The 144179-nt window shown below is 42.5% G+C and overlaps 4 protein-coding genes across 4 annotated transcripts in view; 3 read left to right on the top strand and 1 right to left on the bottom strand.

Moving 5' to 3' along the window:
• Nucleotides 1–39947, top strand: part of rbks (ribokinase) — a 48541-nt gene extending 8594 nt beyond the window's left edge. Inside the window, exons 3-9 of the mRNA XM_080750523.1 lie at nucleotides 5737–5869; nucleotides 7059–7122; nucleotides 7562–7624; nucleotides 9631–9795; nucleotides 17167–17258; nucleotides 24111–24302; nucleotides 38066–39947. Coding sequence (XP_080606649.1) covers nucleotides 5737–5869; nucleotides 7059–7122; nucleotides 7562–7624; nucleotides 9631–9795; nucleotides 17167–17258; nucleotides 24111–24302; nucleotides 38066–38239 — 883 coding nt within the window. The 3' untranslated portion in view covers nucleotides 38240–39947. The remainder of the gene's footprint in view (nucleotides 1–5736; nucleotides 5870–7058; nucleotides 7123–7561; nucleotides 7625–9630; nucleotides 9796–17166; nucleotides 17259–24110; nucleotides 24303–38065) is intronic.
• Nucleotides 39948–63150: 23203 nt separating this feature from the next.
• On the top strand, nucleotides 63151–107121 carry LOC308305665 (uncharacterized protein). The gene is made up of 5 exons (XM_080750497.1): nucleotides 63151–63960; nucleotides 90596–90677; nucleotides 91500–92029; nucleotides 97177–97230; nucleotides 105025–107121. The coding sequence occupies exons 1-5, from the start codon at nucleotides 63892–63894 to the stop codon at nucleotides 105148–105150; spliced, it is 861 nt and encodes a 286-aa protein (XP_080606623.1). The 5' UTR covers nucleotides 63151–63891; the 3' UTR covers nucleotides 105151–107121.
• A 3176-nt stretch (nucleotides 107122–110297) lies between these two features.
• Nucleotides 110298–126039, bottom strand: slc4a1ap (solute carrier family 4 member 1 adaptor protein; the record flags this gene model as incomplete). The annotated part of the gene is made up of 15 exons (XM_080751044.1): nucleotides 110298–111617; nucleotides 113192–113261; nucleotides 114666–114754; nucleotides 115708–115806; nucleotides 117586–117859; nucleotides 118599–118695; nucleotides 119773–119962; nucleotides 121041–121110; nucleotides 121262–121422; nucleotides 121836–121975; nucleotides 122487–122547; nucleotides 123100–123228; nucleotides 123913–124120; nucleotides 124235–124684; nucleotides 125575–126039. 15 exons carry the CDS (start codon nucleotides 126037–126039, stop codon nucleotides 111568–111570), a joined length of 2553 nt encoding a protein of 850 aa, XP_080607170.1. The 3' UTR covers nucleotides 110298–111567.
• A 282-nt stretch (nucleotides 126040–126321) lies between these two features.
• Nucleotides 126322–130529, top strand: supt7l (SPT7 like, STAGA complex subunit gamma). The gene is made up of 5 exons (XM_080750353.1): nucleotides 126322–126353; nucleotides 127074–127535; nucleotides 128170–128494; nucleotides 129213–129450; nucleotides 129885–130529. Exons 2-5 carry the CDS (start codon nucleotides 127102–127104, stop codon nucleotides 130175–130177), a joined length of 1290 nt encoding a protein of 429 aa, XP_080606479.1. The 5' UTR covers nucleotides 126322–126353; nucleotides 127074–127101; the 3' UTR covers nucleotides 130178–130529.
• Nucleotides 130530–144179: the final 13650 nt, after the last annotated feature.

Genomic DNA, 144179 nt, shown 5'->3' with positions numbered 1-144179 from the left:
ATACATACAATGCCCATATATGGAGATCCATGTCTGTAGAACCAGCCACACAGATATAGGCTGTCTTGGCCATCTGTCTTGGCCATAATATGGATTCTGTTAGTGTGGTATGTGGCCGATGTGGCCTCCATATATGGGCATTCCTCTATGAAGTCCTGTTAGATATGGGCTTCAATATGAAGGACCGCCCTATAGTCTTTGACTTATCCTTGTCTATACATTTCCAAATCGTTTGCAGTTCTAGCCACTGCATTGAATTGTAGACCCAGATGTATCAGTAAGGCGGCGAACTGGCTACGCAAGACTTAAAGGACGACTTCACCCACTTTCGACCTATCTTTATATAATTTGTCCACACTAATGCTCATTATGTTATGGTACCATTTTTGTCTACTCTGTTTGTGTCTCAGAGTAGGGCTCAGGACAGTTCAGAAACCCGCCTACCAGTGACCTCATCATTGGGGAATCCAAGCTAATAGAAACGTCTGGCTTTCTATTCCTGGAAAGTTGTCATCATGCTATAATGGAAGCCATTGTTCTCGCGATAATAAAAATCACATACATAGCTTAAAAAGATGAAATCTGCCTAACGATGATGTCACTGGTAGGCGTGTTTCTGAAGTGTCCAAAGCCCTCCTATGAGACACATGCCGAATAGATTAGATTTTTTACCATTTGATCATGAACATTAGTGAGTACCAATTATATTAAGATAGGTTGGAAATGGGTGAAGTTGTCCTTTAAGTTGTAGTACAGTACAAGCACAGAACAGTAGGAAACTACAACCAACTACAGAATTAACTGCTATGATCTTGATTCAAACCCCTTCGGCCAATCCTGCCTCCTTCTCTCTCAAGGCAAACTAAATTAGTATGTGTCTTCTTGAGAGAGAAAAAAAGGAAGTCAATAAAGAAAGATTTGACAAAAGTTATGGCCTAGTGCAAGTTTAAGGATGTTTTGTTGCCATGATGTTTTTATTTACCAGCAAAAATAGAATGTATAATTGTCCATACAAAACACAAAACATACTGTACCCAAGTTCAGGACGATTTGGTTTACCTGCAGCTGTGAAATAATAAGTAATTCCTACTTTGTCCAAACTGGTAATCCTGATTACTTTTTTTTTTAGCTTATACCAAGAGGAGGACAGAACATTCTGATTCTATTTTGACAAGTTGCTTTCTTGAGTCAATAACAACATTTACAATATCTGTCTTGGATCCACAAGCTTCTGCTTCTGCTGTCAATACTCATCATCAGGCAGTTTTTAACTCAATTCAATTATGAAATAGCCACCTTAATAAAGGTGTTTTCACTTTTTCACCAGAAGAGTGCCTTTTTCTCCCCTCTTTGTTGCACTTTTCTCATCATCTTGATGAAGTTCAAGTTGAAATGATCCATGCTTTGACCTATGTTATAATGATTTTACCGTCTTCCTGCCTTTTAGTAATATATCAGTTGAATAGGCTGCATTTTAAATGATGCCTATTCAATACCTATTCATGTATTCAAATGGTGTATTCTGTTTTGACACAGCTTATTTTGCCGGAAAGCAGAAACTGTCTGTCAAGTAAGTTCGTTATTGGAAACTGTTTTTAGTTGTGTTTGCATTGCGGGCATCCAGGTGGTGTACAGTAGATGCAAAACACTCGCCCACGAACCCCGGCGTTGGTGCCTCCGACTTGGCCTGGCACTCCAACCTCCAACAAACACAATTAGCAAGTGGGAAAGGTCAGCATGGGATAGTGTTGGGTCACTAGTGACTGACTCCTACTGGTTGGCTGTGGAACATGTTGGACGGGGCATTTGGGAATATGAGCGTGCGTGCATGCGTGCGTTGGGAGTCTTGGGAGAGGTACCGTTAACGCCCACAAGCATTATGGTCTCCCGGTAAAACGCCTCACTGTAAGGTGAAAGAGACCCCAATGGTGTATTGTGAGAGGGCCGAGAATGATATTCTCCTCCTTCCTCGGACCAAACAGTGGAGGCTCTACAACGGCAGGGACTGCAGTGCCACTCAGGACGAATTGGCAATGAATTGACAATGACTAAATTAGCAGAACATGGCAACATTATAAAACAACACACAAGAGGAAAATAGAATTGAGTGCCAACCTGGAGGCAAGCGGCCCACGTCACTTAGCGCCTGTTTTGGCCTTTTCTCGTATCGTGGGAGAAAGAGCGGCGATGTTGCACTTCGGCACGTAGCTGTCCCGTTTGTCTGGCAAGCTCACACAGACAACAATGGCTCAATGTCTCCCTGTGCGAGGAGAGGCGTGGGTGGGTTCGCCTTGAAATGTGTCACCTGTCAGTCATGCGGTCTCAGGTGGCTGTTAGCCTGTGTAAGCGAACGGGTTCTAGTGAAGTGGGGGTGGATGGAACGCTATCCTAGTGAGTGAGTGACACCCGTTGGAAAGTGTCACGGTATGGGAAGCAATACAAAAGGAGTAAGTGTGGGGCACTTGGTGGTGGTTGTGTGTGTGTGTGTGTGTGTGTGTGTGTGTGTGTGTGTGTGTGTGTGTGTGTGTGTGTGCGTGTGCGTGTGCGTGTGCGTGCGTGCGTGCGTGCGTGCGTGCATGCGTGCGTGCGTGGGTGTGTGCGTGCGTGCGTGCGTGCGTGCGTGCATGCGTGTTGGACTAAATGAAGTTGTTATATCTATTCATCCTTTTCCACAAAACGTTAAACCTACAGTAGTTTAAAAACATGCATCCTTAGTTTTAGTTTCCATTCTTGCCGCACTACTTTAAAAGGGCAGCATATCCAGGAGGGGCGAGCTCCGAAAGCGTCCCGTCTCAGACGCGTCCGCAAAAACTATTGAAATAATAATCTGGCTCTCAATTACACTAGATTATTACATTATTCTTTGAATGCTCAAAGCTTCTATTATCATAGGTCTTTCTATGCCAGTTTTCTCTCAAAAGCGAAGAAAAAAAGTAACATAATTTATTAGTCTAAAGATCCTGACAGTGTTGCTGTTTATTTACACCGGCCAAGCCTTAATGGCAGACAATCAAAATTGATCTAGCCTATTCACTGGTTTGATAAGCAATGCTTAAAATGTATTTGGCACAACAGAACCCACACTAATTTTTTTATTTATTTTCCACAAAAAGAAAACTATAACTATATATATATATATATATATATATATATATATATATATATATATACTGTATATAAATACACATACAGTTCATTCAGTCTAGGTTGATCTACATTTTTACAACAAACATCACAATAATCATAACCGTTAAAATGTGCTGGTATTTGCCGTGTGTATTTTACAAGATGAAAGTCAAATCAGCTGGATGCCATAATACGGTATACGCCTCCTGTTGACCTGTGATGCTGTCGGCCGCGTAAGTTACTGGAAACCCTTGGCGTGGAGTGAGGTTACTGTAACACCACATCTCAACCTGCCTATCACCAATTGGCAATGACTAAATTAGGAGAAAATGGCAAAAATGCACTTTGGTCTGCCGAGCTGCAGCGCTGGCCAGGGGCCAGACCACAGCAGCCTGACGTACGGTGTGAAGCTATCCAGGAGCACCCAGGGCTCCCGTGTTGCCACATTTTTTTGCGAGAGAAATGAGCAACCAGGTCTATGAAACCAAGCCCAAAAGAAGCAACCTAGCTGGCCAAGAGCACGTTAAACCTACAGAATGTATACATGAGCTATTTGAAAATAGACGATCTACAAGCTCACAACGAGTTGCATCGCGGCACATTGTGAGCTTGTAGATGTGCTATTTAACACACCAGAAAAATGTGGAATGATTTAAAATGCAGAAATCGTGTATTGGCATCGCTGGCACAAAATATTTTCAGCTGAGGGTCCAACAATTTGTTTTAGGAAACAAGCCCAAACAAGCTACTACACTTCAGAAACAAGACCAAAAAACCACAAACCTGCCTCTACTAATTATTTATAATCGACTACTTTACAGAAAAACAAGACCAAAATCGTGGACTTGGCAACACTGGTTGGCTCCCTTCTGCGTTACTCACCGACCTCCTCCTCCTCCTCTGTGATTGGAGGGATGGGCAATGATGGGCAGCTCTCCTCCAGGGCATCCATCTGTGGCATGGTGGCCCTGGGGTGAGGGACGGGACTTTTCTAATGAGTCAGCCATTACTGGTGACACCAAAGTCTGCTCTGGGTTGTATTGGTGCATCTCTATCTATCTATCTATACTACAGTATCTAGTTCGTCTGTCTATCTGTCTATCTAATCCAGGGGTGGGCAACTTTGATGATAGAGAGGGCCACTATATTTCCACACTCAATCCAGAGGGCCACATCCCTTGGCATATTGTTACTGTCGAGCAAAAACCTCTTATCTCCAGTAGGAGTAGCAAAAATAGCCGATCTACAAGCTCAAAACGCGTCGCGCTGCGACACGTTTTGAGCTTGTAGATCTGCTATTTTTGCTACTTTTGAATTGGAATCCTGAATTATCTTTTGTTATTTTTTAATTGAAATCCTGAAATGTAACATTTTGATTTAATTTCCAATGCATTTAGTTATACTTATGTTAACTTTATGAACTTAAATACAAATACATTGGACATAAAAAAATAATATAGACTGAAGACTGGGTCATGTTTGCATGTTTGGAATTCTAACAGCTGAAATCAATAATATCAGTATTCCGATATTAACCTACGGGCCGCATCAAGTGAAGGTGGGGGGCGCATGTGGCCCCCGGGCTGCCAGTTGCCCATGTATGATCTAATCTATCTACGTGTATCTAATCTATCTATGTGGATGTTTTATATGATGTTCAACCACAGTATACAAAAGGAAAGGGGCTATAAGTTAAAAACCTTTGTAAGTTCATCCATCCAATATTTATCCTCCATTTTGATCACATTTTGGACAATGGCTCTAACAAAGCCCATGCCATCTTCATCATGGTAGACAATAATAATAAATTATGTATGGTAACATTTTCCATATGCTTATTGTTTACTCGGGGAAGAAAGATTGTCCAGGAAGACATACCAAGGAATTTTAAAAGGCTGTTGGTTAATATCTTTTCACTAAACATCAGTCCCATTGTTGAAGAAAAATTGCCTTTATGCTTCTTTATTTTAATTTATATATAAAAAATTAAATAACATTTGTGAGTAATGATACAGAACTTGCAAAAACATTTCTAGAATGTAACAATTGGCTGTATATGTTTCAGTGAGTGAATAACTCACTGAAAGTCAAACTATCTGGGTATCAAAGGGATTCAATGTTATACTGTATGTGTCATCAGTAAATCCCACAGGCAAGATGTATCATAGCATTAGGGATGGGACGATACGCGATATTATCGTTTATCATAATAAAAAACACTCATGATAATCGTATTGTGGAGATTTAATTTATCGTACCACTTAAACCCTCTATAATTGGTAAAAGGTACTTGATACAGTATTTTTTTCACTCTCTATCAAATGTCTTTGCCCAAAAATAGACGATCTGCAAGCTCACAACGCGTCGTGTTGCGACGCGTTGTGAGCTTGCAGATCTGCAATTTTTTGGTAAATGATCCGCCCCAGGATAATGGATTTTCGATTATCGCGATAATATCGTAAATCGCGATTTCTTTTGTCACAATAATCGTGATATGAAATGTTCATATCGTCCCATCCCTACATAGCATACAGTATCTGTAGTGACTGTTGTTGTTGTTGTTGTTGTTTGTGTGTAATGTATGGGAGAAATGTTCATTAATGTTCTCAGCCGGGGACCGAGGCTACCGAAGGAAGGGGAAACCATCCATGGCCATGAGTTCTTCACTGGATTTGGAGGCAAAGGGGCCAACCAGTGCATACAGGCTGCAAGACTGGGGGCCAAGGCCATTATGGTCTGCAAGGTAGGGACCTAGTAACTAGGAACTGTGTTTGTGTGTGTGTGTGTGTGTGTGTGTGTGTGTGTGTGTGTGGCACGCGTGCGTGCGTGCGTGCGTGCGTGCGTGCGTGCGTGCGTGCGTGCGTGCGTGCGTGCGTGCGTGCGTGCGTGCGTGCGTGCGTGCGTGCGTGCGTGCGTGCGTGCGTGCAGACCCCTGCAGTACAGTATGTTTTCCTGCAGATACACAGTACAGAATATGTGTTGGCTTGCCCAATGCTCTCCTCATCCACTTTTTCATACTTTTAGAGTTGCAGAACAAACATGAACACCCAACAATTACCCAGTTAACAGCTACCACCATGAACCTCCTAGCCGCGTTCTCTCTTTTCCAGCCCATCATCTCAACCGCCGCAACAACTCCCCAACTCGCTCATTTTCCGTTGATCAATACCATACCGCATGCATACGTCCACCCACGCTTCCACGCTCTCAAAGAGGCCTTATTCCCTTTCTATACAACCCTGAGTCTCCAATCAGTAGGCACAGAGCAGCCTTTCAACCCGAGCACCAAAGCGCCGGTGCCCCACCTCGATCAGAACAAAAGGGCCGGATCGATAACAGCCCGAGCGCAGGAGAAGTTCTCTGGGCATGGGGAGAACCCAAAAATAGACCGCCAGGCTCGCGGAATAAAAGATCCAAGACGCCCGGGCCGCAACTTCAAAAAGAGTGGAGTCAAGCAGCCACAATCAGCGCAACCCAACATCACAGGCAGCCGGGGCACCCGCGTTTTGGCACATTGTTGAAGAAAGCGTGGGTTCGAAGTGGGCGCCTCGGGGCAGGGTGGGGACCTCTCCCGCACCCCCCAACTCATTTCAGATGTGGACATCCCTGTGCGGATGAAGGGGAGAGGCGAAGGAGGGGAAGGAACGAAAATGGAGGAGAGGTGGACATGAAGAGGCGTCAAGGCGGGGTCATCATATCTCCAAGGCTTGGCGCGGCTGGCCGTGTGTGTGCGTGTGCTCGTGTTGGCGTTGTGTGTTGGTGCGTGCACGTTTGCGGCGCCGGCATGATGCCAGTATGCCGGCAGGGCGCAAAGAGAATCCAACCCAACTGAGGTTTGAGTCTAGCGCTCTTCAAAAGTTTGCCGCTAACCAAGTCTGACCCCGTTTGACTCCTTCTTTCTTTTTAATCGTTTCGCATTCAATCTTTTCTAGGTCGGTGAGGATTCCTATGGAGACAGATACATCCAGAATTTCAAAGACAACAGCGTTTGCGCAGGTAAGGCAAGAATTTCGCCCAAACGGGTGGATCTGTTTCAGAGCAGTGGGAATTTTCTCAATTACTCTTAGGGCTTTTTAAACATCCTTGAGTTTTTTTTATTCTTTTTGAATATTTATATACATATGAAAAAATAAACGCCAGGGGCAGAATGTATGAATAATGGAAAAACTCCTTAATTGGAATAAGATTTGTGGGTTAAAAGCTCGAAAGTTTCTCCAAGTCATTAACAGTGAATACTGCGTGAACATTCTCTCTCTCGGTCGTCCTCAGATTCTGCCTTTTTAATACTGCACGATTTGTGCATGGACTATATCACATCTGTCTAGCACCACAAAAAGCTCAAATAAGTTAGTTTGTTTATTTAAAAGAGAAGCAAAAGATGGATTCAAAGTCTCCCTCTCTCTCTCTTTCTCTCTCTCTCTCTGTGTCTTTGCAGAATTTGTGTGGCGGACCTCCGCGGCAGCCACAGGAATAGCCTCCATTATGGTCAACGACGAAGGTGAGTGCTTTAGCTCACAGTGTTTCCCAAACAGTGGGTCGTGACCCATTTGTGGGTCACGGACCAATTTTTATGGGTCACAACTCGATTAAAAATTACATTTCCTTTTCCTACTTTAAAAAAAAAGATATATATATATATATATATATATATATTTATTTTATTTATTTATTGTTTTTCAAATAATTCAAGCAACATGTTGTGCTCTTATAGATCTTCCATTTTCACTAGTTTGGGTCCCGGGCAAACATCTAATCTCTTTTGGGTCTCAACCTGAAAAGATTGGGAACCACTGTGTTGGTTTAGACCGGGGGTCAGCAACCTGACGCACAAAAGTAGTGAAAACAGCAGATCTACAAGCACACAACGCCTCGCGGTGCGAGGCGTTGTGTGCTTGTAGATCGGCTGTTTTCACTAGTTTAGTTCATTTTTTAAATGATAAATACAAAACGAAGTTTTGGACATACAAGGTTTCCACCCGACAATGACGATATACAAGGCTTTTATAATTTTTTGTGGCCCCAGACAGATTTTTTTTGGTTTTTTTTGGTCCAATATGGCTCTTTCAACATTTTGGGTTGCCGACCCCTGGTTTAGACCCTGAATGAGCACACCTGTCCACACAATAATATGGTTTCTACAGTGCCGTCCTGAACATACAAACACGTGCCCATTCCTAACATTCTACTTATAGGAACGGGTTTATAAATACACCCACATGCTACAGTAAAATAATATAATGTAATAATTGCTCTGCTAGCCATTCAATCTTTTTTTTTCTTCTTTTTACTGGAATTGAATCCATCTGAAATTGTTTACCGGGTAGATTGCCTTAAAAAAAAGCCAGAGAGAAATGGAAAAACAATGTGAAGGAGACTTCCAATAGTACACAGTATGAACTCAATGTCGAGGACAAATAAAATCCAATTAATTTTACGTACTTCACTGATTGAGAGAAATGTCCAAGGACACAGCTAGCTGGGGAAAAGGATGAGATCTAAACAAATTATTGTGTTTTCTTCTGTGTCCTTTTTCCTGGGGATTACAGTACACACTACCTCATGTTGATACTTTCTGGCTTTGGAAAACATGAATTCTAATTTCCTTATAGAACTAAAAGAGAAAGCTTGGATATCATAAGTACTATAGGAGCATTGTCATTGATTTTTGACTGCAGAGTTGTCACTGTTCTAAATTAATTTACTTGCAGCATATTTTAAGCTCACGGTTATTTCTCAAATACCTTTACAGGAAGGTGAAAACATGAATTTCTCACTGATTTCCAGTATGTGTAACCGTAACAATTTTATGCTCTATCACAATATTTGCAGGTGTAAAAGTGTGCTTTCGTTTAATTTAAAAATTTAAATTAAATATCACAAGTTGGCAATTTAGACATTTTCAAATCAATATTTCATATACACTGTGTATCACAAAACATGTAATGTAATGATAACCCAGGAAAGCATCCCTGTCATTTTAGATTTTTGTGTTGGCTATTCAAAAGTTGCAGATATACCGGTACAAGCTACAAGATTGCTGCCAGAATTTCCATCTGCTATTTTTGAACATTTGAAACATTTTAAAAGATATCGTCACTGTCGGGCAGAAACCTTGTATCTCCAAAGTTTTCCCCAAAGTAAAGCCCTTATTATACAAGATTGTCGCACAAAACTTGTGAAAATAGCACATCTACAAGCACACAACGCCTCGCACCACGAGGCGTTGTGTGCTTGTAGATCGCCTATTTTCACAAGTTTGAATCATTTTTAAAATGATTAATACAAAACAATACAAACGGTTTTGGACATACAAGGTTTCTACCCGACAACGGCAATATTGAAAGTGTGAGAAGTGATTTAGACGGTATTTTGTAGAATCTGCCTCAGGTCTTGCACTTGTCTGCGTGTGTGTGTGTGTGTGTGTGTGTGTGTGTGCGTGTGCGTGTGCGTGTGCGTGTGTGTGTGTGTGTGTGTGCATGTGTGCCTGCGTGCTTATGTGTGCAGGTAAGAATCTGATCATGATCGTGGCCGGTGCCAACATGCTGCTGGACGCTGCGGAGCTGCAGAGGGTCCTGCCGGCCCTCCGGAGATCCAAGGTGTTGGTGTGTCAGCTGGAGATCAGCCCCGAGACGTCCCTGCAGGCACTGCGTCTGGCACGGGACAACAACGGTGAGGGAACACACAGTGGTATCAGGTAGGGCTGCGAATCTTTGGGTTTCCCACGATTTGATTCAGAATCGATTCTTGGGGTCACGATTCCCTTTTTTTATTTTCGATTTTACTCCAGTCTGCTGGCATGAAAGCAGAATACATTTACGTAGCTTTTATAATTGTAAAGGTTTTTTATCAACTTATTGCAATAATGTAAACACACAAAGGTAAATCCAAGACAACATGTCTGATTTATTCATGCTTGCACACATTATTTTAACTTGTACAAACACAACATAATATCTAATAAATGATCGTAATAAAAATAATAATAATAAAAAATAATAAAATAAAAATGATAAAATTCATAATATCTATAAAATAATATCTAATAAAAAAAAATATTTTTGGAAAATGAGAATCGATTCTGAATCTTACCATGTTAGAAACAAGATTTGAATTCGAATAGATTTTTTCCTGCACCCTTAGTATCAGGGGTCATCATTATGTCTGTGTACACGGACAAAATGTGTCCGTGGGAAAGACTTAGCCTCGTCTGTGGGAAATTTGGGATTTTCTGTTTTACGCACCGCGTACTTATTTCGACCATAAGACCCCAATTACTGCATGTCAAGTCTCCAGGTTTTGAATATGTATGACACTGATTTACTATGACGCTATGGCACCTTATATGAGTCCTAGTACTAGTGGTTCTCAAATGTTTTATTTGAATTGCAAGAAACTCCCGTAACTAAATGGACCCTACTGACTGATCAACGGGTCATTAGTCAGTAGGAGACTCTTTGAGTAATCAAATGAATGGCTTATAGGAAACGAAAACGAAAACAAAAGAATATCCATGAATTCAAGGCTTCACGAGGTGTGTGATTTATATGAAATACGTTATCTTTGGGGTGAACTACTCCTTTAATGAGCCTAAACAGTGATGCTTGAACTCCACGTCTTTCCAACACTCTTTGAGAGAGAAGGTTCTCAATATACTTTTTCTCTGAGATAAAACTTCCTTTTTCTCTCTCTCTCTCTCGTTATGGTCCGGGCAGCTCTACTTTATTTGTCCTTAGAGTTTTCCATAGCCCACCGGTTTTACTTTGCAACCCTTGCTCGTTGTGTAAATTGGAGCATGAAGCCAGTGTCTGAGTTTCACATAACCAGGTATCTCAAAATGATTGTGATCATTTTGAGATACCTGGTTATGTGAAACATGCCAAAGGTTGAGTCAAAGACCTGGTGTTGCGTTAGCAATTAAGAAACACGCGCCTTAAACGATTAATGATCTTTTTGATCCGGACAATTCTGCTGATGAACTCTTCTGTATTTCTCATTTTGTCTCCCTCCTTCCTCATCCTACTCTTCAACTTTCTCCACTTCCTCCTTCTACCTCACCCCCGACTATTTCTAAGCAGCAGCTATATTTAGATTTTTTTTATTTCTGTACCTATTGCACCTATTATATTATTAGAAGTCCTGGGCGTCACTCCAGTCTCCTGTGAGAGTCTACTGGCCCTGTCTTCGGGGGCCTGTCGCCAGTAATGGCGTGGCATGCGGGGCGCCGCAGCAGAATAGAGTCGTACTTGCCGCAGCAGTGTTGCAGATGGGGTGCCCAGATGGCCTCACGCAGCGACATACACATACTCTCTCTCGCCCCGAAATCTCCTCGCTATACCGGCGCGAAAGCGGAAAGACCGACGTCAGCAAAGAACAGCGTCGAAGGTGGCACCTCGGCATGGCAGGGCCTGGGCATTGCGCAAATGGCGATCTCGAGGGAGAGCGGGTGTTAATGGCTTTGGCAGCAGAGGCTTAATGACGTGGGTGTGATGTAACGGAGCAAAATCTCATCACCGTCTAACCACACGTACTGTGAATGAGTCCCAAAAGATACATTTTGTCCGGACTTGACCTTGATACAGGACGGATACGTTATTCTTTTGGAGTGTTTTTTAGGAAAGAAACGATTCCACAGTTTATATACACAGCAGGGCATATTGCAGTGGTGGAAAAAGTACTAATCTTTTTTTACTTAAGTAAAAGTATCAATACTGCAGTGTAGAAATACTCTCTGTTATAAGTAAAAGTCTGGAATTAAAAATTTACTTGAGTAAAAGTACAAAGGTATTGGTAGCAAAATGTACTTAAAGTAGAAAAGTATTCATTATGCAGAATGTCCCATTTCACAAGTTTTCAATTGTCTAAAATGTCTAAAAGCCTTTTGAAAATAGCAGATCTACAAGCTCAAAGTAAAAGTACAGTATTTTTCTCTCAGATGTAGTGGAGTAGAAATAAAATAGTGCTGGAAATTAGAAATACTCAAGTAAAGTACAAACACCTCAAAATTGTATCACTGAATAGCATTTTGATATTGTCTGTCGGTTGTAAACCTTGTATGTTCCCCCCAATTATTTTTCCCCAGGAAATGGCGAAACCTGTGTTCCAATTGATCCAATGTAGTTATTATTTAGTCACAGGCTCTTGTTAATACTTTTAATTGGTACAGTATTATTATATATTATTATTAACAATCTGTCGAAGATCTGATGAAATCTTCCAACGTTGAGGTTTCCACCCGACAGCCTTCCTACTCCAACTGGAAAGTGACTACATGTTCCAATACATTGTCAATGAAGTTCCTTTCTTCCCTCCATCTGCTCTCTCTCTTCCTGCCTGTTTGCTCCGAAAAAGAAAAAAGAAAAAAAAGAAATTGGCGGGCCTTGATGGCGTCATAGTGCTTGATTTTACACTTGGTTGCATGCTGAAAATAGCCGATGCTATTTAAAATAGCTGCTATTTTCAGAGTGCAACACCCGAGCACAACATCTTCTCCTATTCCCTCCCTAACAATTTAGTCTAGTTTTTATTTGTTGACGAAATTGTCAGTATATGTAGTCTTAGTTTTAATCATCATAGCTTAGTTTTTATTTCGTTTTTGTCAGTGAAAAACAGCGAACATTCTTCGTCATAATTATAGTCGACGAAATCAACACTTGACGTCTTCCTCCCCCTCTTCCTGCGCTGTGTATAACGGGGCCGCTTTTTACGTTTCTCGCCAGATGCAATTAGTGCCTGTAAAAGCCCTTTTAGATACTCACTGGTGACTCATGCGTTTGTCTGTGCCTGCGTGTGCATGCGTGTCAGGGTTATGTCTTTCTCACTCTGCACCCCGTTGGCTTAGTTGTCTTTTATGTTGTTCTTCCCTCAGCTCTCCTCAGGAGGAGAGATTTACTACCACAATGAAGAAATATTCTGCTACAAGTAGGGAATCTAGGGATGGGAGGATATTCACTATTATCGTGATAAAAAAACACTCACAATCAGGCCTGACATTTTGTCATTCAAGGGGGGGGAAAGACGCTTGGCCTTTGGTGTTGTAAATTCTTTGAGGGCACTACGTCTAAATGCCAGGGCAGGAAGGCCATAAAATAAAACAAGATCTTTCTTTTTTGAAATAATTCGTTTAACAGTTAAGGATGATTAAAAAATGTATATGTAGACTATCTGCATTGAAATAAATAAATGATGGTTTGTACAATTTGATCAACCAATCAAAGATTGGTTTAAAGATGGGGAAGTTATGAATTCATAATCTCAACAAGACACTGGTCAGTGACAGAGGAAAAAGTGGTACAGTCAGCTGGGCTGGGGCATTAAGGCCACTGTGGCAGGGCATGTCATTCTTGCTATGTACTGTACAGTACATAGCAGCAACATCACAAAAATGTGTTCCCGTCCTGAAAGGTAAAAACACAAAAAAAGGTTCCTGTTAAAAAAATATGAAACAAATACATCCCTGTCATGACATGTAATTAGTTACTTTCAAGTTCCACCACTGCTCTCCATAAGTAAATGAAAGAAGAATAAAAAAACAGCTGTATGCCTATGAGTTTTAACTGCTGAACCCTGTGTGTCTGTGCAGATCTTACAAAACATCTGCAATCAGCTCCCGAACCTTGAACCGAAGAGAGTCATGACACATACAGTATGCCAGACATGACTCAGTGTGTGTGGATCACAGGGTTTCCACATCTGTCCCAGCAGCTGTGTTTGTGTGTTTGTGAAGGGTGTACTGGACTGTGTGTGTGTGCGTGTGTGTGTGTGTGTGTGTGTGTGTGTGTGTGCGTGTGTGTGTGTGTGTGTGTGTGGGTGTGTGTGTGTGTGTGTGTGTGTGTGTGTGTGTGCGTGCGCGTGTGCGTGCGTGCGTGCGTGTGTGTGTGCGTGCATACGCGCATACAGCTGGTTTTGAGGACACCTGGAGCCAAAGGCAGAATAGAGTGACCTGACACCAACATGTCTATTACTGTGACACCTGCAGTAGCAGCTCGGTACATCAGAAGGACATGCATCCGTCTACAAGCGGGGTTTCACTCCCAGGGGCCGTACCAGCTGCCTGGCCTGCTTATAATACTTAATGCAATTTATACATTGCCGAAAATGGCCGATCCACAAGCTCAACGGTGCTTCGTGAGCTTGTAGATTGGCTATTGTCAACATTACACATGTACTGTATAAGCCTCCTGCCTCAAATGAAGGTTGCATTTTGCACGTCCGTTTCTCCAGCGACACTTGGCAGCCGCTGCCGCAGTGACTATGATTGACATGAACGCTCGTGGTCGCACCACAGATGGCAGATAGAGACAGGAGACGATGCGAGGGATAGAGGCAACAGCAGGCCGGTCTTCCTTTTCTAGCTACGCTGTTAGCTGTCGCACTAGACGTGACACCATGGCTGCGTTTCACCAGCCAGCCAGAGGGAGAGAGAGAAAGAACTGAAGTGGGTGTAAAGCCTAATTTTATTCAGTCGAAATATTATTTTCGGTGAAGGGATACAGCCATACGGCGAAGCATAAATTAGCTAGAAGAGCATAAGACAGAGAGAATGACAGAAGTCATTCAAACCGAGGATCAGCCTTATTGGGCAAGTTACAGTGATGTTACACAGGTCAAATCCGATGGATAGTGGATATAGCCACAGCATTTTAGCTTTTTTTGCTGCATTATTAGGTCTCCTCTGCTTTGCACCCCAAAAGATGTCCGGGACCCCCCCTAGAAGCATGTGTGTCATACATACGCAGTTAACTCTGCATGAGAGGGGTATACTGTGGATTAAGAATCAACAGAGTGCCACTTTGTGTGACATGGCATGTAAGGGGGGGAAAAGAATACGTTCTGACTCTGTGAGAGAAAGACAAGATGAAGATGAAAAGAGGGAGGGAGGTTGAGAAATCCAGACAGACATCTGCTGGAGGCAGGCACCATCCAGAAATCTCCCTGGCTTTGGAAAGCAGAAAGATGGAAAACCGAGGTGTGATCCAATATCCAGAGCGGGTGAAGTCCCGCTGATCTGTGTGTGACGTGGGTTTGGCTGGCTCCTCTTAGTGTGGTGAACAGTACAAGCGCACGTACGTGTGCGTGCGTGCGTGTGCGTTTGTGCGTGCGTGCGCGTGCGTGCGCGCACGTGCATGTGTGTGTGCGTGCATGTGTGTGTGTGTGTGTGTGTGTGTGTGTGTGTGTGTGTGTAAAGTAACTAAGTACATTTATTCAATTCAAGTACTGTACTTAAGTAAAATTTGGAGGTATTTTTTCTGATTTTCAGTTTTTTCTACTCCACTACATCTAAGAGGCAAATATTGTAATTTTACTCCTCTACACTTATTTGAAGTTACTACTGTAGTTACTTTGCAATCATTACAAAACATTACACAACAGTAACCACTTCAGCCCTATATAGCCTACCATACATTTCAGCCTTGTGAGCTTGTAGATCTGCTATTTTCATAAGATTCTTGTACATTTCATACATTTGAAAACGTGAAATGGGACATTCTGCATAATGAGTACTTCCTACTTTTGGTACTTTAAGTACATTTTGATACCAATACTTTTGTACTTTTACTCAATTACATTTGTAATTCCGGACTTGCAACAGAGGCTTTCTACATTGCAGTATTGATACTTTTACTTAAGTAAGAAATGCGAGTACCTTTTCCACCACTGTGTGTATGTGTGTGCGCGTGACACGCTGTTTCACTCTAACTTGCAGAGCTACCCAGCATCCACCTCAAAGCGCCAGGTGGCCAAAGCCCTGCGCAAACCCACGCAGCTGCTCTCATGCACCCACGCAACACACGCACGCACGTACGTATGTGCACAGGCATGCGCAACACAGCCAGCAGACCGAGCATACACATCTATAACACCACAGACTTTGATGTCACCAACGACACAAATGTGTACTTTGCGCACACGCGCACACACACGCACGCACACACACACACACACACACACACACACACACACACACACACACACACACACACACACACACACACAGGGCTTTAATATGCACATGGAGATATCATAATTCACCACTTTGTTGGCCAGGCTTATCTTCTCGCATGCTTTACACAGGCAGCGCTCTGTATTAGAGTGAATTAAGGCATTCATCTCATGAATATGCATAAGACGTGCAACATCTCAAAAACATTGTTTCTCTGTCATTCTCTCCACATCTCTCTCTCTCTCTGTCTCTCTCTCTCTCTCACACACACACACACACACACACTCGTGCGCACACACACACACACACTCGCGCGCACGCGCACACACACACACACACACACACACACACACAGTACACACACATATAGAAAGGGTCAGCACACCCCCACGCGCTAATGCACTTCCTGCACAGCACACAGCATGTAAGGCCATCTCCCCGGGCCTTTCACACCCATGGTATTATTATTTTTTCTTCAGCGAATGCTAATTCGGTCTCTGAAAAGGGTGGCTTTTTATAGCAGCCTTTTCCACTCGAGTGTTGCCTGCATCGATGCCCCCCCCCCCCCCCCCCCCCCCTCGTAGTAAAAGTGTAGCTAAGGTAAATTGACGGACAAGAAACAGGAGAAAACTATCACAGCATTGCAAAAGATAATAAATGCGAAAAATAAATAATAAATGTGTGTGTCATGTATTATGTCATTCATGGACCCCAGGAAGATTAGCAGTCACCAAGGAGTTGGCTAATGGGATTGCATTTAACCAGAAAGTAATTGAATGTTGCAGATCTACAAGCGAGCTTGTACATGAGCAATCTTTTGAAAATCTTAGAAAAAACATGAAAAAAAGGAAAATGTTGAATAATTTAGATTTCTTTTTTAACACACATCTTCTCTTCTGGGGTAACTGGCAACAAAACATTTTCAGATGGGGGACGTGGCCAAATACATCAATTTGGTTGTCCTTGGCACCAACAAGTACTGATTTAGGAGGCATTTGGGTCAATCAATTTCAATTTCAAAGTTAAATTGAAATCTTTTCTTTCATCTTTATTTGGCGTTTCACTGTTCTGTGCTTTGATTGTCTCTCCTCTCATCACAGTGAAGACCATATTCAACCCGGCACCGGCCATCCAAGACCTGGACCCCCATTTCTACAGAACATCTGATGTGTTTTGCTGTAATGAGTCTGAGGTGATGAATCACATGCAGTATGCGTACACAAAGTCACGCACACACGCTCGCTCGCATGCACACGCACACACACACACACACACACGCACAAACACACGCACGCACGCACTCACACACACACACACACACACACACACACACACACACACACACACACACACACTCACACACACCACAGCAAAATCCTGTGTGACAATGTACCGGAAATGTATTACACGCATGCTCACGCACACATGCTCACGCACACATACACACTCATTTTTATGGGTCGCAACTAAGTAAATATCCAGTTTTTAACCCTCTCTGTCATTTTATATTTTAGCTATACTATACAGTATAGCAACATTATGTTTTACAGAATACTGTTAGGATTTAGAAGGCATTTGTAGAATCGGCCAAACTTTCCATCTAAAAAAGATGTGTTATTCGCATGCCGAATTCACACCAACAACCCAACCCGTTTACCTAAAAAAAAAAGAAAAGAAAAAACATACACATCACATTTGCGTGTAGATCAGACCACAACGAGGTATGAGACAGTTCAAAGGTAATCTCTCTCTCTCTCTCTCTCTCTCTCTCTCTCTCTCTCTCTCTCTCTCTCTCTCTCTCTCTTTCTACACACACACACACACACACACACACACACACACACACACCTACCATGGCCTCAGTCGTACATGACTAAGAATCTTTACGGTAAAGGCTGGGCGTCATGGAACCTTGCACCCTGACTGTCAAGACCCGATGACAGACGGCTGAGTGACGGGAGGGGGAAGGGAAAGGAGAGGGGGGGGGGGGGGGTTGGGGAGAGGGCAGGGATGGATGGAAACGTAGTGAAAACAAAAACAGTGCAGATGTGCGCGGGGCGGCTGAGTCACCCTCCTCCTCCCCCCCTCGGAGGTAAAGTGAAGGTGAGTTTTGCCCGGGAGCCTCTTTTTGATGTGGTGAAACGAGGTGGAGAGGAGCGCTGTAGCCCAGGTGTGTGTGTGTGTGTGTCAGGGGGGGCATGAAAGCGAGAGTTGATGAAAGTGACCCTTCTTTTAAAACCCATTTGGGCCTAGAATTATTGAATGCTTTAACCAGTGAAAAATAGCAGATATACAAGCTCACAGCGCGGCACCGAGTGCCGCGCTGCGAGCTTGTAGATCTGCTATTTTTGAAAAAGTCGTGAAAATGGGCGCAAATCTTTGAATATACCGGTATGTGTTTTCAAAGCGAACGTTTGTAACTCAAATTTTGCTTCTGGATGGTCCCTGGAAGTGGAACTAGATATTTTGAGATGGGGGGTCCGTGGCCAAATAAATATCATTTTGGGGGTCCTTCACATGAAAAGGTTTGAGAACCACTGACATAGTAGTCTCTCGAGAACAGACCAACTGAGCTCCATTTAAGTGATAAGGACCTTTTCTTTGACAATGGCTGGCCAGATTGCTGACATAGAAACATAGGTTTTTCAAAAAATCTTAGAAGGATTCAAAAGACACTTATAGAATCGAGTCAAAATTCAAATTTTCACGATAAAAAAAAATAGCAGATCTACAAGCTCACAGCGCGGCACTCGGTGCCGCGCTGTGAGCTTGTATATCTGCTATTTTTCAATAGTTAAAGCATAAAATAATGACACAATAATCTGTACCCGTTCTAAATGGGTTAACCACTTTCAACATGTCGTCCCTATTTTGGGCATGTCATCATGGACGAAAATCTTCCTTTCTTTTATGTTGGAAAAATGACGCTAATGTCTTTCACACATTTCAAAATGTCTCAACACATTGTTTTCAAAATTGTTTTAATAGCTGATCTGCAAGCTAGATCGTCTATTTTTTTGAATAGCCAAACGTGTAATCTATGGCTTAAGTGGTTAAGATTGTTATTATATACAGTACACGTGCAGTATGCACACCTGTGTATACACACATGCGCGCACACACACTCTCACACACACACAAAGACACGCACAGTCTCACAAGTACACTAACACTGTCACGTTGTATTATGGTATGTGAGATAGAGGGTGCTCACTCGTTGGGTGATTAACGCACACAAACACACAGGCAGGTAGGGATGATTCAACCCTCACTCGTACTGGAGAGAGAGAGAGAGAGAGAGAGAGAGAGAGAGAGAGAGAGACAGCCAGATAGAGAGACAGACAGACAGAGAGAGAGAGAGATTGATCCCCTGTCTTGAAGCTGATAGCCAAAAGAAGACGGTTCTCCCTCTTTCTCGCTTGGCGTCTGTCTGACCACAACAGGGTGGCATCGGGGCTCTAAAAGCACTGATCCGCTGTGCGGTTTATTCTTGAACTGTCACGGGCCATTGTTCCCTTTGACAAATTGCGCTGGCAGGGGGATCCAATCTTCCCCAACCCTATTCAGCGCGAGTGTCAGCCATTCCCTGACCTCCCAGTGCGGGGTCGTCTGGCACTCTTGTGTGTGTGTGTGTGTGTGTGTGTGTGTGTGTGTGCGCGTGCGTGCGTGCGTGCGTGCGTGCGTGCGTGCGTGCGTGCGTGCGTGCATATGACAGAGAGAGAAAGAATATGTGTGTGTGGTCTAACATGCTGCAGGGGGCTTATGGAAGACAAAGTGTGAACTATCTTTGATCTACGGCCCACATAGCACGTTTGAAGTGTTTTATAACCAACAAAAGTACCTTTGGTGTTCACCTGAGGACCTGCACACACCTAGATGAGCATTCACACTCCCTGCGGCCCATAACACTCACATAGTTTAGTTAGTTTTGTTGTGTCAATTTGAGGTGAATCATTTGTTATGCGTCAAAAAACTGTATTGACCAAGGAATTTTGAAGGGGATTTTTGATTGGTTACTACAGACATAGTCCACTGAAGCCCTGCTTTATACTTATTCTAAAGGAGCCGCTGCGATGCATTGGGAGCTAGTACGTAGATCTGCTCTTTTTAACAAAAATGTAATACATTTGACAATTGTTTTAAACAATTTTAAGCTATAATGGCATGCTCAAAATAGTGATGCCTGGGATAATGTAGTTAATGGGGAAATGTAATGTTCTAAAACATTAATCATATTTGTACTGTATATTGCTAATTGAAGCATATCAGTTAATTTAATCTCTGTTGTTGATAGATTAACAATGTCTTAAAATGCTACAATTCAGAGAACCAATACTTGTAATGTTATTACAACGTGTTCTGGAACTGTCAGTTGATTTGATTTAGTGTGATTACAGTGATTACAGTATTCTAAATAATGCTTTTTTTTTTTTTTACAGTTTTTTGTTACTTTAACCTTACATTTATGTCATATTACGGTATGTAAATATCTAAATCTTTCAACCTAAGATACAGTATGTATCACTTAAGAGAATAGTAGTTTCCATTACAACAGACAACTATCCACTTGAACCCCAGCATCCTTATTCTGGGGGGAACATTTACCCAAAATAGCAGATTTACAAGCTCAAAAGGCTTCACAATGTGATGTGTTGTGAGCAATTTTTTGTCTTGGAAGTTACTTGGTCCGTCTTACTAATTATAGAGGGTTTAAGTGGTTAAATTGAAGTGATATTGATAAATTCCAAAAATATTATCAAAGAATTCTGCGGCACCCCTAGACTTGCGTCACAGCACACTAGGGTGCTACGTCACCCACTTTGAGAACCACTGCTCTACTGTGTGTGTGACAGGGGAATAAAAGCCGCTGCTTTGATGTCTTATACCTGTACATGTCACACATGGTCAGCGGTATTGTATCTTAATCTTGTGGAAAGTCCCTGACACCAATACCTTATTTTAACCTGGGACTGACCCTAGCGCTGATACCAGCTCTGCGGTGGAGTCATATGACACCCACAAACCCAAACTGTCAAAACTGTCCCACGGGGCATTGACCTAGCACCACATTCTTGTAGTGTACAACATGCATGCGCAGTATGTACATTACATAAAATTATTAAAATAAATATCAGATTCCTTCACAAGTGCCATGTATGATTCAGTCCAGTCCTTGCAACAGCCCCATATATTCATTCATTCATTCATTCATTCATTCAAGCTGACTGTCCTTGAACCACTGTTGCCACTTTGGAGATAATGTGTAGAGGTCTGTTATGTCAGCGAAATGTCAGAAAAGGAGATCATGCATTATAAAGGAATGAATCACTCTGAATAGGGCTGCAGCAGTTAATCAAACTCATACATTCACAATGTATTATTACATTGTGAAAGTTGCATGGTGTGTGATATGAAATGTAAGCATATAACACAATAATCATAGATTATAGTTAAAGTCATACTATGTAACTTTTTTCCAATTAAACAGAAGGGGGCCAAAAAGATATAGGCACTGGAAATGTACCGGAAATGTATTATGCATATGTAAGTAATATGTATTTTAGCATGTGAATACAGTTCCTTGTAGATACACACAAAGTATCTTTGGACACCAGAACCCTAATCAGCATGTGATAAAGTCAAACATTTGGGCTAAAAGGATAACAGCAAAAAAGTCCTGGAGACTTGATTCCATTGTGGTCCTACAGTATGTATTCAGTTCATCAATGTAGCATAACAAATTAACACAATCCTACATGTCATCAACAAAGACAAAACCCTATAATATGTGCAAAGGGAAATATGGAAAAAGGAAACACAACGGCAGTGAATGACACCTTTCGATGAGAATTTACATTTACCTCCCCCTGTGGTCTCCTGTTGGATGTTTTTGCAGGACAGTTTGGAAGAAACCGGTGATCCAAATCTTTCAGTGGATGGTGTCAGGGGCCAGGGAATTCCATATTTTGGTGACAGGGTGTTCCTTCAGTATAGACCAGGGGTCTTCAACAGGGTTACTACAGGGGGTCCTCCAAATCTTCCAATGCTTTTTATATTAACAACTTGAACCATAGTGTCCATATTCTGAGAACTTTAGCCAAAAATAGCAGATCTACAAGCTCACAACGCGCTGCGAGGCGTTGAGAGCTTGTAGATCGGCTATTCTCAGCAAAGAGGTGAAAAAAAGCACATTAAGTACAGAGTAAAAGGTCAAGTTAATAGGTAATGACGGCTCAAGTGGTTAAATATATGAAAACACAATTTTTTTTTTAACAATATATTTATTGAGTTTTCTTTTTTTTTAACAGAGAACATCAAACATATTTTTTACAAACATAAAACAAAAACAATCCCGTAACAAAACCACAACACAATATAAAGAAAAACAACACAATTACAAAAAAAAAATAATAATAACAATTTACATATTTCCTTTTGACAAACAGAGCACACATACCAACAACACCCAGATTCCCATGCCACAAGGCCGTATAATTGGCTGCAGAGGGAAAACGTCTATCCCACTCCCGGTTCCTCCATCAAATGCGAAAGATCGTTGCCCTTGACATATAATGAATAAAATTCCCCCATATTTTCTCAAATAACTCTTGTTTGTTTTTGAGAGTGTATGTGATTCTTTCCAAGGGAAGGCACAAAGATAGTTCCCTAAACCACTGAGCGATGCTGGGTTTCCCTGTCTTTTTCCATGAAAGGGCGATAACCCTTTTGGCTTATAGGAACCCAAGGTCCAGAAATTTTATCTCGCAATTTTTTTATCTTATGGCCAATCGGGTAAAGGCCTAATAGGAAGAGTTTTGGGTCTAGCTCAATATTAATAAGTAGTATCCGTTGTAACTCCTTTCTAACCTCCTCCCAAAACTCCTTTATTTTGCGACATGTCCACAAACAATGGAACAGAGTGCCTTTATCATCGTTACATCTGATACAAGTGTCTGGGATATTAGGATCACATTTGTTTATTTTTTCTGGCGTGATGTACACCCTCATCAGCCAATTATATTGTAGCAATTTTAAACGAGTATTACTAGTCTGTGCCTGAGCCTCCTCACAGGCTGTGTTAAACTCATCCATTGTTAGTTCCCCTTGTAAATCAGAGTTCCAGGCATTAAATCTAGATTCAGATGTTTCGGGCCTGAAAACACAAATTGATATGAATCCAAAATACACTGATGATTGTGCTGTCAAACGATATGGAATGTATGAAAAGGTTGTGGGGGTCCCTGCCTCATCTCTCTCAACTAAGGGGTCCTTGGCCTGAAAACGTTGAAGACCCCTGGTATAGACAAATACAGAAATGACAGCGGAGCTACGCGAGGTGTCACAAAAAAGAAGGAACAAAATGAATGTTGCACAGTATGACTTTAACAACCCTGACTGTCTTTAATTGTGCCGTAGCTCAGTGGGTGAAGAGGCCATCTGGCAATCAGAAGGTCAGCGGTTCTCCTTCCAGTAAAACGCACCGAGGAGTCCCTGAGTAACTACTGCTCACCCGAGCACTCATCACGAGCGTCTGAGCAGCCATCAGCTCATTCCTCCGTTGGATTTAACAAAGGTCTCCCCTCCTCTGCTTCCATCCGATGTTCAATGACTTCTGGAGAAACAAAATAGTTAATTTGCTCATCACTTCAGCTTCGCGCACAAGGAGGATGGACAGTCGATTATTAATGAACATCATGGTGGTGTGTGTGATTATCAGTAGTTATTTCTTGGCTTGAGTGCCCGTGATATCTACAGATAATATTCAATTGAATATACAGTATATACCTATATAAACACAATATATAGACGTAGAATACACCTTACTGTATGTTGTTTGTACATGTCTTTAATTAAACAACAAATGCGAAATAATGTAAAAGCAAAGGGCTGCGGAAGTTCATCGGACTCATCAATTTGAATCATTTATACAAAAGATTTTCTTTGTGTCAATTTTGTTTATATAAATCACGAATAACAAAATATTAAAAAAATGCATATAGTTGCAACCCTGACCCCCAGGGTTTTTTACGTTGTGTCCATGAAGGCGGAGCTACTGACGGGGCTGTCGGTGTCCAGTGTGGAGGACGCCCGTCAGGCGGGCCAGGAGCTGCTGAGGCGAGGCTGCGGCTCTGTGATCGTCACCCTGGGACACCAGGGCTGTGTGGTGCTCAAGGCACGCGAGAACGCCACCACACATCACATCCCCACCGCACCGGTCACACCGGTGGACACCACGGTAAGAAAAAGAAAGGTCACGGTATCTATCCAGTTGGAAAATGTACCGTAACAAGGTTATACTTTTAGTATTATTATTGACTTTCTCCTTTCATCCTTCATTTCTGTCTGGAGACCTGTGTGGTGTCTTTGCCTCTCTGCTTTTGTTTTAATGTTCTGTCTAGTAATTTACAGTAAAATATAAGGTAAAATATGTTATTTTTAAAAAGGCTTCTAATTAATATTATTCTCCACCCAGAATAATATGCTTTATGCAATCAGTTTCAGAGATTTCCATCTTGTATATTAGAAGGCTCGCTGTGTGTGGGTGTCTCAAACGTAATATCCGGATTTGATTGACCAAAAAAAATAATAAAAAAAGTAACATAGGGATCTGATTGGCCAAGCTTCTCATGACCTGGTGCTCTGATCAGCGGCAGCGCTACTAGATTTTCAGGCCGTGAAGTGTCCTGAAAAACTCCTTCTGAAGGCAGTGTAGCAGCCTGAAGATCTAGTTATATATAAAAGGTCACCATAAAAAATTTGTGATTCTTTCCAAATGTTTTGATTTGATAGTATACACACTTCACAGCCTATAGTGTTATTAAAACAGTTTATAAATGCATCAATATGTGAGTGAGGTGAAGATTATGCAACTATGACAAATAACATGTTCGACTTAAAACATGTTCGACTAAATATGATTGTCTTCAAAGTAAAATAGTTTTTTTGTTGTGTGTTTTTTTTGTACGGTTTCGTTTTTTTGTTTGTAAAAATGTCAGGACTCTGTCAGAAGTCTTGTCCGTCTCTCTCTGTCTCCCAAAAAGTGTCAAAATGTCCTTGGATTTTGATAGATACCGTGACAAAAAAAAAGTAATGTTGTTCTGGAAATGAAGAAATCCTAATATATTTTTTGTAAAACAAAGCACAAAGTTGGTATTGCGACTTTATATACCATCAGATACTTGCATGTGTCATTACATTATCACCACTTTACCCAAATCCAGCTCTAGACTAGTGAAGTTATGAGGTTTTGTCCCTGAGGGGATCAGGGACAAAACCAGCTAACTCCACGTCTCCACCCCCTCTGGTGGAGTTAGCTGGTTTAGTCAGAAGCATGTCATACTTTTCATTGGTTCAATATTTTTTTAACCAACACACAGACGTAAAGGCTGTTCAGTAGCGTTGATGGGTGGGGGGGGATCTGAAAATTTGAGTTTGATGGGGGAGCTACTGTAGATGTAGGTAGGTAGGTAGGTAGGTAGGTAGGTAGATCAGACTTAGTACATTTCTACAGTATACACACACACAGGCCTACATACATAAATACATACACAGTATATTATGTGTAGCGGCCTGAAGATCTAGTTATAAAGGTCACCAAAAAAAATGTGTGATTCTTTCCAAATGTTTTGATTTGATAGTATACACACTTCACAGCCTATAGTGTTATTAAAACAGTTTATAAATGCATCAATCTGTGAGTGAGGTGAAGATTATGCCACTATGACAAATAACGGAATGTGTTTTCACTGAACGATTACACAATTCCTCCACTTCTCACCTATCATTTTGTGATGCCAGTAAGAATCCCTTTGAACGTTCTCCTACATTTGTAATGCAGCGATGATGAACGGTGACTGATACAATTTCCAGTGTGCATTTCATAAGCAAGACCCTCGGATTCCAAGCGCTCATATTATGCACAAACAAAGCTTTGTGACACATACTCTGTACTGTGACTCTCTTAGCCTGATGATTTGCCAACCTCTCAACTGGAAAGGTTTAAGATGAAGCCGATGTGGGGACCACTGGGGTGTTCTTTTCCTTTACCAGCTATGTGACGTCACAGGATGCTCAGCGAGGTGCCTGCATTTCCTGCCATAGTGGTTTGTGGGTCCTTTGGTCTCACATCAATATTACAACCTGCGTCATTAGTAAGAAGTGTTAACTGCGTCTTTGCACTCAGCGTATCTGCAAAACGTGCCCGTTAAGTTCAATTAATTTGCTTGGGGATTCAATTGAACCTCCCCCTCTGTGGTATGATATCATAGCTGGGCAGTAGCTGTTAATCACGGAGCGTAGTTTATAGTCTGACACACTGTGACAAACAAGCAGAGGTTAGAAGCCCCTCAGAGTCTCGTCTCTCAACAGTAAACCTGTTGCGTGGCTATTGTAAACCCTGCGTGCAGCCTTGTGAAGTTTATAAAAAGAAGCGAAATCAAGTGAAACAGCTTGCGGAGACCGGATTAGTAGACAGTTAGTCTGAAAGAGGAACCATGTGGTGGTGTGTGGTGGTGGGTGGATAGTGTTGTGTACATCAGTATTTCAAGGAAGCGCTTGTTTTTTTGTTTTAAAAGCGTTTCACCCCCAACCACCACCCACCCCCCCTCTTCTTCATGCCTTGTACTCACGTCTCTGTCTCTCTGGGCGAAGTTGCAACCCCCCCCCTCCACACACACACACACTACCACCACCATCACCACCACCAACACCACCACCCTCCCCTCCCATGACTCACCTCTCAGGCCTGCACCAGTCAGCAGAAAGCTGTACAGCCGTTCTGCGGTCGCGCCTGCTGCATGTTCACCTCCCCTTCCCCACTCCGATCCCCCAACACACGCACGCACGCACGCACGCACACACACAAACACACACACACTACCCTCTGTTCTTTGATGGCCCCATAAATTCTGGTGTGTTTAACTCTTCTGGACAACCTAATCCTTCTTCCAGTAAAGCTTTTTCTTCTCCCCTTCTTCTTAAATGCAGAAAGAAAACAGATTGTTATCGCGGCAGTGTTTTCTTTTTTCTTCTTTTTTTCTGCTCATAACCAGATGCCTCGCAGGCAGTTGTGATTTGCTAGCTTTTTCAGTGCTTGTACATACAGTAGTGCATTTAGACAACTGTTTGGCCCCAAGCTTGTCAGTAACAGGTTTCACTTGCTGCATGTTGGATGACTTGGTGCTGTGTGGGCTACTTGGCTAGTTTTGGACTGAGAATGGAGGCAGTATTTGCCTCTGTATCAACACAGTGAGTCACTTGCGGTTTCTCTCTTTGTCCCACTGACTCCCGCTCAGTTGGATGATGGCACGACACCCTGTTGAGCCAGCGCTACGGGTTCGATATTCAATGTAGTCTGACGTCATTTGGTTACATTTGGTTTGGACAGACTCTTGCCTTTTTTCTGTCCTTTTTTCCCCATCACATTAGTCGTTATGCCAATTCCCATTTCCCCTTTGTGGTGTAGTCCCTCGTCACTTCCTCGTCACCTACTGGTTGGTTTGTTAGGGATGGTGTAGTCAAGCACGTAGTCTTGTGATGCCAGACGATCTGAGATCTCCACCTACCGAATACATCTAGTGAACCAATCTAAATTCAATGTAGTTTCTAAAACTGGGTGGAAACTATTCGATGCGGCACCAATGCAAAGGGTGGTCCTTCATATTGGGATGGTGACAGGATTGGTTTCCAAAGCAGTAGGCGTACGTTTGTTAGCGGCTGTTCCCGCCCACCCTTAGATTTAGATCTTACCAGGCTTATCGTTAGGCGAAGATCTCTGGTCGCCCGATACACGCAACGCTTCATCTGTTCACCGGACTGCCTGGAGTCTCACCGGGAGGACGCGCCTCATGCGGAGGAACAACTCTCAACATCTACTCCCCGCTGAGCAGGCATCCTGACCAGGAGTCGCCATAGAGCAGCGATAGGGAGCACCCTGCCAAGTTAACCCAGCTCTGCAACCTCAACTACGGGCAATCATGTTCATTGGAGCACCCTGGCCAAGCCCTGATGCACCGCAGAGGATTCGACCCCATTAGTTTCGCTGGTGGTGGGCAAGGAGTTTTTCCCCCATGCCACCCGTACGGCCCTCTGGGATCACACTGAGAGGAGACAGTTCAAAACAACTTTTTGTCTTCGCACCATCAAAGGGCGTGCGTGTCCTTCATCTGCAACGTCCCTGATTGTTGCAGATTAAACCTCCCACCCTCATCCCAATAACACCAGTTACGGGGCTGAGTCAGTGTCGGCTGTGGCGCTGGCTTAAATAACAAAGTAAATGTGCTGATCTACTGCGGGCAGATCTACCCGCTACACCCCCCCCCCCCCCCCCTCTCTGTCTGTTTGTTTCCCCTTTCTCCTAAATTGAGTGCAGGCATTCATTCCTTGCCCAGATCAGAGCAGAAGCTGTTTACGTGTGGACATTTGGATTGAGGCTACAGCACACACTCATGATGGGCACACGCACATTGCACATGCTCACACACACACATTCACTGTGCCTTGAGCCCTGTTGGGACTTGGGTGGCCCAGGTTTCCACTGCTCCGGGAGGTTGACTGTAGTGTGTGTGTGTTTGTGTGTGTGTGTGTGGGGGGGGGTCTGTCTAAACCAGACATTACATCTGTACGGTGGGTCTGGATGGACAAATCATTCCCAGCCTTCCGTCTTCATGCGTGGAGACAGATAAGGACCACTCGCACACCGTCTTCCAGGAAGACCAAGGCAGGGGAATCCCCCCAAATACCCCGAAGAGCATTCCTTCACCTCTGAGGTCAATGTGACACCGGCTTCTTCCACTGAAACCTAATGGATCGCACATGCAACATCAGCCGCTGTTTAGCAACGTCTGCACAAAAAAAAAGTCAAATCCAGACTAGTGTCAATTTCAAATCCGATGAGTGTAAAAAAAGACCCGCTAGAGCGCTGCTGTGCACAAGTGCCAAGTTGCGTTTATCAGTGCCTCATGTGCCTCAGGGATCGAACGAACAAAGCTGAGATGGAGAATGATCGACGGATCAAAGATGTGTTCGGTGTAATGCCTGATTTATACTTGACCGCGCACTGTTTTTCTCCACCAAAAATAGCAACGCTGTGAGCTTGTAGATCGGCTATTTTCGGTGCGCCGCACCAGCGCATAAAGCTAATACAAATCACCCTTCAGCGCCTCCTAATCGTTTCAATTAACCACGCTTTTGATCATCCTCCCCTGTTATCTCAGAGCAGAGCTCCCCTGCTGTGCTTGCCAGTCTTACTGGAAACTTCCGGATGTGTGTACGCCATACGTACTGAGTCATCGCTGCCCCCGTGTTGGTCTTTGCTCTCCCCAGGGGGTCTTTCACTGACAAAGGCCCAAGGCTTCAGAGGTTAACGGCTGCTCTGTCTGTCACACCAGTATGGGTGCACCGTCACAAGAGGCCCCCTGGGTGGAGAACAAAGGTATATCTGGAGCAATACAAGACATGATGTCAGGCCCAGATGAGCCTTTATTGGAGAAGGTAATAAAATATATAGTGTGATGATGATGGGCCCATCTCAGAAGGTGTCAGTATGGTGGATTGATTTGGTTCAGCTTTGTTCACTCTCCATAAAGAGCACGTTTCCAGTTTGTCCGTTTCTAATCAATTGCTTTTCATTTCATTAGAAAGGAAAAAAGATCATGCCCCCTATAGACTGACAGAAAAAAAGTAATTTTGTTCTGGAAATGAAGAAATCCTTATATATTTTTTGTAAAACAAAGCAATACTGCCTCAAAGTTGGTATTGCGACTTTATATATTGTCATATACTTGCATGTGTCATTACATTATCACCACTTTACCCAGATCCAGCTCTAGTGGAGTTATGAGGTTTTGTCCCTGAGGGGATCAGGGACAAAACCAGCTAACTCCACGTCTCCACCCCCTCTGGTGGAATTAGCTGGTTTAGTCAGAAGCATGTCATACTTTTCATTGATTCAATATTTTTTTAACCAACACACAGACGTAAAGGCTGTTCAGTAGCATTGATGGGGGGTCTGAAAATTTGAGTTCGATGGGGGAGATACTGTAGATGTAGGTAGGTAGGTAGATAGGTAGGTAGGTAGGTAGATAGATAGATAGATAGATAGATATCAGATCAGACTTAGTACATTTCTACAGTATATACACACACAGGCCTACTTACATAAATACATACACAGTATATTATGTTATGCAAGTCCATGCAGGAGAAACTTCAGAAACGCTGAGGTCCTTGCAAGAACATGGAAGCGCGCTCAGTGATGAAATGGCACAGAGGTCAAGAGGCAGTGGTCGGAGCGGAGGCGACCGGAGTGAGCGTCACAGCTCATCCGCGGCGAGCACTTCTGTCGTTTGATTGACAGCCCCCCACATCTAACCTTCACCACACTGTGTCGAGGGCGACCACAGCCGAGCTGAGGCTTGTCAGCTCCATTGAGCTTCATGCGCTATAGTTCCGATAACGTCACGTTGCCAGTGTCTTGTTTTCAGCCCAAGGAAGCGTCGGGGCGATGACTACCCCAGTGTCACGACCCGGAGCTTTAGAAGGAGAGTAATCCCACGTCTTGCGTTGCTGGGTGGGCTTCAGGAGGGCTTATTAGAACGCAGAGTGCCTCTCCAAGGACATAAAGAATGATTTGAGATGAAAGGAATTGACTCTTGACTTTTACATTAGGTTGACATCATTGTCAGTGATTTATTTAGTGGTCAATTGCTTACACAATAATCAAAGGAAATAATGAGAAAGTTATGTTTTAGTAACAACAGATAACCTGTGTTCTATTCACACACGTAGATCGGCTATTTTCACTACTTTAGCTTGACACTCTTTTATGATGAGGTAGCAGAGCATCAAGTGACCAAAAAATATAAAAAGTTGAAATATGGAGATACAAGGTTTCTGCTCGACAGCAACAATATTTTGTACTGTATTGTTTTTTTTGTTTTTTCCTCAAAGCTACAAATTACAATCCATAAAATGGCCTTTTCTGGATTTGAACCCGGGGTCTCCACTCTCCAACAGAACACAGGAGACTTTCTGCCACTGAGTTCACATGCAATGCCTGCTTGGCTGGGAAAATGTTGTGCTTTGAGGTTTGAGCTTCAGGCAGTACCACTTGTCAACCACTAGTTCCTTCCCAAACAACAGCCTCTAAATTCCTCGATGGAAGAGCATGGAGACCTGACCACCTCCAACTAGTTATATTGTTATAGCCATATTAGCCACATCGAGAATTCAGTCCACCCCAGTGGACTTTTCACTGGTACCGTGCCTGAAAAGTCTTTAAACCGATGACGATAATTTACTCTATTAACATGCCATACAGATTGGTAAAAGTAAAAATGTATTCTCTATAAAATAAAGGTTATGGACTGCAGCTTTGATGCAGTTGTGGCCACTGGTTTCTGTGTGGGAAAATATATCCTATTGCAGTGGCTCTCAAAGTGGGGTCTGGGGACCATCAGGGGTCTTTTGGTGGGTTCCAGGGGGTCCCCAGTGAAATGTGTTAACTCATTGGCTGCCAAGGCCCGAGTTTCCCGAGTTATTACAGTAGTCCCAGGCTGCCACAGCCCGAGTTTCCCGAGTTGGAAGCCATTTTTTTTTTTTTTTTTTTTCAAAGATTTTTTTTATAAAAAAAATTCTAAAAATGCCTCAAATGTATTAGGCATAATCGCAATTGCAAAATTGCATGTTTAGCCCCATAACAAACGCATCTTTCAAAATGGCAAAAATGGCTGTCTTGTCTGACTTTGAAGGCTTGTATCTCATGAATGCCTGAACGGATTTCCAAGCGGATTTTTTTGTTTAAAAGCTGTTAAAAAGTACTACACATATGGTGCATATATGGTGCATGGGCGTGCACGATCCGTGCACTAAAAATTGATCCGTGCACTAGAAATTTAGGAACGTGGCATCCTGGTACTTGGCGGCCATCTTGAAAAGGGCATTCAATGAGTTAATACAGCATCACAATCAATTAACCCCACATTATGCATATTATTTTATTGTTTGGCTATTCAAAAATAGCAGATGTACAAGCTCACAGCGCGTAACTTTGTGCCGCTTTGTGAGCTTGTGTACATCTGCTATTTTTTAGCATTTTGTAAAAAAAAATATTATAATACACAATAAATTCAGATGGGGGGTCAGCTGTTAAATAATTTTCAATTTCGGGGTCCTTGGCTAGTCCAGACGAATCAGTCTGGACTAGCCAGACGAAACCAGTGCAAAAAAAGTCCTTGACATGAAAAAGTTTGAGAACCACTGGTCCTGAGGTCGAGACCCAAAAGAGAGAGTTTGTCCGGGACCCATACTAGTGAAAATAGCAGATCTACAAGCACACGTGTCGCTTCGCGCTGTGTTGCAAGCTTGTAGCTATATTCACTACTTCTTAATTATTATACATTTTTATTTCGGATTTTTTTACATTTGTTTTTGTTAATAATAATTAATACATAAATAATTAATTAATAATTAATTAATTAATAATAATTGTAAACAATTATTATTTGTTTATGTTTTGAAATATATAATGTAATATATACATTATAATGTAATGTAATGTACAGATATGCCAAAAGTGGTCTATAAACGCCCACCAAACATTAGACAGACAGTGATAAAATCTGACCTTATCCCAATAGTGCCAGAATCCAATTTTTTAACTAAAATCCCCGAGGGGAACTATAGGTGCGGCCGTTGCGCACAGTGTAATTTCACCACTAAGAGTCATACTTTTACGCACCCACTTACGGGCAAACATTTTGACATAAAAGGTACCATAACATGTACAACTAAAAATGTTATTTACTTGTTAAAATGCCCATGTGGTCTGGGTTACGTTGGTAAGACCAACAGAGCCATTAAGACGCGCATCTCAGAACATAGATGCAGCATTCGTAACCATGATCCTAAGAGCCCTGTTGCAATGCACTTTTCGGCCGCTGGGCATAATGTATCGACTCTCAGATATCAAGGTATAGAACATGTCAAATGTCCTAGAAGAGGTGGGGACCTCAACAAATTACTATTACAACGAGAATCTTTCTGGATTTTCACTTTAAACACTATGTCTCCCAAGGGAATGAACGAGGAGTTCTATATAAGTCACTTTTTGTAACTGTCTCTATTGTATGTGTAGAGGTCTATATATGTGTTGGTATGGATTGTTTGCCTTTTCTATATATATATATTTTTCTATTGTTGCCCAACATGAAATGATTTTCTAGATTTTAATTAGTTGATATGTAATAATCATGTCTTTTTTTGCTTGTGTTTTGTTCACTGTTTGATGAATCAAATTATTATGAACACTGTAACAATTTTATTGTATAAATTGATATTATTACCTTTCTGTGTTGCTCCACCCCCTGCTAACAACGTGACCTATGGGTGTCTCTACAAAAGCAGGCTGGTGGCACACATCTCGAGTTTGACCAGATGAAGAGCTAGTGCTCGAAACGTTGTCAATAAAATTCAGTCATTTGGAGCAGAGTGTGCGGGTTTCTCTTCAATCGAAATATATAATGTATAAATGCAGGAAAAGAAAATGGGATTTTTTAGTCCCACCGTTTAGTCCAGTGCGCTGTCAAGTCCTGGTCGAAACAGTGATACCACCCCCTGAGTGGGTGGTGTCATTGTTTTGACCATGCAGGACTTGTGAATCGGGAAACGGGCCAAAGCCAGACCAGAATGCGACTGCACCACCACCACCACCAGCACCACGAGCAGTGTTTCCAAAACGTTTGCTGCATAATAGCCCAACCCAACTACCAGACAGGAGACATAAACACGCCATGGGTTTAGACATGGAAATCCACTGGGGCCGTGAGAGATGCTTCAGCTCTGATCTCACTCTTTCCAACCTCCTATAACCCTGTCTCTCTCTCTGTGTTACGCCTATGGTCACACCATCACCGTAGAACCTATGACCTCCCGATCCTGCAATGTAGGGCTGCAACTGGACATTCTTCTGAGCGATGATTCTGTCGATTACTATTTCCATTCATTTAGAAGCACCTTTTTTTTAATACTTTATTTTTAATAGATCAAGGAATCGACTACATTGATTACCCGCTTAAGCCCTACTTAATACATTAGCGTACAAGTATTGTGCAAAATGAGAAAATAGCAGATCTATAAGCCGTGTGCTTATAGATCTGCAATTTTAAAGCCAAATATAAATATCCCGTAAATATACAAGCAATCTATTACTACGATTAGAACAATTAAGGCCTAGAATTATTGAATGCTTTAACCAGTGAAAAATAGCAGATATACAAGCTCACAGCGCGGCACCGAGTGCCGCGCTGCAAGCTTGTAGATCTGCTATTTTTGTATATCTGCTGTTTTTCAATAGTTAACGCATAAAATAATAATACACAATAATGTGTACCCGTTCTAAATGGGTTAACTGTTGCACACTAAAGGAGCACTTCACCCATTTAGAACCGTATCTTCATTGGTCCTCACTACTGCATTGCTCATAGAAGGTATCACGTCTCTCTCACTCTGGGACTCAGAGGTTAACACTGATGACATCATCAGTGGTCATTTCAACGCCTTCTGTTTCAACACGGTAACTTTCCAGGAAGAGAAAAGCTGGAGTTTCCATTAGCTCGGAATCCCCACCGATGATGTCATTGGAAGGCAGGTCTCTGAACTGTCCACTGCCCACCTTTGAGACACAGAGCAGGTAGACTTTAATGCTCATCTTCTAATGGATGAAGTGCCCCTTTGATTTATAAAGTCTGTCGTTCGGCGGTGTTGTGAGCTTGTAGATCGGCCATTTTTAGCGAGCGGTTCCCAGACCTTTTAGCTCGAGACCCAAAAAGGGAATGTGACGTCTCCCTGGGACCCAAATTAGTACAAATATCCGATTTACAAGCTCACAGCCTGTCCCGAATTTGACCCGCTGTGAGCTTGTAAATCTGCTATTTTCACTTCTTCTGAAATGTTTTTCTTTTCTAATTCATGACATTTCTTTGATTGATGTATTTATTTATTAAAAATTAATTATTTCGAAAAATGTTGATGAAAACGTAAAGGAAAACGTTAAAATATATAAAGAGATTTATTTTTGTCACAACCCATAAAAACACAAATGGTGTTTGCGGAACGGACCGAGATAGTTCAGAGGTGTTCACAGGAGAGAGTTCAGCCAGCGTCAGCGGAGTTCTTTTCGAGAGCTGAAGTGGTGAGTAATGGGACCGGGCCTGTGGGAACCAGTGGCGTGGGCCATTTGTGGTTAAACATGAGCGTGTCGCCACATTCCATTCTATGCCTTTTCCCATCAGTGATCCCCCCCCCCACCCTTCTCAGCCAAGCCCCCCAGGGCGAGGATGGCACATTCCATCTTAACTATCAATAGATGAAGGAGGGAGGAATATGATGATTTATCCCCTCAGTGCTGATAGGAAACCCCATAGTCACTGGAAGCTGCTGCTGATTCACAAAGCTGGCATGTGCTATCCAGCTGACTTTGAACGCCGGGTTTAGTTTAGGTAAAACCATGGATTAGTGTGGTTTGAAAGTGTTTTTCAGACAAACAAACACGGTCATGAAATTCCTGGAAATATTTTGAAATTAGAAAAATATTTTTCCAGTACTGGAAAAGTTTTGGAATTGATCAAGGGTCCTGGAAGGTCCTGGAAATAATAGCTATGCATTGTCTTTGGTTATTGATTTTGTTAATACCTCTGAAATGACAAATTAAACATTGGCCAAATTGTCAAATATTAGAGGCAGAAATTGTGAAAAAGGTTGAGAACCACTGGCATACATACCTGTCTTTGGGCACTGTGCATAGGAGTTAAGTGACTCGTTATTGAGCTGAATTATTGTTATATAGTCCTGGAAATTGGGTTAAATATTCTGGAAAAGTTTTGGAAATAAATTGGTAAAAATGTGTGGGAACCCTGAACAAAGCAATGATCAAGTTTCATTCTGTGATTGCGGATTAGCTATTAAAATAGGTATGGACACAGCATACCTATTTTGATAGCCATCTGTTTTTCACTGTCCACTGTACAATGATGTACAAAATTCTTTATTTGAAAGAAATGCAGGATAAGAAATCCGGATTTGTTTTGGATGCCTGTCTGAATCTTAAGCTGTTGAGGAAGTTTTTGTTTTAGGAAAATCCATAGAGAAGGCATGGCAGTTGCGTTGGAGAACAATGTATTCGTAACTCACAGCCAGAGCAATCAATAGGTTTAATGTATTCTGTTTGTGGTGTTATCTTGGTGTATGTCTTATACTGTTAAGCCTGTGCAGGCTGGGCATCTTGTGTTGCAGGACACTATACAGAAAATCTATCTATTTATCTATCTATAATTCAAACAAATCACATCCATTTTTTATTTTTTTTTATAAAACATGGGATATGCTTAGCTTCTCAGACACATACTTTCAGAAATCCTAAACAGTATCTTCTCCAAATAAAATCTTAGCCTCTGACTAAATATCTTCCATGAACACACGATTGACCTGATGGCCAGTTGGCCACTAATTGGTAATGGAATTGATCACCTTATGCATGCTATTGTTTGTCCGTATACATTTGCAGCACAAGTAACCGAAATCACTGAGAAATCATTCATAGCTGAGACTTCAGGGATATACCAACCAAGACCAAGACAACTGACAAATGTCATAGCACCCCCTGCTGTTGACAGCAGCTGCTCATAGAACACAGCCCTTCTCTTCCTCTTAGTTCATTGCTCATCACTGAGGACACCTACTGGTTGGCGAGTAGGTCTGCCTGAAGCTCATAAGTGCAATCTCTCCTATGTGTGCAACGCTAAGGGCAGGGACATGCTGGGCCCCTGATTCAGCCCGGGAAAAAGAGCCAGTGGGCCAATTACATGAGTTATATTTTGTCATTGTCGGGTGGAAACCTTGTTCAAAACCATTTTAAAAATGATTTAAACTAGTGAAAACAGCCGATCTACAAACACACGGCGCCTTGCACCGCGAGGCGTTGTGTGTTTGTAGATCTGCTGTTTTCACTACTTTTGTGCGACAGCCTTGTATGATGAAGCAGGGCTTTGCTTTGAGAAAAAAAAAATAATAATTGAAACATGGAGATACAAGGTTTCTGCCCGACAGTGAAGGTTTACTTTGTTGGCCGCCCAGCCCCCAAAATGGAATGAAGGCCGGGAATGAACCGGCCGTTCGGGAGTTGTCCCGCTTTTCCCAATGGCCAGTATGTCCCTGGCTAAGGGGATTCCCTCTTGGATGAGTGGCAATTGTTTGTTTGGTCTCCCAGTCCCACGCCAGGAAACCCTGTATTGGAATCCTGGTTAGGACATAAAACGTAGGGATTGCAACTTTGAAGCCAAGCCATGACTTATCAGGCCTTGCAGGTTTATGTCTCCCTCCCTGCCCAGTTAATGAAATGGCATCATTGTCACATAATCTCTGTCCCTGGCAGAGGCCATCTTATTTATGGCAGTGGTGGGGAAATGACTCATATTCTTTACTTACAGTAAGTCAAAGTATCAATACAGGAATCTAGAAATACAAGTATAAGTCAAATGTATTAGTTCAAAATGTACTTATACCAAAAGTAAGAAAGTACTCATTATGCAGAATGTCTAATTTCACAAGTTTTCAAATGTCTTTTGAAATTAGCAGATCCACAAGCTCACAATGCGACATGAGTCACACTTGCAAATGAATTCTGTCTTACGGTACCATTAGATTTAGAGATGAATTCACGAATAAATGATTGGCCATATATGGAGCGTGACTGATTGACTCACTCATTGACATGAGGCGGAGGTTTTGATACTAACTGCTCCCTACGGTCGCAACAAAGTTTACTTTGTAAATGTACTTTTACACCAATGATCTTATGACTTATTGCCCTTCGTGAGTGGTGACCTCCTACCCACCCTGCACACCAGAGGAGAGAGTGACGCTGTTTCTCCGTGTCACTCAGTGGAACGTTTTACACAACATCGTTTACCACAGGGTTGTCATAATGTCTGTGTTCCTTCTCAGGGAGCTGGAGACAGCTTTATTGGAGCACTGGCGTTCTACATGGCCCTTTATCCCACAATGCCGCTGGAGGAGATGGCCAGGAGAGCCAATCAGGTGGCAGGATTCAGCGTCCAGAAAGCCGGCACGCAGACCTCTTTTTACAACAAGACGGAACTACCAACGGATCTGTTCTAAACGATATAGGATAGAATAGGAATAGGATAGGATCTGAAAAAAAGTTGCCTAGGAAAAACAAGATAATTTGAATGTCGAAACTTGAAACGGATGAGATGGTTCTCCATCATTCTCTCTTAATGTGCCACTCAGTGATGCAATGGTTTAATAAGAGTTGGCAGCTTTTGTTTAAAATGAAATGTTCTTGCATGGCAGCGCCGGTGGCTACGGGTACGAGTGTGCCTTCCTCCATACTTGATTACTACCACCACGGTGAACAATGAACATTATAAACACGACCACAGCACCTCTCCAAAACCGCTGTGCCAGGGACCTTGAGGGTTTTTCAGGGCCCCCGCCCGAGCTAAATGATTCATAGTTAGGAGCCGAATAGACCCCTACGGATCTGTAACTCTGAGATTTTCACACCCATAAGGGATCTACCTGTAAAGGGTCCATTTGTACACACTCAGAGTAAAATAAACCCTGTGGATTTTACAGTGTAAATTGCTAGATAGAAATCACATCAATTGGGGGGTTGTGGACTTGCATTTAAAACTGCATTTACTGGGACTAAACAAAGAGTGCACTATAAGTTAACAGTTCCAAGAACATACTGTAGATTGAAGGTTGGTAAATAAATAACCTGAACCTTACACAACAATCCAAACCGCTACTGTGTTGACCCTCTCACAATAGAGTCAGAATGGAAGGAAATTGCAACAGCAAATTTCCGACTTTGTGAAAAGCAAGCCCAGAATAGTGGACAAGGTTATAGTAGTGAAGGAGGGACATACAGTACTATATCACTGCCTGTTCCATTCAGCCAGCATTAGTGAGGTCAGACACTTCATGTTGGGGCGATTAGACCTGGCTCGCATTTGAATCCAACGGTGTTTGATAGGGTTATGGTAGGGTCAATCAAGATCATCCTCACTCATCTCAACAAACCATTCCTGTATGGGGAGCGTGGGGGGGACTGACTGACATTCTTAACAGGAAATGGCCTTGGTTCCGCAAACTGTTGCCACACAATTCAAAGCACAAGAATTAACTAGGATAAGGATATAATTGTAGCTGTAGCATAAGGTTTCCATTCACTGGAACAAAGGGCATTCATTAGAGGGTTGCAGTTAGTATACACAGACTTTTGGTCAGTGTATATTCATTACACACACTTTCTTTAACACATTCAAAATAAAATACAATTTTGGTTCATTTGAACAAGGAGTATTTTTCTAATATTCTTTACTACTGTAACCCCTGCAGCAATGTTGTAGGCAGGGGTTGTAGCAGATGAGTACCCTCTTCACCAGAACATTCTGCCTGATACTGACACATTTTGGGTGTAATCAGCTTTTTTTTCTTTTTTTTTTCCTTTGGTCGATTTGTCTATTTTTATTTCTTTTCATTTCTTGTTTAGCTTTCATATTCAAAACTCACTCAGGCCAGGTCATGATGCAGCACGCTGGCTGTCAACTAGGCCTGGTGGCTATTGGCTGTAATGAAAATACATGGCATATGAAAGCTTTTTCAAACGTGTTTGATAGTTTCTAGAGGAGATTCAACTGATTTCATGGACATGGGATAGATTATTCTGAATAAATTATTTTGACAAAAACTAAAACATTAACATTTTCTGAGTACCCCAAGTACCCCCATATGAGAAATTGCCTTTAGGCATCAGTATCAAACAATACATCTGTATTTGTACAGTAAAATACTGATAAAATAAGGCATTTTATTAAAGGACAACTTTAGTTTTTTTACAACAAGGGTTCATATTTTAGATTGTAATTAAAGAATATAAAAGGTGAGTGTTAAAATTATTTCATTTACTTCTTTCTATTGTTTTAGACAGATTCTTATTTCAGTGGTTGGGGGCATGTGTACAAGTGGCTAAATGTGTCATTTTACACAGAATAAGCCCATTCCCAAGATACAACGCAACCTTTCATGGATGGATGTGACTTATGGGGGCTAAAAGTGTTACTGTAAATAGAGAAACCGCTGGCTTAATTTGTCTAAAAAGACATATTTAGCCACTTGTACGCATGCCCCCATGCGTACGCATGCCCCACATTTTAGCACGGTAAACGCGATAAAACAATAGAACGCAGCAAATGAAAACATTTTAACACTCACTTTTTCTTTTCTCTAATTACAATCTAAAATATGAACCCTTGTTGTAAAAAAACAAAGTTTCCTTTATTGGTACAGTGAGATGACTGTAGATTCCTGATGGTATAGTGCTAGTCATAATTTGAAATTCAGCAGCATAATAAAATGTGATCCATTTGTCTTCCTTTCAGATGGAAGTCCAGACCATCAAATATATGAAAGAACCTCATATGTTGTCACATGGAAAACACTGTTAAATATGCAATTAAATATAAAGAAGTTTCTTCCTTTGTTGAATTCAATGTCATCAAGTTATTGTGTTGATACATTGTGATAATTTTAATTTCTTCACTTGTTTTGAAACACCAGTTATCATAATTTCCCTTGTTGTTTTGGTCACATACCGTACAATGCAGCTTTAATTACAGGTGAACCCGCCAAAGGAACATAAAAAAAAAAAAACACTACCGTGTTTCACTCATGAATTTAGATAAGATGTTTCAATAAAGCAATAAGCCCCAAGCGGTGCGTTCTTGTGGTGCAGGGGTAAAGTCCACCATTGTGGAGTAGTCTACGTGTTTGAATATATTAACCACAGTGCATCTGGTCTGGCCAAACGTCTATACAATTGCCTGTGTTTGGGGGAGGGAAGCCGGACAGGATGGGTGATCTTTGACGCAGTGCTTGGCTTCACTGGAGTGGTGCCTGTGAGCAGGGGGTGTAAAACGGAGGAGTAGGATGGAGTTGGAGGTGCCGTGTCCTCCCATTGGGGGCTCCTCACTGGCAGGTGAACCAGTAGGTTACAACAGCAGTGAGAGGACAGAAATGTGTGGGGAGGGTTGATGACAAAACAAAAAAGAAGCCCCAAAAGGCAGTGGTTTGCATTGTTTTTATAACAGCTAATGAGCATTATTAGGTGCAACACATAGCAGGGCTTATTGCTTTTATAAAACAGTTAGCAAATGGCAAGATGAAAACCATAGATGTGCCAAAAAAAAAAAAAAAATCTACACTCAAAACTAGCGGTTGTAAATGTAAAATGTATAAATATTGAGCAACTGCATCATTTCTCTGCTAAAATGTTACGAGAAACTGTTTTTGTAAATAAGAATTCACAACAAAATACACACATTTTTAAACAATTCGTGGACCCAGCCTCACAGGTGTGTTTATAGAGCTTTTTTCTTTTCTTTTTTTTACAGGATTGAGGTCGGGCAAAATGACAATGAATAATATAACAGGAACTTCACAGAACCTAAGTATCCTGGTGATGATAATGTTTGTTTGGGTAATCCTGATTGCATGGAGGAAGATCCCTGCCTACAGACGAACCCAATACGTCGTCCTCAGAGAGCAACCTAATCAGGCCATCATTTAGAATCTGTGGCAATTAAAGCATCCATTTAATTGTGGCAGATCCACTGTTGTCCATATTGTCCATATTTCTAATGTGTTCTTAAATCGATTTGATCTTCCTCTTTTCAAAGAACAGGACGTGCTTGTTCACTGCAAAGACAAAAGGGAGGTTGGGGAACAATTAGGAGGGAAGTTTACAAGTTTACAAACTGCCTGCAACTGTTCCAACTGTTAAGTACATCCCAACAGTAAATATACCTCTTGTCATCATGCCATTAGCTGTAGGCTGTAGAACTGCGAAAATATCATTGAATGATTTCAGCCGAGAACATTTACATCATTCTAAACCTGAGAGTGTTTTTACCAACATTCACGTAGCCAAGCATTGTTATTTTGTATTCTGTTTTACAAGGCCCACCCACACACACCTAACACTGTACTGCAGGCACAAGCAGGGTGGGGGCTGAGGGTTTGAGCACCTGGCCTTTGGTCCCCGATATCAAAAACTGCCCTTTTTGCAAAAAACAAACTAAGTAAGAAAACGTTTTTTTTTGTAAGACCTTCCCAAAAGCCATGACCCTTATCAACAAGAACATTTCATAAATAACACTACTATGTTTGCTACAGATTAAATAAGCTAGCTGCAGTTAATTTCAACTTCACCTGATATAGTTGTGTCAAGTGCCAAGGAACACATATGTACAGTAGGAGTTAATATCATGTGCGTGTGTGTTCAAATGTGCTGTCAAGTCAATCAAACAAAGCTAATGGGAAACTGAAGCAGAACAGGAAATAAATGGGAACGCCACTTTCTGGAAACCCAGAACTACAGTTATGCACAAAAGTTGACTACTGTAATTGCTTCTTTTAAGCCCCCCCAAATGATCCACATACATATTGGATTCATGTTACAGTAAATGTGTGATTCAGACATTAAATGACTTAAACCCTCAATACTTGTATACTTGAACTTTGGCTTGGTACTTGGTCTGCTCTTTTTTTGAACGGTGCTCCTGGAAGGAGCTAAGCTCCAACATCTGGCTTTGTCCGGGCTCTAAAGCGTGGCCTACGTCTGGCCTACATCTTGGCGCAAAGTGCTCCAAGTTTGTTGTACGCCCAGTAAATGGCCTACATCTGACAAAGCGCTCAAAATGTGTTATACGCCCAAGGTCACATTGGCTAAGCTTTGCAGGACGCTTAATGAAATTAACTCATAAATAGCACCACTCACTTCACACTAGGTGTAATTTTTTTCCTGTACAGCAAACCTCTTTGCCGAAAATAGCCAATCTACAAGCTCGTAAAAGCTTGTAGATCTGCTATTTTCGTCTAATGTTCCTCCCAGACTAGAGATGTGAGGGTTCAAGTGGTTAATGTAAAACTTTAACAAATAATTTAAAAAGTCCCTATCACACAAATATTTGGCGGCTCCTCTGCAGTATCTCCGAGGACCTCCTAGGAGTCCCGGACCCCCTGTTGAAGACCCCTGCATTAACCCATGTACGACATCTAAAGCAGAGTTCTCTCTCCGTGACTGGAGCATGTCAAATGATCAGCCCTGCCCTGATGCACAAATAAGGGTGCAGTAATAGTGGCTGATGAATGTTTTGGTATTGATAAAGTTGCATCTGCAGACCTAGTATTAACAACGCCTGTCTGTCTGTCAAACATCTCTTACCGATTGGGTCGTGTTTACGCATCACCATTTTCTCTCGGAGACGGTTCCTCTTTGTGTTGAAGAAAAAGCCTGTGCCCGCTGCGCTCATCATCTGCACCAGGACTGTCCTGGAAATATAGACGTTTGCATCGTTACTGTGCAGGGGTCATCGGATGGTCGCCATGCTGGCTTGTGGTGGACATTTTTGTCAAGTTCTATTTTTGCCATGGACATACAAAATGAGTGGACAAACATAAATAGCTAGCTCTAAATGACCAATGCAGGTCTATGACTCAGAGTTATGGGGATCCTTGAAAATAAAACATTTGAGAAGTGCTGTCTTAAGCCTCTATCAGAGTCCAGGGTGAAGAGCTATTCACTTCACCGTGTTGTAGTTTCCTAGCTATCACCTAGGCTTTGTTATGTATTTTTAGGTGATAGCTAGAAAACTACAAAGCGGTGAAGTGAATAGCTCAAATTCACCCTGGACTCTGATAGAGGCTTTAGTGGACTCCTAATGTGCGTTACATTCAGTAATTGGACAAAATAAGATACATTACTGTACACATCACACCAATATTAGTACTATAATTCTTACTTTCTTCTATGAATTGAATTTTGTGTTATCCTTTTAGCACCATTGTATAATTGTACCACTGTACTATTTGCAAACTGTTAATAAAGTATTCAATCAATAAATTAAAATGTGCAGTAGTAGTAGAAGTTAAATGATGATGGTCACTTACTTGGACTTTCCCTTGGCCACTGGAAAAGAAAAGAAAAGAAAAGCACATTAAGATTTGTTTTTTGGGGGGCTTTTATGCCCTTATTGATAGGACAGTAGACCGACAGGAAATGGGGGGAGAAATGGAGAGCGACGCGTGGCAAAGGCCGTCCAGATCGGGAATCGAACCGGCGCAGCCGCCAGGCATCCACGCCTAGTCGCCTACACGGCAACGCCTAAGCAGCCGCCCCTAATAATAATGTTATCTTAATGAACAACAATTCCATCATTCTAAAAACCAGTGGCATAAATATATAAAAGCTGTAAAAGTAACCTAACCTGTCATTGAATTGAATATCCCAGGACACCTAAGGAAAAAAGCCATAGTGCTTTCTTGGGTTTAATTCTTCTATTTATTTATTTATTTTAAATATATAGGCCTATATCATTGTATTTTTTCTTTCAAACTGTGCAAAATAATTATAATAATAAGTATTCAATCAATCACAAAATTGTACATGGATTATCCTAGACCAATACAAAAAATGAAACAAATTATGGCAAGTTGGGTTATAATTAAGAAGACTGTAACTCATTAGAGTAAGAAGAATACCACATCAGAATATACATATTACCTGAGGGTCACTCGTGTACTGTAAACCAGCCTTGTTGTTATGCTACAGTATGCACTTAACCTCACAGTCAGTGGTGTTGAATTGTACTTAGCAGTAGTATAGTATTTCCAATTTCCAACTTTTACTCCACTACAATTATTTGAGAACTTCAGTATTTACTAACAGATTTTGATTATTATCACAAATCTTACATTAACCTCTTATACAAATTGTGACTTTTGAAAATAGCAGATCTACAAGCTCACAATGCCTCGCATCATAACATTTGTCTACATTTGAAAACTTTATTTTTGCCTAATGAGTACTTTTACTTTTGGTACTACCTTAAAGTACATTTTGATACCAATACGTTTGTACTTTCACTCAGGTACATTTTGAATTCCACACTTTTACTTCTGTATTTCTATATTGCAGTATTGATACTTTTACTTGAGTAAAACATTTCAGTACTTTTTTTCCACCATTGCTTGTGTACTGTAAACCAGTGGTTCTCAAAGTGGATTCCAAGGACTCTGTGGGTGCCTTTAGGGGGTCTAAATTGACACATACAAGTCTGTAACTCTGACAGTGTACACGTGGAACCAAATGAACCCTAACGGGTCCATTTGGTTTACATCTGTAGTGTACACTGTCGAAGTTAAGGGAAGACCTTGAAATGTAAAGGTTTGAGAAACACTGCTGTAACCATTGTTGTTATGCTATGCACTTATATTCTGCTAGCTCTGCTGCTAGCCAGCTATAACTACAGTAAGCTACCAGCTAACGAGACATACCTCAGGAAACATGCTACAGCGAGCACAATAGTGAAAACGCAATACTCACAATTGACAGTAGTGAGAAACATGTTCCCGATATTTCAATACACCCTCACATTCAGGTAAAAAACTACAAATATATGCATCCACTCCACTATGTTTGAAGAAGTCACATTGAAATGTCTGTGTTGTTTCCGGGTTCAAGGGACTTCTTCCGGGGTTCCTTAAAGGCGCAGGCTGCTCCCAAGTAGGTGTTGTGTGAAATCACCTGGCGACTGGACTTTATTGGTGTCTTATTACATCTCTCTATGCCTATGGTCAGTAGTTATGGTCTCTATATTAGGGTGACCATATTTCCAGCCACTCAAACCGGGACGCAAAACACTGTTGCCTAAAACTGGGACCCTAAAAGCAATGCGCACGTTACCGCGCACGCGCGTGCCCATTCTCTAACGTTCGTGCACGCGCACACGCACCGCAGGGTTGCAAACAGGCAGTGAGTGATTGACAAACAGCCTCAGCGTTGAATTCAGACACACAATAAATGTGTTCCTTTTTTCTGGTTGGTTAGGTGAGCATGTTTTCATGAAAAGAACATGATAAATGTCTATGCAACCACTGAAAACAGATACTATTATTTTAATTCTGGCGAAAACCGGGACAATTTTGCAGTGAATGTTGAAAACCGGGACATATTAGTGTTTTAGAGATATTTGTCAGGGCACCGGGACACGCAGCTTGAAAACGGGACTGTCCCGGGTAAAACGGGACGTCTGGTCACCCTACTCTATATGGTTATATTATATCTCTATGGGTCAGACACTGCTAATAAATAAAGTATTCAATCAATCAATTAGTAAGAGTAAGTATAGGAAGGCAATGATAAAATACCTATCTATACCTATCAATATTTTACCTGCCATCTGGTTTGTTGTTTTCACTTAAGAAACAGGTGGTGATATTTAGCCCAGACTGTTTGCTTGAAAAAGTGTGGTTACAGCATTGTCACCGGTCCCTGCTGGGCTATAGGGCCACAGCCTCATTGGAAAACGCTAGGCCCTGGGACTAAATTATTAATAATCTCTCTCTCTCTCTCTCTCTCTCTCTCTCTCTCTCTCTCTCTCTCTCTCTCTCTCTCACTCTCTCTCTCTCTCTCTGATGGTAAGAGATGGTAAGTTTATTTGAGGCTATATCAAGTCACAGTAACTGGTAACAAGTCACCTGATAAAAAGAACACATTTAACCCATTAAGACCTGGGTCTGATTCTACAAATGCCTTCTAAAACCAGTAGTTCTCACACTATAGCAGATGTACAAGCTTGCATCGTGGCACAAAGTGATGCGCTGTGAAGTTGTATATGTGCTATCTTTGAATAGCCAATGCTAAGTAAAAACTAACCCTAACCCTTTCCCCGTTCCCGTTCTTTTCCCACCCACAGCTGGCCCATACTGTACATATTCAAATCTGACCCACCTCAAAGATAAAATTCATTCCCTTATTATCAGTTCTCCCAAACTGTAGTTAAAAGGTGTATAGGGGAATAAAATGCACCTGTTATGACCGGTCACCGGTTTCTAAATCAGTAGTTCTCAAACTTTAATATGTTTGGCCGCTGACCCCCATCTGAAAATGTTTTGTGCCAGGGACCTCGCAGAAGAGAAGATTTGTGATAAGAAATTCAAGCACAATGTAAAAAAAATCACACCTAGTGTGAAGTGAGCGGCGCTATTTATGTTGTGATGTCATAGTATAATGACATTTCTTTCCTCAATCAAGGAACATTGAGCCATTTGTTTCAGAATGTAGGCCAGATAGAGCGTGCATCTGGCCCGGAAATCTTTACGGAATGGACGTTTTTAACACCTATTGTGAGGTGAGGGTTGCTATTAGTTAATTTCATCAAGCGTCCCACTAACCAATCACAACACGTCCTTGAGGGGTGCTATTATATGAGTTAATTTCATCAAGCGTCCAACTAGCCAATCACAACGCATCCTGCAAAGCTTGGCCATCCATTTATATGAGATACTTAAAGTGTGGTTCCTGTGGAAATAAGCCTCGGCTTTCTAGGATCTCCTTTTAGTTGACCTTGTACAAGTGATTTGTACTGTCAAGAAACTACTTTTTTCTATTGCAAACTTCTAATAAATTCTTCAATCAATCAATCAATCAATCAATCCATCCATCCATCCATCTTCAACCGCTTATCCGGAATCGGGTCGCGGGGGTAACAGTTCCAACTGAGACTTCCAGATTTCCTTATCCTGAGCAACTTCCTCTACTCCCTCTGGGAGTATCGAGGTGTTCCCAGGCCAGTTTGGAGATATAATCCTTCCATCTGGTCTTAGGTCTGCCACACCTGGCGGCCATGTTTGAAATTCTCATAGAAACCGGGTGGCAACTGGGGTGGCATTTCATTAACTTAATGGCAAGATGGCCGCCGTGTGAATATGGGACCCTGGCGTAAAACAAACTTTGTGGCGGACATTTTTGGAAAATCTTTCCCTCGGGTTTTCGGACGGACAACAAACTTTGAGCTGTTTGTGCCAGGATGTAGGCCAGAAATTGAAGGCTGCGCTTCCATTTACTTAAGCATTTACATTTTTGATTTACATGTTTTCCCCTTTGGGCTCTCAGACAAAGCCAGAGGTAGGAGCTATAGCTCCTGTTCCAGGAGCACTGCTCAAAAAATTATTACGCTCATCTCAAAGAAGTGTGATGAGGGCGATTATGTAATAATTGTGACAGGTAATAGGCCTATATATCTATGCCGGTAGTGGTAAAAAACCCAGTGATGATGACAAGGTAGGCATTTAAAAGCCCTGTCATTGAGGAAATGATCATGGATGTTATTGGACGGGGCCACAATAGTGTTGTAACCAGGCAGGCAGCAGCTGTCAGGAAGTGTGTGGAGCAGCAGCCTGCTGCCTGCGTCATGCAGGGGCTTATTCTCATCCTCCTCCACCACGCCCACTCTGCACTCCTCCGTCGAAACGCTGGCTGAGGTGAGGTGAACTTGACCCCAACCCACCCCCACCCGATGGTGGAAAAAGTACTCACGTCGTCTTATTTAAGTATCAATACTCAACTGCAATAGGGCTGTCACAATTATTACATAATCGTCTAATCGTAATTATTTGACATAATCTCAAATATTTTTGTCATAATCGTCATAATCGTGAATGTTGAAAAATGTTCATACATTGACAAACATTTTCAGAAATAGTGGAAATAGCAGATCTACAAGCTCACAACGCGCCGCGATGCGACGCGTTGTGAGCTTGTAGATCGGCTATTTCCACTATCAATGTTATTTTTTAAGTAGAAAGTTGATAAATATACAGTAATTTCTTTGTATATTTAGTTTATGTGTCATATCTACAATGTGCAACTTCAATGCCTAAAAGCCAAACAGAAATGTAATTGTCAACGACAAATACACAATTAAATCCTTAATCGCAATTATTTGAGTGACAATTAATCGTCATGTAAAATGTCATATCGCGACAGCCATAACTGTAATGTAGAAATATACTCTGTTACAAGTGAAAGTACGGAATTCAAAATGTACTTGAGTAAGTACAAAAGTGTTGGCAATCAAAATGTACTTATAGCCTACCAAAAGTAGAAAGTGATCATTACGTGGAATGCCCCATTTTTTTCAAATGTATAACATGTATATAAATCTTCTCAAAACTGCAGATCTACTGTACAAGCTTACAATGCATCGCGAGCTTAGATGGGCTTTTTTTCAAGTGGCCAAAACTGTATACAGAGCTGAATTGGTTAATGTAGTATGTTTTGTAATGATTTAAATCAAATCTATCTAAAGTATCTAGTAACTAAAAGTGTCAAATACTTGTAGTGGAGTAAAAGTATAACATTTGCCTCTGAGATGTAGTAGTGGAGTAGAAGTAAAAGTACTGAAAATTGGAAATACTCCAGTAAAGTAAAAGTACCTCAAAATTGTACTTAGCACCCCACTCATTGTAAATCCCCCCCCCCCCCCCCCCACCAGTTCATCTAATTATCTTATCAATTCTGTCATTTCTCTCTCCGTCAGCTAATCAATCAGCCACTCAGTGACTCACTCGCTCTCTAACGCTTTATGCTCTCACACTTAAAATAGAAGATCTAGTAGTATCTCAGGCAGTGGTGTAAAAACAGTTGAAATGCGGGTCCAATCTCCAGAGTCAAATGAATACTCTGGATTTTACTGAATACTTTCTATCTATTTGTATCTTCTGCTGTCCCAGATCATTTGAGAACTGTCACAGAATCGATGAAAGAGGCTCAAATGGACACATCAGACCTTTCATCATTGCTGTTGTTATTTGCCAGCCTTGAATCCAAACCGACTGCTATGCTCAACTATATCAAACGATCAGTCTGGATTGCAGGCAAGTTATTTCTCTCTATAATAATCACATATTTGGTTAAATGTATCAATATTTGAAGGTCGTCAGTTGCCAAAGGGAGATTTCCAAAGTGTTTCTCCACTGACAAGGAATGGTTATTGTAGTTATTTGTAGTTTTGCTAAATTGTTGGTCTATAGTGCTTGGTATTAATTATATTATTTGTTCACTCCTTGATTATCCAGTTAATATTACTATGTGCACAGCAGGTACACACACACGCGCACACACATGCATGCTTGCGCACACGGCACACTAGTACACACATACACAGACACACGCACACACAACCTCTAAAAAGAGCGCTTCAGCTCTCATTATTGGCTGTCACAACAATGGCTTGCTGTTCTTGTAACCAAACAACTCTCTCAGTAGGTGACATGATGACTCACACACACAGAGAGAAAGAGAGAAAGGGTGTGTGTGTGTGTGTGTGTGTGTGTGTGTGTGTGTGTGTGTGCGTGCGTGCGTGCGTGCGTGAGTGCGTGCGTGTGTGTGTGTATGTTTGTGCGTATGCGTCTGAGCTCTGAGTGCACAAGCGTGTGCATGCACGAGCGCCCGTGTGCGCGCCTGCGTGTGTCACAGACACCAAGCAGCACCACATGCTGCTTCACAACTTCCCGGCTTGCGTCAGCACGTCGCCCCATTATCAGCAGTGTTATATAAAGACAGAGGATGGGTAGGTGGTGAAAGGTCAGCCCTTGGAGCAATGGAGCATGTTTCTGCTGCTCCCCCTCACCTCAGCGTTGGCCCATAAGCGAGCGCCGCTGTGCCGCGCTCACTGAAGATAAGACCATTCCTCTAATGGAGAGGAGGCAGCCAGGCCGAGTGTCGGAGGCAGTGAGTGAGTGACCTTGGTCACAAGTTCAACTGAAGTTCAGAAGCAGTTATTGACTGTTTTGCTGTATAACATATATGGTCAATGGGGATTTTACTGTGTAGATCAGGGGTCTTCAACGTTTTCAGGCCATGGACCCCTTAGTTGAGAGAGAGATGAAGCAGGGACGCCCACAACCTTTTCATTAGATTATAATTTAACCGTTTGACAGCACAATCGTCAATGGATTTTGGATTGTATTTTCAGATACGTATTTAACCACTTGAACTGTCAATACTTGACCTTTCACTCTGTACTTAGTGTGCTCTTTTTTCCCCTCTACACCAAACCTCTTTACCGAAAATAGACGCTATTTTTCTCTAAATCTGCTATTCTTCTCAGCAACATAAGAATCCGAACTCTTACAGTTTTATGTGATCATGTTTCTCCGTTGCCAATCTACGCATATAGGAGGACTTTTGGTCCCTTTATTCAGATTATGTGGCTTTTGTAATTATACCCAAGTCAGCTGTAGCTATTTCATTGGAGAGGTATTTATCTGAATCAGAAAATATTCCCATTGCCTAATCCTGGAAAAGCACCGTTTTACTTTTACAGTCTCCATAAATTCAATCCCTTATTATTCATCCACACTGGAACCACACCAGTATAATGTCACTTTATTACACCACAGTTACAAGTTCTGATCTGAGAACAGAGGAATCCGTTGACGACGAAAGCATGAGAAATATGATCTGAAATGTTTCCATGTCGGAGATTTCCCCTTTCTTGCACACTGGTGGCAAATCCAGACCAAATCATTTGTATTTAATGGTACAGTATAGTTTTAACTTCCACTGAAAACATGAAAGGCGAGAACACTATGTTATCTTCAATATTTATTTACCGAGTTCCGTTGCAGACGGTACAAAGGCAGGTCCCTTATCCAATGAGGTGCAATTGCCGGAAAAACATCTGGGAGACAGTGGGAGTGGTGGTAGTTGGAGTATTGGTTGAGCTTCACATGACAGTTAGTACGCTGCAGAATATAGTCACGTTTGGCAAACATAAGAAATGAAGGAAAAACAACAATTTATGTGATTGAGTTTTTATTTTAGTTATTTTTTTTAATTATTTATTTACGAGCGAGCCCACACTGTTTTGTAGGAACAGTACTTCTAGTTATTATTATTATTAATATTATTATTATTATTACCCTTATTATATTTATTATGTGTAGCAAAATGCCTAAGCAATGCTGATTTAATATAGTAGTCACACTCACAAGAGCCGCTACACACATCATGAATGAATACAAATGGTCTAATGATCTCCCTACGTGCGCAAGTGGGGAAGCTGGCTGTGCCGGCTGTGATGTCATACTGATGTGCATCAGGTCACTATGGTTACACCCATCAGCAATAGTGAGGCCCTCAAATTGAATCCCACACACGCAACAGGTCTGGTTCTCCAGACCTATTTTATTCAAGCATAGGAGTACAAAAGCCATTAACTGAGCTGATTGCAGCGTAGAACAGGGATCTACACGTCATTGAAATGAAAGGCCATTTTAGTCTTATGCTCATAATTGAATCCTAAACATTTGTTTTAGGTCTAAAGTTTTGCATAATGTCTGGTGCTGTGAAATAAGGCATGCAGTAGTTTGTTGTATTTTCCCAAAGTCACCACAACGGGGTATTCAAAGTCAATGGTGTGACAGTATTACCGGTATATGCCCTTATGGGTACATTTGTACATAATGTCATTATAGGTTTTTGTACATACATTTCCATTGGCTATCTTTTCACACGTTGAAAAGATTCCCTCATATAGGCCTGTTTATATGCATCTATAATGGCCTGCTATAAGTGGACGAAAATAACGGAATAAATAGTGACCACACAGCACTATAAGAGCAGTGTTATAAAACCGAGAGCCAGTGTGTTCCCCTCCATCTGTTCTTCTTCTCCTCCTCCCCTCTCCCTCTCTCTCTCTCTCTCTCTATCTCTCTCTCTCAGGTCTGTGTGTTCCATGACGCAAAGCTTGAGTGGGAGTGGACAAACCTTCTGCTCCCTGAGAGGGCTGAGTGGGCCGTCACCATCCGCTGTGCAGCGCTGCAGTGGGATAGATGGAGCAACACGCAGGTGTATGAAAAGAGGGAGCGAGAAAAAGAGAGAGAGAGAGAATAGATGGATTGGTTTATTAGAGGGAGGAACAGAGACGTATACATAAGTGGGAACATGCAAACTGAGGGGCGGAGAGACGGAGAGGAAATGGAAGCTTAATGGAGAGATAAGAATAGCAGAGAGATGGACGCATGCAGGGCAGTGACATGAGAGGCGAGTGGAATAGAAGGAAGACAGGGAAAAGTGTCATTGATTAGACTGAATTAAGTGCCTGAAAATGCCACCAGGAGTGTTATGCCACAAGTCAGTGCTACATTCACAAGTCAATTCATAAATTCCAAATGTCTGAATCAAACAATACACAGTCATTTCATATAGGCCTACAGTAAAATCTCCACTTAAATTTGCAATTGTGCATCTTTGGCTGAGGTGTGCAGTTAAGACATTGCACGAAACAAAATGTAAGAAGAAAAGACATTACTAAAACAGTTGTGAAACAATTGACTTAATCCTTGATATCCCTCCCTCTCCCGTCCTCCCCCTAGATGCCTTTCGCCCTGTTATCTTTAGCAACTCGAGCCCTCTTCTGACCCCATCATTTGGCCATTTCACTATTTGGCTAAATCCAGCTCTGAGGTAACGAGTGACACCTTCCGTTTCCATGCTTCCGGTCGCTAGGCAACCTCAGCAATTATGCCCACTGCCAAGGAAGGGTAGGGAGGATGTACCACCCGAAGGCCCCCCGCCTCACTTCATCTTGGCCGTGATTAGTCAGCCCCGGGGTTCGTCTAAGCCCAGCGCTTATGGCCAGCCAATGACCAGAGCCGTGGGACCATACTGTGCGCTCCACTCCTCTCATTATTAAACATGATGATCCATTTCCTTTGTCAGAGATATGTTTGTGCAGAGCAGCCCCCAGTGAGAGGGACGAACGCATCCCAAGACTCTACTGCCACCTATTGTTCTCTGAGGCTCTTTAATGAACAGCACCATTATGTCTTATGGCTGATTAAAATCACCCTTAAAATTCCACCTGGCCCCCTGCCTTGTGTCTACCAGCAACTTGTAGTGTGTGCGTGTGCGTGTGCGTGTGTGTGTGTGAGAGAGAGAGAGAGAGAGAGAGAGAGAGAGAGAGAAGCCTACACAATAATTTATTTTTTCCCTCTAGCTGAATTTGGGATGTAACTATGGGACTCCTTTTTTTCCACTTCCTTTCTAAAGCACACTGTATAAAGCTAACTCAAGCCTCCTCTTAAATTACCCAGGAAAGTATTTTCTTATATTCAGGTTCTTGTAGGTGGAAGTGGAACCGAGGCAATGTACCCTTCTTATGGAGGTCTCAGACATCACTCATGCTGCGCATGACTGCGCAATAATGGAAATCAGATCAAGCCATCTCCTAATTAGATTTATGGTTAGAATCACAGAGTTGTGGTCACTTCTTCCTAAAATGGGAGCAAGGGATCTTACGTAAGATATAGGGAAGGTCTGACCAGCAAACCTGCACAACACCCTGCTCCACCCAGAGCTGTTCCATGGAAGTTACTCCTCCTGGGGTAGTTCAGTGGAAGTTACTGTATACTCCTCCCAGGCCCAGTTCCTGGGAAGTTGCATTGAGAAACCAGTTTGGCAGTGTGCAAGGTCATATTTGACCTTAGTTGCTGTTCGTTTTGCTGTTGTGCCTTACTATTTAACTTGTCTTCTGCACATGTAAATTGTATTAATGTATTTGTGTCTATATGTTTCAGCTACATGGCTCTGCTACACATGGCATTCAGTATACCCACACATTTGCACTCAAAGGTCTATACAAGCTCTCAAGCGTTTTCCTTTTTGACATATCTACACAATGTTTTTCAATAAAAACAACAATCAGAACGCCCACTTTGACAAACCTGAAGTAAATTCGACTAAACAGTGACACTAACTTCAAGTTTGTTTTCTAATTTGAGTGAAATTATTTTACGTACAAGCTTCCATTAATTGCAGTTCAAAAGGTAATAAATAAATAAGAAGGAAAAAGTCAAATGACAATATAAATATTATATTGAATATATATACAGTATATTGAATATCAAACATTCATGAGGTGTAAATACAATTGAAATAAAGTACCTCAGTCTCTTGTGCAAGTAAGAGACATCACAGTATGTATTATGTATGGTAATGGGGTCTATTCTCAGTCATATTGAGTTGCCAGTGAGATGGCAGAAGAGTGAGAAAACATTGTTTTCTCACTCAACAGTAAACAGACCAACATACAGTATAAGTGTATGCAGGGTATCTGCACATTTCTAAAGTGACAATTTAAGGACTTTAAATACCTTTTTAGTACCTCTGAAAATATTAGAGAGAGAAAATGAGAAAATAGCAGATCTACATGCTCACAACACCTCTCTTTGTGAGGCGTTGTGAGCATCGGCTATTTTCACAATAGATCTAGTCAAACTAAAGGTAAGGCCAATTCCACTAATTCCAAGTGCTTGTGCAGGGTGGGGGGTCCTCAGTTCAAATATGATTATTTGGGGGGTCGCGGCCTGAAAAGGTTGAGAACCACTGGCCTATCACATGCATGGGACTATAATAATGTAATATCACAAATGATGTTTCATTGCATTATAGAGAACAAATCATATTATTTTTTGCCTTGCCATTCAGTAGGTTCCTCAATGATGTCATGGGTGAAGAGCACCTGACTGACTTGTGGCCAAAAGAGCATGTATATTTAGACTAACAGTGACTTCATCAGCTGTTTGACCTGTAACTTACATTACTTCACTTTTTCTAAGGCTTAACATAATCTGCAAATTATGCATTTATCTCTTCTCATTGGTGCTCGTCTTTTTTTTAGCTCAATTCCAATGGAAAGTGTCCACTGAAATACAACTTGTAAATATACAAATGTTACCCTTTCCACTGTTTAAGGACCAAATGAAGTCAGACAAACAAACATTTTAGGCAACAGTTTCCAAATATACCTATACACAATGATTTCCCGGTTCATATTAAACATTCATATTTTAACATTGCTGTTCTTCCTCCAGATCTGGCCAGGATAGCAGGAGTATTTCCAAGGTTTGATAACATTTTATTATCTAATCTGCAACAGTTGTTATATATTCCAACTGCCATTATTTATAAAGTGCAATGTATGTTCATTGAACAAGTTTGGTATGTATACCAACCTTCCACCACATTAAGGGAAACACATTTACATCCTCATTCATGGTGCAATATATATATATATATATATATATATATATATATATATATATATATATATATATATATAGAGAGAGAGAGAGAGAGAGAGAGAGAGAGAGAGAGAGAGAGAGAGAGAGAGAGAGAGAGAGAGAGAGAGAGAGAGAGAAAAGAACATATTTAAAAAAGAAATTCCATGATTATATTTGATAATCAAGCTTTCTGTTTAGCCACAGGCCATGCACACCTTTACGTCAACGGGATCTGCTTTTCAAGAGAAAGAGACAGAGAGAGAGGCATTGCATAAGCCAACCATTTTTTATTTATCTTTTTCTTTTTTCTTCCTTTTTCTCACATGGTGAGCAGAATAAATAGCAGGCCTGGGTTCTAAAAGTAGCCTCTTGAACACAGATGGCCCCACGCTTTCCGCCAGTGGGTCAGTGGGTGAGGAAGGAGAACCATGTGAGAGAGGGATGGAGGATGGCTGTGGCCATACGCTGCTATCCAGGAGAGCAGCGTACGTGGGCGATGCGGGCCAACGGGGCACCAGGAAAGACAGGGACTTCCAAGGCCAAGTGAAGCCGGTGTGCAGAAATAGAACGCGGCTAAAAGCGGCACGCCGGTGACGCCGAGGGGGTCAGTCTGTCAATGTGTCATCAGCTATTCCAGGAATGTCAAACCAACTGGAATGTCGACATCATCATCAATGCATGTTCTGTTCCAGCCCCTTGCCCGCACACAGCCCCCGCATTCTTCCGTTCATTGCATCATCACACCGCCACAACCCCCAACAGACCGTGGTCTGATTTCTTACTGGATTTAGGTTGAGTTTGTGCCTTATTTGGTCATACTGTGTACGGAACCAGGTGAACGGTACGCCAGCCAGTGATTCAAAGCAGTTACGTTTAGCATTGTTTAGCAAGTGCCAGGGGTCATCGCCACGCTGGCTGTTGGTGGATTTTTCTTTTTGTCAGAATAGGCCTACTTTTTTTTGCCACAGACATACAAAATGAGAAGACACATAAAGAGATATCCCAGAATGATCTTAATAGGTCTGTAACATTGAGAGAGTACAAATTGTCATTTGTACACATTCAGTGTTATGGGGGTCCGACCATGCAAATAAAACATTTGATAACCACTAGTACCAGTGGACTAGTGTGTCATAAGTGTCATACATATTCTGAAGAAAACCTTAAGACTAACATCCAGTAATTGGGTCTTATGATGAAAATAAGTGCTGTGAAAAAAAGTTAATCTCTAGAATTTGCAGCGGAAGAAACTATAAGTCTTGCTACGGACACACTTGTCTGTGTACTGACATGATGATGACCCGTGCTAAGTGTTTTTCAGAAAGCATTTATAGTCAGACTGTGTGTCAAAATAACTGCAAGATGGGTAATGACTACTTTATATATTCCATTATGAGCTACAATATTACTACTCTAGATCAGTGATTCTCAACCTTTTTAATTTCAAGGACATCTAGCTCAACATATAGGCCACGGACCCCCATTTAACCCCATCCCAATGTAAAATCCTTATTTAACTCAGAGCATACAACCAAATGGACCTGCAAGCGTCCGTTTGGTGACCCCTGGGGGTCCCAAGACCCCACACTGAGAACCAGTGCTCTAGGTTATGTTGATAAGCACATAGTTTTTGACAGTGTATTACACTATAGCAGTGGTTCTCAACCAGTGGTCCTTGAGGGGGTTCCAGGTGGTCCCCAGCTAAAAGATGGAGAGTTGGTAACCAAATGGACCCTAATAGATCTTTATCTCTTGAGAGTGTAAAATGAAACCCTGTTACCTCGCCTGTGGTACCAACCACATCAATACAGCATGGAATTGTGAACAAATTCCTATCTAACGATAACGAAACATTCAAAGTTTAGGGTCTGAGAGGCTAAATCTCATCGAATGGTGGTCTCAAAAGCAGAATAAATAATGGACCTTGATATGAAAAGGGTTGAAAACCACAGCACTAGAGTATTACATTGCAAGTATTGCACCATCTCAAGCGCCGCATGATACAATTTAGAGCTATTTCCAGAATGGGTGAGTCACTAAGAAACAGGAAGGCCTCCCTCCTGGTCCTTAAATGCACCATCCTTAAAAGCGTCTCTGAGGATTAAAAGCAACATGTCTCTGAGGATTAAGCATGTTGTCATTATGTTTTAGGTGTCACAACACAGCTCATGTTGTCTCTGACATGGGGTCATTTGTCATGTGTGGGAGGCAGCAGGTGAGCAGTGTTGTAGCAGTGGTTCTCAACCTGTGGGTCGGGACCCACAGGGGGGTCCCCAAATTATTTTGGGGGGTCCCCCAATTTTTAGCTTAATGTTATCTCACTCAACAGTAAACAAACCAACATAACGTTTAGGTGTGTAGCATATTTCTAAAATGACAATTTAAGGACTTTTTAATACCACTGTGAAAATAGCCGATCTACATGAGGCGTTGTGAGCATGTAGATCTGCTGTTTTCACTATAGAACCCCAATATAGAACATGTAATGCCTCAACTCTTAGTGCTCTTATAGTGGGGAGGTCCCCGGTTAAAGTATGATTTTTTGGGGGGGTTGCAGGGCTGAAAAGGTTGAGAACCACTGTTGTAAAGTACATTTACCCAAGTACTCTAGGCCCACTTAAACACAATTTTGAGGTATTTTGACTTTACTGGAGTATTTACAAATTTCAGTACTTTTACTTCTACTCCACTACATCTCAGAGGCAAATATTATACTCACTACAATAATATGAAAACATTATAGTTACTTTATAGATTTTGATTATTATTAGAAAACACTTCAGCCCTATACATTTCGGCCATTTGAAAATAGCCGATCTACAAGCTCACAATGTGTCGCATCGACTCAGTTGCAATATTGCAGTTTTGATACTTTTACTTAAAGTTATACCATGTAACTTTTTTTATAAAACAAATCTTAAAATTGTCCTAACTGTTAAATCGCTAAAGTTTTAGAACCCCCACTCTGTTATTTTCAGCTTCTGAAGCCTTCTCTTTATATGTTTTCTATGAGTTGTGAGGGGGGGAGAATTTCCCGGCAAAATGATGTCATCTCCCACATGATACACTACCGGCCAATCACAGCGCCGATCATACACCACCGGCCAATCACAGCGAGTCTTGCTGTCTCTAAAGGAAGTAGCTTCCCTCAGCAACTGTGTTTACATTGGTGAAGGAATCTTGCTTGCTACTCCCTCAATTCTGGTCTAAAAATGATGGGAGACGGCTCTACGGAATCGTATCGGCAAGGCGGAGGTGGTCCGCGGACCCCCGTTCCGGTGGTCCGCGGCGACTCCGGCCGAAAAAAGCAATACCGCTACTGACCACTAGTTGAGCAGCTTCCACAGTACAGCTTTAAAGTAAAACATTTTGTGAAAAAGTGAAGAAAAAAAAGTAGTTGCTCACCTGCAGTGGGGGAAAAAGTACTCAAATGTTCTAGGTAAAAGTCCGGAATTCAAAATATTACTCTAGTAAAAGTACAAAACTATTGGTATCAAAATGTACTTAAAGTACTAAACGTAGAAAGTAGGCTACTCATTATGCACAAGGTCCCAAGTTTTCAAATGTGTGAAAATCGTTTGAAAATAGCAGATCTATAAGTTCACAGTGCAATGCACTATTTTCACTATTATCAATGAGAAATTATTATATTTATATTTACTTTTTCCCCCCTCAGTGTTAACCGCAAGGGGCCATTTGGAACCCTCTCTATAGGAACCATGAGGGTACCTGGACCTCACTTTGAGAACCACTGAGTTTATGTGAACCAACAGGCACAATATCAGCACCCTGACTCTCCAATATGGCTGCTGTGCTGTGCATGCAGCATCTGCTTACAGATGTTAGAGTGAATTCACATTTCATTGATCACCTGTTTGGAGATTGGAGAAGGCGGTCAACTCGCTGTCTGTAGCCACTGGATCTCAGTTGTCTTGGCCTGTGAGAGACATTGGAATGTAAGAATGTCAGGCAGCAATTACTTTTTTTAAGGGAGTCTTGGCTTTTTAATCATTGTTTAGCCAACAGGTTGTTGTCTATGAATGAATGGACAGTTGGACAGAGCAACAGGTATGGTGGGATTGAATTAATCATTAACTGAACAACTAGCCCCATTACAAACACCATCCTGTCTAGTCCACCACCAACACACGCACGCGCACGCGCACGCGCGCGCGCACACACACACACACACACACACACACACACACACACACACACACACACACACACACACACACACACACACACACACACACACACACACACACACACACACACAACACTGAAGACTAATGCCCATGATCATGAGCTCTAATCATTTCCTTCTTCTAAACCAAATAACAATGCTGCCCTCGTGTGGACAAAATATGTCACAACAAGAGCCATGAAATGGCCTATTTAAATACAGTAGCCTGCTTTGGGTTTTTCACACAAAACCCAAAAGTGACAAGATTATGTTGGGGGATCTTGGCCTGAAAAGTTTGGGAAACCTTACTGTAGACAGTTGGTGAAGAGAACTCTATAAAAAAGGAGAACATATTGCATTTGATGAATAAGAAAGGATAATGTGTCATTATATAGGCCTAGCAGCATATTAAAAGGATACAAATGTGCAAATAGAAGCAAGAGGCATTTATTCTAGGTTAAAAATGTCAAACTAAGGACAACAAAATCAATATAATTGTAATAAATATCACAGTGAGTCTCTGAGCAGCAGGGCATAAAACAGCAGGAGTCTGTGCATTAATGCAGTGACGTATCTGTGCAAAACTAAATAGATTTTTAGATTGAATCGGATGAACAATTTAACCACTTAAACTCCATATGGTTGAGCGGAGTCCCTCAGGGCTCTTTGCCAGTATCTTTTCTATTTTCAGTTTGGGGCAGTAGTGGCTCAGGGGTAGAGTGGCCGTTTGGAAACCGTAAGGTTCCCAGTTCGATCCCAGGCTCTCCCAGTGTTGAAGTGTCCTTGAGCGAGACACTGAACCCCTAATTTCTCCCGATGAGCAGGTTGGTGCATTGCATGATTTCCTCCACCATCTGTGTATGAATGTATGGGTGAATGTAATGCACAATATGTATATGCACCATGTACCATTTTATTGGGAAAGCTTTCACGATACAAATGCTGGCATTTAAGTGGTTAAAATCAAATGGCAGACAAGTATAGTTTTTCAGTCTAATGACTGGGCATAGTGCTGTATGGTCAACTATTTAATTATTATTATATATTTTTTTCTTTTTCATTTTAAAATTATTATTTTGCATTATAAAGAAGAAATAAAAGGAAAAAACAAAGCTTCTAGTTTGAGTCAAAGATGGATCATACAGTATCAACTGCAGCCCCAGTGCAAGACATTGATCGCACACACATATTTATGCTCAGCCAACTGCTCATCTGCCCATGTATGTTGCACGAGACAGTGGTTATAGAGAATGACATCATTGAAATCTGATACCTCACTCATACGAATTATACCTTTCCATCTCTCTCTCTCTTACACTCTCAATCTGTCAATCTCTCTCTCTCTCTCTCTCTCTCTCTCTCTCTCTCTCTCTCTCTCTCTCTCTCTCTCTAATATATTCATGATAACTATTCAATGTTAACCCTGACTTATTCACCTGTCAGTGGAAGGTTCCATCTAGTTGGAGGAGGTATAACTGAAATAGATGATCCCTAAACTATAAGTTTGTGAATGTACAGTAGTTGCAATACGTCATGGAGTTTGCATTTGCATAGGTACAGGACAGTACAGTTCACTGATACAAGGTCAACTAAAAGGATACCACAAGAAAGCTTTTAGACAGTAAGACAGTCGGGAAGAAATCTGTGTTTACAGTAAAAAGGTCAGGGGGAGGTAAGGATAGGCTTTGACTTTTTTTTACCAGTTTCGAGTTGCAGCCACCTGTAAGTGACTTTTCAAAGTGGTTTTAAAGGAAGGTAGGAAGGCCCATTGCAAGATGTTGTGCTCTGTCAGCTACCATGAGCCATTCCAAACTTTCAAAATGAGGGTTAAGGTGGGCCTGAGATGGACTCTCATGCTCTGACATCACGCTCTGGCATCGCTGTGATGACCATAATGGAGATCCCTATGATGCCACTGGAACCAAATCCCTTTTATGCCCATATATGGAGATATTAAGATCCCTGTGATGCCAGGGAACCAAATCCCTTTCATGCCCATATATGGAGTTCCCTGATTTCATCAATATTATGCCCATATCTGTAAATATCTATGGGTACCAGGGGTCTCCATGGGTAACTGGCCCGATATACATCACTGGCCAGATGGCTAAGCCATGGTGATAACATTGTCACCAACTTTGATTGTGTAGTTTTCAACTTTTTTGTATTGATAGTTTGTTGTCAGCAGGTGCAGATCTTATACAGAGTTCAGAGCTAAGGGCCTTTTCAACCTATACTTGTCCAAGACTAGGATAGCAGAGTCATCCGTGAACAGGAACAGATTGCAGTCACAAGCAGATGCCATAATGTTGTTTACATAATTATATTAGGAACCGTCAAGGCCTAGAATGCTTCCTTGTGGAATGCCACAGCTCACTGGGAGGGGGGCGACAGGGTTCCGTTCACCACCTGTTCTCTCCCCTCCAGGTAAGATCGCATCCAGCTCACTGTTGCGCAAATCAAATCTGAGTGCTCTTTGTTTATCAATCAAAATAGTGATTTACGGCCTTCTGGAGGTCCAGCATGACCATGCCGCAATATTTGCCAAAGTTCACCTAATGTTTGATGCAGTTGTTCAAGGCATGTGTCAGTAGAATGGGAATATGGGATTTCCTATATCAGTTTATTTTCTTCAAGATACTTTGCAACCTGTTCGTAGACAATTTTTATCTTCACTTTTATAATGGATCTAAGAATATGCTTTTATATCTGCAATTTTCAGATATCGAATGACATCGTAGTGTGGCTTTAACTCACACACCCCTCCTTGGGGGGAAAAAAAGAAAAAGTGAATGACATCACTGTGCAGAGAAGCCAATGAACGAGCAGCATGGCCCAAGCCGAGAGTACTATGCGTGTGTGTGTGTGTGTTGTGTGCAGTAGTTGTTGGTTTGTTGTGTGTGTATGTGTGTAATGTGTATGCATGTCTGTGTGTGTGAGTGAGTGAGGGAGTGTGTGTGTGTGTGTGTGTGTGTGTGTGTGTGTGTGTGTGTGTGTGTGTGTGTGTGTGTGTGTGTGTGTGTGTGCGCGCGCGCGCGCGTGGCTGTGGTTGGATGCGTGTGGAACAAGTTGATTTCTTTTTTTTTAGTTCTTCATTGTTTACACATAGGCTATCTTGTTTTTGTCATTTGGAGTGGTAGTCTGGGGGAGTGAGAGTGAACTGAAGCCGGGCAGAGAGCGACCTTTAACGGACACGTCGCAGCGAAAACTCCCAGGAACGCTCAATAACAAGCTCCACTGCCCCGCAGGGCTGCCTGCAGAAGACGACACACTCACACATAACGCTGTTATGACAAAGTAACGGATCTTTAACGAGACATTTCTCCATGTAAACCAGGGTCGGAGGCTGCATGTGGCCGATAAAAGTAGACAGCGGACTGCTTCATAACAGCACTTTGTCCAAGAGCTGTTTAACATGTTTTTGTATACGTTTATGTTTTGAGCCTGTGTGTTATACAGTTTATAGGCTGATTATGGCTGTTTTGCGGCAGTGAGAGTCCTTAACGTGCGAAGAAAGAAGTTATACGTCCATTTTAAATGAGTTAATTAGTAGTTGTCACCTGGCGTTAGCCCAGTTAAAAGCAAAGCAACAGAACAACTGTAAGAGGATAAGCCATATAAGCTAATAGTGGTCAGGGGAGGAAAAATGCTGAAGACCTTGACTAAGAAGTTGAGAAGACACTCACTGAATGAGATTCACCCCTTTCAACTAAAGGTAAGTTTGGATGGCAATAGCCTATACCTACTAGTTCTCAAACTTGTTCTTGTCAAGGACCCCCTAAATGAATGTGTACTTGGCTGTGGACCCCCATCTGAAAATGTTTTGTGCCAAGAACCCCATAAAAGATTTGTGTCAAATATATTCAAAATTTTTAAAGAATGTTAAGATTATTTGAAAATAGTTGGCTGTTGGGTCTCCGGACCCCACTTTGAGAATCCTCATTTAGACCACAGAGCACAGACCAACATAACTCTGAGAGTGTACACAAACATGGAATTTGGTTCCATTTGTTCCATTTGTACACAGAGTTACAGCCACACAAGGGTCCATTTGGTAACTATCCATCATTTATCTGGGGACCCCCCTGGAACCCCCTCAAGAATCCCTGGGGGTCCCCGGACCCCACTTTGAGAACCACCAGCCTATAGAATACATACATCAGTGGTTCTCAAACCTTTTCATGTCAAGGACCCACTAAATTAACATGTAGGCCTATTTGACCTTTGTAAGTTAAAGATTTCACAGTCTTTGCCAAGATCTTTAGAACAAATATTTTCAAATTCCCTGGACGCCACTTTGAGAGCCACTGGAAAAGAGCTTTGTTTAATTGCTGCATTGCAATCAACTCCTGTAATTGAGCTCTCATTGTCAGCAGCAGCCACAATGTCACATAGTAAAACAAAAGAAGATGTGCATGCTAGTGGAAGGCGTGTTTATCTTTGCCTTGTGACATGTTACATTAAGGCTATTAGGCAGACCTAGTCTCTCTATTCTCTCACTATGATCATTGCATTGCTCTGTAGCATTGAGTGAAAGCGTTTGTAAGAGTCATACTTTTACACAGTATGCATCTCTCTCTCTCACACAGGCACACACACACACACACACACACACACACACACACACACACACACACACACACACACACACACACACACACACACACACGCTCAACAACAAGTCTGAGGCATCTGAAATCGTCTGTGTTTGGAAGTACGTGTTGTGTTCTTCTCAGGGAGTGTGCGCCTTCCAAACCATCCATTACGGTGGTATAAAAAAGGAATTATACTACATGCCTTTTTGTAGCCAGACATTTGCAAAAGGAATGCACCGAATTATACAAACAATGCAGTGAAAACATGAATTACCATCTACACACACTCTCTCATTCACATACACAAACAAAACATGCACACACACATTCGCTTACACAATTTATTACACATCTGTTTCTCCTCAGAGGGGAAATCTGGATGTGTGTTTTTGTGTGTCTGTACAGTAAAAGTGCTTTTGCACGCACACACAGACAGACAGACAGACAGACAGACAGACAGACACAAACACACACACACACACACACACACACACACACACACACACACGCACACACACGCGCGCACACACACACGCACACGCGCATTGTGAGTGCTGTGTGCGGTCTATGTGTGTGTGTGCATGGGGAAGCTTTCATAACTTGAGCATGTGTAATTACACAGGATGGATATCCAGACTTAGAAAACAAAGTTTAGTAAAACACAAAGAACTATAGCGTTCTCTTGACCCCCTCTGACAATACAGTTTTCCGCAGATGGGTCAACCTAAGTCCTTAACAGTTGTTTTCTGAATGTGTTTACGGCCCTGGGCTGGTCGCTTTGCATAAGGCCCTTTTTTTGTGAGTAGAAGGGTGTATTCACTGTATTGTACTGCATTGTGTATGGGTCACTATAACTCGCCCCATCCACACTACCTTTGTGTGCCAACCGGTTGGAGAGTTGCACACACAGGAGCCATTTTGTGCCACAGTTGGCCGAGTTCAATGGCCTTGGTGAGGATGCAGGTGAAAGAGTGCCATCTCCATTCTCTGGCTCTGCTGCTTTTATTTCTTTTAACATAATTTATTTACTTATTAGTTATTTATTTATTGAGTGGGGTCCTTGAAGGGGTTCCTGTGGGTCCGCAGATCAAAATCAAGGTGTTGCGATGCTCTGTGAGCTTCTGGATCTGCTTATTTTTAAATAAATAAAATAAAATTAACTGAAATAAATGGAATGTTTTGGAATACTTTTTAAAACACTTGATAATATAAACCTTCTCTTACTGTATGGGACCCTGGCAGACAATCTTTGCAGATGGAGGTGCATGGCATAATGCATAAGCATTTCGGGGTCCCTGAGATGGAAATGTTTTAAAACCATTGATTTACATGCTGTGCAGCTCACCAATGGGACCCCCCACCCCCAGTATATGTAGTTAGTGCCTGCATCCTACCATGGTGTGGCACACATGGAAAACTACCGGTATGTAAGTACTGTAAGTTCCGCATCCCCAATGGCTTTCACAAAGAGAGGCAGCTGCTGACAAAACCCCCGGTGCTGTAAAAAAATCCCCAGTGTTCACTTAACTCAGACAAATGGAACCATTTTGTACACTCCCAGAGTTAAAGGAACACTGAGGGATTGATACGGTGTGGTTATGAAGTAACTTAGACTAACCATAGTGGTATGCAGCTGTCATTTCTTCCAAACAAACTCCTGATGAAATCAGCACAGCAGTTGTAGAAAAATGGGGTATTTCTGTCTTCCTCTGCAAGGTACAGTATTGCTCTGGCACTGTAAACAAGTTACCATCCCGTATAGCAGGGGTTCCCAAACCTATTTGGCTCAGGGCACCCATATTTTTTTCATCCGAGGCACCGCTACATTATATTCCTAATTTTCACTCCCAGTACCATATATTTATACCATATTTTAGCGATTATGTTGCAAGGAAAACAAGATATTATAGCCATTTTGGTTAGAACTGACTGAAAATAACTTGATAACATGATACTAAATATATTTTTAAGTGTCCAAATAAATTCCAAACATTATCTCGCGGCACCCCCGGACTGCCGCCACGGCACCCCAGGGTGCCCCGTCAACCCACTTTGAAAACCCCTGCTGTATAGTATACCCTGTATGTATTAAAGCTGAACCGGTGAGTCGAACTGACTTGTCTTTAACCAGTGTTGTTTTATTGAGAATTTAGGCCTTTAGTCCATTTGTCAACTAGCTGCTCTTGGATATACGACCTCAACGTTTTAAAGTTGTTTTCAAACATTTTCTTGTCAAGGGCTCCCAAATGGATATATGCATTTGGCCACAAACTCCCATTTGAAAAGATGTTGTGCCAGGTACCCCAAGAGAAGGTTTGTCAAAAGAATAATCTAAAATAGAAGATCTACAAGTTTACAACGCATCTCATAGCGACATATAGATCAGCTATTTTTGAATAGCCAAAAAATAAAACAGGACATGAGTGTTTAAACTGTTCCTAATTTTGCTGGGAATCCCCCAGCAACCCCCTGGAGGGCCCCCTGGAGGTCCCCGGACCTCACATTGAGCAAGATTGCTATTGCTGTAGTTATTGCAGAGCGATATATAAGAGAGTGGCGTCACGCTTTGAACTCGCCGCAGACCGGAAGTGGCTTCGCATGGAGCCGTTCTCATTCCTAGCGAGCCTCTGCCCCGTCCGCCCCCATTCTAGCCGAGGCATTTAAAATCGCTGGAAGTAGACCAAATCACGTCTTTTTCACCATTGTAACGCATTCACGGGCCTCGCTAAGGTAGAAAACATTATTAAAAGAGTGAAAAAGACGTAATTTAGTCTACTTACCAGCGAGTGACAAAATGAATGGGGGCGGACGGGGCAGAGGCTCGCTAAGAATGAGAACAGGCTCCAGTAAGCTAGGCTAAGTTAGCTTCCCACCATAGAGTAAATAGGCTTTCCACGCTTACTATGGGAGTCGACGTAAGTGACGTAACTCTCTCTTCTACAACTTTGAGTTATTGTAAGGTGTGTCTTGTGTAGAGGTGTTCACGTGAATACGCTCCCCACTGATTACATGTAGCTACTATGTGGCAATAACCAAAGTTTCCTCATTTCCTACAGAAGAAGAAATTTAGGGTTTTCCCTGTCTTCTTGTTTGAAGCAGTATTTCCGGTGGGAGATTGAATGCCAACGACCGTTGCCGTGTAGTTTTCCAAGTCATATAGGTCTGACCCCTGGTATATTTCTGCTCCTGCAGAGCTTACGCTAATGAATACTATTTACACAAGTCAGTCTAGGATGGAGATCCCTTTTGAGCGCCACGGTAGGAAGAGCAAAGCTATACCTTGACCCTGCAATGGGTCTGCAAGAGTGTGGGAGTTTGTCAGAGGATGAGGAGAATGTTTTCATGTCAGTGTAGGACAGTGGTGTGTGTGTTTGTGTGTGTTTGTGTGTGACTGCGTGTGTGACCGTGTGTGACCGTGTGTGTGTGTGTGTGTGTGTGTGTGTGTGTGTGTGTGTGTGTGTGTGTGTGTGTGTGTGTGTGTGTGTGTGTGTGAACTGGACAGCCTGTATATACACTGACATTGCGAGTTCCAAGATTTCCATTGATCCAGCTTAGCAAGCTGCTCAGCGATGGCGAGTGAGTGACAAGGATTTCATTCAAGCGCTCTTGACACACTAACGTGCAGCACCCATTCTTACTCCAGGCACGTAGCAGCTCTTCATTTGACCCATCATCATCATCAGCTTGTCTTTTCTGCTGTGGTCCTCATGAACCCAAATAAGACCAGAGGAGGCCGATTCTACAAATGCCTTCTAAATATGCCTTCTAAATCAGTAGCTGTCAAACTTTTTTTTGCCATGGACTTTGGAACTTTCTTTAACATTTGGTCGAGGTCTAAAGCAGTGGTCCTCAAGAAAGAGGGGCCCAGGGACACCAAAGGCTCCTTGAGGGTGTTTCCAGGGGGCCCTCTGAAAAAAAAAAAAGAAAAAGAAAAAAAAAGTTTAAACATTCATGTCCTAATTAAAGTTTTTTGGCTATTCTAAAATAGTACACAACCCTTTGCGATGCATTGTGAGATGTGAGATAGATTTGCTATTATAGAAGAATCTTGACAAATGTTGACTTCTCTTATGGGGGTCGCGACTCCCTGGTACAAAATCTGTTCAGATGGGGGTTAAATACATATACACATGCAGGTTTGCATGAAACTCTTTGAGAACCACTGATCTAAAGTGCAACGTATCACATTTTTCAGTTCTTTGCGGTGAGTGACAGGGTCGTATGACAAAGTATGAATTAGGATTAAGTCTGTGGTGGAAGGTTGGGCAGTTCCATGCTATTTGTCTGAAGACCTGCTGTACTGGCTCTTGCTTCTACCACATGCCTCTCTAGCTTTTAGTGTCATTTATTAAACTTAAGTCACAGCTATGAAATGATTGCGTGTCCGCACACCCAAAGCAGGTGCCCGCGGTGAAAAAGAGTCAAATAGAAAAAGGGAAACAACAAGCAAACTAGACTCTGCTACACACTACAACAGCATTCAATACATCAATGATATTCATCTGGTAATTACTTTTAGGTTTCCTCTTCCATTTGTTAAATGCTTCATCAAAATAACTAAGTTACAAACATGATACTGTTTTTAAGGACCTTGCCGTATGAAACACGGAAACTTGGCTGCCAAACGCAATTGCCACTGACCTCGGCCTGAATGTACCAGCTACGCCTGTTGGGTAAACTAAGGCAACGATGGATGCCAGGGGGGGGGGGGGGGGGGGGGGGGGTCGTCTACTTATTATTTTGTTTCATCTCAGCCAACTATTATTCGGTAGAGAGAGAACAAATTAGCAGCCTATCCTTGATGATAAGTGCTCTTAATATTGAAGTAGCTGTGGAGGGTGTTTTCATAATTAGCTTTTAAAGGTCATGTTAAAACAGTTGTTTTCCTGCATGTGTGCATTCCAGGTGATGGTGGTGGGTGGTCCATTGGCTTTGCTCACACAAGTAGATTGTGCGTCTTTATGCCGTGGCGTTGTGTGTGGATATATAACTTTTGTGATGAAGTGGTAAACATGGTTTTCTTGAATGCAGGTGTACATTAACACCCTTCAGGAGGACACATGGGCCTGTTGTGCTCACATGCTGTTTTTCTATTACACTTTCAGGGATAAACTAACACACTCCAGATCTTATAGGATCTGCTTGATTCCCATGTTCACATTCAGCAAGTGTTGCAGGATAAGGTAAACCACACCAAAGGCTGTGGTAAGGTGATGTCCCCCACTCCCCCGGAGAATAAACATATTAAAGCCAGGGAAGACGTGTTGCGCACTCTGCCTCTATTATGCATTGATTCTTATATTATTTTATTAATTTACGTTTCACCCTGGCCTGCTGGCCTTCTCCAGAATCAACAGTGTATGACACTTGTTTCTTCTCTTCACATTCAGCAAGTGAACATACTAGTGATGGGAGCTACAGTATGTTCACGCAATTTGAGATGGGTTAGTTAGTTGAAATACTGTTGACTGTAAAATAAAAGAAACACCCTCGCATCTCATTCCAGAAAGCACTAGTTGTTAACAAAAGAAAAAGTAAAATAATCAATAATAATATTATAATATAGCTGCAAGCAGCGATAAAGTGGCCAAGGCAAAAGCATCAAGGGAAAGCAAAGAAGACATCAAAGAGAAACTAGAAGCAGTGTTCTTCCGAACAGGTCAGGTGTTTTTTTTGGCCTTCTGGTGACTCTATAACAGGCCAATGTGAGAAGGGTGGCATCTGTTCCTTGGCCTAGTGGGAATGTGCGTGCAAAATCTCACACAAATAGCAGGCTGCGTTTGAGACATTTTGTTCAAAAAGGAGCAATCCTGCAAACCTTGGAATTCAATGTTAGCCAATTAGATAGAATATGATATTGGACAAATCCGTCATGATTACATCACTGTAGAGATACTGTGTGCCCATTTGTGTGATTATCGGATAAAATCTGAAGGAGTAATATCGAAGAATGCGTTTTCGGCCTTCTGGTGGCGCTATAAATGACAGAGACTCTGACGATTTTACACTAATCGGCATAGTTATTGGTGAAAGCACAAATTGACCTCTACACAACATGTATGCAAAAGACTATATGCAACAGACATAAAATAGTTCCAAAGAACTCCTCAAGGTTTTAACTCAATATCTTTATTTTCCAACTTTTTCATTAGTTGTCTTTGTTGAAGAGTTGGTCATCAGGTTGTAAACCTTCAAAACAGAGGGTTAACAACCTAGCCATTTTCAGGCATGTCTTTTAAATCACAATGTTTTCAAATAATTCAAGTAGTAAACGTCTTCAAATAAAGTTTTTAAACATTAAGTATTGTGAAGTCTGAACCCAAACCAGCACACGGAAACAGTTCTCAAGGTGAAAACGCAATAAGCGTTGTTTTATTCAATGGGGCGTTCCCCTAAAACATGAAATAAAGTTCTTCCCAAAACCGGGGCTTTTAACACGTCTTCAAATAAAGTTTTTAAACATTAAGTATTGTTAAGTCTGAACCCAAACCAGCACACGGAAACAGTTCTCAAGGTGAAAACGCAATAAGCGTTGTTTTATTCAATGGGGCGTTCCCCTAAAACATGAAATAAAGTTCTTCCCAAAACCGGGGCTTTTAACTCAAAATATGCTTCTTTCCAGAACTTAACAAACAGGGGTTACATTCGAAACATACGTTTCACAGTATGCTGTTGCTTCCATTAACACATGTCATTTCTCTTCCAAGACTCAGATGCAGCTCCTAATTTGCCTACAATGGGAACAGATAGAACCACCATTAGCAATGTGGCAAAATACAGAGCAAATGTGCGACAGAGGAGAACATAGTGGAGTTTTGCTTACTGCTCGATGGAAGAGTCCCTTCGAGAGCCAGCTACACAGTGAAGCAGAGCTCGGTGGTTAAGAGCAAAAACATTTGGATTGCCTGACTCGGAGAAGCTGTGTTGCGGCCAGGTGCTGACAAATCAAACTGATTGCAACAAGCAGCCATCTTAGCTGCTGCATTCTGGGAAATGTAGTTTTTCTGAAAACCAAGCAAAGCCATCAGTTAGATTCAGTTCACATGCAAAAACAGGGCCTGGATAAAAAAAAAAAAAAATCAACTAATCAGCCGATCTACAAGGTTAAAACAAAATAAAGTCAACAGATCTGCTGATTTGGAGGTTGTGATTTGCCATCCAATTTGCGTGATTTTCTGTCTGATGGTGGCGCTAGAGAGGGGCATGTGTGAAATCAGGGACGGAGGTTGTGATTTGACAATCAATTTGCGTGATTTTAGGCCAAAATCTGTAGGAGCAGTGTTCGCAAATGTTTTGCAAGAATCGGCCTCATGGTGGCGCTGGAGGGCCATGTGAGAAATCAGGCAGCCAAGGAGTGTGTGCAAAGTTTGGCATGGATAGGGGCAATGGTAACGGAGATATGAATAGGGCAAAAGTATGATGTCACACGGACAGAGTGACAGCCGGTGGAGGTTTCGATAGTAACTGCGACCTAACAGTCGCAATAATACTTACATCTCTTTAGTTAAATGCTTACATTGAAGAAAGAGATGAGGCCACACCCCAAACAATAGTGGACACAGGCAATAATCCACAACTGCACACTCCTGACAATATAAAACACATTCTCACTGTAAACGATAGAACCAAAATAACACAGTAAAACGGTAAAAGAGACCATACAAAATACAAGCAAACAGTCTTACCGGTTAACAGAGCAGCACACACTCAACTCAGCAGTGTTTTGTTCAAACTGTTCAGATGGATTCAATCGGCCGACGCCCAACAAGCAACCATCTTAGCTGCTGCATTCTGGGAAATGTAGTTTTTCTGAAAACCAAACAATTAAGATTCAGTTCACAGGCAAAAAAACTAAAAAAATCAACTAATCAGCCGATCTACAAGCTTAAAACTAAATAAAGTCGACAAATCTGCTTATCTACAAGCAATAATTACATTACCGAAATGAATCTTTTTACATTCCAATCCCAAAACCAGAAACAAACATTTCCGAGCCACATGTTCACTTACCAATTATCTTAGTCACGCAGCCTCAGTGTCAATATCAGAGTTGGTCAGGTGGATCTAAAAGCAATATAGTGTGGGTTAAATATAAATGGAGCAATGCTGTTAGAAATTGGAATAGTCTTGAAATGAAACGTGTACAAACCTGCAGCAGCTCCAATGAGGTTACTGAACAAACTGAAAAAAGACTGGCTTTATACAGGGTGTGGTGATTACGAATGCTCTGCAGCTGTGACTCAGGGACCGTGGTCAAAACATTGCATGTGAAAAATAAGAATATATTCCATTTGAAAAATAAAATAAAATGACTGTAATTCCCGCTGAACCGTGGGTTACAAGTGCACAAGTGCACAGTGCACTAACCTACATTATTGCAAAGTGTGATTTAAATGTGACTTTGAATGTATGTTTTAGAGGCAGAAGAATAACGCACGCACGCACGCGCACGCACGCACGCACGCACGCACGCACGCACGCACGCACGCACGCACGCACGCACGCACGCACACACACACACACACACACACACACACACACACACACACACACACACACACACACACACACACACACACACACACACACACACACACACACACACACACACACCTGTGCCTAACCATTCTGCATTAGAGGTGGGATTTATGGCTATTTGAAGTGAGACAGTACCATCGATCATAAAATGTGTGTGTAAATTAAGCTACCTTGACTGTTGTTATTCATAAAACACCTAAAAAAAACAAGCAGGCAACAATGAACTCGCTCCTCCACTTGTTCTCTCTCTCTCACTCACTCACTGTACTCAGTCAGTACTCAGTGGAGTAGCAAGGAGATGTTGAATTGGGGGGAGGGGGTCTCCCCCCCAAATGAACGGCTCTCTACTGCGCGAACCGGATCCCAACGTTCACTTCAAAGAGCCGTTCAAAAGGTTTGATTCGTTCGCGAACGTCCCAGCTCTATTCTGCATCTAGCCTAAGGACCAGATCATGGGAAAACCCTACTCACGTCAGGGTGGGGGGTCCCCAGTTCAAATATGATTCTTTTTGGTTTCAGTGATATTTGGACTTACCCTCTACGGTAGTTCATCATGAAAATGTTACTTTGCATGTATGTTTTAGAGGCAGAAGAATAATTTGCATACAACTTGCAATGTTGATTGAACTATTAAAAAAGCATGTTTCAATGTTTAAAAAATCCGATCTGACAGATCTTTAGATATTGGTCCAAAGTTCATGTAAAAAAAGTTCCGTGCACATGACGCGAAAGTTCCGGAATAAAAGCGGGTTTAAGTGTTTTACGAACTGCTCCAAAAGGCGGAAAATCGAAGGGCGGAGCTTACTTAACAAAGACACAGATGTCTTCAGCTTGAGTCAAGGCACGCGTGTAAGCAAGTTGCATGTCTTCAAACCAAACGAGGCATGACTTATGCCCCTTTAAAGTTTGAGTTTTCAAACGCTTCGTATAGCGCCCCCCTTTGGCCAATTGGAGTAAGATTGCTTTCAGTGATATTTGGACTAATCCTCTACATATTTGCCAAATGCCATGAACGTGTCACTTTGCATGTATGATTTAGAGGCAGAAGAATAATTTGCATATAACTGCAACATTGAGTGAATTATTAAAAAATAATGTTTCGCTTTAAAGAAAATCCGCCTGAGTTTTCAGACCGTATTGGTCCAAAGTTCATGTAAAAAAAGTTTTGCGCACATTACGCGAAAATCCCAGGAGGAGATACATTTTTACTGTTTTTCATATAATTCAAAATTGTGGGAGAAGTAAAGGTCAGAGGTCAAAAGTCAGAGCGGAAAAGTTGTTCGGCATGAGGAGACGCATAAGTGTATACAGGTTCCATTGCTGTACCTGAAACAGGGCATGAGCTACACCAGTTCAAAGTTTGCACTTTCGAAGGCTTCCTACAGCGCCACCCTTTGGCCGATTGTTGCGAGCTTCGCGTTTTAGCCGTTTGGCATGGTCCTCTGCCATACTGCCATGAACGTGTCACTTTGCAGTATGATTTAGAGGCAGAAGAATAATTTGCATGAAACTGCATTATACGGTTAATTATTAAAAAATAATGTTTCGCTTTAAAGAAAATCCGGCTAACTTTTCAGACCGTATTGGTCCAAAGTTCATGTAAAAAAAGTTTCGCGCACGTTACGCGAAAATCCCAGGAGGAGATACATTTTTACTGTTTTTCATAGAATTCAAAATTGTGGGAGAGGTAAAGGTCAGAGGTCAAAAGTCAGAGCGTAAAAGTTGTTCGGCATGAGGAGACGCATAAGTGTATACAGGTTTCATTGCTGTACCTGAAACAGGGCATGAGCTACACCAGTTCAAAGTTTGCACTTTCGAAGGCTTCCTACAGCGCCACCCTTTGGCCGATTGTTGCGAGCTTCGCGTTTTAGCCGTTTGGCATAGTCCTCTGCCATACTGCCGAGTTTCGTAAAAAGCGACTGCACGGTCTAGCCGCTAGAGCAAAAGTGGCGGAAGAATAATAATAATAAATATAGCTGCAAGCAGCGATAAAGTGTCCAAGGCATAAAAAGCAGGAAAGCAATAAGGCATCAAGGGAAAGCAAAGAAGAATATCAAATAAAAACAGGACCGAACAGGACTCTGGCAGGTTTTTTTTTTGGCCTAGTGGTGACTCTATAATAGGCCAAAGTGAAAAGGGTGCCACGTGTTCTTGGGCCTTTCACGGCAATCGGACGCTGCATGCAGGATTTGAAGCATTTTGTTCCAAAAATGTGTTTTGCAAAAATTGACCCGCTGGTGGCGCTATAACAGGCCAATGTGAGAAGGGTGGCCTCTGTTCAGTGTAAATACTGAATAAAAGTACAAAGGTATTGGCATCAACTTGACATTTTTTGAAAATAGCAGATCTACAAGCTCACAATGCAATGCATGAGCATTTACTGGAGTAGCCTAGAAGTAAGACTATACAAGTGAAGTATAAAATACCTCAAAATTATACTAAGGATAGTATTTGAGTAAATGTAATCAGTTACTTTTACACCACTGGCATTGTAGACCCAGATGCTTGTGAAACATGATAAAGAAATAGTCATGCAATAGTATGAATTTCAGTTTATTTACACAAAGGATTTGCAATTGCAAAATATTATAGCAGCATTATTTTCTGTAAGTGGCTAGCAGAGTCAGACTTAAAAGTTAAATTGTTTTTATTGAAAAACGTTGAGGGGAAGGCGGCTGGGGGTCAAAACTTGGAACTTTAGGGGCTCACATGGGGCTGCTGTCCTGTGGGCAGAGCAGACTATGGATTCCAATTGGGGGGTGTTGGAACCCAGCCAGCCTAGGTGGGGGAGGGAGAGAGAAATGAGGTGAACTTCAGAATAATTACAGTTGAGCCACAAGGTAGAGAAGAGGTGTTCAATCTGCCCGTTCCACACAGTTCAGAATAATGAACCCACTTACACTGCCTTTCTTTGGCTCCAATGAAGCAATCTGGGAGCTGGTACTGATTGTCAGCTGATTGTCAGATGGGCTTCAGGTGTGAGGCTGAGCTTCCCCTGCATGGTTTGAAACAATGAATAAATGAATGCACTCAAACATCATTACTTTATAAAGAAACTCAAAGTCATTACTTCAAAATCAAAATAGGAATGAGTGTCACTGCGGCTGCTTTTTCCTACCCATAGGTCAGACAGGATTGTGTCAGTCTTTCTGCAGGCTCGCCATCTTTCAGATTCAGTTCTAGGGAATAAACCTGGCCTGGATCAAAGAAAAAGGCCAAATGAATAGAAAAACAACAAATTCAAATAATCTGCTGCACTACAGGCTTGAAACAAAATAATTCCATTAATCTGCCCAACTAGGCATTGGCATTAAACTCAAAATACATCAATTCAATAATCAACATTGCAGCTAACATACAAGCATTACATTCCAAAAGAAATTGTTTAACATTTAGATCCCAAAACCAAAAACAACATAACATTACAGAGCACATGGTCACTCACCAAGTCACAATGTTCCTCATTCACACAGCCAGTGTAGCGAGTGGATCAGGTAGGTATGGTATCTAAAAGTCAAATTATTGCATGGGTAAGTATAAATAATTAATGAATTAAACTGTCAGAAATTGGAATAGTTGTTGAAATAAATAAAGAGTACATACCTGCTGCCTGTAACACCTCCAGTGTTGTGGACCACACTGAGCAAGTTACTGCAGAAAGTCTGGCTTTATACTGGGTGTGGTTTGATTGCAAATTGCTGGGCAGCTGTGTTTGGGTCTATTCTGCATTAGAGGTGGGATTTATGGCTCTTTGAAGTGAGACAGTACCATCGATCTGGCTCACTAAAAAGAGCCGTTCAAAAGACTGGCTCATTTGGCTCCTTGTATATTTATATATTTTTAAGAAGAATTTGTTTAAACATGAATCCACAAGGTGGCACCACATTCCTCTGCTGACAGTTGAGATCACAATTTAGTATTTACCCTTTTCATAAAATGTGTGTGTAAATTAAGCTACCTTGACTTTTGTTATTCATAAAACACCTAAAAAAAACAAGCAGGCAACAATGAACTCGCTCCTCCACTTGTTCTCTCTCTCTCACTCACTCACTGTACTCAGTCAGTACTCAGTGGAGTAGCAAGGAGATGTTGAATTGGGGGGAGGGGGTCTCCCCCCAAATGAACGGCTCTCTACTGCGCAAACCGGATCCCATCGTTCACTTCAAAGAGCCGTTCAAAAGATTCGATTCGTTCGCGAACGTCCCAGCTCTATTCTGCATCTAGCCTAAGGCCCAGATCATGGGAAACCCCTACTCACGTCAGGGTGGGGGGTCCCCAGTTCAAATATGATTCTTTTTGGTTTCAGTGATATTTGGACTTACCCTCTACAGTATTTCATCATGAAAATGTGACTTTGCATCTATGTTTTAGAGGCAGAAGAATAATTTGCATAAAACTTGCAATGTTGATTGAATTATTAAAAAAGCATGTTTCAATTTAAAAAAAATCCGATCTGACAGATCTTTAGATATTGGTCCAAAGTTCATGTAAAAAAAGTTCCGTGCACGTGACGCGAAAGTTCCGGAATAAAAGCGGGTTTAAGTGTTTTACGAACTGCTCCAAAAGGCGGAAAATCTAAGGGCGGAGCTTACTTAACAAAGACACAGATGTCTTCAGCTTGAGTCAAGGCACGCGTGTAAGCAAGTTGCATGTCTTCAAACGAAACAAGGCATGACTTATGCCCCTTTAAAGTTTGAGTTTTCAAACGCTTCGTATAGCGCCCCCCTTTGGCCAATTCGAGTAAGATTGCTTTCAGTGATATTTGGACTAACCCTCGACATATTTGCCAAATGCCATGAACGTGTCACTTTGCATGTATGATTTAGAGGCAGAAGAATAATTTGCATAAAACTGCAACATTGAGTGAATTATTAAAAAATAATGTTTCGCTTTAAAGAAAATCCGGCTAACTTTTCAGACCGTATTGGTCCAAAGTTCATGTAAAAAAAGTTTCGCGCACGTTACGCGAAAATCCCAGGAGGAGATACATTTTTACTGTTTTTCATATAATTCAAAATTGTGGGAGAAGTAAAGGTCAGAGGTCAAAAGTCAGAGCGTAAAAGTTGTTCGGCATGAGGAGACGCATAAGTGTATACAGGTTTCATTGCTGTACCTGAAACAGGGCATGAGCTACACCAGTTCAAAGTTGGCATTTTTCAAAGGCTTCCTACAGCGCCACCCTTTGGCCGATTGTTGCGAGCTTCGCGTTTTAGCCGTTTGGCATAGTCCTCTGCCATACTGCCGAGTTTCGTAAAAAGCGACTGCACGGTCTAGCCGCTAGAGCAAAAGTGGCGGAATAATAATAATAATAATAATAATAGTGATGAAGTCCAATAACAATGAGTGGCCAAGGCATTGCCACTTCGTGGCCTTGGCCACTAAATATAGCTGCAAGCAGCGATAAAGTGGCCAAGGCATAAATAGCAGGAAAGCAAAAAGGCATCAAGGGAAAGCAAAGAAGAATATCAAAGAAAAACTGGAAGCAGTGTTCTTCCGAACAGGTCTCCGGCAGGTCAGGTGTTTTTTTTGGCCTAGTGGTGACTATAATAGGCCAAAGTCAAAAGGGTACCACGTGTTCTTTGGCCTTTCACGGCAATCGGACGCTGCATGCGGGATTTGAGGCATTTTGTTCCAAAAATGGGTTTTGCAAAAATTGACCCGCTGGTGGCGCTATAACAGGCCAATGTGAGAAGGGTGGCATCTGTTCCTTGGCCTAGTGGGAATGTGCGTGCAAAATCTCACACAAATAGCAGGCTGCGTTTGAGACATTTTGTTCAAAAAGGAGCAATCCTGCAAACCTTGGAATTCAATGTTAGCCAATTAGATAGAATATGATATTGGACAAATCCGTCACGATTACATCACTGTAGAGATACTGTGTGCCCATTTGTGTGATTATCGGATAAAATCTGAAGGAGTAATATCGAAGAATGCGTTTTCGGCCTTCTGGTGGCGCTATAAATGACAGAGACTCTCCCGATTTTACACTAATCGGCATAGTTATTGGTGAAAGCACAAATTGACCTCTACACAACATGTATGCAAAAGACTATATGCAACAGACATAAAATAGTTCCAAAGAACTCCTCAAGGTTTTAACTCAATATCTTTATTTTCCAACTTTTTCATTAGTTGTCTTTGTTGAAGAGTTGGTCATCAGGTTGTAAACCTTCAAAACAGAGGGTTAACAACCTAGCCATTTTCAGGCATGTCTTTTAAATCACAATGTTTTCAAATAATTCAAGTAGTAAACGTCTTCAAATAAAGTTTTTAAACATTAAGTATTGTTAAGTCTGAACCCAAACCAGCACACGGAAACAGTTCTCAAGGTGAAAACGCAATAAGCGTTGTTTTATTCAATGGGGCGTTCCCCTAAAACATGAAATAAAGTTCTTCCCAAAACCGGGGCTTTTAACACGTCTTCAAATAAAGTTTTTAAACATTAAGTATTGTTAAGTCTGAACCCAAACCAGCACACGGAAACAGTTCTCAAGGTGAAAACGCAATAAGCGTTGTTTTATTCAATGGGGCGTTCCCCTAAAACATGAAATAAAGTTCTTCCCAAAACCGGGGCTTTTAACTCAAAATATGCTTCTTTCCAGAACTTAACAAACAGGGGTTACATTCGAAACATATGTTTCACAGTATGCTGTTGCTTCCATTAACACATGCCATTTCTCTTCCAAGACTCAGATGCAGCTCCTAATTTGCCTACAATGGGAACAGATAGAACCACCATTAGCAATGTGGCAAAATACAGAGCAAATGTGCGACAGAGGAGAACATAGTGGAGTTTTGCTTACTGCTCGATGGAAGAGTCCCTTCGAGAGCCAGCTACACAGTGAAGCAGAGCTCGGTGGTTAAGAGCAAAAACATTTGGATTGCCTGACTCGGAGAAGCTGTGTTGCGGCCAGGTGCTGACAAATCAAACTGATTGCAACAAGCAGCCATCTTAGCTGCTGCATTCTGGGAAATGTAGTTTTTTCTGAAAACCAAGCAAAGCCATCAGTTAGATTCAGTTCACATGCAAAAAACAGGGCCTGGATAAAAAAAAAAAGAAAAATCAACTAATCAGCCGATCTACAAGGTTAAAACAAAATAAAGTCAACAGATCTGCTGATTTGGAGGTTGTGATTTGCCATCCAATTTGCGTGATTTTAGGCCAAAATCTGTAGGAGCAGTGTTGTAAAATGTGTTTTGCAAAAATCTGTCTGATGGTGGCGCTAGAGAGGGGCATGTGTGAAATCAGGGACGGAGGTTGTGATTTGACAATCAATTTGCGTGATTTTAGGCCAAAATCTGTAGGAGCAGTGTTCGCAAATGTTTTGCAAGAATCGGCCTCATGGTGGCGCTGGAGGGCCATGTGAGAAATCAGGCAGCCAAGGAGTGTGTGCAAAGTTTGGCATGGATAGGGGCAATGGTAACGGAGATATGAATAGGGCAAAAGTATGATGTCACACGGACAGAGTGACAGCCGGTGGAGGTTTCGATAGTAACTGCGACCTAACAGTCGCAATAATACTCACATCTCTTTAGTTAAATGCTTACATTGAAGAAAGAGATGAGGCCACACCCCAAACAATAGTGGACACAGGCAATAATCCACAACTGCACACTCCTGACAATATAAAACACATTCTCACTGTAAACGATAGAACCAAAATAACACAGTAAAACGGTAAAAGAGACCATACAAAATACAAGCAAACAGTCTTACCGGTTAACAGAGCAGCACACACTCAACTCAGCAGTGTTTTGTTCAAACTGTTCAGATGGATTCAATCGGCCGACGCCCAACAAGCAACCATCTTAGCTGCTGCATTCTGGGAAATGTTGTTTTTCTGAAAACCAAACAATTAAGATTCAGTTCACAGGCAAAAAAACTAAAAAAATCAACTAATCAGCCGATCTACAAGCTTAAAACTAAATAAAGTCGACAAATCTGCTTATCTACAAGCAATAATTACATTACCGAAATGAATCTTTTTACATTCCAATCCCAAAACCAGAAACAAACATTTCCGAGCCACATGTTCACTTACCAATTATCTTAGTCACGCAGCCTCAGTGTCAATATCAGAGTTGGTCAGGTGGATCTAAAAGCAATATAGTGTGGGTTAAATATAAATGGAGCAATGCTGTTAGAAATTGGAATAGTCTTGAAATGAAATGTGTACAAACCTGCAGCAGCTCCAATGAGGTTACTGAACAAACTGAAAAAAGACTGGCTTTATACAGGGTGTGGTGATTACGAATGCTCTGCAGCTGTGAATCAGGGACCGTGGTCAAAACATTGCATGTGAAAAATAAGAATATATTCCATTTGAAAAATAAAATAAAATGACTGTAATTCCCGCTGAACCGTGGGTTACAAGTGCACAAGTGCACAGTGCACTAACCTACATTATTGCAAAGTGTGATTTAAATGTGACTTTGAATGTATGTTTTAGAGGCAGAAGAATAACGCACGCACGCACGCACGCACGCACGCACGCACGCACACACGCACACACACACACACACACACACACACACACCTGTGCCTAACCATTCTGCATTAGAGGTGGGATTTATGGCTATTTGAAGTGAGACAGTACCATCGATCATAAAATGTGTGTGTAAATTAAGCTACCTTGACTGTTGTTATTCATAAAACACCTAAAAAAAACAAGCAGGCAACAATGAACTCGCTCCTCCACTTGTTCTCTCTCTCTCACTCACTCACTGTACTCAGTCAGTACTCAGTGGAGTAGCAAGGAGATGTTGAATTGGGGGGAGGGGGTCTCCCCCCCAAATGAACGGCTCTCTACTGCGCGAACCGGATCCCAACGTTCACTTCAAAGAGCCGTTCAAAAGATTTGATTCGTTCGCGAACGTCCCAGCTCTATTCTGCATCTAGCCTAAGGACCAGATCATGGGAAAACCCTACTCACGTCAGGGTGGGGGGTCCCCAGTTCAAATATGATTCTTTTTGGTTTCAGTGATATTTGGACTTACCCTCTACGGTAGTTCATCATGAAAATGTTACTTTGCATGTAAAAAAAAAAAGCATGTATGTTTTAGAGGCAGAAGAATAATTTGCATACAACTTGCAATGTTGATTGAACTATTAAAAAAGCATGTTTCAATGTTTAAAAAATCCGATCTGACAGATCTTTAGATATTGGTCCAAAGTTCATGTAAAAAAAGTTCCGTGCACATGACGCGAAAGTTCCGGAATAAAAGCGGGTTTAAGTGTTTTACGAACTGCTCCAAAAGGCGGAAAATCGAAGGGCGGAGCTTACTTAACAAAGACACAGATGTCTTCAGCTTGAGTCAAGGCACGCGTGTAAGCAAGTTGCATGTCTTCAAACCAAACGAGGCATGACTTATGCCCCTTTAAAGTTTGAGTTTTCAAACGCTTCGTATAGCGCCCCCCTTTGGCCAATTGGAGTAAGATTGCTTTCAGTGATATTTGGACTAATCCTCTACATATTTGCCAAATGCCATGAACGTGTCACTTTGCATGTATGATTTAGAGGCAGAAGAATAATTTGCATATAACTGCAACATTGAGTGAATTATTAAAAAATAATGTTTCGCTTTAAAGAAAATCCGCCTGAGTTTTCAGACCGTATTGGTCCAAAGTTCATGTAAAAAAAGTTTCGCGCACATTACGCGAAAATCCCAGGAGGAGATACATTTTTACTGTTTTTCATATAATTCAAAATTGTGGGAGAAGTAAAGGTCAGAGGTCAAAAGTCAGAGCGTAAAAGTTGTTCGGCATGAGGAGACGCATAAGTGTATACAGGTTCCATTGCTGTACCTGAAACAGGGCATGAGCTACACCAGTTCAAAGTTTGCACTTTCGAAGGCTTCCTACAGCGCCACCCTTTGGCCGATTGTTGCGAGCTTCGCGTTTTAGCCGTTTGGCATGGTCCTCTGCCATACTGCCATGAACGTGTCACTTTGCAGTATGATTTAGAGGCAGAAGAATAATTTGCATGAAACTGCATTATACGGTTAATTATTAAAAAATAATGTTTCGCTTTAAAGAAAATCCGGCTAACTTTTCAGACCGTATTGGTCCAAAGTTCATGTAAAAAAAGTTTCGCGCACGTTACGCGAAAATCCCAGGAGGAGATACATTTTTACTGTTTTTCATAGAATTCAAAATTGTGGGAGAGGTAAAGGTCAGAGGTCAAAAGTCAGAGCGTAAAAGTTGTTCGGCATGAGGAGACGCATAAGTGTATACAGGTTTCATTGCTGTACCTGAAACAGGGCATGAGCTACACCAGTTCAAAGTTTGCACTTTCGAAGGCTTCCTACAGCGCCACCCTTTGGCCGATTGTTGCGAGCTTCGCGTTTTAGCCGTTTGGCATAGTCCTCTGCCATACTGCCGAGTTTCGTAAAAAGCGACTGCACGGTCTAGCCGCTAGAGCAAAAGTGGCGGAAGAATAATAATAATAAATATAGCTGCAAGCAGCGATAAAGTGTCCAAGGCATAAAAAGCAGGAAAGCAATAAGGCATCAAGGGAAAGCAAAGAAGAATATCAAAGAAAAACAGGACCGAACAGGACTCTGGCAGGTTTTTTTTTTGGCCTAGTGGTGACTCTATAATAGGCCAAAGTGAAAAGGGTGCCACGTGTTCTTGGGCCTTTCACGGCAATCGGACGCTGCATGCAGGATTTGAAGCATTTTGTTCCAAAAATGTGTTTTGCAAAAATTTACCCGCTGGTGGCGCTATAACAGGCCAATGTGAGAAGGGTGGCCTCTGTTCAGTGTAAATACTGAATAAAAGTACAAAGGTATTGGCATCAACTTGACATTTTTTGAAAATAGCAGATCTACAAGCTCACAATGCAATGCATGAGCATTTACTGGAGTAGCCTAGAAGTAAGACTATACAAGTGAAGTATAAAATACCTCAAAATTATACTAAGGATAGTATTTGAGTAAATGTAATCAGTTACTTTTACACCACTGGCATTGTAGACCCAGATGCTTGTGAAACATGATAAAGAAATAGTCATGCAATAGTATGAATTTCAGTTTATTTACACAAAGGATTTGCAATTGCAAAATATTATAGCAGCATTATTTTCTGTAAGTGGCTAGCAGAGTCAGACTTAACTAAAGTTAAATTGTTTTTATTGAAAAACGTTGAGGGGAAGGCGGCTGGGGGTCAAAACTTGGAACTTTAGGGGCTCACATGGGGCTGCTGTCCTGTGGGCAGAGCAGACTATGGATTCCAATTGGGGGGTGTTGGAACCCAGCCAGCCTAGGTGGGGGAGGGAGAGAGAAATGAGGTGAACTTCAGAATAATTACAGTTGAGCCACAAGGTAGAGAAGAGGTGTTCAATCTGCCCGTTCCACACAGTTCAGAATAATGAACCCACTTACACTGCCTTTCTTTGGCTCCAATGAAGCAATCTGGGAGCTGGTACTGATTGTCAGCTGATTGTCAGATGGGCTTCAGGTGTGAGGCTGAGCTTCCCCTGCATGGTTTGAAACAATGAATAAATGAATGCACTCAAACATCATTACTTTATAAAGAAACTCAAAGTCATTACTTCAAAATCAAAATAGGAATGAGTGTCACTGCGGCTGCTTTTTCCTACCCATAGGTCAGACAGGATTGTGTCAGTCTTTCTGCAGGCTCGCCATCTTTCAGATTCAGTTCTAGGGAATAAACCTGGCCTGGATCAAAGAAAAAGGCCAAATGAATAGAAAAACAACAAATTCAAATAATCTGCTGCACTACAGGCTTGAAACAAAATAATTCCATTAATCTGCCCAACTAGGCATTGGCATTAAACTCAAAATACATCAATTCAATAATCAACATTGCAGCTAACATACAAGCATTACATTCCAAAAGAAATTGTTTAACATTTAGATCCCAAAACCAAAAACAACATAACATTACAGAGCACATGGTCACTCACCAAGTCACAATGTTCCTCATTCACACAGCCAGTGTAGCGAGTGGATCAGGTAGGTATGGTATCTAAAAGTCAAATTATTGCATGGGTAAGTATAAATAATTAATGAATTAAACTGTCAGAAATTGGAATAGTTGTTGAAATAAATAAAGAGTACATACCTGCTGCCTGTAACACCTCCAGTGTTGTGGACCACACTGAGCAAGTTACTGCAGAAAGTCTGGCTTTATACTGGGTGTGGTTTGATTGCAAATTGCTGGGCAGCTGTGTTTGGGTCTATTCTGCATTAGAGGTGGGATTTATGGCTCTTTGAAGTGAGACAGTACCATCGATCTGGCTCACTAAAAAGAGCCGTTCAAAAGACTGGCTCATTTGGCTCCTTGTATATTTATATATTTTTAAGAAGAATTTGTTTAAACATGAATCCACAAGGTGGCACCACATTCCTCTGCTGACAGTTGAGATCACAATTTAGTATTTACCCTTTTCATAAAATGTGTGTGTAAATTAAGCTACCTTGACTTTTGTTATTCATAAAACACCTAAAAAAAACAAGCAGGCAACAATGAACTCGCTCCTCCACTTGTTCTCTCTCTCTCACTCACTCACTGTACTCAGTCAGTACTCAGTGGAGTAGCAAGGAGATGTTGAATTGGGGGGAGGGGGTCTCCCCCCAAATGAACGGCTCTCTACTGCGCAAACCGGATCCCATCGTTCACTTCAAAGAGCCGTTCAAAAGATTCGATTCGTTCGCGAACGTCCCAGCTCTATTCTGCATCTAGCCTAAGGCCCAGATCATGGGAAACCCCTACTCACGTCAGGGTGGGGGGTCCCCAGTTCAAATATGATTCTTTTTGGTTTCAGTGATATTTGGACTTACCCTCTACAGTATTTCATCATGAAAATGTGACTTTGCATCTATGTTTTAGAGGCAGAAGAATAATTTGCATAAAACTTGCAATGTTGATTGAATTATTAAAAAAGCATGTTTCAATTTAAAAAAAATCCGATCTGACAGATCTTTAGATATTGGTCCAAAGTTCATGTAAAAAAAGTTCCGTGCACGTGACGCGAAAGTTCCGGAATAAAAGCGGGTTTAAGTGTTTTACAAACTGCTCAAAATGGCGGAAAATCTAAGGGTGGAGCTTACTTAACAAAGACACAGATGTCTTCCGCTTGAGTCAAGGCACGCGTGTAAGCAAGTTGCATGTCTTCAAACGAAACGAGGCATGACTTATGCCCCTTTAAAGTTTGAGTTTTCAAACGCTTCGTATAGCGCCCCCCTTTGGCCAATTGGAGTAAGATTGCTTTCAGTGATATTTGGAATAACCCTCTACATATTTGCCAAATGCCATGAACGTGTCACTTTGCATGTATGATTTAGAGGCAGAAGAATAATTTGCATATAACTGCAACATTGAGTGAATTATTAAAAAATAATGTTTCGCTTTAAAGAAAATCCGCCTAAGTTCTCAGACCGTATTGGTCCAAAGTTCATGTAAAAAAAGTTTCGCGCACGTTACGCGAAAATCCCAGGAGGAGATAGATTTTGACTGTTTTTCATATAATTCAAAATTGTGGGAGAGGTAAAGGTCAGAGGTCAAAAGTCAGAGCGTAAAAGTTGTTCGGCATGAGGAGACGCATAATTGTATACAGGTTTCATTGCTGTACCTGAAACAGGGCATGAGCTACACCAGTTCAAAGTTGGCATTTTTCAAAGGCTTCCTACAGCGCCACCCTTTGGCAGATTGTTGCGAGCTTCGCGTTTTAGCCGTTTGGCATAGTCCTCTGCCATACTGCCGAGTTTCGTAAAAAGCGACTGCACGGTCTAGCCGCTAGAGAAAAAGTGGCGGAATAATAATAATAATAATAATAATAGTGATGAAGTCCAATAACAATGAGTGGCCAAGGCTTTTGCCACTTCGTGGCCTTGGCCACTAATAATAGTGCTGAAGTCCAATAACAATGAGTGGCCAAGGCTTTTGCCACTTCGTGGCCTTGGCCACTAATAATAGTGCTGAAGTCCAATAACAATGAGTGGCCAAGGCTTTTGCCACTTCGTGGCCTTGGCCACTAATAAATGCTGAGTCTTCGGTTGTAGCTGTGTTGTGTTGACTGCAAGATCAGTGGTTCTTCTGAGCTGAAACGGTTTGATTTTTGGATCCATGAGAGGTCAGTGCGGGTCATTCAAACACCCCAACAAGGATAGCGGTTTGTTTCAAAGTCTGATCTCACCAGTTTCCTCCGAAAGTGCAAGAACTCTCTAATGTTATTGCACACAAGTATAATAAATTACATAAATCTACTTACTGTTCGATAATAGCCAAATGAAGTTATTCTAACCTATACTAGCTAGGCCCCCTTCTTTTCCCCTCTACAATAAATAGCACAGATTTATATCTTACACATTTTAATATTTTCTAATTCATGTAAGTCTGACTTAAAGTACCTTGCTAAACAGTAAGCAAACCAGTTGTGCCTCACTGAATAGCAAATGCAAAGCTCTCTCTCTCTTTTTTTTTTTTTTGCTGACAGACATGCAAAGTCTGTACCACAGCATGTGCCCTTGCAATATGCAGTAATGATATTTGCAGAAGAAGAATGTGCACAGGCCCAGTATACAGACAGACCAGACACCAGTGTGAAATGTTTTAGTGTTAGTACAGTTTTAGTCCACTAAATATCATAATGTTTTAGTCGACCAAAATCTACAGTTGATTTTGTCAATTAAAAAAAACAAAAACATTTTGGCAGGCCTTGTTGTTGTCGTAATGGCTGATTTTACACTTGGTTAATAGCCGATCTAGCCGAGCTTGTAGAGCTGCTAATTTCAAAGCGCAACACCCTGAACACGCAGCCAAACATAAAATGACATGTCCTTTAGATCAACTGGATCTCTTCTCCCCTAATTCCTCTAGGGGACATTTTAGTGTAGTGTTTATTTGTTGACGAAATTGTCAATATATTTATTCTTGGTTTTAGTCATCGTAGCTTGATGAGAAAAGTCTATTCAAATACTTGTACACACACACACACACACACCTTTAACATACAAACCCAGTTGATTGCGACCGTAGGGAGCTACTTACTGTAGAAACCTCCACCGGCTGTCCGTGGCTGAGTCAGTCAGTCAGTCAGTCAGTCAGTCAGTCAGTCACACTTTTGCCCTGCTCATATCTCCACAACCGTTGCCCCCATCCATGCCAAATTTTGCACACACACTCCTTGACTGTCAAACTACAACCTCCAAGGACCCCCGGAGCCCCAGGGACCCCCAGGTCCCAGGTCCCAATCTACATGCTCACAATGCGTTGTGTCGTGAAGATTTTTAACAACGAAAACTTGTGAAACGGGACAATCTGCATATGAGAACTTTCTACTTTTGGTACTTTAAGAACATTTAGATACCAATAACTTTGTAATTTTAGTATTTCTACACTGCAGTATTGATACTTTGGTACTTTTTCCACCATGGTCAGCAACTTAGCAGTAGTATTGATATAACCATGGTAACCTGTTGCGTAAGGGAAATTAAGGCACTGTAAATTGAAGGGTGTTTGTTGGGAGGCTGACTCAGAAACTGAGACACGGTTTAACCGCAAACAAAACTGAATAACACTAACTACACACACACACACACACACACACACACACACACACACACACACACACACACACACACACACACACACACACACACACACACATTTGTCTTGCCATATTGCTAAAGACTGTGACAGAAGTCGGAAAACATTTGCAAGTTTGCTACTGTTATGCTAACAGTGAGCTACACGTTGCTGCATTGCGCACAATGCTTCTTGTCCACGGCGTGTTCGTGTTGTGAGTTTGTGCAGTAGTTCGGCTATAGACCTATTCAGTACGCAACGCTGTTGTGCAACAAAGTACAGTATCTGACTTTTACTCGGACAATACTGTACATTTTGTACTGTGGCCTGCCAAGTTTTATATTCTGCTTTGCCCATTTTCAACCTCATCTTCAAATACAGTAATTGGTCCACGTGCCAAGACATGGCACCATTTCTGTCCACTCACTCTGTGTCTCGTTTCTGGGCTGCAGTTCAGAAACCTGCCTACCAATGACATCATCGCCATATTCCTGGAAAGAAATAGAAGCCATTGTTCTTACATTAATGAAAAACTTGTTTTGAAATCTTGTTACCAAATATTGCCATACTCGTCTCCCTGGTAGGCAGGTTTCTGAACTGTCCACAGACCTCCTATGAGACACAGAGGGTGAGTAGAGATAAATGGTGCCATCTTATAAAGAGCAATAGTGAGGAGGACCAGTTATATGAAGATAGGTTGAAAACAGGCGACGTGCTCTTTAATATGGAAGCATATTGCAGAAGACTGTTGTAAAATATGGGAGTTGAGAATCATGATATGTAGTCTGCCCATGTCAGGGCTTTGAAGCCTTGGATCCTTTCTCCTCTTTCACTCTGTGTGAGGTTGCCAAGAGGAAGAGGAGGTGTGTGTGTGTGTGTGTGTGTGTGTGTGTGTGTGTGTGTGTGTGTGTGTGTGTGTGTGTGTGTGTGTGTGTGTGTGTGTGTGTGCGCGCGTGCGTGTCATGCGAGCGTGTCATGCGTGCGTGTCCTTACCCATGCACACACAGCACAGATGGCAGCTGCGCGGCTGGGCCTCAGAGTGGTAATTACCAAGTGTGATGCACATTACTTAACTCTTAGCATTGCAGTCTGCCGGGTTTCTGGGTTCAATCGAGGAATTGATTTATTTTTTTAAGATAGTGTGAATCAGGTTGCACAAATAGGTTAGCTTAACAGTTGGCTTCAGTTCAGAGTAAACAGCTAGAAAAGAAAAGAAATGCAAGCAGGTTTTGTCATCATTGGAAGCACATCACATTTACAGTATGTGTGGTAGTTAATGTGTACAAAGTGGGTTCAGAAAAACATTGCAGCTTTGTGCAAGGTTCAAATATGATTTGTGCCAGTATTTGTTATGTTTTGCAATTCTGGTTTGAACTTTCGGTCATATATTGTAGGCCTGGCTCCTGAAGTTTGTAGGAATCGGCCGTTTGTGGTTTAAAATCTTAAAAAGAAAAACAGAAAAAGAAAGAAAAAAAGCAGACCTTTTCATGCAAAGAACGACTCTGCTAACAGCTTCAACATTCAAGGCGAGGGACTTAAACCTCTCCTTCTATCGTGTCTTCGTTCCACAGTGCTGCTGCTCCTCACCAAAATAAAGGATGTAATGGTTCATTTAACGGGCCTTGCTTCATGCCATATCTGACCTCTAACCCCCGACCCTCTTGCAGATCTCCTACCATGGCAGCGGAGAGGGAGGGGAGAGTGACGACTCGGAGGGTGAGAACCAGGAACTTGCACAGATCGACAGAGGTAGGTGCCTTTCACCCGTTATTATTCCATCGTCTCTACGCAGGAACATTACTGCTCTCGCTATTACTCTTGGCACGTATATCGTTTATTATGATCATCCTTAATACAAATCATGTGAAAATTGTTGTTTATTTCATACTCACATGGCCAGCTCGTGAAACTGAAATATGTGAATGTTTACAGTATCCAAAAAGCAGAATTTAAGTACACACTTTTCTAATTAATGCGCCTAATTATTTGGCAAGTTGGACACAGCATATTGCATGCACTCGTGCACACACCCAACACCTGTTTCTTACATCAATGTTTGTAAAAGTGGGGAACCACCGGGGGTCTTGAGGGGGTTCCAAGGGGTCACCAGCTAAATGACTGTGACTCCGAGTACACAAATTAAACCAAATGGATCCTTACGGTATAGGGCTGCAATTAAATATTATTTAATCAGTGACAAACAATAGCGAGAAATGAATTCCTCCCCACACACATTTCTGTGTTGTCACTGCTGTTGTATCTGTAGAAAATTGTAAAAATCAATTAGTTTGTTTAACTGTTGCATCCCTATACCATACCGCTTAGATTTGAACACTCTCAGAATGATGGGAGCATGTCGCTGTTGCTACATCTTATCTTTTCGACACCCCACTCTAACCCTCACCCTAACCTTAACCTCCGTGGAGTGAGTCGCTAACCCTCCGGTCGAAATGATGGGGGTTCGCAAAAGCGAGATTTCCCCTGAATGATGGGGGGCCTGTGGCCTAAATGCTTCATAAACTGTGAGGGGAAATGAAAACGTTTGAGAATGGCTGTCCTCCATCTTCCCAGAGAGGCGGAGGAACTGCGTCCTCACTCCGCTGGCGACCAGCCAGCAGCACAACCAGGGTCCTCCCTCCCCGGCTCGGCTGCGCCGCCTCCGCCTCCTCCTAGACGCCAGCCTGGACCGACATTCCTCCGAGGAGGAGCTGGAGAGGATCGGCGACAGCAGGAAGTGGGCCTCGGCGTTCCACCACCACCGCCACCACCACCACCACGGTGGCGACCATCAGAGCAGCGCGTCCAGCGACGAGGAGGTGCGGGACCTGTGCGGCTGCGGGTCTCCCGCCTCCGCCAGGCCGCCGGTGGAGCCAGGGCCTCGCCTGGCCGCCTCTCCCAGCCCGGTGCTCTTCAGCTCCAGCCCCCCGCGCAGCCTCAAGCCCCCTCCCATGCGCTTCCAGCTGCAGGTGGTGCAGCAGCCGGTGGCCCGGCCCATCATTCTGACCCACTTCGACCAGTCGGCGGCCCCCTACAGGAAGCACCGGCACAGCTACGGCGGGGAGTCCGTTAGGCCCAGCCTGGATCTGGAGAAGATGCAACAGGTTAGTATCACTGGCTCTAACCAATGGAAACTCAGTTGATCCCCCGGCATCCATATTATGGGGGTAACATTAGCCAAAAGTAGCCGTACTTCACAATGTGAGTAGGGATGTGTATTGGCAAGAACCTCACGACACGACACGTATCACGATACTTGGGTCACGATACGATTGTATCACGATATATTGCAATGCGATACATATTGCGATATATTGCGATATAATTTATATTGAGATGAATCACTGGAAGCAGCGGAGTGTCAGGACCGGACTTCTAGATACAGAATTGGGAAATAAAATATTGAGATATATTGCGATATCGATTATATTGCCCATTCCTAGTTGACCAATCTGACAAGCCCTTACATTTGACAAATTTGGGAAAAAGTTTTGTTCTTTTACTTTGGTACTTTAAGTATGCCAATACATTTGTAATTTTATTCACGTAAAATATTGAATGCAGGCCTTTTACTTTTACTTTTATTGTAACTTTTACTTTCATTGCAGTGATAGTGACAGTACTTCTTCCACCACTGTTAAGTTAATCAAAGACCAAAGTTTTTTTATTTAAGGTTTGTATTAAACCTTGCACACTGCCAGGCAAACTATGGTTCACGACATAGTAGTAAGTAGAGGACAGGATTAGACCCCAAACTATAACGATGACCCCCCCCCACCCCCCTTTCCCCCAGCCTTAGCCTGTATGCACACACAAACACACAATGCGACCCCCCCTACCCGGCCGCCCATAGCCGGACGCCTGCCACCGCGGTGGTCCGGCTGGAAGGAGATGAAGGCGAGGGGAGGCACGGACGGCAGATGTCCGTCCTGGTTTCTCACAAAAGCTGGCGAGCGAGGGGGAAACGACGGAGGGGTGTGGAGGAGGAGGAGGAGGCGAGGGAGGGGGAGGAGAAGGAGGAGGAGGAGAGGATTAAATAAACAAGAGAAAAACGACAGCCACTAATGAGTCATGGAGAAGCTGCTCCGCTGATCGTTGAAGGCCCCAGCGGACTTGTTGGCTCTGGGGCCTCGTAGATGGGTGGGTTGGGGGGGAGGGTGTGTGTAATACTGTATGTGTGCTCTTGTGGAGAGACTAAACTACAGGTTTCAAAGGTCCATATGTTGGTGGGGATTTTCAGAGGGAGCGAGCAGATGATCACACACAGCAGGCAGTGAATGAGAGCTGAGGGAGGACAGAAAGAACTACTGGAGCGCGTATTCTTTCTTCTATACGTTCTTTCTTTCTTCTATCTGCCTGCCTGCCTGTGCATGCATGGATATAGTGTGTTTGTGTGTTGATCTTTTAAGTATGTTTTTTTTTTTTTTGCTTTATCAGTGGGTATGAGTGTAATCTCAGTGTGTGCGTGTGTGTGTGTGTGTGTGTGTGTGTGTGTGTGTGTGTGTGTGTGTGTGTGTGTGTGTGTGTGTGTGTGTGTGTGTGTGTGTGTGTGTGTGTGTGTGCGTGCGTGCGTGTGTGTGTCAGTGGTGGAAAAAGTACTCGAATGTTTTACTTAAATATATAAGTATCAATACTGAAGTACAGAATCCAAAATTGACTTGAGTAAAAGTATAAACGTATTGGCATCCATAAGTACTTGAGGTACCAAAAAGTACAAAATGTTTGAAAATAGCAGATCTACAAGCTCACAGCGCGTTGCGATGTAACATGTTGTCAGCTATAGATCGGCTATTTTCAAACAGCCACGGTATAAAATGAAGTGGTTTATGTATCTACAGTATATCTGCAAAGTAATCAAATAAATGTAGTGGAGTAAAAGTACAACATTTTGGATCCGAGATGTAGTGGAGTAGAACTAAAAGTGTTGGAAATTGGAAATGTAATCAAGTAAAGTACTTGTAAACACCTCAACATTGTGCCTAAGCACATTACTTAAGTAGATGTACTTAGTTACTTTCCCCCACGGGTGCGTGTGTGCATTCAGTCAAGTGGAAGGGGAGGTGCTGCGAGGGATGGAATACAATAGGGGGCCTAGAGAGGTAGCAGGCAGACGGTGCTCACTTCCAACATTAACCCTTAGCTCAGCAGCGTCCACACACTGAAGTCCTCCGGGTTTCTTTTTAACCCTCAGGGTTAAATGAACCCTGAGGATTTTGCTGTGTCACCCGGCTCTCCCACTGGTAATGCAGTGGTTCTCAACCTTTTCAGGCCGCTACCCCCAAAATAATCATATTTTAACTGGGGAACCCCCTCCACCCTGACGAGCACTAAGAGTTGAGGCATTACATTTTGTACCCCCGAAAATAATTTGGGGACCCCCCTGGGGGTCCCGACCCACAGGTTGAGAAACACTGTGGTAATGGACATGGCCTCCGTACACTCACACTTTTACATTTCAAGGTTTCCCCCTTAACTCTGACGGGTCCATTTGGTTCCATTTGTACACTGTTAGAGTTACAGACTTGTATGGGTCCATTTAGACCCCCATAAAGGAACCCACAGAGTCCCTGGAATCGACTTTGAGAACCACTGCACTGTAACACTGACTGTATCCTTCATGTTAAAATACACTCTTTTTGATTTGTTGCAAGTAGAAGTCCCAAATCAAAATGTGTTCAAATGTATCGGTATCAATATATACTTAAAGTACCAGAAGAAAAAGTACTTATTGTGCAGAATGTCCCATTTCACTATTTAAAAATGTATAAAACAATCGATCTACAACCTCACAATGCGTAACATCCTGACACATTGTGAGCTTGTAGATCTACTATTTTCAAATGGCCGAAATAGATATTTATGGTTAGTGTGTTTTGTAATAATAATCAATTAAGTTTTCATATTATTGTAGTGGAGTAAAAGTACAGTATTATACCAGTAAGACTCCTTAATCGGGAGATACCGGTAGGTGACCGTCACGTCGCATACACAAACTTTAGAAGGCAACCGTAGCCAATCAGGAGGGAATATGGGAAATGGGACAGATCCATGTTGATGACATGACTTTAGAGATACTGTGTAGTGCTTTGCGTGATTTTAGGCAGTACTGCACTTATTTAATTTACACCACTGCATATAGGTTCATCAAAAAGCAGAACAAGAAGCAGCAATTTATGCTTTTGAAATCTTATCCAGCCTTATCCAGAAAGGCCTCAGGAGGATTTGCTCTCGGGGAAAAGGTTTGAGTTCATAGCCCAAATCTAGGACACATCCATTAAGCCAGTGCGTTTGACAAACATGAAGTGCAGCCGTGGCCCTGAGCATGCGAGAGCAGCGTGAGCTTTCAACCTTGTTGATACATTTATTTATCTCATAATATTCTTAAAGGCTGGGGTTAAGGGGCCAGTGGGCTGTTTTTCTTTCAGCCTCTGTTAATCCATCATGCATGCTAATCCTCGTCCCAATTGCTCAGATGTGGGACTTCCATTGTTTTGTCAGCATGATTGTCATGGATGACGACGGTTTGCGTGGCAGATGTCCATTTCTTTTTTTCCCCTTTTTTTTGCTGATCGGTTCACAAGTTGGGAGACAATCCGATAAAGTTGACAAGGGCAGACACTTGTTGCCAAAGTCATCAAATGGCTAGCTTTGATTGTTCAATGATGATTGAACGAAAAAATGGAAATCCCCAGTTGAACAGTTTAGAAAAACAGTTGGAAAAACAGTTGGCACAGCCTGTCGTGATTCCACAGGTTGCTCTTGGGCAGGGGATGACATAAAGCGGTAATCTAGAACTTATTTTAATTAATAAAACATGAGTTTAACCATGGTAGAGTATGTTAATACCGTATAACTAGCACATATGCAGGGGTTTGAGGTGGGCCTCCATTGACACCACATCACACTGGGGTCAATGTTAATCCTTCAGTTTGTAACTCTGAAACTGTACAAAAGGTAACCAAATGGTCCCCCTGCACAGCGCCATTTGATTACATGTGTACACACTGTCAGAGTTAAAGTAACACAGAAGAGTTTGACGGAGTAGTGAGTACATGTATGCCATTGTTGGAACAGAGATGTGCGACTGTGTGTGGGGGTGCAAGCGTGAGGGGCAAGTGCACACCACGGTGCACACTGGACACCCACCGGCTCTCCCAGCTCGGCAGCAGCATGGGTTCTTGTGCTGCCATTCTTCCCAGGGCTTCCCTTCCCCCTTTAGAAGCCTACCTCCCCGGCCCTGAGACAATTCCTTGATTGTGGAGCAGCCTCCACCCCCACCGTTTATGAGAATGGCGGAGCTGCGTGGAAGAGGCGAGGGAGGGGAGCCTTGAAAGACAGGATATTACATAAGCCTCATTGACCCACTGTTTGGTTTAGTCAGACGGCTGGGATCGCAGCGCTTCCTTGATCACCCTGATTCAGCATTAATTGACTTTCAGTGTTCAGGAGGTCTGAACCACTCACTGCACACGTACAGTACACGGCCTGTTTTACATTAGAAATGACCAGTGGTGGAAGAAGTACTCACATGTTGTACTTAAGTAAAAGTATTGGTATAAAAATAAAATATATATAAATATTAAAGTCCTAAAAGTAAAAGTACCGTAGTCATTGAGTGCATCTCTCCACTCCGACATGTCTCCTTTCCGACATGTCTCCATTCTGACACTAACCCTATCTCTAACCCTAACCCTAAACCGAACCCCCGTGGGAGTGTCGCCACTCCGACAATAAGAAGTCAATTTCGGAGTGGCGACATGTCGGAATGGAGAGAGCCTCCCGTAGTGATTATGCAGAATGTCCCATTTCACAAGTTTTCAAATGTATACATGTTTTTTTTTTAAATAGCAGATCTACGAGTACAGAAAATTGGAAATACTACAACAAAATATCTCAGAATTGTACAGTACTTGAGTAAATGTACTTGCACTGTAATTGTTATGCATAATCATCACAACTGTTTCCATGTAAAATGAAATAGAAATAGCAGGTCTACAAGCTGACGGTGCATCACTGCGGCTTGTAGACTGGCTGTTTCCACTATAGTTAAAGTTATTAAATATGTAATTTCTAAGTTATTTGTCACACCTGTAGTATTTTTGTTTATGAAGCCTAAAATGAAAACAGGAATGTATATCAGTTTTAATATGTCCTCCTAACGTTCAATGCCAAAGCCACAATATAATGTAAAAAACTATCCATGTGAATATTATGAATTAATTCACTGCATGTGTATTTTTGTCCCCCACAGAAAATGCTGCTGAAAAAGAACTGCGGGGGGAAAACACGCACAATAAAGATTCGGGTGAGTTCAGTTGTTATATTGAAGCTGTTACATTCCCACATGAACAAAGCAACATGTTGTATTTTGCACAAAAGTACCATACATGAGCACAATATATGGTGCAAGCAGTGGTAATAATCTGAAGACTCTCTCTCTCGCACGCACGCACGCACGCACACGCACGCACGCACGCGCACGCACGCACGCACGCACACACACACACACGCACACACACACACACACACAGAGTCCCTTTCTTTTATGCAGTGCCACAATGGGCAGTCCAGATCTAGGTATCCATTACGGTGGCGATAAGGTTGCAGGGTTGCTCGGTGCCCGTGAACAGGCCAGTCTGTACCTTGATGCCCCTCCAATGGCATGCTGGGACAGCATCTGGCACTGATGTTTGTTCCCATGCCCTTCTGGTGACAGAGCCACGCTCGAGACATGTGACGGTCTGTCGTGAGTTTGCTTTTGCACATCAAAGCCAAGCCAAACAATGCTATAATACAACGTCTGTGACAACTGTCAGGGATTATTACGTCTGACAGTTACTACACTGGTTTTCTTGTGAGTGAACAGGAGTACATTTGTGAGCCTCTAACATATTCTCAGACTACTTTCAGAGGTTTAATCCAACTAAAACGACTGCTTCTTAAAGTTAAATTAAAGATGCAATCTGGAAATAATTTGAATTAATTAGTGAGCTGTATGGTAGAGTATGCTAATACATTATGAATATAGCTCATCTGCAGCGGTTCAAGGTGGTCATGCTGCTCTGTTGAGAACTGTAGACCCTGGGGACGGTTAGGACAGTGGTTCTCAACCTTTTCAGGCCGCAACCCCCAAAATAATCATATTTTATCCGAAGGCCGAGCGATCTCCCTTTGCACATTGTTGGCTAAACGTCTAATTTTACAACAATGGAAATCTGAATCTAGCCCTTCATTCAAGCAATGGCTCAGAGACCTGGGCAACGTGCTCCATATGGAGAGAATTCGGTACTCAATTATTAAGAAGGACGATCTCTTTATGAAAATATGGCAGCCTCTGCTGGATAGGTGGTCAGTCTCCTGTGACAGAGCCCGTGACCGGGGTGTCCCCTCAAATGCCTGAGAACAGTCTGGGTTTTATTTCCCTGAATCCCGCTTATATTATTAGCTAAGGTTTTCTTTCCTGGATGCTGTCAACAACTACTTTTACTTTTATTGTTCTCTCTTTGGCTGATTTTTTTTGTCTTTTTGTTTTGGTCTGTCTTTGTCTTTTTGTCTGTTTTTTCTTGTGTTTCCTATGTAAAAGGGGAAACTGACTTTTTGACCTGTGTTGTACTTTGCTACTTACCCCCAATAAAAACTATATTAAAATAAACAAAATAATCATATTTTAACTGGGGACCCTCCACCACCCTGACGAGCACTAAGAGTTGAGGCATTACATTTTGTATAACACGGTTCTATTGTGAAAATACTAAATAGCAGATCTACATGCTCACAACGTTGCGAGGCGTTGTGAGCATGTAGATCTGCTATTTTCACAGTTTCTGCCGCGAATATTTGATATTCTTTTGTCATTTTAGAGGTATTAAAAAGTCCTTAAATTATCACTTTAGAAATGTGCAGATACCCTCTATACACTTAAACTTTATGTTGGTTTGTTATGTTGAGTGAGAAAACAATGTTTCACATAAAGTTAATCATCTGGGGACCCCCCAAAATAATTTGGGGGACCCACAGGTTTAGAACCACTGGGTTAAGAGGACACCTACTGTTTGTCAAACTAGTACTGCCTGAAACTCATGAGCAGAGTATCACCGCAGTTTGGTCTCCTCGCTCCCTGTCTGTAGTACTCAGGATGTACACTGGTTTTGTTTTAGTAGCTGGTATAAGGGAGGCGGGTTGGAGAGCTCACATCAGTGTGGAAGGAGCCTGGGTGCCTTGGCACAAAGCACGGCCGCTCCAGAAGGACATGCTGTGTGGCGGTGGTGAGAAAAGCCATGTTATTATCACGTTGTGTGGGACGGTGTCTGTTGAGACTTATGACGGCCCTGTTTGTGTCACGGACATCGTCTGTGCAACCACGAACGTGTACAGTACTACCAGCACAACCTAGTAATCCAGTCACATCCAGTTGACTGAGAGGCACTATATCCGTTGTTTGAACAGTGATTAAAATAATTCAGCATTAACCAACTTAAACCATATATACAGTAAAATGCAGACCGGGGACCTTGGCGCACTTTTTTATCCATTATAATCTCTTCAAACTCAACCGAGCTTGTAGATCTGCTATTTTTGCATAACGTTATGTCCATTTTAACAGAACATTTGAATATTATGCCGCTAGGGCTACTAAACTGGTGTCCATACACAACATTGTCTGTTCACAGCGTTGGGCACATATTGTACATAAACCATTTTACTCTTCATGGCCTTATTTTTACAGCAAGGCTCTGCGGGAGTCTTTAAGGAAACTCTTGTGCACACTGCCAGTAGGCCACAGATTTACCTCCATAATTTATTGTCACGTGACTGAGTATATCATAGATGGCTGACCGAGATCCACATTGGATGCACATTGGAGCCATGACGTTTTTATGTGGATCCAGAGAAATGATTTGATGTTTTGATTTTATCTTACTTATTTTTGTCTACAATTTTCAAATCCATCTGTGCATAAAAATGCAATGAAACGGAACCATAACGGAACTATGACTGAAGATGACAGCAAATTGATAGTTAGTATCGTTGGAATACCCATATTAAGCAGGTTTCAAGTCTCTGAAAGTAGATTTTCGTATTATACTGAATTAAATGGAAACCAACGGCTTCCTTGAAAATCAAGCAAACCACGTTATGCTTTGAACAACGTTCGGCAGTAATGTCGCAGCCAATAAGCTAAGACCACACCCGTATGGTCCTGTTTTAAGGTCGGATCTCTCAACGTGGAGGGAAAGCGCGAGCAGCAGTGAGATGGAGAGCAGCCGGAAGAAGAAGAGGAGGGTAGAGTGTTATGCGGTTCCCTCGTGGTGCACTGCCAGGATGAAGTCATCTTCCATTTTTAGCCCGGCCGGCTGCTATAGCTGTGTTGCTCCACTGATACGTGGAGATATTGCTCATTATCTCCCGTTCCTGCTGGTCTTGTTAGTAAGCGCGTTGTTGTCGCCGTCGGTGACGTCTATGGTGGCTGGCCCCGTTCCAGCAGGGAGACATTTTCTTGGTCCGGAGGGGGATGAAGGGGGCCTGACGATGAGCCGCGTGGGGGCCCCAGGGGCCCCCAGAACCTCCGTGACCCCTCCACTCTTTCTACCCTTTTGTGCCACTGTTCACTGTGACCTGCACCCCCTGTCTCTCTCTTTCTCTGCACACTTCATCCTCTCTTCATCTCCCCGTCTCTCTCGCTCTCCCCCTCCCTCATAACTTCACCCGTTCTGTCTTCTCCTTTTCCCCCCCAGTCTTTTATCTGTCGGCCCCTCAGTTTCCTGGCCACAGTCCAGAGGAGACACCGGATCTGGAAGGGCGGGGGATGGGGCCCCCGGAGTGGGGCCCCCACGGTCTCAGAACTATAAGGCAGCTGGAATGGATGCAGGGGATGGGGAGTGGTTATGGGGCCGTGGCGGGTGATGACAGTGTCTGCAGGATGATGGTAGTGGTAGCAGGGGAGGGGAGGCAGCGGTAGCACAATGCAGGGCCTTGCTGCGCTGTAGTAGTGTTGATTTCGTCTACTAAATGTCGAATTTCTTTTGCCGACTAGCTTTTTTCACTGACAAAACTAAATAAAAACAAGGCTATGGTGACTAAAACTAAGACTGAATATATTGACAATTTTGTCAACACTAGACTAAAATGTCAGGGAGGGACTAGTGGAGAAGAGATCCAGTAGAACTAAAAGACAAGTCTGTGTTTATGTTTATGTTTGTTCACGCTCGGGTGGTGCGCTCTGCAACGCGTTGTGAACTTGTAGATCGCCTATTTTCAGCATGCAATCAAGTGTAAAATCTGCCATTACGACGCCATCAAGCCCGCCAATATACATTTTAGTCGACAAAATCAACTGTAGCTTTAGATAGGTACTGTAGGTTTAGGTGTAGATACTGTAGGTTTTAGTCGACTAAACATAAGATTATATTCGACTAAAACTAGACTAAAAACTAAAACATTTCGGATGACTAAATGGAATCTCACTGGAAAGACTATGACTAAAACTAAATCATCACTAGGCTGCAGGGGTTGGAGATGAATGGCAGGGTGAGGTGGGAGCTTTCACGGTGATACAGCAGCAGAGAGTTGATCCTATCTGCTTTCAGCCAGCATGGGGGTGGTGGAGGGCAGACCGACTGCCATGCGAGCGGGGGCGTCACACCAAATTCTGGGCCCTGGGTACAAGGATTCACTGCGGGCCCCCCATGAATGTTAACCATTGAAAAATAGCAGATATACAAGCTCACAACGAGCTTGTATATCTGCTATTTTTGAAAAATCGTGAAAATGTGTGCAAGAAACCTATGTCAAGGACCCCCAAGATGATATGTATTTGGCCACGGACCCCGATCTCAAAATATTTCGTTCCAGGGACCCCCAGAAGCTAAATTTGAGTTAGAAATGTTCGCTTAAAAAATACATATGTTCAAAGATTTTCACACATTTTCACAACTTTTCAAAAATAGCAGATCTACAAGCTCGCAGCGCGGCACTCGGTGCCGCGCTGTGAGCTTGTATATCTGCTATTTTTCAATAGATAAAGTTATTAGGGCCCCTCCACCTTGGGCCCCAGCAACTCAGTCCCACTTTCCTACCCCTTGTGACGCCCCTGCATGCGAGAGATGGTTGAGAGACAGCTAGCAACGGATGGATGTAAAAAGGCCTGCGAGATAAGGATGCCGAGTGATATCGATTGTATGATCTGCCTATCTGGCCCTGGGAGGTAGCTGGAATTCTTAAGATTTCATCAGGTCACAGGTTGAAAGAAAATGTATTCTGTTTTCAAAGTTTGCGGGTTTGAAAACTTTCCAGCTTGCCGTGGGTTAAACAAGGCACTTCAGTGTAAGACTGGGAAATTAACAGAAAATATGTCGAAACCGATATTTAGAAACAATAACATTTTCTGATTTCTGATCAACCACTGAACCCTGTATTATAATTCATTGTACAATGGTGGCATGTAAAAAAAATAGTAAAGATTGCTTGTCTACAAGCTCACTGTGAGCTTCTAGATCTGCTAATTTCACTATTTTTTGGAGCTGTGTGGAACACAAGCTCCCTATACGTGGCCGTGTGTGTAGGTATGTGGGTGGGTATGTGGGTGGGTGGGTCTGTGGGTCTGTATGTAGCCTGTATGTAGTAACCCTGGGTGACCAGAGAGGTGCTGTTGAGTCTAGCCTGCCCTGAGCATCAACTGCAATACACACACACACACACACACACACACACACACACACACACACACACACACACACAGCTCCACTTCGAACAGAGGTTCGATTTTTTAATAACCATTCATTTATCGCTATTGAGGTGAAAAGTTTGAAATGATAGTGATATTGATTCAAAGTTCGCTTTCAGTGTCTCAAGAGTGTGTCTCACGAGCGGAAACAGCACCCCCACAGCATGACAGCTTTGTGGGTGCTTGATTGGCGACCAGTGGGTTGGACTAAAATAGGCTAATCCCAAAAATGTCCTCGAGCTGACTTGCTGACACAGAGACCGTTTTCTCTCAAACTAGTTGAATGACTAGCTCCGTGCGAAGAACGGCAGGAATGTGGCGTGCCGCGTTACACAGATACACATTTCTCCTTGGCCTTTCATCTGGCTCTTATAGTGTGTAATTAGTAGTTTGTCTGCAACGACTCGGCTATGCATCTTGAACTTAGCCTGAACCCTTCTGGGCCTTAAATGTCTGTCAGCATGCAGCTTGAGTACACAGGAACGGCTCTGTGGGGAACGGTAAACATGCTCAGGGCACACGTGAACAGCAATATCCAGCTTTAAAAGGTACAACTCTTTCCCAAAGCAATCGTATAGACTTACAGCTACCATATGGAAAACCTCTCTTAACCAGTGCACGTCTAGGGGCTGATACTAACTCCTCCTTAACCACTTTAAACCTGGCCTCCCTGTTTTGAGAGTGTCATTAAACGTGAAAATCGTCAAAAAACAGAAGATGCGCAAGCACCCCAACACGCCGCATTGAACGAGCTGCAAGCTTGTAGATGGGTCGCTTTTGCCGTCCAACACCATCGTATGACAAAGTATGAAATAGTGCTTTTAGTGGTTGAAAATCTCTTCTTGTCTCAGAGGTGTTTTCAGAATTACATCATCGGCTTTGGTGGAACACCTGCTTTATACCTCGGTGTGTGAAACACTTCTTAAATGGCACAGGGAATTGTTGCTGTGCTGCTGGCCCAGTTGTCGGTATCGAGTCCCTTGGCTGAAGTCAATAGCAACATGGTTATTAGCCTTGTAACACAGAAGCGCCTATGGTGCTGCTGTACCCACATGGCTCCATGCCACTGGGTACTTTTCCTATACCTGCTGCCCAGCGCTTCATAACAGCAGTGCTGCTGCACAGCACGCTAGGGCAGCTGGGCGAGAGCCAGGTGCATGGACAGATGGCACTGGAAATCAGTGGTGGAAAAAGTACTATCGATACTGCCATGCAGAAACACATTTACAAGTAAGAGTCTGGTCATCGAAACTGACTATAGGTACTAACCTCGCATAGCCAGACGAATCTGCCATTGCAAAGAAAAATTGCCTTGGCAGATTAGGTCTGGCCATGCTCAGTTATCAAAATATGTCATGGCTGACAAGCCGTGAGGAACCAACCAGGAGCCCAGTATGCAAATGTAGGGCGGGCTTTACGTTGTGAGAAACCAACCAGGGCCCAGTATGATAATGTTTCCCTTGGATAAAACAAGAACACTGAGAAGAACCAGACTAATATCCACGCAGTGATAATGTCTGGCTATGCGAGGCTGAAGTGTCAAGCATAAATATATACTTAAAAGTACCAAAAGTAAGTCCTCATTGTGTAGAACGCCCCCGTTACTTATCATATTTCTAAAAATGTTGTAAAAAAAAATATATACATATTTAGAAAATAGCAGATTTATAAGCCTCTGAGATGCAGTGGTCTAAAGTAAAAGTACCTCACAATTGTACTTAAGTAGCTACTTTACACCACTGCTGGAAATCAGCATTTTTATCCCTCTCATTCTCTCTCTCTCTCTCACACACACACACACACACACACACACACACACACACATTGCTATTTGCCCTCAAACCTGTAGGGTCAGGCTCTGATTACTGATTACCGATTACCTCAATCCCCCCCCCCCTTCAGCAGCAGGGAACAGGGGAAAGTGCTACCTCACTGCCAAATCACACAAAGCCATTTCCTGTCGGGGAGGAAAATGACCAGGGCTAATTTTAGACGGAGGTCCTGCAGAGAGCTGCAAAGAGTGAGACTCTACCGGGGAGGGGAGGGGAGGGGGGAGGCTGGCTCTGAGAGTGGAAAAGCATTCATGTCACTTATACACCATGAATGAAAAGTCCACTATTGTAACAAGAAGCCCTAGTTTTTTCCCCCCTCGGCGTGTATACTTGTTGCTCTACTATAGTGTTCGTTTTCAGGCACTTTTCCCACAATCACATGACCTTGACTGTAAGCCTATAAATACTTGCACTGTATAGCACTATATAGCAGTTTTTCAGAAAGCCTATGTTTTCTACTAAAGGCGTTTGCGGAATCGGCCTCAGGTCTTACTTACGGAGTTAACCATGTCTTCCTCTCCCCTCTCCTCTGTCTCTCCCACAGAATCTGACCGGTGCTCGCCCTCCACCCAGGTACACCTACGATCCCTCCATCTTCGCCTTCCGTTCCCTGAGCACAGCTCCCCCGTGCAGCCCCATGACACCGTCTGACGACCCGCCATGTGCTTAAGGAAGCCGCTGCCAGATAGAAGCCCCCTGCCGCGCCACCCATCCAACCCCCAAAATCCCCCCATTTTGGGACTGCTGCTTTGTTGCAGCTTCTACGATGAGACCAAGAAGTAACTGTCTTAAGAATGACTGCTATAGTGGAAGAGAAGGAAAACAAAAACAAAAACTAAAAAACATTTTCGACGATGTATGAGGGTTTGAATATTTTGCACACTCAGGTAATTCCATTCCGTTTTGCCGTCACTTTGATAACCGTTCGACTACGTTGATACCAGCAGGAACTCAGTGCATAACGTTGTCAAAACCACAACATCAGGCCATGTGGTTTCGATGATACTTCAGGTTTTGCATACAAACGGTTCTCCCAACACTTCCTGGTAGAGGAGTACACACATCCTTGCGTGGGAGGTGTGACTCAGGCAACATGGTACCAAGCGAAGGTACACAAGACAACGGATAACTTGGTTATGTTCAGGCCTATCCAATTTGGAATCAGATTGGTTATATCAGGGGTCTTCAACAGGGGGTCCGTGACGCCTAGGGGGTCCTCAGAGTGACTACAGAGGGTCCACCCAAACCATTATGTGAGTTGGTGAAGAGGGAAAAAGAGCGGATCAAGTACAGAGCCAACGGTCAAGTTGACTAAGTATTGAGGCTTTAAAAGGCTAACTGTCTGAAAGTACACATTAACCTGAAACCAACATAGCAAATAGAAAATAAACAATTGTCACGACACTGACAATAGTACTATCAAACAGTCTATGAAACTATCTATGAAATCTATGTAAAATTGGGTCCCTGCTTCATCTCTCTCTCAGCTAAGGGGTCCTTGACCTGAAAAACGTTAAAGATCCCTGATTATATCGAGCCTGAAGAGCAAAAAAATAATAATAATACAAAAAATAAAACACATACACAAGAAAACAGATTTTTGACAACGTCGTATGACAGAGAATAAACTAAGCATTACTCACACCTATGTCGTTACCACAGCGACCACTGCAGATCGATGAAGTCCGAATACACAGATCGGATTTCTCAACAAAGCCCCCAGGTTTAGTTTGGGGTCGGATACCTTCTAGAGAAACGCACGTACGACAATCAAAAGTAGCCTGGCATTGGCAGGCTGATCACACGGTGGCCACAGGCATTCGTGGCGGAACGTCTGTGATCCCACGTGATCGGTCTGGCACTGCCTGGCTGAATCAAAAGGTTCACAGGTTTCGTTTTCGATGGGATTTCCGGACACGCTATATCTTGGTAAGGTGATGTGCAAGGCGATGGTCACATTTCTGTAATGTAGAACTTGCTTGCCTGAATAGCTACTTGTGTTGGATGTGCTATTTGAACATGACGTTCACAGTGAGCTATAAGGAAATGTATGACTGTAGTTAAATAGTTAACCTTTGATGTATCCTTATTAATGAATATGTGACTATTAGTACAGGTCAGAACCTTTCCCTGCATGAATTCCTCTGTGTATTGCAGCAAACGAGGGGTGTATTGTAACTAAACAGGGAAGTACTGTACAAGACACATCCGGTACACTAAATATGACAAGTCAGACTGGTGGTATGTCATGTGTAGGCAATGTGTAGCGTGCCATTTCATATCCGGTACCATCCGTTCTATGTAGTACAGAGCCACAGGTATGTCTGAGATAACCGTTCCAAAAAAATCTCTCAATGCCTTGAAAAGACATTCCTGTTGTACTGAATGTATATTGAGGCAATACAAGGCTCCGGAGATCATGGAAGCACAGTGCAAACACTGATTTTACTCAAATAACAGAATGACCTGCAGACGACCTACAAATGCATAATGAATGTATCTCTTGCCGTTTGTTTTGTTGAGATCAAACACAATGTCATCAACCACAGTAACAAAGCTTTGCTGGAGTCAATGTAACATTGTGACAGGTCTTTGTCCCACTGTTGCACAAACAATAAAACGCCCTGTGGCCTCCTATTTAGGAAGTGAATTTCATTTACCATCAATGCACAGTATCGTTATGCAATATTCAGACCGTTACTGTTTTTGCTCTTTGTGGCAGAAGAAATATTTTCTATACCCTCCACTTGCAGTAGGAAACACAAGTTACAATCCCTAAGTTTAATGTCCTCTCCCAATGGCAAGAGGTAACTGCAACACCCAGGATTTTTTTTTTTTTTAAAGATTTGTTTGTGGGCTTTTATGCCTTTATTGGATAGTACAGTAGACTGACAGGAAACGGGGGAGAGATGGGGAGAGACATGCAGCAAAGGTCGTCCGGATCGGGAATCGAACCGGCGACGCCGCCAGGCATCAATGCCTATATGGTATGCGCATAGACCAGTAGGCCATCGGGCACCCCAACACCCAGGATTTTAACCCGGGTCTTCTAATGCGGGAGACAAACATCTACCACCAGCAAGAGGGAATCCTGCTGGGCCAGGGGACATTATGAACATTATACAGTGGGGTTATGAGATTCAGGCAGGGCTACCTGTGAACCAGGAGTTGTCCTAACCAATACCATGGGTCTATAAATGCCTCAAAGGAGAAACACCTCCAACCACTGCAGATGCAGTTAGTTCTATTGTATTAACATACTCTACCATACAGATATCTTGCAGCTTTACTTCTTGCTGGGACAGTCGACAGCATAACATTACTGTTCAGTATTTCTGATGGAGAAACAATCTGTAGCATGAGGCACCCAGCTGATATCGTGGATCAGTTACAGCGAGTGGAAAAACGATTTACAGCTACAAATGTTCTGGGAAAACAAGCCTGCATCTGCAGTTTGAATCTTTTTAGATTTTGAGGCATGCTGCCAACATATAGCCACACACAGGTATAGGAGTTGCATAGTAGGGCATTCACGAATAGTGATTTTTAGTATTCGAATTATTCAACCTCAAAGTATTCGAATAGTCGAATATTCGACAGGACTGTCAAATATTAAGTCAGCAAGAGGCAAACATTGTGTTAAATAGCCGATCTACATGCTCACAACGCCTCGATCTGCTATTTTCACCATATTTATCTGCGGAACCGAGTCACATTAAATGTAATACCTACAATTCCAAGTGCTTGTCAGGGTGGGGGTCCCCAGTTCATATGTTTATTTTGGGGGTCATGGCCTAAAAAGTTTTGAGAACCCCTGGTATATAGAGCATTAACAAATTCATCCACCAGGGGCATTGGCAACTCATTCTTATGACTTCCTATCTAGCCAAGCTTTAAAAACTATACGTATATATTTTTTAAAGAGAAAACAATAAAAATGTAAAATAAGCGAATATTCGACTTTGGTGAACAACTTCGAATAGTGACTTTGATATTCGAATATTTGGTGAATGCCCTATTGCATAGTAGTTGGTCAGACTCCTAACTGTACCACGATCTCATTTTGCCTTGCATCGCTTCGTTGATATGAAAAAGACTAAACATAATTCGGTGGTATCATGGCTAAGAAGATTATCGACAGCAGCAGCCCTGCTTCCAAGACCCCGCAGAGCCACAGTACAGCAGGTGTCCAGGACAGCAGGATACCCAGCTGTCTAAGAGTGTGGGTCAAATGTACGAGATTTAAAAAAGATCTGTCAGGAGGTAGTAACCGTTGTGCCACAGACATGAAGCAATAGCCTTGTAGACACACCAGTCAGCTCTTTAAATCAATTTGCTTCACGGATACGAATTGAGCTTCTGCTAAACCGTCCCATTGCTTTATTTCAGTATGATGTAATACATTAAGGGCCAATTTCCTGGATAAGCTCAGACTAATGCGATTTCTTTTTTTAATCGAGATTACCCACTGAAGAAAAAAAGAATAGACACTGTACATTTAGATGTAATCTTTGTCTCAGGGACAGGCCTTAGAGAGCTCATGATTCGTATCTGGGACATTGATGTTTGTGTGTGTGTGTGTGTGTGTGTGTTAACAATCTGCCTGGTGAATTGGCACAGGACTTGGCTGGTCTGGTTCGACTGGTTGCTTCCCAACCCTCATTACTAGGTCACACACCAGAATAACCCACCGAGATCACGTTTCTTAAAGCTAGATCACACACTTGCGGTGGGTGTTACGCTTGGCTGAATGAACTCAAGAATTTGCAGTGATGGATTCTTGAAGAAACCGGGCCCTTATGAACAGTATGAGACGTAGACATGACAATAAGACACGGGTCATCAGCAGGGCTGCAACAGTCGATCAAACAATTCAATTTAATCAATTATAACAAATGATTGATTTCAATAATAAAATCACGTTTTTAATTATTTATTAAAAAAAAGGTGATCTACAAGTTCACAATGCGTTAACTTGTAGATTGGCTATTTTTGTGTAATGCCAATGTACATACATACGAGTGGTTAATCAGCCCAACTGATTAGTCGATTGTTAAAAAAAAGAATTTGTGATTTAAAATGTGAAACATTTTTCACATTATTATATATAGAATAATCATCAAGAAAATAACCAACTGTTGCAGCCCTAGTCAACAGGCAGCACTGAACAAAGAACTGATCGCACCCTAAATGCTATGTACAGACAGTTTTTTAATACAAATATATGAAACCAAAGACATACTTTTTTTTCTTTACATCTCTAAGTCCCTAAAGCCCCTAAAGAGGCTGAGATGTGAGCTGAGAAAAGGACTGGAGAGGAGGATTCCAAATAGACGGTATGAAACCAACATGAACATCGGTGCCGTGTGGGATTTCACACAGAGAGTAATCCTGCCCTTGGCAAACACGCCACCCGTACACCCCCAATAGCTGAGTCACCCGTAAAGACAAATCTTGTTAAAAGGAGAACTTTGAGGAGGGACATGCGTACGTGTAAATGTGCACACTCGCGCGCACATGCACACACACACAACACTTAGCTTGACTCATTATCAGCTTGTGTTTCAACCATTAAGCTATCCAAGTGACCAGATGGTCAGAAAAGCTGCTTCACTGCGCGCTCTCTTGCTCCAGCGCACGCACGCACCCGCACGAGCACACACACACACACACACACACACACACACACACACACACACACACACACACACACACACACACACACACACACACACACACACACACACACACACACACACACACACACACACACACACACACACACACACACACACTTTAACAAAACCAGAAAGGTTATGCCAGCAGTCGACTGAGGCCAACTGAGGATGGGTTACAGATTGGAGATTGGTGGATCTATAGCTGCAAGGGCAGCAATGAATCGTACTTTCAGTCTGACTTGAGGTCAGTTAAATGTAACCCTCCTGTGTGGTCCTCATCCATTTTCCGTGTGCTTTTGGCCGATGTGTTAAGGACAGCCGGGGTCAAATAAGGGGACAAAATTGAAGTGCCATCCTTTCCCATTATTTCCCCAAATCAGAAGTGCCAGCAGGCTTGTTGCCCAGTGACTGTGCCAAGGAGTACTATTCTTCAAGCACTGCCAATTTGAGCTAATGTGAATTGAAGAGATGCGTTTGTATTTATTACGCAGCCCGAGATTACACACACATCCAAAAACTGGTTTAAAGTGACAAACAATAAAAGGACGGCGAACACTCATCTCCGCTTCTCCATCTCAGAATCCCACACAGACCACGTTAACAACAGTATAGGGGTATTATGTTCAAGTCTACCGTAGGCTCCAGAATTTCCTTTTTACGGTGTGGCTCTCCAGGCTGGCTGTCTATAAGTGTGTCAGTGTGTCTGTTTTTGACTGGAGCTAATAATATAATCTCGCGAACCGCTGAACCCATCATTGCTAGAGGTTTCTCGTGCACACTGCCAGCAGGCTAACTTAGTACCGCCACTAATTTAGTTTCACATAATTATGTTTTACATCGTCTCTGTCGGATGGAAACCTCAAATGTCCAAAACTGTTACTTTCCAGGATTCAAATTCAAAAGAATAAAAAGTAGCAGATCTACAAGCTCAAAACGCAGTTTCGAACTGGTGGAGCTGCAAGTATGATCAAGTAGGGCATTACATTGAAATATATATATATATTTTTTAATGGAAGTCAACGGCAGTCGGATCAGGCTGAAACCTGGCCCACATTCGGAGTCATACATCATGGACACTGACACAGACGACGTTGCAGGCTGGCCACATGATGTCCGAGATCCACACTGGAGCCACACCGATCCCACGTGAATCCTGAGATCCTCAGAATTCCATTTTTCTATTTCTGAGGCTATCGTGAATGATATCTCCTATTGGTCTCACAACGTGTTGGTGCATCGTGATAGTACAACATTACAAGAGCTGCAATGGGGGCTCAAAGAAAGTTCATAACATAGATATGAGATGGGCTGAAGCTTTGGAGAACGGCACTGGCATGGAGACTGAAGGCTCTGTGTTGCTGCAGACATTCACAGCAGTATGAAGTTGGGTGAACAGGCAGTTAGATCCCTTAGTAGCCAAACTTGTCATTTAGATGAGTGCGACCGTCTCCAGACTGACCTGTGGATGGAGATGAGCAAACTTTGTTCTCAAAAGAAATAACGTATATTGCACAGCGGTTTTGATGATATTGTTATATAAAGTATGAAACTGGGATACATACTATCCATAAATTATGTAAACAAACAGCATATGCATGAAAAGCTTTGTCTCTGAATCCAAGCTGCATTTGGCAGCCATTTTAATATAACCTCATTGCTTCGACTTTGATTTAGATTACCTCTGCGTCTGACATAGATTCTGCAATTCTCCTTTATACAAATATAAAAGCCTGCTTATTTCACCCCCCCCCCCCTCCATTTCTCATCACTATTTTCCCTGAAGAGCAGAAACATGCAGTCTCAACAGCATCAGTGAGTCTTTTTCAGGGGGAAAATAAGTTCTTTTCACCAAGAGAGGAAAAATGTGTGCACCTGGACGGAAAAAAATAAGGTGACATGCACCTGGACGCCGCAGGATAAACTTCCAATATCAAGTTGACATTTACAGGTAATCTACCTAGTGACTCCGCATTGGAACACGGTACACAAAGAGGCTCTCGTCCTGCAAAGCCACTCTGAGGACCCTATGTTCCAAACAGGAATGTAAATGTCATCTCTTGGTGTCAGAAATATACTTTTAAGTGTGTGTTACACACTTGAGGTTTAAAGCTGCAATCCGTAAATATAATATCCTACCCGGGATTCGAACGCGGCTGTCCTGTGCACACCTCTACCAGTCTCCACAAAGACAAAATCACTGCTTGTCTGATAATGCCCCAGTAAAACCAAGGTTTCCTTCCCCACACCTGGGTTTACATTTCTCAATAAAAGTGCAGAGAGACCACCTCCAACCACTGCAGATATCGTATTGTTATATCGTATTAGCACACTCCAACCATACAGGTTGATTAAAATAACGTTTCATACATTCAAATAAGCTCTGTATTGCAGCTTTAAAAAAATAACACTTCTACCTTGATAGTTGGTTTTGGCCTGGAATAAATATGATATGTGAGCGGTCTTGGATTCAAAGCATTAACAGCAAGATGCTGCTGCATGCACTAGGGCATTCACGAATAGCAAATTATTCGACCTCAAAGTATTCGAATAGTCGAATATTCGACAGGACTGGGCAAACTGTCAAATATTAAGTAAGCAAGAGAATGTTGTTAAAATAGCCGATCTACATTCTCACAACGCCTCGCGTTGCGAGGCGTTGTGAGCATGTAGATCTGCTATTTTCACAATATTTATCTGCGGAACCGAGTCACATTAAATGTAAGTCACATTAAATGTAATACCTACAATTCCAAGTGGAGGTCCCCAGTTCAAATATGTTTATTTTGGACCCCTGGTATTAGAGCATTAACAAATTCATCCACCAGGGGCATTGACAACTTATTCTTATGACTTCCTATCAAGCCAAGCTTTATAAACTATATTATGTTTAAAGAGAAAACAATAAAAAAATAAAAATAAGCGAATATTCGACTTCGGTGAACAATGTCGAATAGTGACTTTGATATTCGAATATTTGATGAATGCCCTAGCATGCACCATATACGCAAACGAACAAGGCCGGTTCAGTCGTACCTGCAGGAGGCACCCAGACACAGTAATCAGGGTCATCTTCAGGGTATTGACCTGAAAGGGACATTGGAGGCTGTGGAACAGAAGGAGCACAAGAGTGAAATGAAAACATGGCCAATGACAAAAACAACTCCCAAATCTACTGGGAGAAATACAACAATGTACGAACACAGCTGCACGATTTGTGAACTGTTGTGCTACAAGAAGGCTAGAGAATGGAATACAACCACCCTAAGGACTACAAACCATTGAGTGACCTCTAGATCTAATGCACATATAAAACAGAGCTGCTACCTGAGGTTCCCCCTTTTCAACTGTTTTTATTATATTTTGACACTTGCTTTGGCAATGTAAACATGTTTTTTCATGAATTGAATTGTCGAAGTAACTCCAGTAGGAACTACTGCCTCCTAGTGGTGGGTGTGTATGGAGAATACAGCTCTCTTTGATTGATTGATTGATTGAAGACTTTATTAGAAGTTTGCATAGGAAAAGGTACAGTTTCATGACGGTACAGTTCACTGGTACAAGGTCTACTAAAAGGAGATCCATGAAAAGACTAAGCTTATTTCCACAGGAAACCATTTAAGTATCTCATATAACATTGAATGACAGACGAATAGAACACAGTACTATGCAGTAGATATGTAAAGAAAAGAAAAAATGAGAGAACAAAAAAAGAGTCTAAACAGTAAGTAAGTATATACAAAGAAGGGGCAATGGAGGGTAGGGTTGGGCTAGGTTAGTTTTTTTTTTACCAGTTGCGAACGGCTGCTGCCTGTAAGTGGTTTTTCAGGGCAATTTTAAAGGATGCTAGTGATCCACACTCCTTTATGACCTTTGGTAAGGCTTTCCAGGCTTTCCACATTTTGGTGGTATAGCAGAAAAAAAGAGTTTGACCCTTTATTGGTTTTGACTCTGGGTTGAAAGTGATCTGTGGCGCTGCCTCTGGTGTTGTAATTATGGACATCCTTAATGTTTATAAAGGTACTTGGGTATCATAGTGGTGTAGTGTATCGTGTACACCAGGCCCATTGCAAGTTGCTGTACTCTGTCATCTACTCTGAGCCACCCCACTCTTAACTGGTGAGTAGCGGTGAGGTGAGTCTGATAGGGAAGGTTAAGCACCCACACATTTCCCTTAGTGTCCCATTCATGTTTACACAGGAACATGCTCAAATGGAACCAAATAGATGGGTCCTAACCTAAGTCTTCATCAGCGTTCGTCAAGCGCTGATGAAGACTTAGGTCGAAACGCGTACGTTTTCCATTGACCAGTGAGTTAAATAAAATCTTTTAAAAGGAGATTCCTTGAGTGCTGGCAACTTCTTCATTGTCTCATGTTCTTGTGAGCCGTGCACCGAAAATACGTTATCTAAATTGGAGTGTTGCGGGCTTTCTGGCTCTGTTGCAGGCATCTTTCTCCACGCTCTGAGTTCAAATAACACTCAGGATTTTACTGTGTATGGGGGCTTACCCTGGTAGGGCCAATGGCTCTCTTTTTTACACTCTTCTTTGCACTGGGTTTGGTCTGTGGTTCTTCATCCTCTCCACCAGCTTTAGGATCTGCAGAGCACAGGCGAAGGAGAACCACAGTTTCAGCGTGACAAAAGTACCAAGATGCACCCGCAATAATAACAGAGTGGCTCCCATGTGGATATGGGACTTCACGTGGCCAGTCTGTGACTTCAGTCATCCTTGATGTATTTATAGCGTACGACTCCATACTTGAGGGCTAGATTTTACCCCGATCCGAATCAGACTTCTTCCTTTTGTGAAAAATGTATCCATTATTTAACCCATTCAGAACGGGTACATCTTATTGAGCTTGTAGATCTGCTATTTTTTTTAAATCTTGAAAATTTGAATTTTGACCTGATTCTATAAGTGTCTTTTGAATCCTTCTAAGGTTTTTTAAAAAACCTATGTTTCTATGTCAGCAATCTGGCCAGCCATCGTCAACGAAAAGGTCCTTTTCACTTCAACTGGAGCTCAGTTAGTCTGTTCTTGAGAGACTACTATGTCAGTGGTTCTCAAACCTTTCATGTGAAGGACCCCCAAAATGATATGTATTTGGCCACGGACGCCCATCTCAAAATATTTCATTCCAGGGACCACCCAGAAGCAAAATTTGAGTTACAAACGTTCGCTTTGAAAATACATATATTCATTCAAAGATTTGAACACATTTTCACGACTTTTTCAAAAATAGCAGATCTACAAGCTCGCAGTGCGGCACTCGGTGCCGCGCTGCGAGCTTGTATATCTGCTATTTTTCACTGGTTAAAGCATTCAATAATTCTAGGCCTAATTGGGTTAATAAAATATAAAACATACGAAGATACTTCCTTGGACCTACTGGCAGCGTGCCCAAGAAATGTGGCGTTGATAAGTCCAGTGGTTTTCCAGATGAGCCCTGGACTCACAGACACACTGACTCACAGTCAGACCCATTTCTAGATGCCTTTCCTCTGAGGCCACGCTGTAAGAAATATAAAAAACGTAAACGTGACACCCACCCAGGCCGCAAGAGGCCGTGGTCTTCTGGATGCTGTGGTCAGGGACCTGCATTGCTTCTGTTGGCACCTCATCCCTAGTTGTTTTTCTGAGACTTGGCTCTGTTTAGAAACCACAAGAAAATGTATTAAGTTAAATAACATCAGCATCTCATCTGTATGGCTTAAAGACCTCATGTTCTTTCTAAATTTGGAGAAAAATCACAAGAGTCATTAGTGGGGATCACCAGGAAAATTGGAATGTGTATGGGGCCCTATGACATATAGCTATATTAAAGACATTACAGGACAAATAAAACAACTACCACCATCTTAAATATGTATGTGGGACCGGGGGTAAGGGTGGATGTAAGGGGGAAAACAAAACGTGTACTTTTGACTTCCAATGGCCATTAGATACCCTTGTACTTGTCAAAATCAATACAAAAACGGTAATAAAATATGGTTCTTTAAGTCCAAAGTATGTAATAGCATGCCCAAGTAAAGTTAACATTTTACTTTCTTAGTTGCGACCGTCAGGTCGCACAGTTACTATGAAAACCTCCACCGGCTGTCTGTCAGTCCCTCCATCAGTCAGTCTAAATATCACACTTTTAGCCCTACTCTTATCCCTATCTTATTGCCCCTATCCATGCCAAACTTTGCACACGCATGCCAAACTTTGCACACACACTCCATTTCTCACATGCCCCTCTTCTAGCGCCACCATGAGGTTGCTTTTTGCAGTGTGTGTGTATACATGTGACCTGACGGGTCGCTTAAGCAAAACTATAAAAGCAATAATACAAGCACATGTCCACTACAGCAGTGTTTCTCAACCACTGTGCTTGGGGACCTTTGGTGTGCCCCTGATCAGGGTCAAGTGTGCCCCTTGAAACTGCATGAAAGCCAGTATTGTATTTTAAAAATGATTCAAACTAGTGAAAACAGCCGATCTACAAGCACACAACGCCAGGCGTTGTGTGCTTGTAGATCTGCTGTTTTCACTACTGTTGTGCGACAGTCTTGTATGATGAAGCAGGGCTTTACTTTGCGAAGAAACGTACAAATTTGAAACTTGGAGATACATGGTTTCTTCCTGACAGTGACGATATTCACACCCCCTGTAATATGTTGGTGTGCCCATGAATTCTTGGGACATGAAAAGTGTGCCCATGCAGAAAAAAGGTTGAGAAACACTGCACTACAGGTGGTGTCATCTTACTTGTATATATGATAATTAATAACTCAGCTAGCATGGCCTCTAGCAAAGCTCTTTCAAAGACGTGTCACATGTCTCCCTCAGTGGTGCAAGAAGTACTCTCATTTTGTACTTAAGTAAAAGTACCAATAACACAATGTAGAAATACTCTGCTACAAATTAAAGTCCCGTATTCAAAATGTACAAAGGTATTCGCTTTAAAATATACTTAAGTACTGAAAGTTTCACAAGATCGTCAATTTTCAAATAGACAATTTTCTGCCTGACCTGAATCTACCATTTCATGCCCTCTGCAGTGCCATGGGAAAAAGAAGGGCATGTATTAATTTGATATAATTATATATCTGTTGCATAAATACTGACACCTAGTGGTTTCTGGATGAAATGTATAGATCAGTGAATCTCAAAAGACAACTCTAGAGACAACCAAATGGATTTGACAACCAAATGGAAAGTAACAGATATACAAGCTCACAGCGCGTCAATTTGAGCAACCTTGTACATCTGCTATTTTGTGAAGGTTTTTGAAAAGATTTGAATAGTTTTTTAACACAAATGAATCTTCTCAAAGATTTGAAAAACCCTTTTCAGACTGCACAATAAGTGTGAGAACTACTGATTTAAAAGGCATTCGCAGAATCAGCCTCAGGTCTTAATGCTTTAAATAACGTTGTCCTTACTTTTAGGTAAATACAGTGTCTGCTGTTCTCCCTGCTGCCCTGAGGAGGCGCTCTCTGGCGACGTGGACGGCAGATGATGCTCACTGTCCATATTGGCAGCATCTGTACCGTTTCTGTGTTCGTCCTCCACGTTTCTTTCCTCTTCCTTCTCCTCTTCGTTGACGTCATCGTCCTCCTCCTCCTCCTCCTCCTCCTCTTCCTCTTCCCCCCCTGGCGGAAGCTCTTTCATGTTGAAGAGCTCTGCGGGCAAGTCGGCACGCTTGGGGGGCAGCTTCTGCAAGCAAGGGTGGAGAGAAGGAAAGCAGTGTTGAACACATTTCGCAAGAGAAACAAGTGGCCAGGTCTATGAAAACAAGCCAAAAAGAGGCGACAAGGCTGCATGATCGCACACTCAAAATGAGTTAAACCCATTAAGACCTGAGACCGCTTCTACAAACGCCTTCTAAATCTTAACAGTTTACTGAATAATAATAATAATAATCAGAGTAAAATAATAGTTAAAGTGGTTCAAATCTAAAATGACACAGATGCTTTCCCGTCTTAGTGGGTAAATATATGATCACAATCAGTTTAACCACTTTAATCCTTTATAAAAATCCTTTAAAATGGGAAAGAAAAAAAAAGAAAGAAAATTAAATATTTTGAATATTTGTGAATCATTTCAACACAAATCTAGTCCCCGACACAATTATGTTCTGGTGGAGGACCGCGGCCAAATACATGTGTGGGGGGTCCGTGACATGAACATGTTTGAGAACCACTGGCTTAAAATGACATCGGGAAGGAAGCCCCCACCCCCAAAAAATGCAACCTGCAACTACGACTTTACAGAAAAACAAGCCCAACGTCGCTTATAATCAGCGGACTTGGCAACACTGAATGAAAGATGAAAAGGTGACACGTGTCGGTAGGGAGTAAAGGAAGGATGTGAGTGATGTCAGGAGAGTCAAACATGAAATTTGAAAAGACAAGGCACACAGAGTCTTACATCATGAGCGCCAGAGCGTACCTACCCCGATAGTACCAGTCTTCAGTTTGAACTTGCTGCCGCCTTTCATGGCCCCGAACAGTGGCAAGGACTTCTTAGGCTTCTGTTCATTTGTGGTGCCACTACAGCTTAAAACAAATAACAGTTTTGCATTCATTAGTAGCTGTATTTAGTGTATTATAAGCTACCCTACCAGGTAAAAGTTTGGACACAGCTTCTCACACACATTGAGTGAGTAGCTTTGTCCAAAGATTTGACTGGTATATCCAATTACTACTGGTAAGGTTCAACACATGTTTGTAAAACATTTTATGGGGGAAATGTTTTGGCGACCTCACACACTTGATTTATAGTGCAATTTCACATATTTATGGAACACCTAGTTCAAGGGAAGGCAATCCATTTTTGTAAGATCACAGGCATCATGTTGTGTTCAGTGGTGGAAAAAATACTCTAAGTATCAATACTGCAAAGCAGAATTGCGAAAAAGTACACAAGTATTGCTATCAAAATATACTTAAACTACCAAAAGTAAAAGTACTCATTATACAGAATTGTATAGGTGTATGTATAACATGTACAAATAATATGTCTCTTCAAATGGCTGAAATGTATATAGGGCTGAAGTGGTTAATGTATGTTTTATAATAATAACAATAATAACCAAAATCTGCAAAGTAACTAGTAACTAAGGTTTTCAAATAATTGTAGTGGAGTAAAAGTACAATGTTTGCCTCTGAGATGTAGTGCAGTAGAAGTAAAAGTACAGAAAATGAGAAACACTCCAGTAAAGTCAAAGTACCTCAAAATTGGAAATACTTAAAGGGGAAGACCACCCATTTTCAATATTGAACTATGTCATTAATATAACTTAGATGAGTTGTGTGGAAATAGAAAAAAAGTTCCCCCCCTTCTGTGTTGCCTAGAACTGGAGGATTGATTTTGGGGTTTGTATTGTAAAGTACAACGGTGTGATGTCATCAAGTTGTACTTTACAATACAAACCCCAAAATCAATCTTCCAGTTCTAGGCAACAGAGAAGAGGGGGAACCTTTTTCTATTTCCACACAACTCATCTAAGGTATATTAATGACATAGTTCAATATTGAAAATGGGTGGTCTTCCCCTTTAAGTACAGTTCAGTTGAGTAAATGCACTTAGTTACTGTACACCACTGCTTGTTTTTGTGGTGGCCTCACCTGGGCTGCAGTGAGGGCATCTGGGCCGGCCGTGTGAGCTCCACCAGCTTCCGCAGCCGTTGGGCCTCCTTGCGCAGGTCGGCCACGTGCACGTGCAGCTTCCTGCGCTCCACGCCGTCCATCGCCGCGTCGCTTCGAACGGCGCTCATGAAGGCGTCCAGCGTGTCCTCTGTGGACGAACTGGAGGAATCTGGGACAATTGGGACAAACGGAGGCAATTGGCCCGGCATGAATAGACAGACAATTAGGGACGATTATTGTGGCAAAGATAATTGCGATTAATGATTTTATCAAAATATGCTTAAAACTTAAGGTGCCACCTTTGTCAACCACTTGAACCCCCAGATTCCCTATTCTAGGGGGGAATGGTTGCCAAAAATAGCCGATCTACAAGCTCGCAACACACTTTTGGCAAATCAATTTGTGTAGAGTGAAATAAGAGAGTACCAAATGCTATTTACAGGTCCATTTTTATCAGGTATAGAGGGTTTAAGTGGTACTGAATTTGCAGCTCAACAAAAGCTAATTCATCCCAGTGTATGACGGAGGACAATTTCACGATAAAGATTATATTGTACACGATAAATGATGTAAATGATGATAACGATTATTGTCCCATTCCTACAGACAATGGACCAAGTCTTAACCGTTTTAAAATTTGGGAGATCAGCCAGAGAATCGGAGCAGCAGGAGCGGTTTTGCAGTCGCAAATCGCACTGTGGTGAAGAAAAAAAAGAGTTGAGTTGGAAGGCAAAGCTCTCTGTCTACCGAGCAATCTTCGTTCCTACTCTCACCTATGGTCATGAAGTGTGGGTCATGACCGAAAGTATAAGGTCGCGGGTGCAAGCGGCCGAAATGGGTTTCCTCAGACGGGTGGCTGGTATCTCCCTTAGAGATAGGGTGAGAAGTTCAGTCACCCGAGAGAGACTTGGAGTAGAACCGCTGCTCCTACACTTGGAAAGGAGTCAGCTTAGGTGGTTCGGGCATCTAGTACGGATGCCTCCCGAGCGCCTTCCTAGGAAGGTCCTCGATGCGCGTCCCACTGGGAGGAGACCCCGTGGCAGACCAAAGACCAGATGGAGGGATTATATCTCCAAACTGGCTTGGGAACGCCTCGGTATACTCCCTGAGGGAGTGGAGGAAGTTGCTCGGGATAAGGAAATCTGGAGGTCTCAGTTGGAACTGTTATCCCCGCGTCCCGATTCCGGATAAGCGGTTGAAGATGGATGGATGGATGGATGCATGCACAGACAGTGAACTCAGCTCACCTCTGCCTCCGGTATGAAGCTTTTTCTGGGTCTCCGCCAGCTCCTTCTCCACCTCTGCCAGTTTAGCCACCTTATTAGTTAAACAAATACAAAACGCAAACAGCATTAGTGTCACAGAATAAGCCTAGTAGAGGCAGCCTGCCAAAGTACTTCTTGCATTGGAATGATATTTGCTGTGTCAATTTCTATTCAGTAGGCATGCAAGTAATGCTCATTATTACCAGTGAGTCATAGGTCTCAGGACGCTCCTCGATCTTGCCTGCCTTCTTCATACGCTCCTGCCTCTTCTTCTCCACGGCACCGGTCCGATCCAGGAAGGTGTCATCGTCACTGTCATAATAGTCTTCATCTTCCCAGTTCTTCTTTTTGCGCTTACGGGACACTAGGGTGGAGGTATTGGAGACCGGAAATATAGTAACTCAAATTTAACTAGGGTGGAGGAGGTATTGGCAACTGGAAAAGAGCACCCAGAATTCAACTGGGGTGGAGGTATTGGAATCCGGAATAGAGTAACTAAAATTCAATATATATATAAAATATATATATTTAAAAAAAAAAGAAAAAGAAAACAGGATGAGACCAAAAGCCTCTAACGGTCTGGCTAATAGCAAGAATAAAAAATGCACTGTTGCGGCAACATGCAACAAGTTACCCTGTTAAAGGCATGTTGCCGCAATGCGTATGTGCATCTTTTAGTAAGGCTATGCATTAATTTGGTTCCCATTAGTACATTCTTCTGACATTACTATGTGCAAGCCTTTCTGAAGAAGCCCTCCCTTTGGGTTGGAGACACACCTGCTTCCTGGCGCAGCAGCCCTCGGGCCTCCAGGATCCGACAGGCCTCCAAGCAACACTGCACGGCTGCGTCTTTCTTCTTCCCTGTGTGGGTCACCTCGGCCACCAGCTGCCTGCCCAAAGCATCATCCACCGGGAGCCTGAGAGGAAAATCAATGGGTAACTATAGTATAAACAGGCTTTTAAGACCTGAGGCTGATTCTACAAATCGTCCCTGTCAGGTAAAAACCTCATATGTCCAAAACTATTACTTTTCAGCATTCAAACAGCAAAAGCAGCAGGTCTACAAGCTCCTTGAAGTTTTCTGAAAACACACACAGACACAGACACACACACACACACACACACACACACACACACACACACACACACACACACACACACACACACACACACACACACACACACACACACACACACACACACACACACACACACACACACACACACACACACACACACACACACACTCTCCTGGTTTTAATGCATGAAAGGATAGCACCTGACCATTCATTCTGAATTCTATCAGATCACATCTACACAGTATACAGTACTTAAAATGCTTTCCATCCCAACTGTTAAAACAGTGTTTGTAGCCTACCGGTTTAGCCTTTCTTATGTCAAGAGATAGTTTTATTTTTTGCTACTTACTTTATTCTGCAGAGCCAAGTACCATGGTTTTGGTCTTCATACTCGAATTCCAGCTCCTCCCCTGAGGAAAAAGAAACACGTGCGGTCTCATGGGACAGTGATTTAAAATGTAAACTGACTAGAGTCTCAGGCGTAATCAAGTGCTGAGCTTTATATAGACTGAATCCATGAGCCATTTCCACACCTGTTAGATCAAGGATCACAATGGAAATCATTTTTAGATAACTTTTTTTTTTTACATATATTTTGGGGGCTTTTCCGCCTTAATTGGATAGTACAGTTAATAATGACAGGAAGCAGACAGAGACAAACAGGGAATGACACGCAGCAAAGGCCTTTGGGCTCGGGAATCGAACCAGCGTCTCACTGTCAGGCTGAATTAGAGCCTATATGTGGTAAGTGTCTTGGCGACCAGGCCATCAACGCCCCATGCACTGTGTTTTAAAGACTGTTATAATACTAAACTCATCTGACACAATTCCACTTATTAATTCACGATCACAAGTCCATAATTACATATAAGTGCATAATAAACAACGGATACCGACCTATCTATCTACTGTATCTGCTATCAATCACTTCACCACAGCTCGACAGTTCAGAGAGCCCTCACCTTCTCTGTCGTAGAAGCCTTGCAGGGCCTTCTTGGGGTCTTTCAGGTAAGCAGCCTCCTGGTCTTCACGGAACTCTGTGGCGAAGGGGTTCTCCTCGTTCTCGTCTTCCTCTGGAACTGGGTCTTCACCTACAGGGAGTTAGATGAGTTGTGGAGACGGATAGAGGGAAAACGACAGCAGAGAGACGGGAGATCACTTACTCTTGTTTGTGGACTTCCAAAAGATAGCCCAGTAGAAGTTGTTTCCTGTTGATTCCAACATCTATCTCAGTGGTTCTCAATTTTTTCAGGTCGCAACCCCCCAAAATCATCATATTTGAACTGCGGACCACACCACCCTGACAAGCACTTGGAATTGTAGGAGTTGAAGCATTACATCTAGTTTGATTCAGTTCCACAGATAAATATTGTGGAAAATAGCAGACCTACAAGCTCACAACGCAATGGTTTATTTTCACTCTTTCTTATATTATTTGACAATTTGGATGGATGGTTGGGGAAATCCCACTTCTTATGCATGAAATGTCAACAGGCTTTTCTTTTTGAGCCGAACGCAAATAAAATTAAAAAAGCCTGGGTACCGATGATGTAATTGTTTTTTTTTCCAAGGTATTAAAAAGGTCTCAAAGTCCTTAAATTGTCACTTCACTGACCCCCCCCCCCCCCCCCCCCCCATCATGTGGGATCCCCCTGGGAGTCCAGACCCACAGGTTGAGAACCACTGATCTAACTAGCCAAATACCGTTAGCTGTACACAATTCTACATCTGACAGCCAGGCTGTCACCATTTCCATTCACGGAGATGAAGCTTACCCATTCCCCAAGAGCAGCCGGAGTCTACGCTTGCCGTTTTCCTCTCCCCCTTGTCACCGTTTCCCTCTCCCTCAGCGGTGTCTTCGTCGTCGCCATCAGAGCCTTCTCCCATCATCCTCTTCTCCAGCTCTGCTCTCTGCTTCTGGGCACGTTCCCTCAGCTGTGTGACCGTTAGTTCAGACTCCTCCTCTTCGTCGAATTCTGGACCCTGTGAGAACATACAGTAGATGCAGAGTATTGGAGAGATGCCCTAAACTCAGTGTTGACTGTTGAGGTGTTTATGTTATTCCCGGTATAGTATAGTACAATAAACATGTTTTACCTGCAGAATAAAAAGTCTAGTGCTCCCTCCAAACTTCACAACATGCCCAACACGGATGCGGATGTAGGTTTTAGGGGGAATCTTGTTTTTATTCACGACGGTGCCGTGCGTGCTCCCCAAGTCGTGGATGTAAAACCCCCTCTCCTCACCAACACACTCCTCCTCGCCAGACTGTCCGCGGTACTGTATCACCGCGTGATACCTGGAGATGGAGGGATGCTCCAGAGAGACGTCGCAGACGGGCAGCCGCCCAACCACGAAGTAACTCTTCTGCGAGAGCGGGACCGTGTCCACTATGGTGCCGTTCTTGAGGATCTCCAGAGCATAGGGCATCTCTGCCGCCACCCCGCCCCAAGGCGGCTCCGCGTACGGAACAGGGGGGTGGGCTTTGAACTTGGGAAGGCAGGCCCTCGCTATGGCCTCTTGTCTGGACTTCTTGTCAGCTCCATCCTAGATAGATAAGATACTTTGTTAATACTCAAAGGGAAATTCAGATATCCCATGGCTCAGTGGTTCTCAGTGGTTCTACAAAGGGAACCAAATTAACTACACTGTAGGGACACGTTGATATTTGAAAGTTCGATAAAGACTTCCATAGCTCATACAGACATCGCCTTGGATCAAGACTATCATAGATATATATCTTTGACATTTGACACTGATAACAAAACACATCTATGATAGTCTTCTTGATGTAATGCTAATACAGGCATACACTAAGGCAGTGATGTTACTAGGTTTTCAATGTAATGGGTCCCGGGACCCACAGGTGGTCATTCAAATGGGTCCCAGAAAAGTTTTATGAGTCCTCAATAAAAAGTTTACACGCACAAAATGGCCTCGGACGTCGGTGGAATCAAAACATTGACGTTTCTATCGCCTGTTTAAGACTTTCTACGTGGATTTTATTTGTGTTAACGTAGGGTAAAGTAGGATGCTTTCACCCATGAACAATGGTGGTGTCTGTGGATTTTTTTTTCTTTTACCGCGACGCAGTAAATTATTTTAACATGGACTCCAATGGAGGGCGCATCCCCAGGACCCCAGGACCATGACATGAATGAGTCCCTGGGTGACTTGAATGAGTTTTTGATGCGGGATGCGCACGTAATGACATCACTGCTAAGGTTAAATACAACACCACCTAACTGAAAAGGCTGAAACAAGTGTTGGATGCTGGCTTGTTATTGTTGATTCTGTCTTGTAGATTGTATTTACTGTTGTCTTGGTGATGTTTCGTGTCTGTCCTAAGCATTATGTCCTTGCTATGTGTATACACAAATGTCTTAAAAAATAATCCAATAAAATATATATAAAAAAAAAAAAACAACACCAAACACCTTAGTCTTGACGGGGTGTTTCTCTCCATCGTTGCCCTCTTCAGAAGTGTCCTTCGCCTCTGAGCTCGCAGCAGGATCCTCTGTGGAATCCTGCTTTGGTGCAGCGTGTGGCTCTGTTGTCGTCGCGCGGCTCGGTTCCACCGCAGAGCCCGTTGTGACTGCTGCTGCTGCTGGTGGTGCTGCTGCTGGTGGTGGTGGTCCTCCTGGTGTCTTCTTGGACGGACCACCGCGTTGTCTGATGATCGCGAGGGAAGGAGCTGCGAACAGCGCTGGCTTCTTGAAAGGATCTTCTTCTCTTTCTCCTTCCTCCTCCTCGCCGTCTTTGTTTCCCTTTTTTTCGCCGCTGCTACTAACTACAACGTCGCCTGTGTTCACGATCATGTCTGTGTCCATATTTATTTCTTTTTGGTCCATGTTTATCTCAGACTCCGCCGCCGCCGCTGCTGGTGGCGAGGAAGCTGCCATGTTTGTTTGGTGCAACTGTTAAATCTGACCGGGGGGTGCTCTTCCTTCCTTCCAAAGCAATCCGCATAATAATTGTGAATGTATTTTCAAAAGACAGCCAAACACACAAATGTATTTTACATTTGAAATGTCAGACGTCTGTGGTTAAACTTTCATTATAATAAAACTCACAACATTTGTTTTAATTCAATTCACTGTGTTTGCTGCGGAACGTTTTACAAGTCGTGCTGGAGGTTTCATCACGGAGTCACTTCATGACCGAACAGCTTTATTCGATGCATTTCGTTTGACTGCTCATCTCTCCCTGCTATTATGTGAGTGCTGTTTATTGCGTTTATTTGCATTTTGTAGATACGTCCTTCTTAAACTTTAAAATTTTAAGCTTTCCCTTTAACTCTGACAGTGTACAAATGGAACCAAATGGACCCGTAAGAGTTACAGACGTGTACGGTCAATTTAGACCCCCATAAAGGAACCCACAGAGTCCCTGGAATCCACTTTGAGAACCATTGTTGTGTGTAGACTAGAGTAGTATAACTTTAATGTGAAAATTGTCCAGCTGATATGTAAAGAGTCTGGTTTACAATTAATTTCGTTTTACAATTATGGTGCTCGATTTATTCACACACTGACTGACAGCCGACAATCCGACATTATAACATGATTACACTTTATATTCAATTAAATAACGTAGACTAAATGCTGATCAAAACATAAAAATGTATTCTTATTTGAAATGCAGGTGCTAATGCTTTTCACGATTCAAGACGTTTTTATTTGTCACTGTCTGAGGTACAAGCATCGAAATGTTGTTGGGGGGACTTAATTCAACATTTCACAATACAAAAATAAAAAATAAACTACAGTTTGTCTCTCGTGGAAAAGCTATTGAGGGGGCTGAATATAGTTTTGTAATTGCAATTCATTTGCATTAATGCTTGCACCTGAATGAATCCCCCTTTTTGGTCTCCTATAAAAATCTAAAGTTATAACCAAGAGTTTTTTTGTGTGCTCACTACCTTCCTCCCATCCAGACTGAACCTGTCTGGGCAGCCGGCCAACATGATGCGATACTGGGGTGAGATCCCGGGCCCCGCCGGGGCCCCTCCGAGCCGCAGCTCCTTTGACCTGCTTCAGCGGGAGTTCCGCTCGGTGGAGATGCAGGACCCGCCGCTGCACCAGCCCTCTGCCCAGCGCCCGCGGCCCACCACCATGCTGGACATCCCCTCTGAGCCCTGCAGCCTCACCATCCACACGGTGCAGCTGTGCCAGCACGCCCGCCGTCTCCGCAGCCTGCTGGCCGCCGCCGCCCAGAGTCAGGGCGGTGGTGCCGCGTCCTCCGAGGGGGGGAGCAAGGTGGAGGAGGCGGACGCCAACCTGCCCTTGCGGCCCCCCACGCCGCCTGCCATGCCGGATGACCTGCTGCCCTTGGACAGCAAGGCCCCCCGGCAGCCCTTTCAGCTTCGCCACAGTGACCCTGAGAGTGACTTCTACAAGTGAGTTACTGTATATACAGATCAATCTAAAAAATATATATATATTGTGTAAAGATTGCAGATGCCCTAGCACCCCAAATCATAACTGACTGCGTAAACTTCCCACTGGACTTAAAGCAACTCTGACTTCAGATGGTTGACATTTCTTTATTATAAATCCTTGTCTTGAGTGGTCTATTGTAATATTGTAATATTTTGATATTCATGAGCTGTATGCCTTAAAATCTTAACAAAAAAGGTTTGGAATAATTCACTGCATGTGCAATGTATCTAGAACAAAGTTTCATTCATTTATAGCGATCTACAAGCTCACAAAGCCTCGCAGCTTGAGGCGTTGTGAGCTTGTTTTTGGGCAAAGAGGTTTGGTGTATAGGGTAAAAAGAACAGGCTAAGTACAGAGTGAAAGGTCAAGTGTATTAAGTATTGACGGTTCAAGTGGTTAAATATCTGAAAACACAAATTGACATGAATCCAAAATACACTGATGATTTTGCTGTCAAACAATGAATATATGGAATCTCTGAAAAGGTTGTGGGGGGTCCCTGCTTCATCTCTCAACTTAGGGGTCCTTGGCCTGAAAACGTTGAAGACCCTTGTTAATGTGTGCCCTTATCGCTCCTCCCTCCTAATAAAGGGGTAAAGGGGAACCGGTCACAGAGCTGAGCTGGCCCTCGTGCAGGCAGCTCCTCTACCAGTCGGTGGCCACCGTGCTGGCCCACGCCGGCTTCGAGTCGGCCCAGGAGAGCGTGCTGGAGACCCTGACCGACCTGGTCCACGAGCACTACCTGCGCCTGTCGCGCCTGCTGCGCGTGGCCGTGGACCGGGAGGCGCGCCTCGGCGCCAGCCCCTTCCCGGACGTGATGGAGCAGGTGTTCCACGAGGTGGGCATCGGCAGCGTGCTGGCCCTGCAGCGCTTCTGGCAGGTTCGCATCAAAGACTACCACAGTTACATGCTCCAGGTGAGGGTCTCTTGTTGTTGTTTTTTTGTGATGTCTGTTTTGATGTCTTTATGTCGATATTTGAGTAGAAATTGCAACCACGAAACACAGTTGCTTCTCAGATTGTCCCTCTCTTGTTTTATCTTGTAGTTGTTCCTGCTCCCAAATATCTATTGCATTCGGAAAGAAAGCAAATGTTTGGAATGTATTTAACACAATAAATAGCAATAGTATTACAATGTAATAATCAATATTATTACATGAATGAACATACAAGCAGTATGTTCATTCATTCATTCATACGTTCATTGCCTGTAATTGAACATGGAAAGACTTTTTGTATATGTATTGTGGAAACCACATAATAATCAAAAAATGCTTGAAACAAATACAACATTGAGTTAATCAGCCAGGAATCTACCTTTCTGTGTTCACCAACGAGATGGGTACAATGATACAAGAGCTCAACCGATACATGGGCCATGTTCCCTTTTCGATGATTGGTATTGGCAATTATGCAGCTGATAGGTTGAACAACTTTAAACCTGGTGCCCCCTATTTGTGGGCAAGTCATATGTGAAATGCGAATGTTTTTGAAAATCTTTTACAAGCTCACAACGTGAGGTGAGTGGTGCTATTTTAGAATGTGATTTAATAGGGCTTAAGTGGTTAAATCAAATAAAATGACTATTGACTATCGACCAAAACTTCCCTAATCGGTGTAACTGTCCATCTTCAGGTCAGCAAGGATCTGTCAGAAGAATACGAGCGTCTGGTGAACCCAGAGAAGGCCCTGGAGGACTCCAAGCCACCAAAGATCAAAGAGGAGCCTATGAGTGACATCTCCTTTCCCATCAGCGAGGAGCCCGAGGCAGACCTGGCCTCCGGGGATCAGGCCCTTCCTATGGGGGTGCTGGGGGCCCACGGCGAGAGACTGGCCTCTGGTCTGGAGGCTGACCAATCTCCACATGCCTCTGGTTAGACTAGCCTTTATATTAAAATTCATTCATAATTTTACACACATTTTACTAGAGGTGTTTTTGAGCCTGACCAATAATGTAATATATCGTCAGTGTCGGGCAGAAACCTTGTATCTTTTTCGTAAAGTAAAGCCCTGCTTCGTCATACAAGACTGTCGCACAAAGCTAGTGAAAATAGCCGATCTACAAGCACACAACGCCTCGCGGTGCGAGGCGTTGTGTGCTCGTAGATCGGCTATTTTCACTAGTTTAGATCGTTTTTAAAATGATAAATACAAAACGAACGGTTTTGGACATACAAGGTTTCCGCCCGACAACGATGATATATTCAATATTAAGTGGTCTAAGTTGGCACTTGGCACTCATTTAATTTCACACTTCATTCATATTAATTCTTCTCTTGCGTCTCTCTCTTCCACGCTCTCATCAAGCTGGCGCCGCGGGTACCAATTCTCCCTTGTGGCCACATGTGAAAATGGAGCCTCAAGATGGGGAGGAGGGCCAAGGCTCGGGGCACCACCACCACCATCACGGGGTCCTTGTCGGTGAAGTGTTCGAGGAAGGGGGTCCCATGTCCACCATGAGCGAGTCTGGAGGAGCCATGGCAGCGTCTCCTGGAGGTGCGGCGTCAGACGCCAGCTATGCCTCGCACTCGCCCGATTCCCTGATAGGCACCTCGCCCGTCTTCAACCAGAGACCCAGGAAACGTGTGAAGAAAATGTGAAGTCCCATTATACACGCTCCATAGCCATCCTTTCAGTAGAGGAGAGACAATGGACTCCATGAAATATCAAGCATCTTTTTTTCTTTCTCTCTCTGCTTCGAGTTGGCCATCCTTCAGGGAGACTAAACAGATCAAAAAATAAAAAAATATGTACTGTACAACTGTTGTAACATCTAGTATGTGGCTTCATCCACTGGCCCTGCGTTAAATCGTTATGCATAAATCCATCCTAGATCCAGCAGATGGGCTTGAAGAGTATTGTAATAAGTTTGGCCACAGAAGCTGAACAGGGCTGTCAATGAGATGAAAGAACGGAATGAATGCATTTTGTTTTGTTTGTGATTTTATAAAAGAGTAACAATTTGTAATCCTTAGTTTAACATTTTTACACTGAAGATATGAATATGATTAAATGCCAAAATAATAAAAATGTATGTCCTCTTTTTCCCCCCAATTCATCAGTCACATACATTTGAGTAATTGTGATTTTGGTAGAGCCTGAAACTAGAGTACAGAGAGTATTGCTGCCTTGGGAAATCAAGGCATTCAGTTAGAATAGTATTACTTAATATTTAAACAAATTGCTTTCTTTATAATATGGTCATCACATGTATAACATGGTTATCCCCATATAGGATACAAACAGTTTATTCCTGTTGTGGTCGTCTAAGTATTGACAATGACACAACAATCCCATGCACTATTCTTTACATCACAACAGAAGAACACCAGGCTGGCACTTTTGGAGACGCACTTGACACACCTGTCAACCTGACGCCGCTTTGCTGAATGAGCATCTGTTGCTGTAATGAAGCAGAGCTGGTAACGTAAGTCCATGGGCAATTATAGCTCGGCTGTCTGCATCAGAAAGGGGACATCAATCCAGACTTAATGGCAAATTAATTACAGTGCGCATACATTTGCATGCTAAATGAGCAAGCTTGAATACATGCAAGTTTCTTCCACACCTCTCCTTTGTTTCCACAAATAGTCAGGTAATTGTCCGTATGCCGCCTGGAAACTAACTGATATTTGGCTGACACCAGACACTCCCCCCGCCCTCCCCAACACCCTGAACAGTGAACTTGATTTTTGTCACTGTCTTGTCCCATGTGGAAGTGACCACAGTGGGATAATATGAATAATATTACTGTCAAAACTGTTCCGCTAGTCGGGTTTGCCATGGATTCCGATTATGACTGTTATCTGCCTGCATGATAACAGAAATGAATCTTCCACTTTCAACCCTGGAAAAAGATAAATAGAAAAAAATGTATCTAGATTGGCTATTTTCTCTAATAATTGTAGTGGAGTGAAAGTACAATATCTGCCTCTCTGAGATGTGTAGTAGAAGTAAAAGTACGGAAAATGTGAAATGCTCCAGTAAAGTAAAAATACCTCAGAATTGTACCTAAGTACAGTACTTGAGTAAATGAGTTACTTTTCACCACTGCCTAATTTCTAATTTTTTTGTCACAATTTAGCAGTGTAATCATGCTGCGACATGTCAAGGGAACAATGTGAGCCTCTCTCGACAGCCTTCGAGGTGCTCTGCGCTGGGGAGAGAAGAGTAATTACAAAAATGTCAAGATGTTTTATTTGACATGACAAATTCAATATGATTGGGATGGTGGGAGGAAAGTGACTCACAAATGAAATAACTTTGGAATGTGGAAAGTCTAAAACCAGGCTTGAGATAAAGGTTGATGAGTTCATGGTTAATATATATTAATGTTACAATTTAGGCATTTAGCAGACACTCTTAATACAGAGCTATTTACAATAAGCAAGGCAATAATCAATACATCAAATGCATAGAAATAGTAGTGATTGATAGGGAGTGAGTCTGCAGTTCTAAGTGCAATTGGGAGTTTATTCGACAGTTTGGGGGCCAGGAGGGTGAAGAGTCTAGGACGAGTGGACCGTTTTCCTGGGGTTTTCAGCGATGCAGTGTTAGTATGCAGTATTAATGTTGTTTTGTCTGTTTGCAACTAACTAACTAAATAATTAAATACAAGTATGGGTAAAGTGAGGGAAAATGTATTGTGAAATTCATCATGTTCACCATTTTTCATTCAAAATGTAAGAAGCCAAGATGAGTCTAGACTCGGGTTTGATACGGCCGGCCGGTCAACTATGTCATGACATTTTCAAAAAACAACCCATAAAAAGTTTTTCATGAATTAAAAAACAAATGAAATGTTTGTTCCCCTCAGTAATTTCATGAAGAAATCAAAGAAAAACCTATGAAATTCCATAATAAATTAGAAAACAAACATTTAAAAAGTAGTGGAAATAGCCGATCTACAAGGTCACAAAGCGGCACGAACTGTTATTAGACTTAACAGTGGATACTGAAAGCTGATCCATCCCCATTCCAGGTAAACCATTAAGACTTCCTAATCGGGAGATAGGCGACCGTCAGGTCACATGTATACACAAAGAAGCCTGTAACTGCCATTTGTTCCTGGGCGTAAGGGGATGTGCGTGGCAAATGTATTGCTTAAGTTGGCCCAGAGAATGTGGGATTTAGCTGTAATGGCATGGGCAACTGGGTTACGGCCGTTTTAGCGGGCTGCAGTGGCGGGGGTCCGCTGGTAGGTGGCGCTCTACGCAGGCGGCGAGGCGGACACGTGGGTACCGGCCCCGGCTGTCCCAGCCGTTCCTAGCCCGAGTTACGGCATTTTATGTGCGTTGCAGTGGCGGGCGCAACCACTTTTGCATCCGTTCTGGAGCACCAGGAGTCGGTGGTCCCCGGGAATTCCCTGTGCGCAGCCCTGTTGGGGTGGTCATTTGATCATTTTTGCATGTTTTGGCACGTCACCAGGGGTTCCCTGGATCCCCAGGGGTCCTGGAGGTTGTGGTTTGGCAGGCAAGGAGTGTGCAAAGTTTGGCATGGCTAGGGGCAACAGTGGCAGAGATATGAGTAGGGCAAAAGTGTGACATGACGTGACAGAGAGACAGACTGACTGACTGACAGCTGATGGAGGTTTTGATAGTAACTGCGACCTGACAGTCGCAACAACTATGGAATTGATGCCTGTCGTTTCCATCAGCGTCCATACCTCCTTTTTCCATCAGATGGCAGTATTGTGCTTCACACATGCTGTGACAGCAGGACAGCACAATTATCCATTGTATGTATTTTCAATAGATGGGGATACCAAAACTCCTATCCCTCTGAGCAAGCATCAGTTTTACAGAATCATGTGGGGGTATTCCACAAATCATCAACACCACAAGCACCCATTACATGGAATGTTATGGATCCTGAATGCATTGGGGATCTGTATCCTCATGTCCACATTGCATTGCTTTGCATTGCTGTATCCTGAACCTTACACTTTGTCTTGGTTAGAAAGTAAGCTTAGCAACATTTTAATGGTTGCTAAGACACTGCACTGGCTAGGTGATTACAACACCAATGTGCTGTAAGTCAAACCGGCTGGGTTACAAAAACAAATAATTCTCTCTCTATCTATCTCTCTCTCTCTGTAGCCTTGGTGGAGTCTCTGAGAAGGTGGTTTGTCTCATATTTGTCATTGCAGCAAAGGGATAGGATAATCAATTTAGCATTATGCCTGAAGAGATGGCATGAATACATAAAAATAGCACTACCCCTTTCTTATTCCATTCTACGCACAACTGATATGGCTGTATTTAATGTATTCACATCATCAAGGTGCTGAAAGCACTTTAGCTGATGGTATCGGTATCATATGGTGCCCTGCCCCTCAACCCATCCCCACCCCATCAACAGTACATGCTCTTAACGTCCTCGTTCATTTAGCCCACTGAAATTGAAACGTGCCTGAAATTGGCTTTTAAATGTACTACTAGACCAAAACGCTACTGCCTGCTTGCATGTCAATTCCCACTCAAGGAAAGAAAAAGAGAGAGAGGGAGAGAGAGAGAGAGAGAGAGAGAAACATCCACAAGAGAAAAGGTCATTCCTCGTCTTATGTGGATCTTGAGGTGAGCTATCCAGAAGAGGGTTTGCCTTTGCTTGTGTTTGTGTCTGTCTATATGGGCTAATCTTGCAAACCACTGGACCGATCATCAGGCCAAAAAAAACTTTAATACTAAAATGTAGAGATGGCAACTCGAGTGCGGAGTCGCCATACAGTAGGCCTAAATGAGACTCTAGACTCGACTCTGACTCGCCCCTCAAAGACTAGACTCGACTCGGACTCAAGCTCAAAGTCTTGTGGACAAACTTTATTTGATGCATTTGCATTTGATGCATTAATGAATGTCAAGCCAAACAAATATTGTCCTTTCCTTGCCTTTCCTTTTCCCTCCCCGGTGTGCACGCTGCGCGGCCTCAGTCTCAACAATGTAACATGGAGGCTCAGCATCCACTATCTAATGTCAGTTAACTTGGCATTTGTTTATATTCTGATATTATAAGATGGTAGGATTATCCACGAGAGAACGTTTTTGAAACGTTGAGTGTTTGTGTTATGTAGCGTTGTGCCGGCTGCAGCCGATGACCTTGTTAACACAACATAACTTAATGTGCTCTGCATTAACGTCAACTTACATATTTTGCCCACCGTGTCATGTGCACATAGTGTGACATGGCTACAGGCTTATTTGGTTATCAAAATGCTTGGTTTGTAGCCAATACTTCGTCACGGCGTCGTGCCTCATTCATGATTATGAGCCCAAAAGAACAGATATGTAAGCTGATGTGTAAGCTTTCGATGTGCCATGACACGGTGCATTGACAGCTTGTATGGTTACACATCGGCACTCCGAAACATTGCTATTCCGACCACCTAAACCTAACCTTAACCCTGACCCTAACCTCAGTAAAACTAACGCTGGTGAATGCTAACCTGGTGAAATGTTAACCTGCCGACACTGGTGAATGCTAACCTGGTTTCGGAATGGGGATGTTACGGAATGGAAACCCATCCCCAGCTTGGTTATCAGTGTTTTTGGGTAGCCGACGTATGTTACGTGTGTCTAACAAGCTATGTAGTTGGGTTTGAGAGGCTATGTGATTGATGCAAACAGTAAACTTTCAGTATTAGATTATAGCCTAGCCAAAGTTGTCACCTGTCACAATATATTAGTTGTAGCTCTGTTTTGGACCATTGCACGAAGATGGATAATGAACATTTTTCAAACAGGGGGACACTATTGGACATCATGCGTTACTTCAGTCAGTGGAAACGAAATGCAGAGCTACCTACTTCAAAGAGTTATCGCTAAGATAAACCAGAGAGTGAAGTTCCTAGACCCTTTCATTTTTCTGAAGACCTTAATTCTGCTTCTAATATTGTGGAACAGGTGGTGGAATCCAGGGCGTACTGTGTTTTTGTTGGTAATGTAGGGGCCATGCCAGTACTGGCCCCCAGGACAGCCTGGGACAAATGGGGTTCTTTCTGCTCACCCTGCTTTTAGCTTCATATAGGCTATCCTCTCAGTGATGGAGTAGCACAAGGGCATGTTCATGCCGCACTTTTCTTCTACCTACAGTATGAGGGCGGATTCTGCCAATGCATCTCAATGAGAATGGAGTGTTTTGCTGTCATTTGCTGAGTTCTGAAAAAAAAAAAAAAAAAAAAAACACTTCATTCCTATTGAAATTCAGAATCCGCACTCATACGTAGAATAAAAGTGCAGTGTGACCTAATGCATGACACTGTCAGTGGTGGAAGAAGTACTCCGACAAGCTCACAACGCATCACATTATTTGCCTCTTAGATGTAGTGAAGTAGAAAGAGTTGAGTACATAAAAGGGAAATACTGTGAAAGTAGAGTTAGTTACAACTATCCTGGGCATACTATTTAGTTATAGCATTTTTGTTGGTAATGTAGGACACTGTGACAAATACAATATGTTCTTTCTGCTCACCCTGCCTTATTAACACCAAACTTTTAATAATTATGAATAAAAACAAAATAGTTATAGAAATATAGAGTACATAAAAAGGAAATAGGAGTAGCTCAAAAAGTGTACTTAAGTGCAGTACTTGAGCAACTGTATTTAGTTATTTTCCACCACTGGACACCAACGTTATAAGCAGCGTTGGGTGACATGGCTGTTGTGCAACTGACAGTTTGATAAAGCTGCCATGTTGCTTTGTTTATACAGTGTACATGTACATGACAGTGACACCATTGCGTCTCCCCTGTTATCTGTTGGCTATTTTACCCAAACTGTCAAAATACTTTGAGTGTGCGGAGGAATGGATGGCAGAGAACGGTGTCACAGCTTGGGCTCCAGGCCTCCATGTTCACTGTTTGATATCCTGACACGATTCTATCATGCCTGCTATTTGTACTATTTGTGTGTTTTCTCCAAAACTGTCGAACAAAATGTTAAGGTGGTGCAAAACTGCTGTATTCAAATGCAAGAACCGATGGCAAAGGAGGATTGCATGCTTGCTAACTTGGGTTGAAAAGTAGCATCATATTATTTGTAAAATCCCTTCGATTTTGGAAACACATTCTTTTCCATGGTCCATAGTTCCAAAGCATCACAGGGGTCAATTAATTGGATGACAAGTGCACATATTATTAAATATGGAGAGAAGGTTTACTTTACAATCTATTTTTGCTTGCATCTTAAAAAGCAATTTGTTGTCTTCTTCAAGCAGACAATGCTGTGTGTGTGTGTGTGTGTGTGTGTGTGTGTGTGTGTGTGTGTGTGTGTGTGTGTGTGTGTGTGTGTGTGTGTGTGTGTGTGTGTGTGTGTGTGTGTGTGTGTGTGTGTGTGTGTGTGTGTGTGTGTGTGTGTGCGTGCGCGTATGTGCCTTCAGAGTGCAACTCCAAAACCGCTTTCACTTCTGCCCTATAGGGGCACAACAAATGCAACAAGTTGCACCATTTGTCAAACACTCTCTATTTTCCCCGCAGCTTTCCCGTGTCCTGGTGGTTGCAACCAACGACTGACAGCCCTGGAAAGGCAACCCGGCCTGGCGAGGATCTGCGCTCAAAGCAGAGATTTGTGAGAAGTGTTAAATGGCTCTATAATTCCAAAGTTAAGTACATTATTCTGTGATCATAATATTGGGGGAAATATTTGGCCCATACTCAGAAGCTAAAGTGACCTTGGAACTCAGGTACATTTTCAGCTAGCACTACAGACCATCAGGATGAAATTTAGAAAGTGGTCGATAGTGTCAGATATCCATAGATGCGCTGCTCCATCATCAAGATCCGTATTTGACCCTATCCTTTTTATCAAGTCAGAGACTGAATTACATGAGCAAACTAGACCACAAAACAATGGTCTGCAAGAAAAGCAATGGGTGCTGTTTGGTCCTCTTTCAGGAAGAAAATACAATAATTTACATTATGGTCAATTATACAACTGGGTTCTGTTCAATGCAGCCGAAGCAAACTCTGTGTCTCTCGCAGAAGTTACTAAGCGCTTTGGTTTTCAGATTTGTGGCCTTCAAATGCCTTTGCTACACAAATGATTCAATTACTCCACCTTTTAAGTGTGCAAGCGGAGATAGCATTTTGCTGCCAGAGAGGGGGGATAGAATGAAATTAACCTCTGCTAACTTTGTATGCCCTCGACACTTGTATTATGAATTTCCATTAATGCCCTATCTCTCCCATAATGAATTCAGCCGTTGTACAGGAGAAGGGTTAGCAGCATGTCCGCAAACTAATTTTTGTTTGTGTTCCAGGTGTAGCTTACAGTGAGGGAATTACTGACAGCGTGACACCGATTGCTATGAAAAGCCCTGTTTACATTGGACTCTGGGTGTAAAATAGAGGCATTTACGCCAATCAAGCCAGCCACTGGCGTGACAATTACCATCCAATTGGACAGTTTCTTTGTTTTAAGTATGGGAAACAGACCCTGTAAAATAACAGTTTGATGTCTTGAGCAATTTGGTGTCAATGACAGTTTGATAACATGGAAACACAGATAACTATACACAGCGGAAATGGGTTGCATTAATGCAGGCCAATAAACACGCCATATAGCTTGTTATTTTCCACTCACGGTCATTCATGCATTTATCCTATCAGATTTAATACGGTAATGTGCCATGAAAAATATAAATGGACGTGCATGCGAGGTGCATAGCTTGGTATAAAAGCTTGGTATGCAGAGCAGAATCCTGGCCGGACCAGTGGAGGTGGAGAGACAAAAGCGAGCTTAACCTTGCACCTGTCACGGGAGCCAATAGTTCTCCCCAATGTGTTGGTCATACGCCAGAGCATTGCTATCTTCTGATCATCCAAATATGATGTGTTATCGATGCAGCTAGACAGAAAATCATTACAATCTCCCTGTCCAGGGTGAGAGTTGGGGAGTCCAGATGTGAATACTGCTTACAGAAGCAGGTACTGTAGAGTTGAGGGCACGTTGCCACAGTGTCGATTTCGTCGACTAAAACTATGGCAAAAAATGTTTGTCACCTGCGTTTTTTTCACTGACGAAAACTGAATAAAAACTAAGCTGTGATGACTAAAACTAAGACTAAATATATTGACTATTTCGTCAACAAAATAAATACTAGATTAAACATTAGGGAGGGACTAGTGGAGAAGAGAGTAATTTTATGTTTGGTTGCTCTCAGGTGTGTGCTGAAAATAGACGATATACAAGCTCAATGCCTGGAAGGGCGACAACAATGAAGAACCGAGCAAAGTATTTACCAAGGGGGAAGTTCCACAGAATTAAGATGAAACAAACCCAGAACAACAAGTTCTTAAGAATGGCCGCTAGCTATAGTTTCCCCTGCTGGTTCCAAAAAGAAATATGCTCCATTCAAGTGAAATGGTTTTTGATGAACTTTACACTTGAGTTTATTTCCTTAATAAACATTGTCATAAATACTTTGTGGTTCCAGTCGCTATAGTCTAAAGTCTTGCTTCAATCACCGTGCGTTTTGTTAAAATATGGTCCCATTTATTTTTTATGCGGGCGTGGCTAACCACCCTTCACCCTTGTCTCTTCTTCTTCTTTTTCGGCAAGCTTAACACATTGTCCCGCACTCGTTGTGGTTGCAGCCATAGCTTTCATTTCCGGTACCATTTCTAGACTATGGCGCGCCGTATACCCATACAAGGGTAAAATAGGTTTAATTTATCGCTCTGTAGAAACCAATGGGTGTATTCACCGTTCCCTTAGTCCAAGTTTTCTCTACAGTCTATGGTATTTATCTACTTTTGCCCAATGCACGGGCCCAACTCCACGAGAAAGCCTTCATAGGTATAGGGCCCCGCCATCTCCAATGAATGGCCCAAAAAGATCCAAGGGGGTCTAGACACCAATATACATTAACAGTTATATAATATACAAAAAAAAATCATTCTCATACTGAAAACAAATAGTCAAAAATGCTAATCCAAAGTAATTTAGCAACCAAGAAAATGAAAAAAAAAAGAAAAAAGATTTGAAAGGATGTATGGACAACAACAGCGGTTCCTTGAGGGAGGGGGGCAGCGGGGGTTGTTTCCATCCATCCAGCTGCTTCTAGAAGGACTCGATAAACAAGATCAGAATGTACAGACAAGACGGGAAGAGATGAGCAGTTGCCATGGAAACGGCCCCCACACCATTCCTCCTCCCATCCCAGGAAATGAGCAGCGATGGAAGAAGTACTCACGTTTTCCTTAAGTCAAAGTATCCATACTGCAATGTAGATTTACTCTGTTACAACTGAAAGTCATTAAAAGTGTACTTGGCATCAAAATATTCTTAATGTACCAAAGTAAAAGTACTCATTGTGACAAATGTCCCATTCACAAGTTCAAGGTGTATAAAAATCTTTCTACGTGATCCTGTAGATCGTCTCGTTTCAAATAGAATATATAGATATGTATAAGGCTGAAATGGTTAATGTATGTTTTGAAATAATACAGTAATCCAAATCTACAAAGTAACTAGTAACTAAAGTTTTCATACAACTGTAGTGTAAAAAGTACAATATTTGCCTCTGAGGTGTAGTGAAGTAGAAGTAAAATAAATAAACATTGTAAATACTCTAGTAAAGTGAAAAATCAAACCAAGTTTGAAGTGAGCGGTGGTATGTGTGTGTGTGTGTGTGTGTGTGTGTGTGTGTGTGTGTGTGTGTGTGTGTGTGTGTGTGTGTGTGCGTGCGTGCGTGCGTGCGTGCGTGCGTGCGTGCGTGCGTGCGTGCGTGCGTGCGTGCGTGCGTGCGTGCGTGCGTGCGTGCGTGCGTGCGTGTGTGTGGCCGTGTGGGGTGTTGCAGTTCATTTCAGGGTCTTCAGTGTGTGTGTGCGCGCGTGTGTGTGTGTGTGCGCGCGCATGTGTGTGTGTGTATGCGTGTGTGTGTGTGTGTGAGATGCAACAGCGCCACTTGGTCACCAGTGGTATTGCAGCTCATGCTCAGGCTACATACACGTATAGTAATAAACCTACACACACTCACGTTTAGAAGTGGTGTGACCACCGCTCAAAAGTACCTCAACATTCTTCTACTTAAGTAGGTACATTACTTGAATAAATGTACTTAGTTACTCAACACCACTGGAAATCAGATCCTTCGTTCCTGGACTCCGATCCTCCAAGACAAGTTGCTACTTGCCATCGGTGATCCGGAGTGGGAGTCACACTCCAAAGTTCATGACCCTGCAACTACAGTATAGCTGCCGGCTTGGTGGATGTACATGGGTCGGTCCCATTAGAGCAGCAATAGCTGGATAACGGGGTGTCTTGGGGATACAGAAAGACATGGGATATTGTAGCAAGCTAACAACATTCAAGAACAGGCGGCATTATTTTTGCAGACTTGCAAAGAGAGGCGGGTGCAGCAGATGGGAAACGAGTACGACAGATGGGAAAGCGCAATTTGTACGTCTGAAGATCTAAGAGAGCATAGACGCGTCGTTCTGTGCGCCCACACGTTGATGAAAAGACATAATGCGCGTGTATATAATACCGTACAGATGTGCTGGCTCTCCACTGTATTCCCAACTCCCTGCCTTCTTACAAACACACACAAACACACACACATTCACATGTGGACACATGATGGAGAAACACAAACGCACACGATAACATTTTGTTCTCTCTGCAGGGAACTCAAATTTATCATATTATGTGTATAGTATGTACACTGTAAAATCCCAAGTGTAGCCTAGGTTTGGCCCCTAGACTGTACTGTCCATTTGTACAGTTTGAGTGACTGAAGATTTTGCTTTGTTTTTAAGCCCTGTCATATGTATCTGTTTTTCTAATCCTGGACATTTTCTCTAATGAGGCTCATGCTACTGTAGATCATTTAATGTTATTCTCCCATAATTTTTCTTCTTATTTCGCCTTTTTGATTCACACAAATGCAACTCCTGTCACATAACTGTCTCCCAAAGCTGTCTATCTGCAGACCAGTGGTCTGCCTTTAAGAGGTGGAATTCTATACAAGGATAAATAAAATAAAACATTTATAGTGCTGATGTCAATGACAGTAAAGTCATTTACAAATCAAGCTTAGGCTGGGGTTTCCGTGGCAATCAATTGGCTCATTTGGGCCAAGGCCAGAGCCTTTTCTGCATGGGTTCTGGACAACCGCCTATCCGACCAACTTGACGCTGTGCACAGCACTCGGTTCATCTGAAGCATGTGTGCTGAATTTGGCAAAGTCGGCCGGTCCAACGGTTCTCGAGATACGTGAATAACAGACGTACGTACGTACAGTCGTCCACACAAAGATTTGCGCCCGGGCCCTGGATTAAATCTCGAAAGTACATGCCATCTGACCACTTAACATGGCAGCCGCTGTGTTACATGGTGAAATGTTCAGTTATCTTTGGCATGGATAGAGATCCCTCAAAAGACCTTTTGCATCTCAACAGGATTTACCTGAATATCCATCCAGGTAAATCCTGTTGAGATGCAAGATATTTTTCTTTTTTTAAACAATTCATGCCAAGGCAAAAAAATCACACCCAGTGTGAAGTGACCGGGGTTCAGTTAATAAAAGGGTTATTTTATGGAAGACACTGCATTGTGGGTATTGGTGGATAAGCAACGCCATGTTTATCAGATGAGAAGGGTAGCACGTGACGTCAAACACCTTCAATGTCAGACCGTATGCACAGAACCAACCATTCATCATGCTATGTGCCTGACACAATGACACCAATTCCATTGAAACTATGTGCTACAGTGAATTCCATAAGGCAGGGTTCCCCAATTAGTTTTCCCCAAGGGCCGAATTATGTCTTGGGTACCAAGCCGAGGGCCACAACATTGCAGGGGGCGACGGTGGCGTTCCCGCTACTCCAGCGACAGTTCAGATATCGTCGTTGTCGGGTGAAAATCTTGTATGTCCAAAACCGTTCGTTTTGCATTTAGCATTTAAAAACATATTTTAACTAGTGAAAACAGCCGATCTACAAGCACACAACGCCTCGCACCGCGAGGCGTTGTGTGCTTGTAGATCTGCTGTTTTTACTACTTTTGTGCGACGGCCTTGTATGATTTGCGAAAGAACATACAAATTTGGACCCGCCAACGACAATATACTAGTGTTGTTGCTGCTCTTATACCACCATTATTACTGGGGTTGGTGTGGGCCAGACAGTAGCCCCCCGTGGGCCGCAAATGGCCCGCGGGCCGCCTATTGGGGAACCCTGCCATAAGGAGTTGAAGTGCTCCAACCCGCTCCATTTAGAATAGATGTGAAGCGGGGCCAGGCGTCCAGTGCTGGAAACCAACTGTGGTGCAGCCAGGGATGGATCATCGCTCAGACCCCCTCCCTCCCTCCTATAGGGCCGTGGCTCTCAAACTGGGGTGCATTCTGTAAACCACTTCTTCCCAAACACTGGGCCACTGTGGGTCACAGACACATTTTTATGGGTCTTTTATTTTTTGTTTCCTATTTTATTTTTAATTGTTATCATTTCAAAACCTTTTCAAAAAACATTCCAAAAAGAGCAAACCTTTTGGATGAATTGAAATGATTTTTTTTCAGTAATTTCATGAAGAAATCAAAGAAAAATAAGAAATTCCAGTAGTGAAAATAGCTGAGTAGATCAGTTGATGAGCTTGTAGATTTCACTGCACAGGCAAACGTCTAATTTCTCTTTTGGGTCTTGAGCTAAAAAGTTTGGGAACCACTGCAGTAAACAAACCAACATACAGTACTTACTGTATGTTGGTTTGTTTACAGCAGTGGTTCCCAAACTTTTTAGCTGTATACTTACTGTATACCGTAAGTATACAGTAAGTATACAGGCTATCTGGGACTTTACCCCCAGTTCAGAAATGATTATGTTTGGGGTGGTCATGACCTGAAAAGTTTGAGAACCACTGCTCCAGGCCAGCATGCATCACTCTCTTTCACTCCGCCTGCTCTCTGCTGCAGGTGCTTTGTATGAGCAAGCAGCAAGCTGGAAGAGAAATAACAACCAACATAAATACCTAACCATCTCCCATGTTGGATATATGAGAGAGAGAGAGAGAGAGAGAGAGAGAGAGAGAGAGAGAGAGAGAGAGAGAGAGAGAGAGAGAGAGAGAGAAGAGGGAGGACACAAACCCGTGCCAACCCTGAACAAGTCACACATAACCCCCCGCCTACCAGTCCGTTTCTGTAATTCTACATTTAATATTCTGAATATTCTGTGCTTATGAAGTGAAGACACATTTGTGTTTAGGAAGCCCATATAAATCATCAAACACTCAATTGAAGTTTTTTTCGGGTCATTAGCAGACATTTCCCTCCAAAATGCACAGTCACAAGGAACATGCATACTAATGACTAAATCCCCATTTGGCAATGAGCAATACTGTTCATCATTTGTGTGTTTTTTGTTTGCGGTCCTTATGTAATCATCGCATCAGGATTTTTCTATGTGTTTTCACTTGTGGTATAATCTGTACACATCTATACTATAATTTTGCGAATGTCTGAGTGAGTGAGTGAGTGAGTGAGTGAGTGAGTGAGTGAGTGTCTGTCTGTCTGTCTGTCTGTCTGTCTGTCTGTCTGAAACAGCGTTTCTCCTCAGTGGCTGGAGCAATTGATCTGAAATCGCATCACCATTAGCATATGAACACACC

The sequence above is a fragment of the Nannobrachium achirus genome (assembly GCF_963921795.1).
Source record: "Nannobrachium achirus genome assembly, chromosome: 20".
Classification (NCBI taxonomy): domain Eukaryota; kingdom Metazoa; phylum Chordata; class Actinopteri; order Myctophiformes; family Myctophidae; genus Nannobrachium; species Nannobrachium achirus.
Note: the sequence above shows the minus strand (reverse complement) of the source record. Positions and strands in the feature narration are given on the sequence as shown.

Bases quoted from the DNA above. Each gene is read 5' to 3' on its own strand.
- LOC308305665 (XM_080750497.1), top strand. From the start codon at position 63,892: ATGCTGAAGACCTTGACTAAGAAGTTGAGAAGACACTCACTGAATGAG. The intron at 63,961-90,595 runs GTAAGTTTGGAT...ACCCTCTTGCAG, and splicing joins TTCACCCCTTTCAACTAAAG to ATCTCCTACCATGGCAGCGG. The intron at 90,678-91,499 runs GTAGGTGCCTTT...CCATCTTCCCAG, and splicing joins ACTTGCACAGATCGACAGAG to AGAGGCGGAGGAACTGCGTC.
- supt7l (XM_080750353.1), top strand. From the start codon at position 127,102: ATGATGCGATACTGGGGTGAGATCCCGGGCCCCGCCGGGGCCCCTCCG. The intron at 128,495-129,212 runs GTGAGGGTCTCT...GTCCATCTTCAG, and splicing joins ACCACAGTTACATGCTCCAG to GTCAGCAAGGATCTGTCAGA. The intron at 129,451-129,884 runs GTTAGACTAGCC...GCTCTCATCAAG, and splicing joins CCAATCTCCACATGCCTCTG to CTGGCGCCGCGGGTACCAAT.